Source organism: Lates calcarifer, unplaced genomic scaffold (genome assembly GCF_001640805.2).
Source record: "Lates calcarifer isolate ASB-BC8 unplaced genomic scaffold, TLL_Latcal_v3 _unitig_4509_quiver_412, whole genome shotgun sequence".
Taxonomy (NCBI): domain Eukaryota; kingdom Metazoa; phylum Chordata; class Actinopteri; family Centropomidae; genus Lates; species Lates calcarifer.
Window position 1 is genome coordinate 376,460 of NW_026116942.1, and position 103,767 is coordinate 480,226.

General features: G+C 39.4%; 1 protein-coding gene across 1 annotated transcript; it reads left to right on the forward strand.

Moving 5' to 3' along the window:
* Positions 1–759: 759 nt before the first annotated feature.
* Positions 760–88,757, forward strand: LOC108900075 (CXADR-like membrane protein). Its single transcript, XM_051068391.1, has 7 exons — positions 760–1,213; positions 76,056–76,213; positions 81,523–81,721; positions 82,809–82,976; positions 83,596–83,718; positions 84,600–84,741; positions 85,237–88,757. The coding sequence occupies exons 1-7, from the start codon at positions 1,180–1,182 to the stop codon at positions 85,613–85,615; spliced, it is 1,203 nt and encodes a 400-aa protein (XP_050924348.1). The 5' UTR covers positions 760–1,179; the 3' UTR covers positions 85,616–88,757.
* The last annotated feature ends 15,010 nt before the right edge of the window (positions 88,758–103,767 follow it).

The following is a 103,767-nucleotide window of genomic DNA, read 5'->3' on the forward strand; positions in this document are numbered from 1 at the left end:
TTGAACCCCAATTCACACTTTTTGGTGTGGAGTTTGCATGTTCTCCCTGTGCCTGTGTGTGTTTTCTCTGGTTCTCCGGCTTCCTCCCACAGTCCAAACACATGCAAAATATAAAAATATGGGTCAAATAATGTTCCAAACTGAAAGATTTTGAAGATTACAAAATAATATTACTAGTCTGGTTTTGACACGTCATTTAACTTTAAATGTCTTCCATAGAACCAATTTAAAGGGTACATCTGTATTAAATGACATAAGACAGATAACTATTGACATCTCTCTTGGAGCTCAGGGCTGCAGGGTTTCACTGAGCTGTCGAAGACATAACACCCAAAAGAAGTCGACACACACACACACACACACACACACACAAGCAATGACGCCGGTGGTAGGATGATACAGTTGTACAGTATCACTGCATCTTTTGGACTTACATTACGACGTGTATTAAAAATACCACAGAAAAAGTACCGTGGTCCAAAAGTACGGCGATGTGTGTAGATGTACATGGGATGATAGGTAAACATGGGGGATGCATTTTGGTCATTTCGCTAACAAGGGGGGGGTGGCCCCTCACCCACTCAGATCGCTCACTAGCTATAGTGTAGACTACATCCAACTGGTTCTTCTAAATTTCTCAAAAATGTACTTATAAATGTTGCGCATTTGTATCATAACCCATTGACACATAGAGAAGAAAAGAGGGGCAGTGGCCTATAACGTCATGTTTGTCCCGTTGGAGGATGCCTGTGTCGGGACGCAGTATTAGTACTGTATCATGTACAAGAGGTATACGCCCATATCAACTGTAGAGGTCCCCCTTTTACCGACTGCTACACGCACACCTTTGTTGCACCTCCTCTTTTAATTTCCATGCAGTGAAGCACAGGACAGGGCGGACGGGGAGAGGCTGCGTGTGCACTCGTGTACATCACGGTAACAAGCGAACACGAGCTGATAGTGAGCTCAATGAGAGGAGTCGCTTTAATAACGATCAGTGGAATAAAGCAGGAAGATGCTGCTGCGCCTGAACCAGTGAAGATGCTGATGCTGTTGGCTGCGCGGTGTGTTGGAGACATGCGGCACTCTTCACTCCTCCGTCAGGTCACACTGTAGTTAATGTAAAGTCGATCCAGTCCAACCCTCTTCTATTGGAATTTGTCTTTTCTGAATGCCGGGATGCCTGCTCCTCCTCTTCTCCCGCTGTTCTTGGGTAAGTTTCGTGCACGCTGCAGTCGTAATCATGGATTTTATGCTGAGGAAGGTATTTGTGTGTGTGTGTGTGTGTGTGTGTGTGGCTGGGGAAGGGGTCAAACGACAACCTCGCCAATCTCACAGTATGTATTGTATTGTTGTTTGCTACATCCTTTGAAATAGAGTGAATGGTAATGGTAATAGTATAAAGAATCATGTGCAATGTTGCAGTACTGGCATATTCATGAATATATACAATGTTCCTAATATCATGCGAGAAAATAAGGTCAATCTAAACTCACACAACAATGAGGTACTGTAATTCCCATTGATAAATTACATTAGGTATATATTAGAGAAATTGTGGTACTTTTAAGTTGCAGTAAAAGTAAAAATAGATATACTGTAAATATAGAAATAATATAGAAATATTGATGGTGCATTTTTGAAATGTATCTTTAGTAATACATACTGTATGCATTTCAGCAAAGAATCTCACTTTAAGGTCGCGAAAACTAATACCATGCTGCTTGTTGTAGTATTTATTTTCATTGTGACAGTGCTGCACTCTTTGTTAGAACTGGAGTTACTGATGACACTCTGCTCTGTGCCTTCAGAAAAGGAATTCCTTGCTCATCAAGAGATAAATGGAGTATAATGTTCAAGGACATTCTTTTCTTCTTCAGTGCTTACAGTCAAAGGATTGTATTAACATACATCTGATATCATTCTTCTAAGGGAAGTGCAAAATCTTTCTTCCTTTTTTCTTGCGTTGTGCCCTCACTGGTTCAAAGGAAATAGAAATCCATTAATGTTCAAGGTGATATTTTTTTGTCATTTCTTTTCAGCAACTCCCCCCAAGCTGACCATGCTTGTTTACTTTGTTGACAAACTACATCACAAAACAGTCCACTGTGAAATACAACTCCATGGAAAACAGACAGGCCTCTCACTGATTTCCACTGCCTGTGTGTGAGTTCAGAAACATGCATCAGACATGTGTGAGCATATCTCAGCCTCGCATGCAGCAGACATGACAGCACAGGGACTTGACATCACAATTAGTCTAGTTGTCCATGGGGTGATGGGAGCTTTCATTAGTTGCATTATGGGAGTGAGTTCAACAGGCCATGGCAAAAACAACATGATCTACCTCATGGCGCTGCCTCTTTCAATCTGGAGTTGAAAATGTCCTCCCTTTTGCTACAGATTTAATGCAGCTGAATAAATCTGATGGAGCCACAGTAGTTTTAATCAAAATAGTTACATTTTCTCTGAAAGAGTGTAACCACTCATCTCTACATATAGATTAAAAGAAAACATATTAGCAGATAGTCTGTAGTGCTGACTTTGTGGTAATTCTCCTCTCACATTGAAGATTTCCAAGGCATGCTGTGCTGAAAGCTATTATCATCCAACAACTGCCAGCTCTTGTGACCTTGAAAATAAATGTAATATGGTGTTTTAGGCCAATATCATGCAATTAAAGAGTTTTTACAGGATAATTATTTATCCACCATAAAAAACAGCAAACTAGCCTGAAATTATTTCCTATTGTCAGAGACTGAATGAACCAAATGGATGGTGATAAAATGGCTCTTGTGTCCTCTGGGTTGAACATACACTTTATAATTCTGCCCTTGCATTTGTCTCCTTCATCAGCAGCTTTTTGGTTGGCTTCCTTGGTTTTAATAGAACAGGTCCATGTGGCCTTTATGGTTCTCAGTGTTTTGCACCTCCTGTCCTGTGCAATGCTGAGAAATTTAACAGATATCCTCAACAATCAGCTGGTGCTAGCACTTCCCATGTCATCTTGCATGCCTTGTGTGTCAGTTGCCTTCAGTGAGTTGATCACACCAACAATGGGTAAAGCCACATCTGTCCCCCTGTCTCTATATATAGAGTAGATCACCAGCGGCAGGCCAAAGGATCTGTCAAGTGTGGAGATGAAAGAAGTCTCCAGTGCCAGAGGTTAGGATGTGACATCTTGCAGCGCTCTGGCCTTGAATCTCTGGCAGCCACCCTCCCCTGTTCGTCCCTCTCTCTTTCCCTCTTGTCTCGTCTTTCTGCCTCTGCAGTGTGTCTCATAGGTGACTTTGACAGTCAAGAGACCCAGATAGGCAGATGGCTTTAGATTTGTTATTTCCCTTTAGGATTAGGGACTAGGGTGTCCATGGACTTCACTGCTCATTTCTCTCTCTCTCTCTCTCTCTCTCTCTCTGTCTCTCTCTCTGATGCAGATGCCATCTCTTCTTTGTATTAGTCCAGGTTCACCTTGGGCCTTACCCCATTCTTGCCAGTGTCTCACTCAGGTGCTGATCATGTCAGACACTTAGTCAGAACTAACAGAGCAAAGTCACATGTCCATACATTCATAAGACACAATGAGTATATACATTTTAAAGGTTTGTTTCACCCAAATTACAAGAAATCAATTTTCTCACATACCTCAAATAAGTGCATGCAGGCAGTTTTTGCTTTATTTGTCCTCGTTTGAGCTGAGATTTCATCAGAGTAAATTGGATCAATGACTATTTACAAGATGATTCCAGCTTATTACCACTTGGATCTTATTTGTCTTGACTGATGTAGTCATTTTGGTTTTAAGAATATTATATATCTGGCATGAGGACTACTGGATTGTCTCATGATTCAGGGCATACGGTGGGCAGAGCTAAAAAAGGGGAGGGGGAGCAACATGCCCTCTCTATGTTTAGTCATAATGGAGGACACTGTTCTGATATTGCTTGCCCAATAATAAAACTGAAAATTTGGCAGCCCTATTCCTCCAGCTGATTTGGGTCTCTGTATGTGCCTTTCATACTCTTTTGTTTGTTTGTTTGTTCCTAATGAACTATTACTATACATATACTGTGAACTATTCCGCACTAAAATTCAGGCGTATACCTGTCTGACCCAGGTGCCTCTGAACATTATAAACTACATATTGTTAGAATAAGCTCTTCCAAAGTAATAAGCTGCTCCAAGGTGTTTTTTTAAAATCTCTCTCACTAATGTAAGGAATGTACAAATGAGCAAGAATCTTCCAAAAGCCTGACCCATGATATTCAGATAACAACAACATAGCATCAAATCGTTTACATTTTTGATTAATTTCCAGTTGATCTTTTAACAGCCAGAACACACACCAACCTTAGCTATTAATCTTGATGCCCCAGACTTGATGGACCAGATACTTTCCTATTTTCTCCTAGTATTGATAATATTTATGTCTGGAATGGATTATTTATTTAGTGGTTTGTGATGTGCTTGAGAGAAAAAAGAGGAACTGGACCTGGTTCTTAAGCTCCTCCTTAACATATAAAGTAACTTTACTTTGTTACTGCCTCTAACTATTACAGTAAAGCAGTAGGAATTGATGACAAAGGAGAGGATATGAATGTCAAGTCATTCTCATTCTCAAGTCTGGAGTGTCAACTGTGCAGTCACTTGGGCCTATTTACCAATACTACTTTGATTATTTAGGTTTTTAATGTTTGTAGGTACAAAAAAACACACAAAAAACCCAGATATACTAAACTCTTATGTGAGTTGTAGCAAATCTGCAGACCACATATCGACTACCTAATGTACCTGATGTTATCATTTTGTATATCCTTATTTTTGCACCATTATAGCACAGTTATGATGTTTAGGTTGTGTGCATCATCCTCAAAATAAATACCTGTCTTGGCTTAACCTTTAAGAAGGGTACTTTGGAATGGTGCACTGTACCATTAAGTTCATCTTCAACCCAAATGAGTGCAAATCTGTACTTGTATGTACTTTTTTCATTAAATTCTACATATATAAGTTTTTAGGTGATTCACAACCATGAGTCTTTTTGCAGTATTATCTAAAGAGCTGTAACAAAATTACCAGTATAGATTCCTCTGACAGCAGGCACATGACATCATTGTGTGAACTCAGTGGTGCTGTATGTGCGTGTATGCGCAGGCATGTGTAAAGGGTGAGTTTTAATTAGCTGAGCGCAGCAGCAGGAGGAACTTCCCCCTTACAGAGCCTCTCTCCAGCTAGCTGATGAAAATCACTGTGACACCATCATCTCTCCCCCCCCGCACCTCCTTCACAGCTTTCCTCACCCCTCACCCTCTTCTTTTTCCCCCACTGCCCACACTCCATCCAAACAACCAAAACAGTTTCTCTCTCTCTGAAACTGGGGACTTTGAGAAGCAAGTATGCAATCCATACAAGCCAGTGGCTATTTATAAAATCAGTTGTGTTACAGCCAAGGAGCTTCAGGCCGTGTATTTATTGCACAGAGGTTAAACACTTTTACCATCTGCTTATTTAAATGACAATACCTTAAGGAGTTTGCACTAATTGTTCATTTTAATGAAGAGAGTCTGTTTTATGTATTTATCCATTTCAAGCAGACATCAGAGGACACCTGGTGGAAACAACAGGTACAGAATATAACAGGATTTTTGTCTGATTTTGTTTTATTTTCCTCAAATATTCCATCAGGTGTAGCCATTGATTTTCCTACCACATTATTTTAATGCATGGATGATTGCTAAAATAATGCTTACTTAGGGAGTCATGTAACAGCCTGCGCTCTGCAAAAGCTGTTTTTCTTGCTGTGAGGGATTTAAAACAACGAGAAAATTTTATCAGCTGAAATTCACAGGCCATTTTCTAGGATCTAGGGAAATTGGAATTATTCTGACAAATTGCAGTATTTTGTTCTGTAAAGCAGTTTTAAAACAGCTTTCACAATTTCAAAATGTTCTCTCTTTTAAATGTCAGAATTCCTTCTGTTTTCAAAACATGGTTTAAAGTATAGTTTACACCTTGAATTGCTCTTGAGAATATAAATGTCTGGATGTAAAACAGGAAGTGTCCTCTCTGCCTGGCTATTGAGAGAGGCTTTTGTGCGACTCCAGTTTGCTGTAATGAAGACCACATGTTCTCTATTTTTATACTGTGAGGAATGAGGTAGATATTAATTTGCTAAATATTTATCTTGCAATATTAATTCCACCCACTCCACATGCTATTCAGTCATGCATATGTGTGTGTTTTCATAAATGTCCAGCGGTGATTTAGCACTGTTCTCATGGAATTTGGTTGTCAATGAAACAGAGTTTTTTTGGTAGAGGAATATTCATGAAAGACAGCGATCATGCTGGTGGCAGGGCAGTGAACATTAATGATCACTGCCCTGATCATTAATGTTCATTTGGATCACTGTGAAACCCTCAGGAACGTCTGAGGATTGCTCATAGTTGTGAATCCATGTTCACTTTTGACAGTTAAATTTCTCTAGATGAGATGCTGCATTCATGTCAACACCAACAGTCTGGCCTTTTAGAGCAATACTGCAGTAAATGCAATTCCCATGTGTGTGTGGAGTTTTGACAATGCAGTTCACTGATGAGTTTTTGAATGTGACACTGTAAATCAACAATATTTTATAAATCTGACAACACAGCTGTGGGGTATGTATTCTGTCTAAAAAGTTCACTTCAAAGTAGCATTGATAAGCGTTGATGATTTTTAACGGTAGCATGACTCTATGTTGTATTAAATCTGCAGTGAGAATGTGTGACAGCTTATTAGACTGTGAAAGTGAGTGTCTGTTAAAAAGACATGGTGTCAAGGTGGGTGATTAAAAACTGCAAACATTTTTCCTTCACACATCATGGAACGGTGAAAGAAAAAAACAAAAAAAAAAAACAAACCTATTTCAGTATAATAGCCTAACCCTTACATAACCTACTAAATTGTGTACTTAGGTGTTAACATAAATTGGTTAGATATAATTAATAAGCTTATGCTTGTCTGTATGAACTGCAGTAGCACTGAATAAATATAGTATTATGAATAAGAGTGTTATGAAGGCTGGAGTGTACTATTAACAACCACTGGCTGCAGTGTATCAGGAATGAAGCACATATTTTCTCAGGAAATAAAAAGCAAATAGAGTGAATTAATCCTTTTTTGCTGAAGCCATCAAGTCACCCATTAAGCTGAGGTTAGGAAACTGCAATGCTTATGAAGCAATTCTGTTAAACTAAACTTTCTTCTCTCTCCCATGCCCAGATTTCCTGACTACCTACAGTCTGTCTTTGTCCTCCCCTTTCACCCAATGTCTTCTGTGAATCATTAGACTGAGATAAAGCTCTCCAGCAGCCTGATGTAGTATAGGATACATATCCTTAAGTTTTTATCTGAAACTGATGTCAAGATGTCATCACTACATATATGTTAACATTTTAAAGCTATGTCCTAGTCTAAGAATGCCTCTTCAGAGGCATGCATCTCAGGGCTGAAAATGTCAGAAGGGGTCGATGAGGTCTGTCCTATTCCAAATGCACAGAGAGATTTTGTCAAGAAATGCTGCCTTCTTTTGTCTGAACTGCCTGTGTATCCTTTGCAGCCCTCAGTGTCCCATAGTCCATCATGTGCCAGTCAGTTGTTTAATTGTGTGATTAGCCAACCCGTGACAGTTTGTAAAGCTAGGACATATTCACATGGCAACATCAAATGTACCTGGTGTTTGGATGAGGTGGTCACCAGTCAATGCTACTTATATCATCCTTAACAAAACTCTCCTGTTTACAGTGAGGTGTTAAACATGGACAAATGATGACCTAAACACAAAATCTTTGCCATTGTCTTATTACCTTGCTGGTCATTAGAGGGTAACTTCCTTATAATAGACTTTTCCTAATAGAAATGTTTTAATTTTTACTCAAGGGGGTGGGGCCTTTGAATGATGTGATGCACAATACTTAAAATATCAGAGCCACAGAAACTGACTCATGAGATCCTGACTTACTGCTTGAGTCAGTGGCAAAAGAGAAGTGTGAGTACTGACATTTAAAGTTTAATTTATGTGTTTGCTTCACAAATTCATGAAGTCATAAACAGAGCTTCAAAAAAAAAAGTAGCCCAAATTTTCCATTGTTATTTAATTAATTAAAAAGTAGGGCAGGCTGATAACACTGTACAAGATACTGAATAACATTAATATACACTGGCTCCAGAAAGTATTCAGAGTAACTTGATAAAATTCCCATTTTTCCCGTCAATCTAAATAACGACAAAGGTAAAACGTGTTTCGAGATTTTTTTGCAATATATGCCAGTTCATTAAAAATCAAAAACTAAAATCTCTCATTGACAAAAGAATTCAGACCCTTAATTCACTACTTTGTAGAAGCTTTGAGTGTTCTTGGATAAGTCTCAAGCTTTGCTCATCTGGATTTGGCAGTTTCCTCTCAAGCTCTGTGAGATTTGATGGGAAATGTCTGTGAACTACCATCTTCAGTCCTCTCCACAGATGTTGTCTGGGCTTTGGCTGGGCAAGTCTAGGAAAGTCTGAGACTTAACTGTCCTGAAACCATTGCAGTGTTGCTTTGTCTTTGGTTCATTATTTTGCTGAAAGGTGAACTATCACCCAGTCTCAGGTCACCTGCACTCTGGAGCATGTTTTCTTCAAGGATCTCTCTCTATTTGGCTGGATACATCCTTCCCTCAATTCGGTCCAGTCTCCCTGTCCCTGTTGCTGACAGGCCCCTCCATAGCATGATGCTGCTGAGATAATCTCTCCAGCCAGTTCCCCCATTCTCCATAGAGGATTTCTGAAGCCGTGTTAGAGTAACTGTTGGGTTCTTAGTCTCCTCTCTAACCAAGGCTGTTCTTTCTTGGTTTGCTGGTTCTTCCATTTCACAATTACTGAGGCAGGCCACTGTTCTTCTGGGAACACTCAAAGCTTTTAAAAACGGTTCTATGCCATGTTAGAATTATGTTGCAGATTTCTACAGAGAGTTCCTTTGACTTCATTTTTGTCCTGACACATATGTATGTTTATTTGTCACCAAGGGTTATTGAGTGTAGATTAGTAATTTCATCCATTTAACATTTAATCTACAACATAATAACATGCAAAAAGCAGTATGTTAGAATGTCTGGGGACATTCTCTGTAAGCCATACATGGTTATCCAAGTTGGGTTGAATCAAAGGTAAATGGACTTGACTGTAGATACCTGAAGATATTTCACCACTCATCCAAGAGGCTGACTGACTGGTGAAGAGTCCCAGGTATGGGTCTGTGGCGCTATTATCAAGGCCATTGATGTTACTTGATTCATTAGTGCTCCTGGCTGTTGTAATAATAGCCTCTAGAGTCCTTTGAGTCACCTGAGACCAGGTGTAAATGACACCCGTTGGAGTTTTTGGAGTCACATGCGACCTCCTCCTCTATTGACAGATGGTTTCCCTATTTTAACATAGCCTCCTTCACGCCTTTCAAACCACAAAGCTTCAGAGCTGTACTGATGTTGATGTAGGTTATATAGAAATAAAATAATATGCATAATGCACCACAGATGATATACTATATTGGTAATGTGTTGAAGAAAACTCTCAAGTCCTTAATTCAAAGTTTGCTGTGGGCAGTGATCAAACAGTATGTAAATGTGAGGTGAACAATGGTACAGGATAAGATCACAGAAGGAATGGGTATTTGGATTCACAGATCTTAGTGACACAGACAAGACCTTTTGGTGATTCAGCAGGGGCCAGGAAGGACCCCAGACTCAGCAGGAAGTAGGAAGACTCCCAGACTTGGTCAACTTTTCATTGTAAGGTGTTACATTATTAACACTGGAAGGTGTGATGAACAGCAGGATAAGGAAAGGACCTTGCTTTTAAACATAGTGTTGCCAGTAGTGATTTCAGACATGATTTAATTATCAGGTCCTTACTAACCAGGAAGTGTATTTTTTTCCTCATACACAAATATGAGTTGCAGGAAATATAACGCTATTAGATTTGTGTTTTTCAGAGAACATTGTTAATTAACATATCTGTAAAGTTAGTAAATGTTGACTGACAAAAATTTCACTTTTTTCCTGCACTCCTTGCACTCAGAGACCTTGTTAATGAAAGAAAACAGAAAACCCAGGCAGTGACATGAAGGATTGGATGGACCTTTCATTAATATTTAACCAAAAGCATGATCTTTCTTCCAAATCCTAAACTTTTTGTATCCGTTTTCCTGAAAATATTCAGCTTGAAAGTCACAAAGTTCATCTTCATAGCTGAGGTATTCCACGTCCTTGAGGGTGGAAATGTAGTGGTCCATCACCCACGCTTCCTTTGATAAATACTTGTTGATGTCGGCCAAGCGGCTCTTTATCTCCCCATGGAGCAGGTTCATGTGCCGGGTAAACTCTGTGTGTAAAGACACGCACAGTGCCATCAGACTGCTACAGCAGTGGAAAATGCTGTAAGTCCCTTTTTGACATTTTTGCAACTCTACTCCAGTTTACACACTAAAGCGTCCAGAGTGTCTTTGCACCGCATGACGTTTGATTCAGGACCCTGCATCCTCTTGTTCGTCTCATTGTAGAGTGTGAATGTGTCCACCAGGTAGGCTGCTTTGATCCAAAATGCATGCAAAACAGAGCCACTAACTGGAGACCAGAGGCCGAACCGCTAACTGAAAATGAGGAGCAGGACTTGCCCAAACCGCTCACAAGGCCTCCCCTAGGTCTCTAAGAGAGGTGGCATGCCAGGTCTCCTGGTTGTGCTGCTGCTTTGGGCATGCTCCAGGGGCGCACACCAGGAGGCAAAAGCTGCAAACAGACTTATGTATCTAGGACTCAGAGGTTGGCTATTGGAATCCTGGGGCTGTGGGTTGGGCAGGTGACTGGAACCCAGGGGCAGTAGCCGGAGCTGGGGGCTGGAAGCCGAAGGCTGAAGTTCAGCCAAGAATCTGGCCTCAAAAAAAACAAAAAAAACAAATCGCCTGCTGGATGCATAGTGGTCAGAGTATTCTCAGACACTTGCAGACACTCAAGGGATAAAATAAGTCTAGAAGTTTATTAGAACAAAAAGAGAGCACAGGGCTTATAAAAAGTAAAAAACAATCCAAAAGTTCTAGGGGAGGCAAAACAAAAAGTCCAACTAGGAGAAAAACACTGAAACAAATGCTGGAGAAAACACTGGGACGAACACTGGAGAAACAACACTGAAGAACTGGGCACACAAACTGAACACAGGCACCAACTCACAAACACACCTAGCTCAGCGACAAGATGCATCCGCAAGACACCACAATACTCTGACACTGGGACAAATTCAAACGAGACACAGGTGGGGCTGAAAAAAGGAGGGAAAACAAGACAAGGATAAGACTTCAAAATAAAACAGAAGTACAAGACCAGGAAACACGAGGGAAAGGAATTCCACGATAAAAACCTAAAAAGCAGAAAAGGGGGAGAAATGATAACTGCCAAAGAACACATCAACCAAAACACTAGAAACACAAGAGACTAATAATAAATAACAGAAAACAGAAAAACTAAGGTCATGGTGCAGGCGGGCCATGACAAAAGTCTCTTGTTTGAAGGGTGAGCTTTAATAAAGTTTACAACTTAAACAACAGTTGATAGGGTGTTATTGAGGTCTTCTGAAAGTTTTTTTTACAGGCCAGTGCTTAGAAATGTAGCATGCAGTGGAAAATTGTGCACCCAGGGACCTTTTCCTTCAAGCGGCTGTTAAATCCCTTGTTTTTGCCCATCATCGCTGTGGTCCCGTCAGTGCAACCAGGTTTTCATTATTTTTTTATTTTATTTGTGCTGCTAAATGGCATTTCATTGTTTTGGAACAGTGACAATAAAGATCTATTCTATTCTATTCTATTGCAACATAGAGTGAAACATTTAATCACTTATTATTATTTTGCTAATAAAAAAGTGTCAATATACTATGGAAGGGAGACAGAATAGTGAGATGTTCATGAATACTGTTGTATTTTGTGCCATTCAGTATAGAAACTGGGGAAAAGACTTTACAGAATTTGTCCGGGAAGATAAGAAAGTTTAAGATTTGTAACAGACAGTTATATAAATCAGGTCAGATGAAAGCTCACTTTAAAAGGTGGTTAAAAAAAGATAATTGAGATAATAATTCTTGCTATTTCTGATGCTAAAACAAAGTTTTAAAATATAGTTTTTGGCCACATACTCAAAATGGTGTGTGAATAAACTTAATTACACACACAAATTAGATGCAGTGCATTACCATTTGTGCTCTTCTTATGTGTTCTCTGTTTACTTCTTCTCTAGTGAAATTTTCAAACCAGAGACAAATTGATTGTTTCTTTTCTTTGCAGAAGTGTTTTGTCTCAATGCAGGTTTTATTTCACCTCCTGTTCACCAATGTTTTGTTACCAGCTGTCTCTTATTCCTGGCCTCCCTACCTCAGAGCTTACCAACTGCAGTGTGGAAGGCTTCCAATAAAAAAAAAAAAAAAAAAACAAAAAAACAAAAAAAAATTGTTGTTCGGAGATGTGAACATATTTTTGTCTTTGTCTCTGGAGAAATGTGACTTTTAGGAAAAGATGTGCCATTTCCAAGGGCAGGAAGAAGGACAAATGATCCAGTTTTTCCTCAATTTCTAGGTTCAAGATGTGATGTCATAAAAGATATTCAAGATTGTCAAGGGTGTGAGGGAATATTAGCCCACATGAGGTTTTTTTCAGCCAGTCAGTTTGTTTGACTGAAGTTTCTGCAGTTTCCTCAATAATGAGGAATGGCTGCACTCCTGACACTGCATTACATGCAAACATGGCCACTGTCTTTGCTCTCATTAAGAGTTGCCAATTAGAACTCAGCTCTGCTCAGGCTGTGTGGTTCTGTATATTGGAACTCCTGGTTTTAATGATATCCTGTGGTTTTTACAGACATTTGGTTTGGATTTCAATATGTGTTCATTTGCTATACTTTAAAACAATAGTCACTGGACAGCACAGTGAGATAGATGTTAATTTAGTTTGGCTACCGCAAGTGTATACTGTGGGAAAAAAAAATAACCTCAAAACACAGAAAATCAAGTTGCACACCATTACCGGATATTAATTACAACTTGGGTCATATTATCTTTTACTTTTGACCATCACTTCTGGTAGTAATAGTGATGTACTGTAGAGGTTTGATAATCTAGATAAACTGCTTGTGTGTCTTGTTTCCAGACTCTTAATGAATCAGATTTATCCTTTAACAAATAATCCAACTTCTTGCTGAATATTTTGAAGTAAATAGGTTCTCTACTAAGTCATACTAAAGAAAACAGCAAAAATGCTGAAAAGTCATAGTCTTAAATTTCTCTTTTGATTCAGTGATCATTTACAAGAGAAACAAAATGTGCCTCATGATAAAGTAACTTTAATATGTACAAACCTCCTCACTTTAGAAGTTCTAAATTCCAGGTTTCCCAGCTTATAACCTCTAATATCCTAATGTAAAAATTACAGTTAGATTCAGTGATATGAAGCAAAACATGTACAAGGAATTAATCTCAGTATTGTGAGCTAATTGCTATAGGAAGTGACACAGTGACATGCTACAGTCCTACTTTAACTGCCTAAAGACATGCATTTAGACAGCAGATTAAAAATACAAGATAATCTCCAAATACATAGTCACTGCAGCAGTGTGAGGCAGTTGCAGGGAGTGTTCAGTTACCACATTTGCTTGGATAGTGGTAGTGAAGAGAAGCAAGATCAAAGCTGAGTCCAGATCAGGGTCTAGTCTGAGGCACTGAGACATAGGGATTAGTGATTCTGTCCCTGCCTTTTGTTTTCTGTCCCTGATTTGTGCTTCCTTAAACCAACATGCAAATGCTTCCCAGTCTGCTTTAAACACCTTTCTTTTCCCCTTTTGTGTAGCTTGACTGAATTTTTCTTTTTCTTCTAATTTGGTTCTTAATAACTGTAACTGATTTAGGCTAAAACTGCCTGTACATGGGAAAACCACACTCTTAAACCCTTCAACCCATACTTTAAATTGGCCAACACTGGCAACTATAGTACTATTATTTTTGTATTATTATTTCCTTCTTTTACTCGATTATTATTATTATTTAAGGATTTTTTAAAACTAATTAATAATTTTTTTTATTTTAAGAATTTTAAGATTTATTCTTTCTGAGGTGGTTGTAGGGACCTTGGATTTCATCAGTCAGTTTTCAATTAGTTTTTTAAACTCTTTTACACTCTCTCACTTTTTAATTTTTTTTTTTGTACGCGGTGTTAAAATTACCAAGTGAGAATGAGTTTCCAAAAAAATGTTTGAATAATTACTGTACCAATGCATTAAATTTCTATAGCGCTTTTCCCTGGTCCTTCCCTGGACCTGAAGCTTCTTTGATTCTACAACAGTTTTCCAATACCAGAGTCAACGGTTGTCTTTCTGGAGTTTAATTCTTACGTTTGCAAATGGACCCACTGCACCCCTCAAGCATGAGACGCACAATGAGTACTGAGTATAATAGATTACAGGTTAAATGCAAAAGAAACAAGGTTACGTCTGGAGACGAAAAAGAAAACGCCTTCTGGAGACTACACAACAGTGCAGCTCTGAGAGAAAGGCGTCAGAGATTACACAGCTATGCAGCCCTATATCAGGACCTGTCCTTGATGGGCCAAGGTGCCCTGTCAGCTTACTGACATGTGGAAAAGTACTAAGCATATGATATTTCATACGGCACAATTGTACAAGTACAGCACAAATGGTCAAGATTATTAATAAATCACAATTATCATGAATCATATGAGAATTTCCAATACAGCATGCAGTAGAGCTCTAATCCTGGCTGGCATGTTCCCCATGAACCTTTCACACTGTTGAGGGGTAATCTTGTCCCATTCTTCTTGAATTACTGCTTTTAATTCTTCTAAATCCTTTGGTTTTCAATGGGGCTCATGTCCAGGGATTGAGCTGGCCACTCTAAGACCTGGATACAGTGCTCCTGCAGCCAAGTTCTACAGGCCCTGGATGTGTGGCAAGGGGCATTATCTTGTTGAAACAGTTGCCGAGTTCAATGTGCCATCACAGGCAGTGAGATGACCAACACCAGCAGCACTCATTCATCCCCAACCCATGATACTGCCTCCACCATGCTTGACAGTAGGTCCTGTACATGCTAGAGATAATGCTTCGCCTGGCCTTCTGCATACCCTCACATTATCAGGAGGAGGATAAAGCTGGAAACTGGACTCATCTGACCACAGAATCTTCTTCCAATTCCTGGCTGTCCAGTTCTTGTGTGCTTGGGCCCAATGACGCCGGGCTAACCTCTGTCTCTCATTGATCAGGGGCTTCTTGACAGCCTTGTAGGACCTTAAGCCATGATCTAAAAGTCGGCCACGTACAGTGTGGGTGGAACATTGGACACCAGTTTGGTTTGACCACTGCTGCTGAAGCTCCTGTGATGTCATTCGGTGGTTTTCCCTGCAGGATGTGGTCATTTCTTGCTGAAGAAACCCTTGGACGCCCAGATCTTGGTGTGTCTTCCAAGCTGTTGGTTCGTCTGTATTTCTGCAGAGTGTATCCAACTGCTGAAGGACTGCATCTGCACTTCCTGGCTATCTGGCGGCAGCTGTACCCTTCCTGGCTGAGAATCTGTATCTTCAGGTGTGTTTCCTGTGTTAAGTTCCTCGTTAGGTTCCTTGTTTTAGCCATTTTTGTCTCTGAAGAACTTTCAAATGTGCTGGCTTTATATAGACATGAAGCACAGCAGCAAAAATTGTGTCTTTTAATAAAAAGCACGACCTTCATTAGTAGATCACTGGTACCAAAATGATCCAATACTCAAAATCCAATACTCAAAATGTCTTTCAATCAATTTTAAGTTTTTAATGGCTTTTTTAGGATTTGTTTAGTATTTTGGCTGTGACTGTACTAAAAGAAATTGCACTTGAAGACCTAAGAGTGATTCTTAATGCAATATTTCACAAATGCATAGGGTGTCCGAAAACTTTTTTCCACCACTGTAGCTGACTGTTTGTCATAGGCATCATAGTAAACACTGGACACTGGAAAGATTTCCATTTCCCTAATCACAAATTGCACTCACTCGTTTGAATAATTCATTTTCAGGCAATCTTCCCTTACCAGATATTCCACTGTATTTTTTTCTTCTTTGAAGCTGTAATCCCATCCAGAGAAAATAACTGATGGCTTTCGCACAACCTTGACCATTTGTGCTTCTTTTGTGCTGATAGCCTTAGTCATGGAAGGGAATGTGTGGATTTAGGGCAACAAATGTTTAGAATGGATTACTGTCCCCCAAAATGCACACATGGGCTTATCTGTCAGTGGTGCTAGAAGAGAAAAGTGCCCCAGCACTCTTGAACATGTCATGAACAGTAATGCTGGCTGCAGTGATACAACGAACATACCGGTGCCTGGAAATTAATTGGGTAGCTGTCTTAAAATTTCATAGCACAGTGGAGTGAAAATAGAGTTGGGGGAAAAACCGAGAAAAGATAGGAACACACGCAAGAAGAACACTAACTGTTTCTGAATGAACCCAGGAGAAAAGTCAGTTGATGAGGCTTTAGAAAGTTTATTTATTCATTTATTTTTGGAAGAAACTGAAGTAAGAAATACCACCTCACTATATTACTACACATTATACTTTGGTTTTGCAAGAATGTTCTGTCTCACACTGCTTAAAATAGACTTGATTTACCTCTATTTGACATTTTTGATGTAACTGTGAGAACATCCCACAAAGCCAAAAGATCCAAAACAGTGTTGTTGTTTTTTCAAATGGTAAAACTAGAGAGATGACAACAGGGGCGTTGTTAGGCATAAAGCCCTATGGGGGCACAGGCCCCCCACCGCTACCCTAACGGCGACACCCATTGATGACAACCAGAACATACACACAGCTTTTTAATTCCAGTGTCAACTACCTCTTTTAATCTCTGTCCTTGTCACAGTCTTATTTTTTGTTGTTTTGTGCTCCAAGTTAATAGCTGAAATCTAGAAACAAAGTGACTTTACTTCAGTGAAGTCTCATGGCTCAAGCAACACAAACAGACAATCAGACAGCCTGATGTTTGTCAAACCTATTAGGAGGAGATAACACAGGTGAATGAGAAATTATTACCCAGACTGTTCATTGTTAACATCCACATGACAGTTTACAGATTGACTTCTTCTGTTGTTACTGATAATTACTGACTGACTTTTGTTTTTATCTACAAATAAAATGCTTCAGATGGTCTGAATAAACTGTTGGCTTGTTTCCAACCTGTCTGAAGTGTCACTGCTCGTATTACTTGACCTGTGAGAAAGTGAAGTTACCGTGTTGCCAAATATCAGCAGTTACTTTAATGAATATAACACACAGAAAAGATGTCAGTCAACGATGTCAGGAGGCTTTTGAATACTGTTTAGTTTAGACTTTACATTGGTTGTCTCCTTAGACACTGAGGATGCCTTTGACTGGGTTGAATGGAGCTACCTGTTCAATGTACTCAAAAGGGTGGATTTGGGGGGTCGAGGTGTGGGATTTCCTTAAATGGATTCAAAACATATGTCACGGCACCCAGATCCTTTTCCTGTGGCAAGGGGCACAAAACAGGGTTGCCTGCTTAGCCAAATCCTCCTCACCTTAGTATTAGAGGCATTAGCAGAGAGCATTGTACTGCATGCTGGTGTTGAAGGAATAATGATAGGGAATGTGGAGCATAAGATCATCTTCTTTGATGTTGATGTTCTTTTGTTCTTGTCCCCTTGAACTCCTGACTGTTTTTAGCTTAGCACCATATCTGGCTACGGAATTAACCTTAGCAACACAGATACACAATTTTGCTTTTGAATGGTTCATGTATCTAGGAATAAAAGTATCGCCTGACTTGAAGGAGGTGTCCAAACTTAATTTTGTCCCAGTATTAGCATTAGACAAAAAAGACCTAAAGCAATGTCATGGTCTACCAATGTTCCTGTCTGGTCAAATCAGTCTCATAAAAATGAATGTCCTTCTTCAACTCTTGCACCCCTTGCAGATGCTCCCTCTGTGTTTACCCAGGAAAGTCAGGGTTTAGAAAAGGTATTCTTTAAATTTATTTGGCATGGGAAAAATGTGAGATAGACAGTCAAAACATTTCAATTAATAGCCAATATGGGTGGTCTCTTCATAGCTAATTTGGTGTGTTACAACTGGGCCAGTCATTCCATTTCAATATATTTATGTGCATGTCTTAAGGGACAGTACTGATTCTTGGGCTTGTTCCCCATACTGTCCTTGGTGTTTTGTGGAGTTTCCAAATAAGATCAATTCGGATATAAAATTTAATCATGGTATAACTAAACACCTGAGACAGAACAATTTTAAATCTTTGCTGTCCTCTGTTATCCAAAATCCTGACTTCATCTTTCCTCTGTATTCTCTTCCTGGTGACACAAGGGGATTCATGGTCTTATTGATTTATTTAAAGATTATGTTTTGGTGTCCTTTTAGCAGTTAGGAGAAATATTTGACGTTTCCAAGGAAAAGTTCTTTTGATATCCATAAATGAGGGATTTCATATATATTCTCAGATTACCTCGTGATGTGGAGAGATTAATTTCTGAGTGCAAAAACAAAAAGCATTTCATATTATCATTTTGACTTCTCTGTTCCTTACTCTATGACCTGCCAAATATTTCTCATGAATATGAAAACGATTTGAGCAATGAATTAACTGGCAGGTAGCTACAGTTTTGTTTATATCTACCTTTACAAGTGACAGGGAGACTCAGTAAGATTCTTCACAGGCTGCATATCACTCCTGTTACTTTGCACACAATAAATTAGGTCCTTTCTCATCTATGCAGTAAGGGCCATTCAAGGGCATTATATAAGACCCTCCTTCCTCTTAGGGCATCTCTCCAGAGAACTGCATCAACCCTTAACACATTACAAATATTTTGATAAGCTCCTCCTTAATTGTAAGTGCATTCTCAACAACTGGATTAGAGATACCCTGCAAATGTTACCTGCTGGCACAGAGAGGTTCTGAACATCCTCCTCTTTGGAAGAATACTGTTTTAAAGGTAGATGATGGACTGTTTCTGAAGGTTTGGGGACCTTTTTGACTTTTCTTTTGAGGACTAAGTGCTCCTCTGTGAGGAAGACTATTCTCTGTTACCCTTATGGGTTACTATAAACATGCATGCAGAAAATGGACTGGAGACTATATTTTCATTAGTTTTATGTATTTGTTTCTCTATAAATGTTTCAGTAGGTCTTTTTTTTGTTTGCTTGATCTTTTTTTTGTTAAATCTTTCTTTCTTTCTCTTTTTCATTACGGCGTACATTTTTTCATTAATAGCTTCCAAGAGAAGTAGTTACACAAATATAATGAACATCAAGCATGATCAGCATCTTGTAAAAAAAAGAAAAATAACAGGAAGTTAGGCATCACAAGGAGACAGCATCAGTCAGGTACAGTGACAAAGTTGAATTTCTTAAGATATATCTGCAAGGAACACCACATTCACAAACCTTTTCAAGGTGTATTTAATTTTCTTTAATATAGCATACTCCGTAGAGCAAACAAGGGCGCTACTGAAGATTTCCACCTCATGGTGATCAAGCATCTAGCTAACACAATGAGGGAAGGAGTGATATCAGTTTGGAGAGTGGTGAGAGGAGTGACTTTGATTACTGCAGCAATGGGTTCAGGCTCAATTTGGGTTTTATTTATGTCTCAAGAGTGCTTTCACTACTCTCCAATAGTTTTTAAGAGATGGATATGACCAGAAAAAGCAACAGACACAATGGATACAATGTACAATTTTATACTGGAATAATTGACCTATGTTGTATCACAGTGAATAATGAGGAGACTGGTAGCCCAGTAATAAGATCTAAAACTGGGGAGTGCTAGACCCTCTTGTAATTTTGGTCTGTGTAGAATCTGTTTTAAGGCAAGGTATCAAATTTTTCCAAAGTGTATTCTTATTCTTAAATCTAGAATCAAACTCAAGCTTAGCAAAGAAAAAATGCCTGGAATAAAAATAGAAATACACTGAGAAACATTTTGGCAGAATATTCATTATAACTATATATGGAAATGCATATATATGCACTTTGAGTGATACAGCTAAAGAAAGCTCAAAGTCTTTCTGAATGGAAGTTGATCAATGTGAAAAGTCGGTCTGGTAAAGATCCTTAAGTTTAAAACTGTTGGTAGTCTGGCTCTATGGAAATTATTAAGCAGAGCATCATCAATTAATCGTATCATTTGAATCCAACTACACCTTTCGTTTAATACAGTGTCTGGATCTCTATCAGTTCTCATGTGTGAGTTCAACACACACACACACACACACACACACACACACACACACATATATTTCTGAATTTGGGACACATCAACATGAAGGAGCAGCAGCTCTACGCTGAACTCCCTGCAGATGTCCAAGCTCTTCACCCTATCCTTAATACTGAGTCTAGCCAACTCTCATCCTTACCTCTTAGCCCTCAGCTACAACTTGCCCCAGTGTGCATTGGAGGTCTAGGGTCTGATGAAGCCGACAGAGCCACATCATCTGCAAAGAGCAGCAACGCAATTCTTAGGTTCCCAAACCGGACACTCTCCTGACCTCGGTTGCACCTTGAAATCCTGTCCATTTCCAATTCCATGAGCCGCATTTTTCCTCCCGAATGCTAAGAGGAATAGGACTGGTGATTGACAACACATTTGCTAGCTTAATAGCTGGGTTAAGTTAGTGTCTGAATGAATGAACAACTTATTATGTGATGTGTTTGCATATTACACTCAATTTTATCAAAGGTCTACTAAAGGAGAATGTTATCCACTTGTTACCATAATGTTAGCTGTATGCAGAAATAGATGCTAATTAGGCTTGCGTTATTAAACTACACCCTCAAAGTCTGCTATAAGCCTCCCTTTGAGTTTATTATAAAATGCAACAGAGGAGTGAGGGAGCAACAGCTGCAGGAGATGTAGGAGATGTGGAGAAGAGACTGACTGACTACTGCTAATGTAATGTAAACATTCTGAATGGAAATGTCCCTGTATTCACGCGCATTAGCACAGTACTGTCTCATAATAAAATATTTATACAGACAAGATTTAGGGGTTGAAAATTTTACTGGGGGAATGGGATACCACTTGTTTCACAAAGAATTTTGGGAATTTTTGTCTACCTCTCCATCTGGAGTCTGGAAGAAAAACAGCTGAGCTCATTTCTTTGTCCTTTAATTTCAAAGACAGTATATACAGTTTGAAGTTGTGTCTATGTTTATATTCATTTGCCTTACTTTAGGCTGCAGCAGCTTAAAACAAGCAGGTCTGGCCTGCTCTGTCCTGTTGCCAGAACCCACCTTCCTTCTTTACTCATTGAAGACAGTAACAGGAACAATGGAAATATTGTTGATTTTCAGCTTTCAGTTTTATTTCAACTATTATTGGACTGAATTCAGTGACGCTTGTTCATGCCTTCATCTCTTCACGTGGATTATTGTAATGCACTTTTTCTTGTCTGAGCAAAGTGTCAATTAATTGCTTCCAATCTGTACAAAATGCCGCTGCAAGACTTTTAACTCATTCTCGTAAATCATTACACATCACCTCACTTTTAAGGCACTTGCACTGGCTCCTCATCGAGTTTAGATTTCATTTTAAAATTTCGGTTTTCACTTTTATGGCCACTTACATTTCTGATTTGCTCCACCCCTATACCACAAGCAGGGCTCTAAGGTCCCTGTACCTGTCTGAAGACTAAAGGTGATTGTGCCTTTCAATTCTTAGCTCCCAAACTGTGGACAGCTTGCAACCCACTCTTTGCACTGTTGACTCGGTGGCTTCTTTTAAAAGGCAGCTAAAAACTCACTTGTCCAAACAGGCATGTGGGTAGTGCTTTGTCTTCTGTGTTTATTATGTTTGCTTGTGTGGGTGTCCTGTTCTGTTTTTATGCTGTTTGTTTTTAATTGATGCTACTACTGCTCTGTCTTTAAATTGCTATACAAATAAACTTTACTTACTTACTGATGAATTAGTTAGTTTAAGTTTTGTGAGAGGCTGCTGCAAATGTATGCACAAATTTGTTTGGTAAGAATCACATCAGAAAATTTTTGCAACAACACATTTATGATTTATCTAAATCAAATCATAGCACTATAGTTACACAAAGCTACAGTTATGTGCAACAAACTTTCCTTTAACTTTAAAAAATCTAATAACATATTACAGCACCATTTAAAAGCAAAAATGATATGAAGAATGATAAATGTAAAAATGACAGACAGCACAGAGTTGTCACTTAAACCACAAAACCACACTTTTCAAGTGCCACTGTTGGTTAAAAGCTGCATTGGAACTTTGTTTTGTTCAGAGAGACTGTCTGAATCTTATCCAAAATTTCCTGCCACATCAGTATAGACAAAATACAAAATAACACTGTACACATTCTTATAGAAAATTATCTGGAAAGCTTTTACAGCTAATAATTAGGAGTAAATATATTATGTGTAAAAGAGAAATGAGAGAAAGGTATCATGCCTTCTGCCTCACTGTGCAGAACTTCCCACTTCCTCATCTGACAGATCCTCCCTGCCTTTATCTATGCAACCTCTGCAGTGCTGGCACACAATAGGACCCACCTGTTTTATTCCTTAACTCATGCTGGGCAGCTCTTGGTGTGGATGTGTGAGTTTAGTCAGGGAATTCCTGCAAGAGGAGAGCTTGGCTCAGTGTAAAACCCCCCTGAAAAAATAAAGGTAAAAAAAATAATGTTTTGCTCTGATGCTTAAGCAATCAACAACTAACCTGGAACATGCATTCAGGCCATGATGACTCTGACAGTTTTTTCTTTTTTGTGTGCAAGTGTACGTGTTATGTTCCTGTTAGATAGAGAAAATGGGAAGGGGAGGATCTGGACTGTTGATAGCGTGGCCATAAAGAAGCATTTACATAACACCAGTTGGTAGAAAGGCTTTTAATGTCCAATGAAACCCTGGTGGGCACTGCTTACTTTTGTTGTGCACAGTGCATAAAATATTTAACAATGCACATTTAAAAGATACAGTGACAGACAACCAAGCTATTGTCAACACAATATGGGTAGCCCATGGAATTAGGTATCACACAGGACACATTTGCTTAAGGGGTTTGTGTAGCTTGAATTTAATGGTTGACACTATTGTTATCATTCTTTTAACATGGTGTAAAATGAATCCCTTACTTTCACAGTGTGTTGCAATCTGTAGCAAAAATGAACTAAAGGAAAACCATAAAACAAAATATGCCAGTGGGCTATGACCTGTGGCAGAAAACATGCAATAAAACCAGTTAAATTCATATTTAACAACCAGAACCCCACAGAAATAATCTGGTAATGTACACTGTATATTTAAATGGGATACTTACATTCCAATAAGTTTCACCAAACCCATGTGGAACTTCTTGGAGATTGCATAATATTGCAATGTTAGTTACCTTCAGCAGAGTACAAAATAATATAAAACTTGCACACTTTCACTTACACAAAGCAATGGGTTACTTGAAGAGCACCAAACTGCTCTGCTGTTTTATGCTTTGGGAGTCGGGACATTTTTTGAGAGTTAGGACATATTGTCTGGTCCTCACTTTCTGAGATTTCTTCAAAAGGCTGTTTGTGGATTAAGTCTTGGTTTTAGGGTAGAATTAGGTTCGAAGAATATATCAACTACAAAATGGAGACTACGAAACTGTTGTATGTGTGTGTGTGTGTGTGTGTATTATATGCTTAACAACTTTATTAGACCACCACCCAATGTAAGGTTTATGCCACAGCTGCCCTAAATTAACAGCACTGGTAATTACCAAAATCATTTTTTATGTTACTGTAATGGTTAATACACCAGCATGTAGAAGCTCTTTAACCGAAATAATATTTTTAATGTTGAAATATAATAATTATTGTTAACCATGAATTTCAAACTTACTGTTTCACAAAAAAAACCCACATTATTTCTTGATTAAGATGTCAAATTATAGTTATTTACTTGCATTCCTGAACAGTAAAATTTGTTTTAGTGGTTGAATGTTATGCTTGAATAATTTCTGACTTCAAAGAAGCCCAGTGAGCCGGCTCAAATTTGGGTATAAAAAGGTGAATTCAGTTTGAAATTCTTCATTCCTGTTCAAAATGGTAAAACATCAAGAGCTCACTGAAAATGAAAGAGTCTGCATTAAAGCACTTCATGGTGCTGGATGGTCTCTGAGACAAATAGAGAAAGACATAAAGTGTTCTCACAGTATGGTCAAGTATGCCTTGGAGTCAATTGCTGAGACTGGTGCTTACAAAATGTGCCAAGGAAGAGGCAGGAAATGAAAGTTAACTGAAGCATAAGTCAGACACCTCAAGTTTTTAAATACAAGAGACAGAGGGAAGACCACTGCTGATCTTCAGGCAGAGATAAATGCTTCTAGATCAGAGTCTGAGAAAGTCTCCAGAATGACCATAAGCAGTTGACTGATGAAACAAGGCTTAAAGGGAAGAATAGCTGTTAGACCTCAAACATTCAGAAACGCCTCAGAAAACCTCAGATTTGCCGGGGAGCACTAACACTGGACTGTTGATAAAGATGGAAGAAGGTACTCTGGACGGAGGAGTGCCAGTTTGAACTCTTCAGTCACTATCATCGTGTTTATGTCCACAGAAAAGCTGGAAAATATTTTGATGCTAGATCGTTGCATCCACAGTGAAACACAGTGGAGATTCCATTATGGTATGGGGCTCCATTTCTGGAAACGGCGTGGGAAAATGAGTGAAAATTGATGGTATCATGAACTGGAGTGTCTACCTCAACATCTTCCCTTCTGAACTGAATCTGATTGGTTGTGGGTTCATATACCAACAAGACAATGACCCCAAGCATACTTCAAAGCTGTGCAGAGACTATTTGACCTAGAAAAAGGAATCTGGAGTCCTGGAACCGATGGACTGGCCAAGTTAAAGTCCGGATTTGAATCCTAGTGAACAAATTTGGGATTTAGTAGATTCAAAGATTGATCGCACAAAAGTTTAATCCAAAGCAAGTCTGTGGGAACAGCTAGAAACTATTTGGAACTCAATGACAAAAGACACTGTCAAAAACTATATAAAAACAATGTCAGCAAGAACACAAGCTGTTATCAAGGCCAAAGGAGGCCATACAAAATATTATGTTTCTGGTTATTATGTGTGAAAAAGAACTAGTTAGTTGTTTCAGTTTGTTATTTGCCAAACAAATAACAATAACATTTTTGGTTTTAAACAAGTTTTTGAAAGATTTCCAAAAACATTTATGTTTTCTTGTATTTTCTTTACTGGTGGTCTAATAAATTTGTTAAGAACTGTACATATATACATACCTCAAAGTCAGTGTTCAATTCACAGTTCTGTGAAGAAATTATGAATGCAAGTAGTAGCACACTGCTGTTGTTGTTATGTGATGTGTTTGCTGAATAAAGGACAGCAAAACATTTGATCATTTTCTGAGTTGTGTTGTTTTTTTAATGAAGCACTCAATTTGATTTGATTATACCATGGAACACAGAGCTAAGTTAGTATACGGAATTTTAAGATAAGCCTTTTATTGACCCCCGCCTCCCAAGGGCAAATTCAGGTGTTCTGGCAGCACAAGGACAGAAGTGGCACATTGAGAACCAAATATGAAATTAATATATCATGTCATGACTGACAGAAAATTATATTTAAAAAAAGGTAAAGCAATCTACATAAACTTAAACCAATGATGCAGCACAGTCAAACGTTAAATGATAAAAAATGTAGCAGCAACATATAGTAAATGTAGAGTTGGGTAGAAATATCTGCAGTAATAGCAAACAATGCAATAATGTATATAACATGATAGATATGATACAAAATTATGTTTCTAATGACATATGACACACAATAAAGGGCTGATTATTTTAAGAAAATAAATATGGTTTTAACTAACTATCCCTGCCCTGTGTGTGCTAATGTTGCTTACATAGTTAAAATATCTCTTCTAAAGATCTTCAGGTTTACAAGTAGACACATCAGGTTATTGAGTCATATCAAATTCCCACACTTGTCAGCTATTTGTATTAAAATGTTACATTATATTATTTTTTAAAGTGACTCTCTGAATGACAGACTTTTCTATGAAATAATGTCACTCAGAGAGTCACAGAGTTAATCTCCTGTTTGACAGGAGATTACAATATGTGTACATGTGTAAAAAGTTATTATTACCCATAGAATTGGCTATTGAATCAAAATATACACCAGCATAGATATCCACATTATGTGCTACATTAAGCATGTGTGCAGTTATATTAAAATGGCATCAAATGTGGCAAAGCAAGTTTGTTGGAACTGCACCTTTCAACAACAAGGTAATTCAAAGTGTTTTACAGAATTAAATATAAAAGGCATTAACAAAAGATAAATGACAATGTAAAGGATATTTATATGGGATAAAAAAAAGTAAAATAAAATACAAGATATTCTGTAATTGACCTATAATAAAGAACAGATAAAACAGAAGAATAAAAGTTACAGTGCAGCTTAAGGCAAGGCAAGAGGTCCCACTGCTTGTTTGCCTGTACTTTACATTAATTTGAAGCACCATCTTGCTGTTTGGACTATTTATAACTACTATTTGTTTCTCCTTATCCTTATTCATTTATGTTGCCCATCTGTATCATCTTCCCTGCTGAGACAGACTGGAGAGAGCTCCATAGTTGCGTGTGATTCAGTTGTTCTGCAGGTGGATCTGAGACCACAGTGAAACAAGCATTTGCACAAACTGTATTCAGGGACCATACACCATTTTATGTAACATAGGTTTTTGTTTGATTTGATCAGATGTCCAAAATGACAGGAGCAGATCCTCCCCTTGCTGTATCACTCACTTGATTATTAGTTACAGTGATAAATACAAGAATAGGTAAAATAAAGAAATGAAATAATGACAAAATGTTTCCATCATTTCCAGGGGTTTTGTGCCATTTCTAAATAATCCAACTCAACATTATCCTTCTCCCTTACACTACAGATTTCTCCAGCAGCAATTCTGTATATTTACTGGGCACACACTGTAGTATATGTCTTTTGCAAAATTAAAATGTTCTAAAAAAATGTACAATGAGAGTGCAATATATGTATGTATGTATGTATATATAAGTACACAAAAAGTGGAAAGATGGGAAATAACACTGCTCCTACAACCCTGCTCAACACCTGCTGAAATTATTTGTATTACAACTAGTTTTATTGCTACTATCATAATTATTACTTTAATTGTCATTACTATTATTACCACCAGGGATTTCTGTATGGAGTTTGCATGTTCTGTGCCTCTGTGGGTTCTCTCTGGTACTCCGGGACTCCAGCTTCCTCCCACCATCCAAAGACATGCACGTTAGGTTAATTGGTGACTCTAAATTGTAGATGTGAATGTGAGTGTGAATGGTTGTCTGTCTATATACAGTATCTTACGATGGACTGGTGATCTATAGAAGGTGTACCCCGCCTCTCGCCCAATGACAACTGGAATAGGCTCCAGCTTCCCCGTGACCCTTAACAGATAATTCAATTCAATTTTATTTATATAGCACAAAATCACAACAAAAGTCATCTCAAGGCACTTTTCATATAGAGCAGGTCTAGACCATACTCTTGTGGCAACGAAAAACTTCCTTTTAAGAGGCAGAAACCTTGAGCAGAAGTGGACTCAGGGTGTGCGGCCATCTGTCTCAACCGGTTGGGCTGGGAGGGGGATAGTGACAGAAGAACATAGCATAACACGGATTCCATGTGGAAGAAAAAAAGGAAAATGATACCAGTAATACAGTAGTAGTAATGATAGTAGTTATAATTAAAGTAGTAATTGCAAAAGTAGCAATAATACTAGAAGCAGTACTAGTAATTTCAATTTATAACAGCAGGTGTTGAGTGAGGTTGTAGGAGCAGCAGGAGACTTGTCATCACAGATCAGACACTACAGCTCCAGAGGCAGAAATACCTGCAGAAAGTGACAGAAGAGGAGAGAGAGACGGAAGAGCACAATACTACGGGAAAGGGAAGATATTGAGTTAGTAACATGTAACGTGGGATCTGAATCTATACTGAGAGAGAGAGAGAAAGAGAGAGAGAGAGAGAGAGAGAAGCTCAGTGCATCATGGGAGATCTTCCGGCAGTCTAGGCCTATTGCAGCATAACTAAGGGATGGTTCAAGCCTGAGCCAACCCTAACTATAAGCTTTATCAAAGAGTAAAGTTTTAAGCTGATTCTTAAAGGTACAGAGGGTGTCTGCCTTTCGGACCGAAACTGGGAGAAGGTTCCATAGTAGAGGAGCCTGATGGCTGAAGGCTAGTACTACGGGAAAGGGAAGATATTGAGTTAGTAACATGTAATAAGGGATTTGAATCCATACTGGTTAAGTGGTATAGATAATGAATGAATTAATGTATTATTGACATCAATTTACATTTTTACATAATATTTGCTATGTTCTACTGTCGCTACTCTCTACCCCATCCCCTCTCTCTCTCACTTTCTTAACCGAGATGGCCACCCACCCTGAGTTCAGTTCTGCTCGAGGTTTCTGCCTCTTAAAAGGAAGTTTTTCCTGGTCGCCTAGTGCTTGCTCATGGTGGGATTTGTTGGGTCTCTCTCTGTAAATATAATAATATAAAGACTACAGTCTAGACCTGCTTTATATGAAAAGGGCCTTGATAAATGTAAGCTGTGCCAAAAAAAAAAAAAAAAAAAAAAAAAAAAAAAACAACACCAGCATTAAAACAAAGATGTAGTATGTCATTGTGGTAAAGAAAATACAGCTTCTCCTCCCTATACTGTCACTGTTGTGTGCTTGCTCTGTTGAGCTGATTAGCTGATTTGTTGAATTTTAAATGTGTATCCAGGCTGCTCTTTGCAGTGAAGGACGCAGCTCATTCATTATCATCAAATATGCTAGAAATGATCAAAGGAAACTTACCAGGCTGATGCCTCGCACAGGGCATGCATCAGTGAGGTTTGAATTTTTGAACCTCTTTCAAAGGATTTATCTCTTATTTTTAGTGTAATCATTTAAATAATTTACATGTATAGAGGTTTTGCTAGATTTAATGAAGTAGTGCAACTGTCTCTGGCTCTTAACAAAAGCAGTGGAGTGTTTCTGAGTCGGTGGGAAGACTGCTTTCTCTGTTTCTCCAGTGACTCGAAGCACAGTACTTTGAAGATCTCCTTGTTTTCTGCTTCCATTTAACATGCTGTTGTTTCTCTAGACATAGGAATATTAATTTAACATTCTGATAATATATGAAGTTTTATAGACGGATCAGTTTTTACACAACTTCTAGAAACTTCTTGATTCTTTGTTCTATTTAAGTCCAGTGTTTTGAAAGACTTCATTGTTATGGTTGAATTCATTTTAATAATTGAAGGGTTCAGCTTTTTATATGTATTTTCAGGTCCACAATGCAAACCTATGATAGGGTAAATGCACAAACAAAACATCAACCAACATTCTTAACTAGTAAATTAATTTCATCTGTGGAACTAGATCAATATTATTGTAACTTTCTATTTACAAAACAGGCTGATGATGTTGCATTTTGTTTGGGATAAGCTGTTCTCTTGAACTTTTTATAACCAACAGTGTGAAGTGTTTCCATGTTTCATATGTTCCACATGCCTTCTTATTGCATTTACAATCTGAATTAATGACCTTATGAGATTAGTGACACATTATGGGTGTTGATGCTGTGACATCAGACAGTTTAATAATGTTGTATTTCCCTTTTGTGACAACTGGAAAACCACAGGAAAGAGGATTCAAATGCATGACTGGGTTCTAAAATCAAGGTTTTTTCTTTCAAATTCAGCTACACATGTAGTCAAAAGAACAGATCCACCACTGAGTAGGCAGAGGCAAATTCAGAGTAAACAAACAAATCAAAAACCAGGAACACTAAATGCAAGGGAAAATGCTGGAATGCTTGACACTAATGAAGCCGTGATTAATTGTACACACAACTTCAAATACAATTTTGTGGAGTCCTTTAATTCTTTTTAAATTTGATAGTTGGTCTTTTACAAACAAAATAAAAACTGTGTTTTCTCATTCAAGGTTGTTTGAGATTTACGAGAAAGAATCTGGTACTGCTCAAGGCAATAAAGAAACAATACAGTACAAATATGAAATCATATGGCCAAAATACAGCTAAAATATGGCAGTGGGGGCCACTGCCGGGAAAGGGGAGATATGGAGTTATAGGGACTTCGTATGTAATAATGGGATATAAATCCATACAGAGAGAGAGAGAAGCTCAGTGTATCATGGAAAATCCCCCGTCAGTCTAGGCCTATATCAGTGTAACTAAGGGATGGTTCAAACAACCCAGAGCCAACCCTAACTATAAGCTTTATCAAAAAGGAAAGTTTCAAGCTGACTCTTAAAGGTACAGAGAGTGTCTGCCTCCCGGACCAAAACTGAGAGAAGGTTCCAAAGTAGAGGAGCCTGATAGCTGAAGGCTCTGCCTCCCATTCTACTCCTGGAAACTCTAGGAACCACCAGCAAACCAGCATTCTGGGAGCACAATGTCCTAGTGAGATTGTAGGGAACTATAGGTTCTTTAAGATAGGATGGTGCCTGATCATTAAGGGCTTTGTAGGTGAGGAGGATGATTTTAAATTCTATTCTGGATTTGACCGGGAGCCAATGAAGAGAGGCTAACACAGGAGAAATATGGTGTCTTTTTCTAGTTCCTTCCATCATACTGCAGCATTTTTGATCAACTGCAGAGTCTTTAGAGACTTGTTGGGGCAGCCCGATGATAATGAATTACAGCAGTCCAGCCTAGAAGTAACAAATGCATTGATTAGTTTTTCTGCATCATTTTCAGACAAAAAATGTTTTATTTTGGCAATATTATGCAGGTGAAAGAAGGCAGTCTTACAAGTTTGTTTTATATGGGAGTTAAAGGACATATTCTGGTCAAAGATAATTCGATTCTTTACAGTGGAGCTGGAGGCCAGGGCAATGCCATCTAGCGTAGCGACGTCATCAGAAAATGTATCTCTGAGATGTTCGTGGGCCAATTACAATAACTTCGGTTTTGTCTGAGTTCAATAGTAGAAAGTTACTGGTCATTGAAGTCTCAATGTCCCTAAGGCATGCCTGAAGTTTAGCTAACTGATTGGTTTCATGAGGCTTCATTGACAAATAAAGTTGTGTATCATTTGCATAACAATGGAAGTTTATAGAATAGAATAGAATAGAATAGGCTTTTATTGTCACTGTACAGTTAAGTACAACAAAATTGTGGGTGCTCCATGAAGACAAACAGTGCACTATAGAAGAAATTATATACAATAAGAAATAAAAAATGTACACAAATAATACAAAAATACAAAAAATTACACAATTTTACACAGTTTACATACACACAGCACACAAGTGTATGTATGTGAAGTGTGGTATTGGTGAGGTGAGGGGGAGCGAGTGGAGGGTGGGGGGTATGGTCAGTGTTTGTTTGCAGTCCGAATGGCTCAGGGGTAGAAGCTGTTGATGAGTCTGGTGGTGTGGGACTTGATTGACCTGAAGTGCTGTCCAGAGGGCAACAGGTCAAACGGGTGGTGGGTGGAGTGTGAGGGGTCTCCTGTGATGGCCCTGGTTTTCCTGAGGCAGCAGGATCTGGATATGTCATCCAGGGAGGGCAGAGGGCAGCTGATGATTTTTTGGGCGGTGTTGATGACCACCTGGGGTTGTGAGGAGGCAGTGTTTGCTGGAGTGTGGTAGACTCAAAGCAGGCAAAGAAGTTGTTAAGCTCCTCTGCCAGTGTGCTGCTGCTGAGGATGTGGGGCTCTGGCCTCTGTAATTGGTTAAGGCCTGGAGGCCCCTCCGCATCTGTTGTGGGTTGTTGTCCATCAGATAGCCCTCTGTCTTCTTCCTGTAGGCCTCCTTTGCCTGTCGGATGCCTCTTCTCAGGTTGGCTCTGGCAGTGCTGTACAGTGAGCTGTCCCTTGTCCTGAAGGCTGAGTTACACTCTCTGATCAGGGCCTGGACTTCACTGGTCATCCAGGGTTTCCTGTTTGGAAAGACCCGGATGCGTTTGTTGACTGTTTTCTACACAGCACTTGATGTAGAAGAGGACAGTTTCTGTGTGTGTCTCAAGGTCCTGATGTTCGAAGATGTTCCATTCTGTGCAAGCAAAGCAGTCCTGTGGCTGGAGGAGGGCATCTCTGCTTAATGTTGGAATATACATGATCAAGTGTCCTTTCCCCCCGGTTGGACATTTGACATGCTGGTGGAATTTGGGGCAGAGATCAGGCAGTTGTAGGCTATCTGTGATTGTAACTTGTCCATCTTGTTTACGAGGGATCTGGCGTTTGAGAGGAACATGGATGGTAGCGGAGGTTTGTGGGGTTGTCTCCGTAGCTGAGCTAGCAGACCCGCTCTGCATCCCCGTTTTTGCTTCCTCTCTCTGCACCACCTCCATCGTCTGTAGGGCCTGACAACAATCCATGGAACTCCCGGTGGTCTAGCTATCTCCCGTGGGATGTTGTGTGTCCATCAGAAAGCACTTGTAACAGTGTTGAACTGAAGTCCAATGTCAATCATGTTCTGTCTGCTGTAGGCTATGTGAGCGTGACATAGCTCTGTAAAAGGATATGATGATCAACTGTCAACTATCAAAAGCAGCACTAAGATCTAACAAGACAAGTACAGAGACAAACCCTGGGATTAGGAGGTCATTTGTAACTTTCACAAGTGCCTTCTCTGTACTATGATGCAATGTAAATCTGACTGAAAATCCTCAAATAAGATCCTGGATCTTAGAAAGAAAGGGGATGTTGGATATACAGTACTGTGCAAAATTTTTAGGCACATGTTTTTACTTGTATCCCACTACCATCAGGGAGGTGTCTGATCAGTCACAGATTATATCTACAGCAGGACAAAGACTCCAAACACAGTCAGCATCATCAAGAATTATCCTCAGAGACAAGAAGAACAAGGAATCCTGCAGTAGATGGTCTGACCCCCACAAAGCCCTGATTTCAACATCACAGAGTCGGGGGGGGGGGGGTCTGATTTAAGTTTTTTTCTGTTTACTCTCTCTTCCTTGTTCTTCTTGTCTCTGACGATAGTTCTTTATGATGCCCACTGTGTGACTCATTGTCCTGCTGCAGAATTAATCTGGGACACCTCCCTGATGCTACTGATGAAGGATAAGAATAAAAACTTCTACATAGTACTGTACTTTATAAGATTGTAGCACATAGCCTGTTAGTAAGGACAGATTAATCATATCCATTACAAAGTTGCTAATTAAGCAGCCTAGTTTGGATGGGGTCTAAAAGACAGGTTGAAGCTTTAAATGATGAAATAGTTGAAGTGAGCTGGTGGAGGTTGATGGGAGAGAAACAGTCTAGATTGGGTTTTACAGATGTTTCTAGGGATTCTGTGTTTTGACTTAACTCAGAACTGGTTGAGGGCAGGAGGTGGTGAATGTTGTGTCTAGTAAAGGCAGTAAAGGAGTAAAGGCACCCTCTGGGGGGAGAAGTACATGGGAAGAGATTGATGTTGCTGTTACATTCACAGTGAGAAGGCAGGAAAGTGGCTCAAGATTTGTTAAAAACCTCCCTGAGGTAGAGATAGTAAGATGGGAGAGGGCAGGGTAAAGGTCCAACAGCTCAGGAAGAGACTGGGGGACCAAAGCAACCCCCAGCCCAACCTGTTACCTTACCAGTAGAGTTCATTTGTGGGATGTGTTTAGTGAGCTAATGAAGTCCCAGAATGAGAAAAAAAGAAAACTAAGGTTCTCAGAATGTCCCTTGGGCATGACAAGCTGAACAGGCTGAGTGCAGTGTTTAACTTTACAAAATAATCGTCTGTCCAAGGCGTTGGCCCCCAGAGTTTGGGCTGGGATACCAGAGCAAGTCAGAGTCTCTTTGCCAGATTCCAGTCCATGAAACTATTAGCCCACTATGGTCTTGTTACACAGAGAATGAGAGAGAGATATTATTTAAATCTGGGTAGAGACTGAGCACTGCGAGCACTGTCTTTTAATGGACATGATAACTAATGGAAACAGTAGATGCACCAGCCCTCTTAATTACAGCGCTATCCCTCCTCTGGAGTGAACCTAGAGATTTACAGATCAACTTGACTTATTTCAGCATCAACCTAGTCATGAGCATGTAGTTAAACATTTAGCCTATTTAAACCATCTTCTTAGCTTGAGATGATGCTGATTACAACCCAGAACGTTACTCTGCTTAGCAGTGTTTGGAGCCGTCAACGGCTACAGCAGATTTCAGGTGAATGGTTCCAGCATTGTCATATGGTTGCTAAGACATTGGCTCCGTCACGTCTAGGTTGATGACAGAATAAGCTAATCACTGTAATGATATTTTGCTGGATAACTTAAGGAAAACTTGGCTTTGACTAAACAACACGAAACTCTTCAAAAATTGTTATTCTTCAAAGCAAAAATGCAGGATTATTAAAAAAGAAATTCTTGAAGTACACTCAGACATTTTGGTTCTGTTGCCATTTGGCTTGGAGGATAGGAAGAAAAATCACTTGCATGTGTAGACAAAAGATAAAGTTACTTGAGGAGCAGGTGGTGAAAGAAAGAACAAAGACACAAGGACAGGATGACAGGGATAAAGTGTAAAAGCTCATAGCAACTCACAACTGAAAGCCCAGAATCTCAGGCATTTTATGGTTTTATTCCTGGGGAATGATGTCATCTTTGTGGTCTAATGTGGTCTCTGTCTATTGGGACTCATTCCTCTCCCTTTGTTGTCTCAGTCAGAATGAAAAATGATCTCAGTTATTTAATGTGGAGTTCCACTACACAAATTGCATATTCATCACCCACCATAATCAATTAAGACATTACGCAAGATGAGATGTGGAACTCAATGGCGATATTACTGACAAGAAAGAAACAATGACTGATAAATAAATGAATGGGAATACAGAACAGTTATTTGATTAATGAGCAAGAATAATGAATAATGGATATAAGAAATAATACTGCCTGATGGCCAGATGGTTCTATGACAGATATTGGATTAACTCTGAAATCAACATTTCAGTCCTGGAATGCCAGAGAGATCCCAGACTGTAGGGGGCTTATTGCTACAGTCAATATGGCCCCGTATCCATCAGAGTTGATTTTTTGAACTGGTCTTTTGACCTTTCAGTTTCTTATACATCTCCTTCAACCTGTTAATGGCTGGTCTGGAATTAGCGAAGGGTCCTATTGTGTTTCCTCTCCAATTTGAGTGTCCTTAGTTCACCCCACTTTAAAGTTGTCTCTGGTAGAACATATCCCCCACTAGGAGTTCTTTAATAGCCCCTAATAGACTGATGTGAGGCTTGATGCTGGTACACTCACCTGGCATAACAGGGTGTCGATCCCCCGCTGCAGGGTAACGTGGTTGCACATGTCCCAGCTTCCAGACCATGAAAGGGTAATTCAATTTATAACTGAATGCTTTTTTCTTTTCTTTTTTTTTAAAATGTAGTTTGCGATTGAATGCCACTATTGGCAAATATTCTGCTCCTGAATTTTCTCTCAGTCAGTGTCTCCTTTAAATTATCTGCGTTTAAAGAAATGAAGACTTGGTCAACATGGTGAAATAGCTGTGAGTACATAAACTGTTAATGTTGTTTTGTTGTCCAGTAAATACAGAGAGCAGTTTGGGCTGAGTATGTGAAAAAACAAGATAGAATGATGCTTGATGCTTCTACTTACTTTTAACGTGGCTTTCTTGTATTTTGAAATGTGACATTACTGAGCATATTGCACTATGTCCACTGTTGCTCTTCATAGTGGTGGACAAACGGCTGGTGTATATTCTCACTCCTGGCACTGCAGAAGGCATCCTGCTGTCCTCTGCTCTCACCAGTGATATCAGGACAGTCTGTCTGCTTATTCCATCCCAACTCCCAATCTTACAATTCTTCTGATAAATGCCACTAGAAGGTTAAGCTACTGATAAAGCAAAGCTGTATTGTCTCAAACACTAACAGATAAACTACATTACACCATGTGTAAGAAACAGACTTGTACTCCTTGAGGGCTTTCTTTATTTTTCTCTGTGACTAAAAAGCAAGGTGAGGGCAATCATCCACTGATCCCATTACTGGACTCCTTCACTTTCTACAGGTCTCTTATGCACTTTACTCAATTAACTATTTGGCTTTGTCCACCTTTCACTCTCAGTGTATCTGCCTGCAAGGCCTGCCTTTTCTCTTATAGAGGCTCTTATTCAGTTTAGATGGTGCAGCTGAGGAGATCTTGAGTAGTGTATATTCAGTTTCCTAGCATTCATACTCTTGTTCATTCTCGTTATTCATATATTTCACACATGTCACATTAGAAAATAGTGAGAATTTTATACCCTTTAAAACCATATTGTAGTGTCTCACTTATTCAGTTCTCTTACCTATCAGTGGTAAACAAACACACCAAGAAAGCTGACAGTACCACATTCTAATCAGGCATCGTTCACACAGGGTTTCATAAAGGGATTCTCTCATGAACGGTTTAGTTTATAATTACTGGCTTTATTGAGGCTTACAAAGTCATACTAATAATACAAATTACTAGTGTATAGTGGGCCCCTTACACAGTGATATGCTCTTTCATTACCATGAACACACACTATAGGTTTTTTTTTGACTCAATCCCACACACTGTCCGACTGCCCCAAATACTCACTACAGCACCAAATGTGGATTAATCCACTTCTGAAAATATTGCCTGACAAACACCCCTTTTCCTCCTTTTTGAGGAACATTTGCTAAAAAATACTTAACTCAGCTGCAGCTGATGTAGGGTATCGCTTAGCTTTTTCCTTATGTCTTCAATAAGAGGGCCACAGACAGTGTAGGGAAGTCATAAAGTATTGAGAGACAGACGATCACATTGTTGGTTTTGGTCTTGAGAAAGGGAATCTAATCGAAATCTTCTAATGCAGCAAAACCTCTACTAGAGAGCCTCTAAGTTAGTCTGTCATCTGCAGTTATTAATGTCAGTGCAAAGAATTAATGATTTTATCCCTTATTAACCCTGTTTGGAAGGGATCTGTGTCTTCTTGTGTTTCATGTGGTTTCTTAAAGGCCCCTGACTATTGTTTTAAGAATGACTTGTGAACCTATCCTTTTAAACTTTTACACACAGCTTACATTCTTTTAATTTTGTGTACCAAAAAGGCTCCACTTGGAGTGTATTTCACTCTTGAATTTTAGCAATATCAACTGAACAGTGGGGCAAGCAGGCACATACTGTGTTCCTCATATAGGCCAGAGAATGCAGCCTTTAAAGAATGTGTGGTTCAGGACAAACCATTAGGCAAACACACCTGTTAGTAGAGTGGAAGTGAATAACAGACTGTATTAAAGTAAGTGAAGCAACAGAGTGAGTTTTGACAATTAGGCTCCATCAATGTGAGGCATCTTTGTTAAGGCCCATATGAAGACAGGACATAGCACAGGATCCCCCAAAGTGGAGAAGAGTCAGTGGATGGTTGATGAAGACAAGTGTCCCTGGACATCATGGAGGTAATGGTGGTGATAGGCGGGAGGTAGGTTGTGCAGTAGTAGGTATGAAAAACAGAGAGGCAGAATTGCAATAAGGCAGTTGCAAAGTGACCAGGCAGAAGGATCATTGGTCAGTGACAGGGAGGAATAGCTCAGGAGCATATAGCCAACCTTAAGTTATGTTACGTTACTCTGTGTTTACATCAATGATGCCTAGTGCTTAAACACAGTCAGTTAATGGACACTGTCTACAACATGTTGAGCTTTTAATGATAAGATTTTGACCATACTATCTGTCCAGAGAATTTACCAGTGTGTGTGTCACTGCTGTTTACATTCCATTCATTATCCATACCACTTAACATTGGGTGAGAGGTGGGATACACCCTAGACAGATCAGCAGTCTGTCACAGGACTGACATATAGAGACAAACAACCAGTCACACTCACATTCACACCTACAGACAATTTAGAGTGACCAGTTAACCTGCATGTGTTTGGACTGTGGAAGGAAGCCGGAGAACCTGGAGAGAACCCACACAGATACAGAGAGAACATGGAAACTCCACATAGAAAAGCCCTGGGTGAACTGGGGTTCGAACCTGGAACTGTCCTGCAGTGAGGTGACAGTGCTAACCTCTGCACCACTGTGCTGCCCTACTGCTTACATCCTTTCAGGTGCAAATAAAACAAAAATACACTGCAGGAATTGTTAGAGATAATGATACTGAATCTTGAATCGAATTTTGAAAAGGAGTATGGTAAATTTCCTAAAGTGCAAAAGAAGGAGATAAAGCAGCCAACTGTGGCTAACCACCTGTAAACCAGCTATCCTGATAGTGACCCACAGACAGAGAGGTTGGCAACCCATGGGATGGACAAACGAACAGCAGGGCAAGTGTGTTGGAAGCCGGAGAAAAATGTAGAGAGGAAAACACGATGGCTGAATTCCTGCTGTTCATGATGTTGGACTTCAGCTGACGTTGTAAATCTTGAACTCAAGACAAGAATCTGGATCTTTCTGTAGAGTTGAGGGAGAAGAGAATTGTCAAGGTGCAATGTGAAAGCCTCAGTTCTAGGTGCCCACCATTCAGCTAGCTCTTCCTCTGTGATCACACAAAACACTGCCAGTCAGAAATAACTGAAAGGGAGTAGTGAGTAGGAGAGCACCCAGATGAGTGTTTTAAACACCATAGCATGACTGTGCGATTGTACGTTCAAGAGATAAAGAACAACATCCAGAATCCAGTGTGGGAAAGCAGAGGTGATGGAAAGAAATAGATCAGGAGCATGTAGTCAGTGTTAACATGAGGGAAGAGATCTTCCTCATTGAACTTTCATAGTTTCATCAACATTTTATTTTCATATTTAGAAGCAACATCAGCTAACACCACTGATAATTATCAGGCTTAGTAGATTAGATGAACAGCTTACCAGTGAGGTGATTAAAAGAAGCTCTCATCTCATTTTTGAAGCAATTAACTCCTTTAAGGCATGTTGCTATAATAATAAAACTAATTCTTGATTTATATCATCTAAAAAATAAATAGGAAATGAGAACAAATCACTGCACTGAGTGAATAATGCATTATAGCTTAAAAAAGTAATACATAAATAATAGGCATAATGTATATACTGTTGTCAAAACTGAAGAAAAATATTTAAAAAATACATAGTAATACAACTATTTTGTATCAAATACTCACTAGTGTGACAAACCCACGTGTGTGTGTGTGTGTGTGTGCGTGCGTGCATGCATCCTTACCTCTGTGTATCCATTCCCCAAAATTCACTGCTGACAAGAGCACAACGCTGTGGCCTTTTTGATGGATGCCCACTGTTAACATGATGGGCTGCAGGCATCAATCTTGAGCAGCCTGATTAAAATAAACAGTCATGGGCAATATGTATGCATCCAGGGGATGCGGGACCTCCAGGAAACCCCTTTACTGTCACTGTAACAAAAGCATGTAAAAAAAATCTTTAAGACATATAACAAAGTCTGGTCTTTGCTATTCTATCTTTTAGAGATTTATGGCAGGAGTCCTCTGGGGACTGCAGGGTTTGGAATATGGATGCTTTACTGCAATGGAAGTTCAATGTCACTTCATTCAAAAAAGACTGAAACTGCAGCAGAGCTTCTAATGACAATCCCAAACTGTAAAGTAAAAATGACAAGGGTATTTAACTAAAGAAAAATATTGCAGGAGGTGGAGGTTCACTGCTCTGCACACAGTCACAGTCTGTTTATGCTAGCAGCCTCATCCGATGATTGCAGCAATGCAGTGGACCATGAGAATGAACAATATGTTAATTCTATCATTTATGACCATCTAATCAATATTTGGTAATAAGACATTGTGTCTATAGCAACAGACTAGAAGCAGAGTCAATTCTGTGTCATTACATTAAAAAAAGAGAGAATTCTCTGGCTCCTGGCTTTTGGACTGAGGCATGTTTGTTGTGACAGATAACTGCTGAGTATCACGTATGCAGCCTTGAATTGAACACTATCCTCCGTCTGTCTTGTGCAGCATGCAGACAGAGTGTAGCTGACCTGGCAAAGAGCTTGATTGTTGTCAGTGTCAGACACTATTTTCTGTTACTGGGTTGTACAGCAGAGGCTTCTACATCTGGGATACACACACTTTTGTGGACATTACATAGACTTGCATTCATTTACCTTTAGCTTAACCCTAACCAAAGCCACTGACCCCAAAACCAGCTTTGTCTCATTTGGGAGAAATTGGATCATCCTCAATAAAATGGTCTTTAGACTAAAAATTGTGCTGCCTACACACACACACACACACACACACACATTCATTCTCTCTTGTGCATATTTGCTAGCAAGCCCAATATTGAAACAGTCTGGGAGGTAAGGGTCGAGAGAGGAAGAAAAAAGTGAAAAGTGAAAATGAGAGTGTGTGTACATGTGAATAGGAGGCATAGAGAAACAGCTGCTGTTTTCAAACTGTTTTGTAACACTGTTACACCTTTTCCTCCACAGAGTGCCTCTTTATTGAATTATTGAACACCTTTAGATTGATCTTTGCTAGAGGTGAGAAATTAATCATACATTGGCTGATCACATTTACTGACGAGGATTCACAGTAATAAAGAAGGGTCAGTGGGCCAAGTGAAAAATGCTGAGACTTGGAAATGGAGCGATTCATGGGTCTATAATTCACCACAGTGTCAGAGAGGAGGAGGAGGGAGGAGAAGAAGGATTGTAAAAGGATAGGTAGAGGTAGAGGAATGATGTGGTCAAGCTGGAGTAAGGAGGAGGAGGGGAAGGAAAGAGAGGGAAGATTACATGATGCAGTCGCTGGTGAAAAAGCAAACCCTCCAGCTAGCATGAAGCATCCTGCTGAGTCCAAAGAAGAAATGAGAAAAGGTCAGACACCGGTTGTTATTCACTGGGAGAATATTCTTTACCTTTCCAGTATGGTGTTCCAACCACAAAATGTGAGGCAATTTAATTCTTTTAACGGATATTAATTGCCATCATTTCTGTTGAACAGTGTTTAAAGCTTTAGGCCAGCCATTTCTAACAAAGTGAATTTAATTTGAAATGACCAAGGCAAAAGCATTTTAAGGACTTATGTATGGATGAAAATGTACAAATAAAAATTTGTTTGGCCATTTTCTCTATAATCATCATGTGTGTATGCAATACTGTACATTTATTTACCCCTATTTGAGTAACATTTGCTAAAAACTACAGGGTATGGCTGGAGATGACTTTGATAATTGGACATATATTTGTGAGATGTTTTTAAAGATTTATGTCTTCAGTAGGAACCAGTGAGCTATAGACAGAGCAGGGAAATAGGAAGGTATTGAGGGACAGACTAACACATTTTTGATTTTGGCCTTTTCTTTGAAACTGAATTTTTGGGGACAGACTGTAAAAACAGCTAAAACAGCAAAAGATCAAAAGTCAGAACAAAATGCTCTCTTAAAGTGGTCACAAAATGATCTTTTCCCTAGAAAGAAACCATCAGCTCTGTTATGAGGCTCCACTGAATAGACTAATTTTGACTCTGCCTTTGTTTCTGTCCTAACAGTCAGTTATATCTGTGTTAAATATCTGTCCAAGTCATCTTTGTCTGGATAGTGAATGATTTTGACTCCTTTTTCATATTATATCTATCTATTCTGTTGCTAACTGCCAAATGGGACACCTATTTGACATAAAAAAAAAAATTGTAGAAAACCCTTAATCGGATGCAGGCAGCTAAAGAGAAACAACATGTTCTAGGAGTCATTTATAAACTTTTGCTCAGACAATGTAATATGATGAGTTATAGCTCATTATGATGGATGTGGTGGAGGAGGGTCTTGCCACCAATGGCCTGATGGCAGTGTGAGGCAGAAGGCAGGGCAGGGCCATCTCACAGCCACATCATTGAGATGCTTTGAGATGAGAGTCTCTTCACGTTTATTCCCCTTCATGTCAAACTGCTCATGAACACACCAACACACCACCCACTGTGCCAATGTCAGATGACTTCCTGAGCACCAGTGTGTTCACCACACATTAACATTATTCATGCTGACAGAGAGTCATGGCTGCTGTGAGAGAGAACTCCCTCCTCCTGTCCAGGTGAACTATGATCAGATCAAGCACTTGTTTTCGCTCCACGCTGGGACACAAATTGGCAATGCAAGGAACAACCTACATAAGATGAGGAATAACTCTCAGAAATTGTTCAGCTGAAGTTAGGTACGGTTGATGCCTCAGCTGTAAACAGCTGTAGCTTACAGTTTAAGGGGCCACTTCATGCTCATTTTCAGGCTCATATTTTGATTTCAGTGGTCTACTAAGAATGTTTATGTGCTTTAGAGGACAATTCTGGTTTATTTCAGTTTGGTGTATTTCACATAAATGTGGCTATTGGGGCTCTGTGGGTCATGGTAACCTCGGGGCAGCCAGCACGAGTGTGCTACAGCTCTCTAAATTAACAAGGTTTTTGCACACATCATTTCAGGTGCTTGTCTCTGAGTCTGACTGGAATTAAACAGAAATTAGCCTTACACAGATCTTCATAAAGGGCAACTTGCTGGCTGACCTAATCACCCTGCATATTCACCCGCCCTGGCCAGTTTGTTTACAAGTGTGAGGTCAACTTTCACTGCTATTATATTGTCTTCTGAGGAAACTCAGAAAGCTCAATGCGAAGGTGAAATGTGCTGTGTGTGTTTTTGAATTAGAGTAAACAGATGAGGAGCTAAAACAAACAAAGGCAGAGAGGCAACAGGACCATCGGATAGACAACATACCCCAGGAACCAGCTGACTGAAAAGAAAACCTTTTACTGCAGAAAAAAAATAGTTGTCTCCACAGAATATAGTAATTCCAGCAGTGTAACTACAAGGGATGATTACACAGTGTTTATTTACATCGTCCTCATGGAGACTTATGTTTTACCTCCCCAAAATTGACAGAAGCAAGAGCCCAACTACACAAATGCTCGGCTCTCCTTATGGTAACAGTGTGTGAAGGCCCCACCTCCAAACATTAGCATCTGGTTATATTCCTGGACCTTTCCAGGAGGAAATCAAAAGAAGGTGACATCTCAGATGAGTGTTATGCAGGGTGATTAGGTCAGACGGCCTAGATGTAGAGACTTAGAAGTTAGCCATAATGGCCAATAGCCACATCTATAGGAAATACACCAAGCTGAAATAAACCTGACCTAACATTCATCAAACACATTACATTTGCCCATTACCATTATTAGATCAGAGACCTCACTGGCGTTTCACATGAAAAACATGTTTATAACAGGTTAAATTTTTTGCCAGTGAATATCCAGATTAGTATGACAGCAACTAATTTTTTTTGAAAGAAACTGCAGAAAATCTGCATGACACTGAACAAACATCTTGCTATGCTACTGAGTTCACAAAGCATCACCTACAGTTGTTTAGTTCAAACTCAATGCCTGTGAAAGCTGCCTCGCACAGCATAGATGTTTTTCCGTGTGAATGCTGTACAGAGCTAGCTATGATGAAGATCATTTCCACAAGAACACTTGAACATCTGTATCAATCCTATGAAGTTTCATATTCAGTATTACAGCTGAGATTAAAAAAGAATTTGTTGCAACCCAAAAATAATATAAAATGCCCAACAACGTACTTAGTTAGATTTATGAAAAGAGAACACAAACTATTGTTAACCAGAAAAAACATACATATAATAATAATACACCAATACATATACAGTATCTGATGTGAATGACATTGATGGAACAACTGGAGCTTCATCTAAACATTTTTTTAATGTTTAGAATATTGAAGAATCTTACCTCATACTCCTTTGGCACCTCTGAAGGATACCTCATCTCCTTCCTGAACATCAGAAAGTAGGGGCTATATTGTTTCTTTTAGCAGAGATCAAATACAGGAATTCGTGCCAGCTTTTGGGTCAGGCACCAGTTTATTTAGGGACTTTAAAATGCAGAATTCAAGAACAGGCCACTTTTCCCCTGAGATCAGCAAAATATTTCAACAATGAAAACAAAATATACTTTGTATTGTGCTATTACATTTCTCCACAAGGCCATTTGTTTGTGAGTGGCAGGCGGTATGGTTGAGTTACAGCAACTTCTGTTTCATGGCAAGACACTGAAATTTGAGGTTACAGACACACCCTTCAAGGAAACAGGAAAAAAAAATTATAAAATTGTCATTCCCTGTTACCAGTAGGGAGCACTATGTTTATAATTGAATATTAACATATAGATGTCCTCAGGCCAGGACCCTTGTCAAAGGGTGAAGTTTGAGGCAGATTGGACAATGTATGCATGAGTTACATCAACTTCCTGGTTCATGGTGAAACATCGAAATTTGCCACGGCGCAACAGATATAACGCCATAACTTTATGTGAATATTGACATGAGGGTGTGTTCAGGCCAGGAACATTATCAGACCTGTGAAATTTGGGGCAGATTGAACAAAGTATGGATGAGTTAAAGCAACACAACTTCCTGTTTCATGGTGAGAAATCAAAATTTGAGGTAATTACTGCTGATGTGTTTAAAAGATGACAGAGCAGTGTTCCCCCTAAATTTTCATGTGTTTGAGCATACACACAAACTCCCTGAGAGTTCCTTGGACCACTGTGAGCAACACAAGACGTGCAAACTGTCGCACACTGTAATTTTATGTGCTACATAGTTTTGCTGTGCGCGGAGAAAGCAGGAGCAGTGCGTGATTGCGCAGGCGGCGCGGCTTAGAGGGAACATTGTGACAGAGTATGTTATTGTTTCTTCTACCTCTACTGAATTATATTCTTTTTCTTCTTCAACAGAAACAGTTTCATCCCTGTTGTAATTGAAAGTGAGTAGCACTACATTCATGTGTACTCAAGGTGCAGTTAAAGTTTAACTTTGGACTGCTTTGGAAACTCCTGTGTTCTGCCTAAACCTGCAGTGCTTTTGTTAAATATTCACACCCCTTCACTTTTTTTTCACATTTTCTTATGTTGCACCCATTTTTCTCAATTTCAGTACCCCATAATGACAAAGCCAAAAGTATTCAGACCCTTTACTATGACTCTCAAAATTTAGCACAGGTTCCTCCCTGCCATCTTTTCATCATCTTTGAGATGTTTCCACACCTTGACTGGAGTCCTGTGGTAAGTTCAACTGAGTGGACGTGATTCTGAAAGGCACACACCTGTCTATATAACAGCTGACAATGCATATCAGAGCAAAAACCAAGAGGTCAAAGGAACTGTCTGCAGAGCTCAGAGACAGGGTTGTGTTGAAGCACAGATCTGGGAAAGGCTACAAAAAACCTTTTGCTGCATTGAATGTTCCCAAGAGCACAGTGGCCTCCAGAATTCTTACATGGAAGAAGTTTGAAACAACCAGGGCTCTTCCTAGAGCTGGCTGCCAGACTAAACTGAACAATCAGGGGAGACAGCCTTGATTACAGAGTAAATAGTAAGTGGAAATGGTAAATGGACTGTACTTATATAGCGCTTTTCTAGTCTTTTCGACCACTCAAAGCGCTTTACACCACAGATCACATTCACCCCATTCACACACATTCATACAGCACATGTTCTGTATATATATATATATATATATATATATATATATATATATATATATATATATATATATATATATATATATACACAATATAATGTGCTTTCTAAACACATTCACACACTGATGTGACACACATCGGAGGCAATTTTTAATTATCTTGCCCAAGAATACTTCGGCATGCAGACTGGAGGAGCCAGGTATCAAACCACCGACCTTCTGATTGGTGGGCAACTGCTCTACCTCCTGAGCCACAGCCGCCCCAAATAGTAAATGGACCCACTACGGGTCACATTCACCCATTAACACATACATTCATACAGTGCTTGCTCTGCACATATAAGTGCTCTCTAACACATACACACACACCCACACATTGGGGTTCAGTATCTTGTCCACGGATACTTCGGCACACGGACTGGAGGAGCTTGGGATCAAACCACTGACCTTCCAATTGGTGGGTGACTGGTCTACATCCTGAGCTACAGCCTGATGATGATGATCACTCTGGCTGGGCTCCAGAGATCCTGTGTGGACATGGGAGAAACTTCCAGAAGGACAACCAGTTCTAAGCATCATGACTGGTTTCCTCCAGACATGATACTTGAGAATTGAGGCCAAACTGTTCAGTCACAGTCTGAGAGTACTTTAGTTGATTTTTTGCACTCCAAGTGTCTTTCATATGTCTTCACTAGGGAGAGGCTTCTGTCTTACCCATCTGCCATAAAACCCAGATTGTTACAGTGATGGTTGGCCCTCTTGTAGTCAGAGCAAATACTTATGTCAGTGTGATATTTCAGTTTTTCCCTTTTAATAACTGCAAAATTTTTCCAAAATTCTGTTTTTGCTTTGTCATCATAAGGAATTTGTTAAGGAAAAATAAGTTTATTTATTTTGTCATTTTAGCATGAGGTTGCAACATAACTAAATGTGAAAAAAGTGAATGGGCCTGAATACTTTCTGAATGCACTGTAAACCAGACACAGGATCTCAGCAAGTACATACTGCTGCTCATTATTGTGTACACAGGTGGAGCACAAAAAGGAAAAAGAATGAATTTCTGTATGAAGACAAACTAATTCCTCATGGAGCTATGGACATCTTTTACCCTGTGATTAAGAATTGTTAAGAAATAATCATCCATTCAAAGAATCTTTTTCCTTCCATTGTCATCATCAAACCTGACATCAAACCTCATGTCAGCCTATCATGTCACTAAAGGCAACTCCTCCACTGTCTTTGTGACCCCTGACCAAGGGCGAATTCTTTTGGGTTGCGTGACAAGACAGTGACAAGGCTGTGACTCAGTCGGCTGCACCGATGGGGAAACAGCGATGGTGATGATTGCAGTGATGATAGTGATGTCAGTCTGACGCTGACATGTCATGACTGTCCTCATTAAAAGCCTCTGAATTCTGAGCAGACCTTACAGCTGGCTCTGCTGCCAGATCACATAATTAGTGAATGGATGGATCAATCAAATACAATCAGAGGTCACAGAAACACGGTGCAGTCATTGAGAGATGTTCTATTGTATAAAGGTTTCAAAAAGGCTCTGAATAGGGTGATATTTTTCCAGCAAAGTCAAATGACGCCTTGTGTATGTGAGCTCTGTTTCATTCAGGTTCATGCTGTATAGATCTGTCATGATATAAGGCCATTTGAAGGGTGTCACCTTTTTGTAATCTCCTCTTCTGTTGCTTCCTTTAACCTCTTTGGTGCTGACCACTCATTTCTGGTGACAGCATTGACAATGTTATTACCAGTGAGCCGAGTTTTACTTAGCACAATAAAACATTTCTTTCATGCATGAACACAAATCTGTCAAAAGCAAGAGCTTAACTAGGGCCAGAGCACAAAGTGTGTGATTAAAAGTTATCAAAAGATTGTTTTGACGTTGAAGGGTGTGGCTGTGGCAGAACCTCAAATTTCAATGTCACGCCATGAAACAGGAACTTGCGTTTAAGCTGCTGTAACTGAGCCATACTTTGTCCAATCTGCCCCAAATTTCAGAGGTTTGATAATGATCCCAGTCTGAACACACCCATATGTCAGTATAAACATGACAATGTAATAAAAAAAATATTAACAATATACACAGGACATTTTGAAATGGAATTGCACACAATGAATGACTGATAGCAGTTGTTTTGGATGAGGATGGATTAATTAAAGTGCATAGCGATCTGTTGAAGGGTCTGTCTGTCACGCCATGGTGAATTTGAGGACTGAGGACTTAGTTTGTCCTTGGTGGATGAAATTCATAAGGAATATGTAACATGTCCAGATATACACAAAAGTCTCTTGACATGATGGCCTTAAACTGACAGGAAGTTGGCCATTTTGATTTTAATATACAAATTTAGCTTAATTTTCTAGAATTTCTCATATTGACCTAAAACCTGGTCAGGATACTCTTAATGAGTTTGTAATTAAAAGTTATCAAAAGCTTAACCTGACATCGATGGGCACAGCCATGGTGGCACCTCAAATTTTGATGTCTCGCCATGAAATAGAAGGTTGATTTAACTTGCTGTAACTCAGCCATACTTTGTCCATCTGCCCCAGATTTCACTGGTTTGACAACAGGCCTGTCCTGAACACATCTACATTGCAGTATACAGGTATAGTCATGGCACCACCCACTGGCAACAGGAAATTATGTGTTTCATCCAAGTGAGTTGATCTGATTCACCTCAAATGTTGTCAGACAAGCATTAAGATCATAATGAGAGATGATTTAAGATTATGCCTAGTTGGATTATGGGCAGTATATCACCTCTCATGATTTTAACATTTATTGCAGAAGGTTGCAAAATGTTTTCCTAAGAATTGTTTTGTCATGTTTATATTCAGATTAATGGTTCTCGAAATGCTAAATGAAAGTTCAATGAACATTAGAAAATCTGACAAAGCTATATTTCTGGTCATTAACCAGAAACAGAAATACAAGTCAAGTCAAAGGCCTTTTGTGCCTTGTTAAAGGTCTTAATGTAACACCCCAGTTTATGTTTTTCATATTAGCTGGGGTCTTGATGGGTGGCTGCAGAAGTAGAAGAAGTGGAGTTTAGTGGATGATGTACAAAACATGACATGCTCAGTCTGTGAACTTCTACAGGAATTTGATAGGACCAGTGAACAAGCTGGATTTGGTTTGTCAGTCAAGCCAGTGAGAGGACGGTTCTGACCAATTAATGAGTAGATGAATAACAGTTTAATAACTGTGTAGCTGGTGGCATTGGAGTGGAGGTATACGTTTCTACAAATGTTTTGACACACTTCCCTTGAGAAAGTGGTCACTATACAATCAATTATCACAGTCTTTGAGAGGGAGTGAAGTAAAAACATTTGTCCGCCACCTGTAAAGCCTACAGAGATAGAGTGGCTGTAGGACAGTAGTAGTAGTAGTAGTAGGGTGGCTCAGAGGCCTGATGGTTATAGACACTGTCCAGAGGCCAAAAGCGGTCCTACCCCCGCATTCCTCAGCATTTCTTCCTACGAACAGATCCTACATGAGTGGAAATGAACAGGGAAAAGAAGTTGGAGAACAAAGACAGATCACTGATTACCTGGAGAATTGGAGAGGGAGAGAAGAGATTGAGGAAGAGGCATTAAACAGGGGAATTATGGCTGGAAGAAAAGAGATGGAGGTGGAGGAGAGGGGGGATAAGGGCACTTTAAAGTGTATATATAGGTCATCGACAGGGGTCATGGCAGATTTTAGTGGCACTCTGAGACATCTCCGCCTGTGTCTGACCACAGTTAACATTATTATAAAATTATTACAATAGTCTTGTAGAACCCAATAGACAATAATCTTGTGTCCGTTCATACCTAAGCTGTTTTCCTGCAAGGCTTAACCTCTTCTATAAGACATAGATACATTTATGAGGCCTTGGTGTTTATCAGACATATACCATTTCAGGGCTGAACATTCCAGTCTCACTCTCTGTAAATTCATTCAAGTGGTTCCCCTCAACTAATAATCACCACTGTTGTTAAATTTACACAGACTTTTACAAACCTGGTCTTGTCTCAAAGTCTTTGGACAGCACTTTGAGCTCCTTCAATGCATCCCAAGCTCTGGACTGATGGAGAGTTTCTCCTACTTTTCATATAATTCAGATTTAACTTGGACTCCAAATTCTGAGTTGGTTAGAGTCACACATTTGATCAGTGCTTAAGGGTGATTGATCTCTTTATAATTAATTTTTTCTAGAAAGCTACATGTTGAACTTCCTAAAAAGGGTTAGTTAGTTAATCCCACAAGTGTCTCTGGTGGATGTTTGTCGGGGTATTTGGCCCCTGGCCTGAGATTATGGGCATGTTGTAAACACACCAGTCACTGCTGCTCATCACTGCACATTCACTGAGACCAAGCAGAGGGAAGCTGAGAAGTTGGAGAAACAAATTGTTGACAGACAGATGGAAATATTTCAAACCAAAAAGTTTGTTTATGTCAGCTTACCTAAGAAACTATGATGTTGACTGCACAGAGTGTAATCCAACACTAACATTCTTCTCTGCACTGCAAGGAGAAGTCTCACATGTTTGATATGCACGCTACAAGGAGGACCTTTGAACCCAGTGGCTGTATTTCCACCTTATCAGAATAACAAATGGCTAATCCCTGGCCCAGCCTGGTCTTCTGCTTTTCCTGCACTGTGATTATTGATACCAAATCGTGTTGACATTGGGTTGGCATTTCCCACATCCCAGGTAAAATATTAGTAATGGTTTAGGATGGTTATGCAGATGAATACATAATTTTTGACAGAATAAAAAGAGGAAAAATGTTCTCACAGCAGTTATGTGGTTGACTGTGTGCCTGCTCCTTTCTCTTCTCTCTCCCAGTAGTCCAACTGATGCATCACTTCTGATGGGATTCTGTTTCTGGGGCTTCTCTGGTTTGTTTTCCTCACCCTCTGATCTCCTTATTCAAAATCCTTACTTACCCCCACCCTCTAATTCATTTAACATTCATGCCAGGCTCACAGTCTGCCCACACCATTCATAAGCAGAGCAGTTTGTCCATCTATCAACTAGTCTAGTCTTTTTTTTTGCTAATAGTCTGACTGGCTTTAGGTTATTCTAGATAGATGAATTTTGGTTATTTCTGTTATTTCATGTGCTGATCTCACCTCAGATGGCCTCTTCATTTTCACCAGTCTTGTTTTAGCACTGTACTTGTTCCTCTCCTCCAAAGTGCTTTTGAAAGATAGCAATGGGATCTTACTTCCTAGTGCTGAAGGGAAATCCATTTATTTTGGACTATGAAGTGATTGTTAAAGGTTCCTTCTGCCACCTTTCCATTGAGTAAACTCAAGCTTGTGTGTCTGTATTCCCCTGTCGTAGGCATTGGCCCTAGGATTATTACAATGCTTTTGTGGCCATCTATCCATATACAGTATGTCCATGTACGGTGGTGGCGTCACATGCTAATCCTTAGTTTTATTTCAGACTGCAGCACACAGATCTGCTGTGCTTGTGCTTTAGTGATGCAAAGTGATGAAAATGTAGCCTGTGTGGATGCTGCCAGACACTGTAAATATTACTACTTGACTCAGAAAACAGAGTCACCAACATGCCACTAAGAAATTGAGTCGTACTAGTAGCACCATGCTACTAGCACCACTACTTGTAGTGATGCTACTGCCTAGCATTGCTGGTGGTCATTAACCTTCTATAAATTACACTCATTATTTTGTGTTTGTTTTTTTCACAACAAAGAGAGCGATTCACAGTTTAGTCCACACTGACTGCTGTTGTGCTAACTTTTGAAAAGGTGAACTCAGTATAGAGAAAAGCAGTGGTCTGTGACTTATAGAGATAGGCAAACAGAGTCAAAGAACCAATTGGGTTGCCTCTCTTTTCCTGACACCTGCACTCCCTCCTGGAAGAAGTATGAATATTATTCCTTTGAACTAACAGTAAAAAAAAATATCAGCTCTACGATGATCTTGAAAATATTTACCATTAACTGACAATAGCATGCACCAGAATCCTGTACCTTCCTGCCTCCATATGCTGTCTCAAGCGTCTCAAACATTTCAGATCTTGTACAGAGAACCCTACACTTTGATTAACAGACAGGAGATGATATTAACATGATATGTAAAAAGTGAAAGCTTTCCTTGCTAAACCTGCTCTACAATCAGTGGTTAACAATGGCCCTGGACTGTGGGCCATATGTGGCAATAAAAAAATATCAAACATAGCAATAAAACTAATAGCCTTAGCCATTGAGGTTCATCATATTAAAGGTTTATTTGCTAATTGGCTTCACAATACAAATGGTGATCCTGGAAAGGGTTAGAAAATACAACTAAGAAATGGGTTGTTATGAGTAAGTCACTTATTCAAATCACATTTTAAAAAAAACCTATAGCAAAGAATCTAACTGGCTACTGATTGTTACAGCCTTGAAATGTTGGACACATTTCAACAACAATACGAAAAAAAAAATTAAAGAATAGTGATTGAGACCATAAACTCATCAGGAAAATCTTCACTGAGGTAATAAATCAAGGTCTATGAAGATTTTACATACAGTCTATGGGTACAGCTAATGAAGGACCTGGCAGGGGGAGTCGCTGATTCATTCAGATACCACTGAAAGAAAACTTGATTGATTATTTTGTCCTCAAATTTGATTTGATTATTAACCCATTATTTTGCCAAGACTTTATCAGTGCAAGTTTGTGTACGCAATTATATTTTTAAAAATTCTAATGGCATCATTTCAGCTCATCAGTTTCTAGTTGCATTTGTTACAATGTAGCTGAAGAAAATTACTGTCTTTTTTGTTGACAGAGATGTCTTCAGTGTTTGTGGCTCTACTCAGATCAATTTTGCACATATGCAGCTTTCATAGTAACACACTGGTGTCATGCACATACACACAGCTGTCAGCCACAATGTGTCAGTCCATGTCTCCCACCTTTCGTTCTCTCCCAAATTAATGATAGGGTTTTGGCAAGGCATCCCACAGATTGTTTCTGATGTATGGAGGTGAGATGTGAAAACAGAGCCTAGTGTGGGGAAGTAAAAGAAGTGATGGGAGAGGAGGAGGTTGGGTTGTATTGTCTGCTTGTGTAGGGGTTTCCAAATGTTAGTGAAGCCTGTATGCCAGTTACATGTCTGATGCAGGAGTTTATTTAGATAAAAAAGAATCTACCAAACTTCGAATAAACGTTTCTTAAGTTAACTAGGCTCTGACGTAGAAAAAAATCTGTAGCCTTGCTGGCTGCTCATTGTGCGCACACACCAAAAAAATGTTCAATAGAAAATATTATCTTAATCAGTCATAATGATAGATGTCACACTCAGCTTGTCAAGTTCAAGTATTAAGCTTTCATCAGGTCTCAGCTGGACTTTTTGTCAGGTTAAACTGTGCGGATTCTTCTGCTGTTCTCAACTGATGTGAGATGAGAGGAGATGATGATAAATTTCCCATGGTCATCACTTCGCACATCAGACGAGTCAAATTAATAATGAGTTAGATTTACACACTAAATGATAGCTTCCTGGTGCTGAGTTGCAGTTGTTAAAGGCTTATATGCATGATTTTCCTAAAAAACTATGTACAGATTCGCGCAAAAATAATCCCTCTGAATTGTCACATATGGCCTGCTAGAGTTGTGTTTATTTATCTGACCCTTCCCTCTGCCTGCATTTTCTTTTTTCTTTACCTGCAAGGTGTAGGCACTAAAAACGTAGCGACCAGGTTACATCGCTGTCTCCATCTCTCTCCTTTGCTCTCTGTCAGTGTCATGGATGTGTTAAGAGCATCTGTTTGAGCCACACACACGCAGATGCACACACGCAGAGCCCAAGGTGAGGCCATAGCTGACAGAAAGACCTATGCGCTTTAGCTGTATTCACATAAAATCTGGTGGTGCAGTACCATCCCATAGGGTTCTGTGGAGGTGTGGGTGTATTTATTTGTGCTTTAGAAGAATGTAACCACTATATATAACTCTTATCTGATTTACCATTTTGTTTGCTCCCTCCTTTCATTCACTGTAGCTTACTCAACCACTGCTGCTCTCAGTCTCTCACTCATGGAGGAGGGACCAACTTTGAACCATCAAATCCTCCTCTCGAGATCTCTTGGGGAAGGTCATTCTTGAGTTGGATAATGTAGTTTGACAAAGGAGATATACACCGATCAGCCACAACATTAAACCACTGACAGGTGAAGTGAATAACATTGATCATTTCATTACAACACAGTGTTCTGCTGGGAAACCATGGGTCTTTCATTCACCTGGATGTTACTTCCACCTACATAATATTAGGCAGGTGGTTTTAAAGTTGTGGCTGATCAGTGTATAAATCTGTAATTGTTTATATTGAGTGCTTCAAAACACATTGTGTTGCATGTTGAATCTGTTTCATTCCTTATAAAATATTTACAGAGCAGATTCTAAAACCTGCATTTTATATGTCCATGTTTGCTTCTGCTATAACCCAGTTCACACCTGGAACTAATGTGTCTTGGGTGATCTGATCTCAAATTGTGAATGCACCCAAGACGCACTGAGGACGCTGTGAGACCCTATCACTCAGACCATATTCAGAGGTGGCTTGGGACATATATGGCCTCATTCTAAGTGCTTGTTATGCAGCGTGCCCCCTGTCAGCATATTATTATATTATTGGATCATTATCATTAATGATGTGCAACTGGTACTTTAATGTAATTTGTAATGGTTATTTAAAAGGGTATATTAATCTGTAATGATGCATCATATTTTAGAAACTAATCATATGTTTTGTATCTTGAATCTTGATTTGAAAGCTAGACTCTAACTATACCTGTTAGATAAATGTACTGGAATTAAAAGTGTAATATCAAAACTGTCCTTAAGTACAGTACTTCAATAAATACTAACTTAGCTTTCATCACTGATTATCAGCAGCAAAGCTTATAAAGCCAGCAATAGCATGGTTAGGGATATAAGAAAAACATTGCTCAACCCTTTCAAATGGGATGTAGGTACCTTGAATCAGAGACATAAGCTGAGGAGTGTTGTGTTTGCTTTTAAGACAACAACATACTGTTCAACACCAATATTGGTGCTCTCAGAAAAATCCAAAATTCCCTGCAATATTAGGATGATTATGTGAATGGTACCCTGAGGTAAACTACAGTTACCCCTCTATTATATGAACATGGCATTAGGCTGCTAATGCTGGCAAGCTAACATGTTGTATTCTGTAATGTTTAGCATGATTACATACATACAGCATGTGTTCAGTAAGTAGTGTTGTTATAGTAGCTCCATATCACTACGACTTTAGTTTATACTAAAGTCACAGCATGTAGCATTCCTCCGTGCATCCTGCTGGTGTGGGGAAGACCTCTATGGAGCCTGGTGTGTACAGTTCCTGTTCTGCTGTCTCTCTCTGTGTGAAGAAGGCAAGGTCCAGACCACTGGGGCTTTAATCCATCTGCTAAGCTACAGAGGCCAGAAGGAACGTTTTGGTCTGTGTGTGTGTGTGTGTGTGTGTGTGTGCGCAAATATTTCTATGAGCTGCAGCTTAACTTAATTTGTTTAAATCTTACTTCTTACTTCATACTTACTTCTTCAGTTGTTAAAATTACTTGTCTATCTTAAGAGTTACCTTGCTAAATGGGGACCTCTGAAAAATCCAGTGAACATTGCTGATAGTGACCTCATTAACATATTATTTGCATAATTCACACAATAACAATAAGCCTATTACTAATGGCACAATGACACATGACATGCATCTCTAATCAAATAAATCCTCACATAAATCCTCAAATGAATTAAAATATATAGTAGTAAATCAATATCAGCTCAAATTTTGAAATTTAGCTCAGCTTACTTGATCATAGTTTATGTAAAGACGTAGAGTGAGGCCAGAAAATGGTGATAGTGATGCAAAGCATCACTCTTGCATAGAACTCCTGGTGCTGTGCATGTAGTCAACTGCACAACATAGCAGAATCTATGTTTGATTGATAGTCCTTGATATTCCTGATAGTTTGACAGAGCTATCAGTGTAATATAAGTGATTATAAGATGAAACAGTGCAAGACTATCTCTATGTACAAAGAATTGAAAAAGTAGTGAATTGCCAACCCACATCATGCTCACAACAAGTCAAACCTTTGAACCTTTGAACCTTTTTTATATTTAGCCAGCATCCAGAATCAGCTGCTGCAACTACTACTCAATCACCTGACACTTTGTGCCATTATTATAAAACTACTACTAAGAACTAATTTAAGTCAGGATGTTTTCTTCTTCTGGGTAGCCTCACCTTAAAGTGGTCAGAAGGACAAATCTGTTAATGAAAGGATAAGGGATCTGACCTGAAGCTCTAAATCCTATATATGCCCGCATTTTCAGCACAAGTTAAATGATGCACTCTAATCACGAACAGAATTACATTACCAAGAAAAGGCAAGAATGATTGGATACATTTTTCCTAAAAAAAAAAAAAACAAAAAAAAAAACAAAAAAACAAAACTCTCAGGAAGAAATGACTTTATCAACATTTTGGATCCATTGAATTAATCCATGTCTTACTATGTCTAAAGAATTATAAATATATATATATATATATATAAAACAAATGATATTAACTTCAGATAGGCTGTATTTTAGGAGCTTTTCTTTAAGTTGTATTGCCTCTACAGTATGAGTTAGTACATCCATCCACTCATCAAACTGCTTGAGCCTTTGTGAACATCCAGGACAGGTTGCTGATATAGTTATTACTAATATTGCAACAACTATGGATGGGTTTCTGAGCATTGTGATCTTAAGATTCATGCATAGACAGAGCAGAACAGTTTAGAGCTTCTGGGGACAACACCAATCTTTGAGAAGGTTAAATTCTGCCCTAAGCATCCCACTACCACTAGCCTTCCATATGCTTTACTTTAAACTTATAAATTTACTGATTAACACAACCTTTGCCCTGCCAATATCTGTCTGAATAAAACAGGCTTCAGTTTTCACACAGTTTCTACTTTGTTAATACTCAGATGACCAAACTAAATTTGAGCCAGCTTTCAGCAAAAAAAAAATGGAAAAGTGGAAACGTCTTTACAGAAACTTCTATCATACCCTGCTCCTGTTTTCTTGTTGTTGCCTGCGGATTGGAGCCACACAGCCTTGCCCCACCACACCACCCAGATATGTCACCATTGCCATAGAAAACTGACGCTTTGCGAGATTGATGATTCAAACAGCTCAAACAGATGTGCTGAGGGTAAGAGTGCCATGTGTCACTATAAATTACCAAGTCATCCAGATAAACAGAGCAGCCCTCCAACCCTGGCACAACACGATTCATCAGGCACAGGAACATTGCTGGAGCATTTCTTAAACCAAAAGGCATCACTGTCTAAGAACAGAGATGAGGTGATGTAAAAACATATATGTCCAGCTATATATGTCCAAGGACAACACAAAGACAACAGCATCTGCCAGTATCTCTGGAGCAGGTGGAATTTACTTCTGGATGAAGAGGGCATAGACATGTTGTTTTGGAGCATGTTAACAAGTTGTAATATTTGAGCTTCTCAAATACTATACAGTAGAAATGCTGTTTCATTGGCTGCAAGTCTCCCACATCAATGTAATGCTCGATCCAATAAGTATGAATGATGGCAAAAAAAGAAAGGATATCTCCATTCTAATTCAGACAGTTCACCATGTTACGACAACAGCTTGTCCAATTTTTCAAACATTACTTATAATGAATGTCATCAGACTCCAGCACATCCTCTCACTAACAACCTTTTACTGTCCTCGCCCAGAGATGCGAAATATCTCACCAGCTCCAACTTAACTTTTTTCTGTGTGTTGGTGAATCATTTCAACTTGCTATTTAACTCCCAATTTAAGTTTATGTTTGCAATCCATTTTCAGCAAGAGAAGCTTTATTTGCTCTAAAGTTAGTCACTGCATCTGGAAAGGTGTAGGACAAATTTAAAAGCCACTTTAATACTTTTTCTTTATGATGCTTATCCCCCATGACCACCGAAAAATGCTTCACAATTTTAAGCCCCTTCTCCAGGGCTCCAGACTAACCTTTTCCACTTGTAACACTGGTGCTCCTTACAGAACATTTTAGGAGCAGCAACCCAAAATTTACTACTATCTCATGGTCAGTACCAGCTGTGTCTGTGGCTGGAGATCCCAGGAAAACACTGGGTGCTAAACCGAAGGCTCAGGTTAACTTATCCTCGTTCAACCATGCCCTCTCGTGACATCCAGCTGGCCAACAGATTTAGTGTTGTGGATGAACTGGATTTTACTCCATCACAAGGAGGCCCCTGGCCTTCCTCATCTATGGGCACTGTTGGACACAAGTAGGTGTTATTGGCTATCAAAAATTTGTAAAGAAATATTTAAAATCTCAATATTAAGTAACTGATTATTGCATAAAATTAACAAGGTTTAATTTACATTAAATCCACTTCAGGGCACCAGATAGCAAATCCATTAAATCAGTCTCATTAAATATACAAATTATCAATTTGGAACCTTGATTAATGATGAATAACTGCAACCAACTGCAACCAACCAGATTTGGAGTTCTGCAGCATAGAGGTTGGCAAAACTCACTTTTGTACAACTTTAAAAAAACCTGCAAAATATTCTGACTTTAACAGACATAGCAACAGAGCACAAGTGATACGTTGAATTCAGTCAATACATACGCTGGCAAAGTTGGAAAGCCCTATGCTTAGCCAAGCTGCCTTACATAGCGTAAGGTAATGTAAACTATGCCAAGTTATATTACCAAGTCCTGGAGAAAAAAGAAAATGCCTTTTGGTGTGCTGTTTGCACAGTTCTTTTGTTGCTGTTAAGGTCTAGTAAACTGCAGTTAGCTCACTCTTTTTGATGGTGAACCCAGCTGGCAGACCTTGTGTCGTACCTGCTGGTGATAGATCTTAAATCCTTTGGTAGGCTCTCGCATCTCTCCCAGAGTTCAGTCCAGTGCAGGCATGTGCTTCAGGAACTCCTGAACTGAACAAGGAGTTGAGCTCCACTCTTTTTCAACTCTTACTAATTATTATGTCATTATTAATTATTGTAATCATAGGAATTATTATTCATGTGACGCTAAAATCACATTTTTGAGGGCCTAAACATGCTCAAAAACTCACAAAACTTTGTACACATATCAGATCTGGGGAAGATTTACATCTGATAGAGGTCTTGTTCATTGGCGCTGTAAAATGTCTCCATCCATTGTTGTTTTCAGGACTTTTTGATGTGCATGGACGCCCAGAACCTTTGTTGTCGTGGACATCCTCTCCGCCTTCACTAAAACTTTTGTGCCATTCAGACGTGACATGCAGTGTTCCCCATACAATGTACGAAAAGTTTCAGCTGCTGTTTTGTTCAATTTCACCAAAAATTTCAAATTAACGCGTTGCTCAACTTTTGAGTTAATCATCTTACGACGCCTTAGCAAAAACATATGCATTTCAATCAGTAGCTAGCAGTGAATTAAAGACATCACTTATTGGAAAATTACAGCAGTTGTGTGTGAATACCCATCCTTTAATATATAACACTTAGTGTGACTGTGAACCATGTGGTTTTATCCTCATAAGTGCATTATTTAATAGCCATACCTCACATAACATTACTCCAATTTGAATCACTACTTTACTGCAATCATTACATAACAGTAATACATAAACCTTTTTGCCTGTGTTGGGCCTCAGCCCACTCAAAATGGAGGACAAGACCAAATGGCCCCTTTTGTTCTACAGACAAAAGAGAGCCATTGAACTCAGTTTCCCAGCATCCTTCACCTTTTAGGTGTAAAATCTCCAACAACGCAATTGGTCACTGCATGGTCATGACCAGGCCATACAAAAAGGAGAAACACCCTTCTCTTACAGTTTTTCCTCAGAACTCCTCAAGAGCATTGTTGAGGCTCTTCTCTTTTCAGTTCTTCTCTGAACTCCTTGAGAAATGAGTTCTACACTTTTCTACTCTCTCCTCTCAGAGAAGAGAGGTCCCTCTTCTCAGATGACTTCTCCAGAGAGGAATCAGGCTCCTCACATCTCTCTCCTGAAGCACAGGCCTGCACTGGATTGAACTTTGGTAGTGATGCAAGAGTCTACCAAAGGATTTAAGCTCAAGCAGCAACAGGTACAACACAAGGTTTACCAGCTGGGTTCACCAACAAAAGGAGCTACGGAGCAGAGTTAGTATCAACCGGCTAACTCTCCAAGGAGAACAAAGGAACGGATCTCCTCAACAACACTGAAACCACACAGCCAGGGCAACTGCAGTTTACTGGACCTTAACAACAACAGGGAGCACCAAAGACATATTCTTTTCCCCCTGGACTTCGTAATGTAACTGGGCCCAGTTTACATTACCTTGCATAGCACAACTTGGCTAACTATCTTGCCATTTTGTGATTTCACACACACACACACACACACACACACCTGTACATAGTGTTTGTAGACTAGATTGGATTTTGTGTTTCTTTTCATTGTGGTATTTGGTATTCATTTTAGTGTTTGTTCAAATAAATACTTTTGAACACTAATATTTTGCTTGTCTGTTAATGTTGTACAGGAGACAGTAGGTATTGCCAACCTCTATGCTGCAGAGCTCCAAATCAAAACTACTGATAACAATTAGTATGTTTTATGAGACTGATTTAATGAACTGGCTATTTGGTGCCCCAAGGTGGATTTAGTGTAAATTCAATCTTGTTACTTTATGTTATATTGAGCAGCTAATATTAATGTTTTTACAAATTTTTGATTCATCACACCTGAAACAAAACAAAATAAGTTTTACTGTACTCTTTAGATTATCATATTTACAGAGGAAGACCCAATAAATCCCACCATTAGCAGCACTAAAAAATCAATTAGTATTTTGTGCAATGGAGAAAGAGAACAGCATTTATCTTGCAGTACAGAATAAGGGAGGGCAGAATTACGCAGAGTGATACTCTTAGTTTTGGTGTCAGGTGAGTTCGAGCTGCATGCCCATTGTGGGAACGCGCACAGCTTCCACGGTATGCATGTGTATACACTGTATCCCGCTGCGGGAAAATTATTGATGCTGGTGCAGTGTTATGAAGCAACCCGGTCTCACAGCAGTTCGTGAAATAGTCACGAAGTGTAATCTATTGATTGATGAAAAAAGTTGTGCCCAGGGACACAACTTTTTTTTCGATTTTTTTTTGTTTTCTTTCAGACTAATGTATTCCAATTAGAAATAACTTTCATGGCCTTGCCACATATTTTCAGAACTCCGTTTACTTTTTTCTGATATATTTGCTATTTTTAAAGTGTCTGTCACGTATTTTAATGTATGTTTACATTTGTGGATTCTATTGTTATCTATCTTACTTTTCTGTGATTTCTATCAGTTTTGTTTTGGGCTCAACAACACTGAGCTGTTTTGCTATGGAGAAGAAGCATGTCCACTTCGATGATTTAATATTTAATACTATGCCACCAAACTCTCCATTAGCCATTTCCCATGTTACAGTCAGGGGCTATCAAACGCCATTTGTTAACAAAGATCATAGTTTTTGGACTGTGTCAGACCGGGAGCAATTCAAAATGGAATGTAGCCTATCGACAACAGACAACTCAAAGAGAAATGGAACACACCACGCCTACCTACAACACAGTGGCCTTCCTGAACCCCGACCTACCTGCCTTTACACTAATTTGCAGCAAACCTAGTAACATGGCCGCATTATTATATGAAAATGTTTTTTCTCTGCGATGAGAGGTGATTTAGAGCAGTTGGTGACAGGCCTATGCATTTCCATCCCCATCATTACATATCATTGAAAACAAAAAGTAATAAAATATGTGATAACAATTATACTCATAGAGAGAGACGACTGCTCACTGTAGCCTCCTTGAGCCTAATATCCTGCTCCAGTTCTCCTCAGTACACCTGTACTTAGGTAGTTTGTTCCTGCATGTTGGAGAAGTTGTCTCAGTTCCTCAGTGGATTCAGGCTGTCTCTGTGTCCTCTGTCTCTTTATGTAATCTCAGACTGACTCCATGATGACGAGATCAGGGCTCTGTTGGGGGGGGGCTCAGACCATCTGTTGGAGGACTCCTTGTTCTTCTCGTCTCTGACATTATCATTCTTTATGATGCCTACTGTGTGACTCATTGTCCAGCTGCAGATTTAATCTGGGACTGATCAGACACCTCCCTGATGGTACTGATGAAAGATAAGAATAAAAACATCTAGAGTGCCTAACACTTCTGCACAGTACTGTATGTTCCAATGATTTTTAACATTTCATCCATGGCAGGAAAGCGTTCAACTAATCAGGGCGTAGCTTCTTGAAACGTCACACTAGCAGCTGACAGTTGACAACTGACTCTGATTTACTTTGTGTCTCAGTATCTGGCACTATTTGACAAGGGCAACAAATATTATACAGACAATGATTTTAAAGACTGTCTGGGTGAAAATAGGAGAGGAGCTAGGTAATGAAAACAACTCCAACAACTCCTCAAAATGACTGTGGTAGAGTTTTAACTCTTTAACCCGGTCTCACAGCAGTTTGTGAAAGTCACAAAATGTAATCTATTGATTCGTGCCCACGGACACGAATTACAAATAACTTTCGTGTCCTTGCCACGTATTTTAATGTTTGTATTTTAATGTATGTTCTGTAGATTCCATTCCTGTTCTCTGTTTTATGTTTCTGTGATTTACATTATTTTTGTTAGAGCTCAATACCCATAATCCTCAACTGTTTTGCTATAGAGAAGAAGCACGTCTGCTTCGATGATTTAATATTTAATACTAAACCTAAACCTAGTAACATGGCCGCATCAACAGCACAAAGACGGGGTGACACTATTCATGTCCCTCCTTTAATCCCTGCATTCATCACTTTTATTTAGGTTATTTCACAAAAATGAACTTTTTAATGCTACACTGCATTTGACCTCCATTATATATTTATTTGTTCATTCATTACATATTTATTTGTTCATTTATTGATTCATTCTTTATTATTTTCTTTATTATTTTCATTGATTCATTCTTTATTATTTGAATATATTTTCTTCTGAGATGAGAACTGATTGAGAGCAGTTGGTGACAGGCCTATGAATTTCCATCCCCGCCCCATTTCATTGAAAACAAAAATACTTGCAGAAAGAGAGGGCTGCTAACTAAAGGTTCTAAGCTTCATTCTGATGTGTAATTTGTTGGGGTTTGGAAGAAATCAGCTGCCACACAAAGCTTGTGCCTCCTTCTTGGTTTCCCTGAGTGCCAGTGGAGCACAGCTAACAGCCCGCTATCTGTGGTGTACTCACTCAGGGTGGGCGACCACAGAATACAGTGATCACTTTTCATTGATGTGTAGTAAATGAAATGACTGGTTAGTGAAAATGAAATACTATGTACCGAAAAGAATGCACATTTTTATTTTGTGGCCAACCACAATGATATGAATCAATTTGAAGATGTATATAAGATGTAATGGGTAGTACTATATGTATTAAACCAGTGGTTCTCAGCTGATCTTGAACCTGAGATAGTAGAATAGAATATCACAGTATGCCAACATAAAAAACTATTTTAATGATAAACCAAAACAACCAGCAGGTGGTGATGCTAGAGAGGGAACTATTCCCTTTTACGCTCAATTAGCTGCATTTTAATTAAAACCAAAACTCTTCCCTTCAGTAACTTCAGCGTTTTTTAACAGACTCAACAGTGCTTTCATGCACCAACATGAAATAAAAAAGTACAACTATTGAGAAGTAGTTTCAGAAAGACTCAAAATATGTAGCTTTAGCTGGGTACCAACTCACTGAATATATAACAGTGTCCTATTAAAACTATCCAGTCACTTATTCAAGCATTAATCATAAGCCTGACATAACAATCAGAACATTTCAGTAACAGCAATTTTATTTACAAAATACATGAAATAAAAAAGTCCTACTACTGAGAAACATTAAAAAAAAAAACTCAAATTATGTAGCTTTAGCTGAGAATCCTCGCTTACTGAATCTATGACAACCAACACTGCACTATGGAAAAAATCAGTTTCTTTAGTAGCAGTTTTTATCTACAAACTCAAAATACATTTTTAAAAAGTTCAATTAAAAAGGATTCAAGTACACAAAATCAACTTTTGATTCACTTATCAGTAGGTAAATACTGAAAAACATTGGGCTTTGAAGAAAATTAAGCAGCACTCATGTCAACCTTAGGTGTAACAGTGATATCATAGACTTGAGTTTGGAGAAATTAATGAGAGAACTGGGCATGTTTTTTTTCCTGGAATTATAGTAGACAAAGCAACTTTGAGGTAACGCTCAATACCCAGTCTGTTTCTGTGTTTTGTCTTCAGCTGAACCAGAGCTGAGAAGCCACACTCACAGATAGGTAGTGCTAAATGTTAGGAGGATTTTTACTGTTCGAGTGGCAAGGGAAGCATACTTGCTCATCACAGTGCTGCACCAGAACTGGAAGAGGCTTACCTTCTAGTAAGAGTAAAACAATAATTCCACAGATAACTCAACCCGCTGAAGTGCTGAAAGTGAAGCTCAATAATTATATGTGCTCCAGGAACCCAGCTAACTCCAAGTGGAAAGCCTTTTGGCTGATAAAATCTTTATGGATTTTTTGATGATCCACCAGCCCAGATGTGGTTTGTCCTGGTATGCCCAATGGCCTGCCCAATTCTGAGTGCCAGTTGCCCTGCTCTTCCTCAAGTGTTCAAGGCTGCAGTGAAATGACTGCACGCTTCAGAAAGCTGCTAATGTGCAGAGAAACAGGTACAGCAGCAGAGCAGACAGATGTCAGATAACATGACATATACATGCATTAGTCACTGGCTTTCAGACTAACTCTGTAAGCTGGCAAAGATTCACATTCACAGATTTACAACTAATTCTTATTTTCATTTTTCTCTGCATACTTGGCTTTCTTGGTAGATTGTTTCATCAAACATTAGGAATGAAAGCAGTTAGTTTCTCTCATTCTTTCCTTTTTTACCTTTCTCAGTCTGCTACACATCTTTTAAATAAAGTAGGAAATTGTTTACGTATGTGTCAGTCCACTGTCAGTCTCTCCCAGAGTGGCTAATCGAGAGAACCAGGAAAATTCCCACCCCTGGAAACACAAGCTTAACATTGGTTCCATAATTGCATTTGATGATTGAGTTGTTCCCTCCACTGTGAGACAGAGAAGATGCAATATGTGACAGAAAAAGTCTATAATACAATGGACAATAAAAATAGCAAAAGGCATCACTGACAAAGTCAGACTTTTAAAAAAGGAGAGCTTGCCCAGTGCAATGATGGCTGTCAGTGACACACAAGGCGCAGGTGAGCTGTGGCCTATGTTGCGGGTGTGTACTCTTGCATTGTGTAATCGTGACAAAAAACCATATCACTGTTGACACTTGCCGTTTATTCCGGCATCTGGCAGAGGAATATTCATACAGTCAGTCAACTCAAGAGGTCTAGAGGTCTTATCGAGTGGTGCCCTGGCCTCAGGTTCAGGAGACTTACTGACCAGACAACAGCGATAGCGCTGCACATATTCCTTGACATCCTTTTCCATCCAGTAGAACCGCTGCCTAGCCAAGTAGAGCATCCTCTTCTGCCCTTCGTGACCTGCCTCATCGTGGATACGTTTCAGGCCCTCATCTTTCAGGTTAGTGGGCACATGCTCTTTGTCACAGCATCTTCTGAAATGCGATATAGAACACCTGCTTTGATGGTAAGTTTTTCCCAATGTCGGAGAAGCCGGAAGGCTTCAGCTGGCTCATGGGGGCATTCTCACTCGATGGCCATCTCTGACATTCCACAAAGTAGAGCACCTGACCCAAGCACGGATCAGCACATTGCGTCAATGTCAGTTTGTCTTTGGGCAAAGGGCGGCAATCAGACTCTGATGGCAGAAGTGAGTGAGTGAACTGCAGAATGCATGAGGGGGCAAGCTGCTCTTTTCTAGGAAATGCTCCAGAACAGCAGACACTAACTTTGAGGAGATAGGCAGATGCTGGGGCACTGCTGCTGTGCTGTCAAGGGACACTGTGACAATCTATAGTGACACCCACCTCTGCTCACAGGCGTCCAGCTTTGGCTTGCTAAGAAGGTAAGTAAGCGGGTTGTTGTTGGTCCATACAGTGAAACGATGGCCTCTCAGCCAGTGGCTGAACTTGTCGCACACAGCCCACTTCAGTGTGAGAAATTCCAGCTTGAGACAGTATGTGGGACAGTACAGTACATGCATCCAGCCACTGAAAATCAGTGCAGAGCCACAGGTCGCCGTTCTTTTTCCAGACAAGAACAAGAAGTGATGTGTACTTGCTCATAGACTTCCTTATGTGTCAAAGTCTTTGCACAGCAAAATCAGCAGTGTTAATTCAACACCTACAGAGTTAAATTCAACACTTTGAAAGTGTCTATATTGGTCAGCAATAAATAGAGCTAAAACTACACATTTGAAAGTGTTAAATACTTCACACTATGACAGAGTTGCAGCAACTCTCTTAATATTTCAAATTTACTACCAGTCAACACAGGTCAGTGTTGAATTTATACACCACTAGTGTATAGTGTCAAAAGTTAACACTATCCATATATTCTTTTTTATCACTATTCAGAGTCACTGCCATATTAACACTGTAGAGGATGTAAAATTGAACTCAATATTTAACTCTTTGTAGAGTTGATCTGTATTTTAAAAACACCATCCATCCATTATCTATACAGCTTATCCATTAAGGGTTGTGGGGGGCTGGAGCCTATCCCAGCTGTCATTGGGCGAGAGGCAGGGTACAACCTGTACAGATCGCCAGTCCATCGCAGGGTTAACACAGACAAACAACCATTCACACTCACATTCACACCTATGGGCAATTTAGAGTCACCAGTTAACCTGCATGTGTTTGGACTGTGGGAGGAAGCTGGAGAACCAGAGAGAACAGGGAGAACATGCAAACTCCACACATTTTAAAAACATCATAGGGAGTCAATTTATAATCCCCAAATCTACCCCATTACACTACACAATATTATTCCCTATTGCAGTGAAAGAAGGAAACAAAACAAGACCATACAAAAGTTTGGATTTCAAGGAAAAACTTATTTTCTGTCACACCACATATTGACAGCAGTGGTAACATATTGTCATAATGGACAGCAGTTCTCAATCGCACAGGTCACACAATATAGCAATATGGCACAAATGTGTAAACATTGTAGCAGAAATGCAAATCTGCATACTTCAAAATAAAAGTTTGTGTTTTAATTTGAATTACCCCATCATCACATCACATCACACTGCTACAGTGGCCTTAAACATATATTTTTAAACTAGTGCTACAATCAGAAATAGACCAAGCACATCACCTTCCGTGAATAATCTCAAAACATGCCTTTATTGTGTCCTCGTGTTGAAAATAAAAGTGTTACCTCACTGCTCCATTGCTATAAGGGACCAGTGGACTGCTAACTGCTATTTCCCCCATGAGCAAAACGTTACTAGATCCATTAATTCACTTAGCAACACATGTGGTACAGGATTATATTTTTAATTAACTAGGCAGTACACGGCAAGTTGATTAGCTAATGCTACGTAAGCATATTTAACATAAACGATCAACTAAAATAAATAGTTCTAGGATAGGTAATTTAAGATTAGATGTACACACATCAATGCTCCTGGTCACAGTTGGATTATTGTCTGGTCACATCCAGTCAAAAATAAAGACCATAGCTGGCTGGTACATTTCACTTCAATGAGTGAGTCAGTTACATAAAAGCAGGAGTTATCACTTGTTAAAGAGCAGAACTGTGAGCATACTGACTCAAGGTCACCATCATCAGGATCTTGTGGGGATATGTCATCTGGCCCTACACTACAGCAGGTGAGTCAGCAGGAGGAGTGATATGGCAAGTCACAGCCTGATATCCAGTAGCATAACAGCAGAAACAAAGACGCCTCCTCCTGCAGTGGGACATGGTGTCATGGTCACCCCCACAAACGGCACAGGGACTCAGCGACCTGTTGCGGCTACCAGTACCTGATCTCTGCGACCCAGAATGTTGGGAGGCCTCTCGCCGCAGTAACCGCTCAAGGAGAATGATAACATCCTCAAGTGACTACCCTTCAGACTGTGATGTCCTGCTGGCTGAAACTGGTTGAGGATCAGGGGCCCTCTCAGGAGACTGAGCATGGCACTGCAAAACACCCACAGCCTGACTGGCTTACAGACTTTCAGCTAGGCGTGAAGACTGGCGCTTCTGGAGGTGCCTCTGAAGTGTTCATTCAGCCACACTTGAACATCTGTGGCAGTCCACTCTTCCAGTGGTTTGCAGCTGAAGACCAGAGACAGCTCAGTATCAGGACAGTGAGTGATAAACTTGACTGTCACTTCACGGGAAGGATTGTTGAGAGTCTTCCTCTGCCTCTTTAGTCCATCTACAGCAATGTCAATGGCTTTGTTAAGCCGAATCCAATAGTCAACAGCAGTCTCAGTGGAGTGGGGCTTTGTGTCATAAAAGTCAGCAAGATGCATAAAGGAGGCCACAGAGTCACTGAAGTGTTGCTTAAGTATGTCAAACACAGGTTGGGGGCCTGACTTTAAGGGTTGACTGCAAAGCCCAATGGTCACATCAAATGCTCGCCCCCTTAGCTTGCCCAAAACGTCATCTACCTGGTTACATAGTTCAATGCCCCTCCTACTCAGATAAATCATCATGGCTTCCTCCCACTCAGAGACTGAAATCCTGTCCATATCATTTCCCCTGAAAGGGCGTGGATCATAACTATCATGGTTAATTCTCGAGTTAACCTTAGAAAGATCAGCTGTGGTTGACTGGGTCACATTAACATGACTGGCTGGAATGGACTTAAGACATGAAACAATATTCTCACCTATACTGGCCCCTATCTGTCTCACTGAGTCACTGAGAACATGGACATCTCACCCAGAAAGTGCAGACTCACCACATGCACTATCAGGCGACAACTGTGAGGAGTAGATGTAACGTGTCTGCCTTCACTAAGCCCACCCAGAGTAGGAAACTGGCTACAATTCAGCCAGTTTCCTACTCTGGGTACTCTTGATACATTATGTTCATCCATTGTCATTGAAAAAAAGAAGAAAATCTCAAAATCTATAGTTATGAGCCTATTACCCTTTGCAGCTTTAATTTTTTTTTTCCAACTTAACCCTTTAATGCTTACATAGACAAAAAAAATGCCTGGACATAGATTTATAATTTTGCCAGCTCTGAGCTTAATCTTTCAGTCAGTATCAAGTGTTATACATCAAATGATTCAGTGGAACCTACCTGTTTTTTTCTGGTGCCGTGTTATGTCGCTATCATTCATTACTTCTGTGTGAAGATACCATATTTGACATATAAATTCAAAACACTCAGTGAAAAAAACTCTGTATGAAGTTTGGTGCAAATATACCTTTTCCTCAGTAAGTTACAGCTCAGTTACTTCTCCATTTACGACAGTAGGAGGCTCACTTTATCACTACAGGCATAGTAATAGATCCACAATATATTGAGCATCAGCAACTAACAGCAAAAAATCTACAATTAGTCAATAATTATCATATAATAACACAATAATAAAGTGTGTTATGGTGACTGTTGCTCTTTAGAAAGTGCTGTGTATCATTGGAAAACAGACCTCTCTATATTGACAGAAGATCTGTCAATATAGAGAAGACTGTAGTGACTTTTTAATTCATTCAAGTTTCAGGAAGTAGAATCAACAACTTTTTTGATAAAACTGAAATTCTAAAAGTTATCTTTAAACCTATATACAAGGTAGAGCTAAAGTTGCCTGACTGCATGAGTCAGGCTAGCAAATGTTGAGGTTGGTCTGTCTGTGTTTGCATATTTTATGCCAAAGTAGTTGAAAATTGATATTAGTGCTCATAAAATGAATTAAAATGTAACTATGAATGGAAATTTATGAAAAAAAAACTAATTCAGTTTTATGTCTTTAGCTTCGATGATGAGACTGTCCCATTTGTCCCATTTGTCCCTCTGCAACCCTCACTGTATCACCTTCCACTCCAACAACAGCATCATCCACAACACCATCATCTGTGTGAACTCCAGGTGAGACATAGGCTTCTTCTTTGATGCAGAGCACTGCTCCTTGTAAAGTATATAGCTGTTTGTGGCAGCTACATCTATAAAGTGCCAGAGCAGGGTTCTGTACCACTTCTTGGTCTTCCTGTGGATCATAATCATAATCAGACTTTTTCTGGTCATTGATGACATCTTTGTCTGGGTCACTTGTGCACATTTCTTGCAATGGCCAAGAACCTGTCTCTGGTCATTACAGTGCAGGGAAAGGAAACACTGAAAATAGAATGCTGCCTCCAGTAATCCACAAGCCTGGGAAGTTTGAGGATGGCCATGTAAAACAATAACCCAACATAATGAAAAAACTCTGAATAAACCCTGAATTTTTTTTTTTTTTTTTTTTCCCCTTTGCAGTCTCTTTAGCAGCATTGATGTTTGTGTGCTGGCAGATTGTTGTCACTTCTTCGAGAGATGCAGTTGATTTTGATGTTCCTGTTGATGATGGTGTTGTTGATGATGGTGCTGTTGATGATGCTGTTGTTGAAGTGGAAGGTGGGCCAGATGATACAGTGAGGGGTGCAGAGAGTTGTGGGGCAGATGGGGCAGTCTCATCATCTAAGCTAAAGGCAAAAAATAGTGTAAAAAAAGTGTAATTCTCATTTGTTTCAAATCATAATAACATTTTCATCATTACTCATATCAGCATTTACATTAGTTTTCAATTAAGCATTTTTACTTAGCTGTATAAAGACAAAAACACACTCTTCAACATCTGCTAGCTCTACCCATGCTAGTTCATTACAGCCAGAACACTTTCCCTCTCTTTTGCGCGCACCGCTCAAAGTATTATTTAGACATTTTGGACTGAGACAGACAGGGAGAGATACATGCAGACTGAGAGAGAAAGACAGACAAAGATACGTAGATAGATAGATAGATAGATAAATAGACAGATGCAGACAGACCTGCACATTTGCTAGCTTTACTCATTCTAGTTAATTACAGTCTGGCAACTTTCCCTCTCTATTTTGAGCACACCCACGAATTGATAATCAATAGTAATTCTCCACAAAATTTTTATTAAAATAGCATAATCACACACAAGAATGATGAACAAAATTGTGTTTGTCATTGCACAATGAGACAAATGAATTGGTACAACATAGCCTGTCATTACGTTACTTACTTTTCGTCTTCAAATGGATCAATGCCCTCCTCATAGTCCTCATCAGTGTGCCAGATGTCAGGGTCTGAGTCGCTGTCATGTCCAGTGTCCTCGTCTTTGTCAAATAAAATGTCTAAAACCTGTTTTACATGAAATCTTTTCATTTTACTGTTTCTTGTTTTCTGTCTTTCCTGTGACTGCTGCGTGCTCCTGTCAAACAAGTGAGGAACTGCATGAAATTTCCCGCTGCAGTGAGCTGGCAAGCGTCTGTTGACGTACAATGCAATTATAACCACCATAAAGTGGCACTGAATGTCGCAAAGGCACCATTCAGGTTGCATCGTAAAGCGGGAAATCTTGCATTTCAGACACAATTTAAAGTTCGTCTGTATCATCAATGGTTGAAGAGTAGTTTAATGTTTTGTAGAACATGTGTATGCGTATCGGCGACGCTAAGTTCGCGTTCTGAGGGTTAATGTTTCCTGTTTAACAGTTATTCCAAATAGAGAGAGAGAAAAAAAATACCTTGTTGGATACACAATTCAACACAATTCACAGGTGAAGCAGCCATGTGAAGAGTCATCTGTCCCACGTCGGGCTTGTGGATATCACCATGAAGACGAACGGGTCACAGCACCATTGTAGCAGTTGTGTACTCTCTTGTGTTGTGTAATCATGAGAAAAACCATATCACCGTTTATTCCGCCATCTGGCAGAGGAATATTCATAGAGTCAGTCTCTGTCTCATACACACACATGTGCTGTCACACTGAAAATACAAAACAAAAAAGAGAGCGCAAGTTAGGTAACCCAACATGTGCCGCACCAATCACGCAGTAGATTTACAGTACGTAAACGTGTGAAGTTTGAGGCAGATTGGACAGTGCATGTGGGAGTTGCAACAACTTCCTGTTTAATGGCGAAGCATCAAAATTCGCCACGGTGCCAAAGACATGCCTTTTAATGGAACATCAAAATTTTCACAATAAGACAACATAAATTCCTTAAAGCCTTCCTGACCAAGTCTAAAGTGGATCACATCAACCTGCTAATAACAGGACAGAAGTCTAAATCATTTCCTGTGTCCAATAGGTGGCGCTATAACTTTTTGTTAATATTGACATGTGGATGTGTTCATGTCGGGACCATTATCAACACTTTGAAATTTGGGGCTGATTGAACAAAAGATGGCTGAGTTACAGCAACTTAAACCAACTTCCTGTTTCATGGCAAGGCATCGAAATTTGAGGTGCCGTCACAGCCACATCCTTCAACGCAAACAAAATCTTTTAATAACTTTTAATCACAAAGGCCTTGAGAGTATCCTGACCAAGTTTGAGGTCGATATGATAAAAACTGTAGGAAGAGTTTGATCAAATACAACGTTCAAATTAAAATTTAAATGGCAGACTTCCTGCAGGTTTGAGGCCATGCTGTCTAGAGACTTTTTGGTGCGTCTCGGCATATTACATAACGCTTCTGAATTTCATTCACCTTGGACAAACTAAGCTCAATGGCAAGGGAGTTTTAAGTATGTCAAAGGGGGCGCTATGGAGCCATTTTATGGCGCCAATGAATGAAACCCCTATCAGATGTCAATTTTTGTCAGGTCAATGCATGTGCAAAGTTTTGTGAGTTTTTGAGCATGTTTAGGCCCTCAAAAAATAATCCAAAAGAATTAGAGTTGATAACGTGCACCCACCAGGGAGACAGTGCAGCAAAACTGCTGCTATCGCCCGGGGTTCACAACCCTAGCTTGCAGGGGTATTTGCCTCAGTAACCACAAAATAAATCAGTTTCAGTGATCTCAGCAATCAGTAACTGATTAAATAAAGCAGTGTGAGTAATGGTCAAATTAGTCCCTGTATCACCAGTATTTATAACCTTACCATACTTATGTGTGTCAAATTGAAAATTTGATTTTTGATAAATACGCTATGAATAACAAGGTTCTAGAGAATAGTGCATGATTTCAGACTTACATACTCGAAGGCTAACATTATATATCTCCAGTAAAAGGTTGTCTAAAGTAAATCTAGTGGGCTGGTCTGAGCCATGAAACTCCCAGGCTGAAAATGTGGCCAGTCACTTTGTGCCAGCCAGCATAAAGAGATGGTTTTACTCAACTCACAATGTAAAGTAAACTAACATTTGATTCAGCTGAAGCATACATTTACTTTTGTCATAATGTTTGGCTCATTAATCAACAGAGCTAAGTTCCAGACTACCAGCCCCCAAATTCTATTTGTAATTAGTTGGTTATCAACAGGGCTAATCTAAAATTGTTACTACCAGAAATCAGAGAATTTGTAATAGATTAGCAGCAGAGGTAGGCCACATGCTAGCAGCTATCAGTCTGTATTTTCCACAGTTTGTGAAGATGATGTGGATCTTAATGTTAATGGGACATAATCACATGGCTTGAGTAGTTGTCACTCCTGCCAAGGGAGGTCTCTTCTCCTAGCTGTTTTTGGTAATGTTAACCAGATTAGCCAGATACTGACATGGGTGGACAGTGCGATATTGGTTTGTATTGTGAACTCTGGGCCAAATGATTTCTGTGTCATTACATTAAAATTTATTTAACATTTATTTCTATAGATGTTATTATCACCATACAAATGACTTGAGTGAGTTTTTGTACAAATTCAAATTCAAATTCCTTTTCCTGCTCTGCAGCCTTGGTGAGCTTGGCAAAACAGCACATGATCCAGGCCTCCAGCTTACAGCAGATACCCTGGAGAGCCTGGGTGATGTCTTCTGAATTCTGTTGAATTTTGGGTTAAACTAAAAAAACAAAGTGAAACCAACATGTAAAGGAGAACGTCGTGATGCTCTCTATGAAGAGTAGAAGAATGTAGTGAGGATGTCCTTGTTGATGCCAAAGGAATCAAGCTTTCTCAGGAGACAGTGCCGTTGCTAATATTTCCTAAGAATCTCCTCTGTGCTGGAGTTGAACTTCAGCTGTTCATCAAAGACTGTCCCCAAATACTTATACTCCTCTATCAGTTCTACAGGCTTCCTGTGAAAGGTGGGGATGACTGCCTCAACCAGATCCCTCTGTGTGTTGGAAATAGACATCTTAGAGCCACATCTGCATCTGCAGCAATGTCACTCCACTGGCACTTTGGTGATTTTAAGCTCAGGCTCATTGCCTCCCTGTGTACAGTATTTCAATGTTGATTCAATGGGTTATTTATCATTTTCACTTGTCATTATTTAATTTGACCATAAACAGCATAAGAGCAATTACTACAGTGAATATAAAGGCTTCTTCTTCCAATATATGGATGTATTACCATCCAACAACAGGATGAATAAAGTAATTAGGAGTTCTAGGATAAATGAGCTCAGAGGAGTGAGTTTGTCCTACTTTCCTTTGTTTTTTATTTTTCTATTTTCAGTGTTCTTCATAAGAACACTTAAAGGGTTTTTGGGGTTCCAGCCTCAAGTCAGCGATGTGCTGACTTGCATATGAGCATGCATGCAGAAACACGATGTGACTTTCAACAGTTTGAAGGGTAAACGGGTCTACACAGTGTCCTGCTTGCTCCCATTGGTTCCCTCTGCCACTATAATTGGTTCAGTGAGAAATCTACTGGGAACAGCAGGAGGGAGTTTACTGGAGCACATCTCACCCCAGGATGCACACATACAAACACAAACAGAAATATACAGAAACACACAATCAGAAACTATGTTCATAACCATGCACACTCATACCCATTTTAGATGCATGCTAATCTTACCCATATATTTACTACAGTTTATGGACATATTATGCATGTGCATATACACACAGGAGGTAGAGCAGTCGCCCACCAATCAGAAGGTCGGTGGTTCGATTCCCGGCTCTTCCAGTCTGCATGCCTTGGGCAAGATACTGAACCCCAAATTGCCTCTGATGTGTGTCATCAAATGTGTGTAGGTGTGCAAATGTGCGTGTCTGAAAGCACATTGTATAGAAAAAATGCTGTATGAATGTGTGTGTGAATGGGTGAATGTGATCTGTAGTGTGAAGCACTTTGAGTGGTCAAAAAGACTAGAAAAGCGCTATATAAGTATAGTCCATTTACCATCAATATGCCTGTTGATACTCATAAACATACAAACATTTACTTTGGCTAATTCACATAGAAATACACACATAAACTCAATTACGCACATATTCTAGGGGTAAAGCACACACCTGCAGAAGACACATTGATGTCTTTGGCTAATAACACACACACACTCAGGTACACATTTAAAATGGTAAGCACACACATTAGTAATTTAAAGTACATGTACATGCACACTCTTTCCAGCTGTCCACGTAGACACAAACACACACAAACACATTTCCCTGTTCTATTTTTTGCTTTCCCACACCAAGCACAAATATGTCCAGCCAGCAAGACATCACTGACCATACAGTTGATCAGTGTCCAAGAAAGAGTAAATAAATAAAAGGGGAAACAATTGGAGGCTCAGGCTTTCATCCTCAGTCTCTTGTTAATTCCACCCCAGTCAGCAGTGCCAATATCACTCTGTGTGCTCCTGTGGTTGGTAAGATTATATACCCTCTAGATCTTACCCATTGTCCCATGAATCCTGTTTGTTTGGAGTTATTATTAGTGTAACTGGTGGGGTTTGGGGGTTTAAATGTTTCTGTGGTAGCACTTGAAGAAGGTATTGCTATTGAATATTTTGTATTGGTGAAATGTCCTCCTGTCACATTCACAATAGTTTAATCTCCTGAACTGTGCATTTATTTTGCCCTTTGATTATCTTCGACATATGGCCTCTTCACTTGCATATTACAAAATGTAATTGATGTTTCTTTTGACATAAACATTTCTAAATCCCAGAAAATGTATTTGTACTGGGAAATACAGTTTATTTGGACTTTAATATTCAATTTAATTCAGCATTGAATACCACTGGAACGACATGGTAGAGATTGTTTTTGTATGAGAAACAGTTTCTTGGCGACAGGATCTTGAGTTAGAACTCTTGCACTGCAAGGCCAGCCCAAATCACTTCTATGCATTCAGCCATTTATTCCTACAAACAAGTCTGTCCATTATTTTTACGTGAAACTAAACAATGTCATTAATTTTTATTTATTTATTTATTTTTTATTGGATGCAGTGAACAGTAATCTTTAACTGGCCTGTCTCTCTACAGTTCTGCTGGGTGTGTTAACAACATACACACAGACGGAGATGAAGAGCGTTGTTGGAGACAATGCCACACTGCCCTGCCACCATCAGTTCTGGGTGGGTGATGACCCCACTCTGGACATTGAATGGCTGCTTCTCAAGCCAGCCAACAGACAGAGAGTGGTGAGTGTCTTTTCATGCAAACAAATTTTTGACATCTACTTCATTTAAAAATTATAATGCCAAGGAAATGTATAATTTCCACAAAGAACTGCACTCTGGCTTGGTAATCAGAAGTGACTGAGGGTAACTCAGACTGAGGTTTACTGCCTGTGTGTGTTTTGAATGATTGGAAGGATGCTATTAAGCATGGTTGGAGATAAATGTGATGCAGTGACACTGACCCCAAAACAATTGTCCTATGAGAGCAATAAAGTATGTTATATCTTATCTTGTCTTACCCTGCATTCTATCACAGAGAAAGCCAACCATTAAAGCTCTCAAATGAAAGTTAGTGTCACAGATTGAAGGCGAGGACACAGGGATGAGGACCCAAATGCAGAGCAAAATCAAGTTTTATTAACCAAAAACCAAACCAAAAGTCCAAGAAAACAAGAGGTCCAAAACACATCCAAAAGGAGCATGGATACACGGGAGAACACTGGAGATCACAGGACACAGGGAACGCACACAACAAGCTTGACGACCAAACGCAAGACGCATTCGCAAGATATGACACTACAATACTCTGACACAGAACTGAGAAAACACAGGTCCGTATGAGGGGGCTTCAAAAAGTTAGTGGAAAAAGGACAGTTGGAAAACAGTTTAAGTTATGATGTTTATTTTTGATTTAATTGATTGAATGCCCTTTATTGTCATTATACTAAAAGTACAATGAGATTGGAGAGCTTCTCCTTAACAGTCCAAACATACAAAGTATGCAGAAACAAAATATATAAAAAAGATAAAATACAGTGCAACTCTATATACAATGAGGTATAAGAAGGCATAAATGTGAATGTATTGCACAGGTATGTTATATTGCACAGGACGGTTGTACAATTAAATAGTTAAATAATTAAAGTGCATAGAGTGAGGCATATTGCACAGTCTATGTTATGTTGATGGTGGGGGTCATTGTGTGTGAGAGTTCATGGTGGTGATGGCTCTCGGGAAGAAACTGTGTTTCAGTCTGTTTGTCCTGGCTTTGATGCACCTGTAGCACCTGCCAGAGGGCAACAGGTCAAACAGCTGGGAACCAGGATGTGAGCTGTCTTTGATGATGTTCTGAGCTCTGCTGAGGCACCGGGTGGTGTAGATGTCCATCAGGGAGGGGAGAGGGCAGCCAACGATCCTCTGTGCTGCTTTGACTGTCCTCTGAAGCCTTGCTCTGTCTGCTTCAGTGCAACTTCCGTACCAGACAAAAAAACAGTACGTCAGCAGGCTCTCGATGGATGAGCGGTAGAAGGCCATCAGCAGCTTCCTGTCTAGGTTGTTCTTCCTGAGGACTCTTCAGGAAGTGTAGACGCTGCTCTGCCTTCTTTATGACCGCTGAGATGTTGTGCGTCCAGGAGAGGTCATCGGAGATCTGGACTCCCAGGAACCTGAATGTGTGGACCCTCTCCACACACTTGCCATTGATGTGGGGGGGGGCAGGTCAGTTCTGTTCCTCCGGAAGTCTATGATGATCTCCTTTGTTTTTGTGGTGTTCAGTGCCAGGTTGTTGTCTGTACACCAGGTTATTAGTTTCTGGCCCTCCTCTCTGTAGGCTGTCTCATCTCCCTTTGAGATCAGTCCTACCACTGTGGTGTCATCAGCGTATTTCACGATGATGTTGTTCCTGTGGGCCGGACTACAATCATAGGAGTGGAGACAGTACAGGAGGGGGCTTAGCAAGCAGCCCTGTGGTGAACCGGTGCTCAGTGTGCAGGTGGAGGAAAGGTGGGGGCCAAGTCTCACAGTCTGGTGTCTGTTGGTCAGAAAGTCCTTGATCCAGGTATATGTGAGAGGGGGGAGGCCCAAAGTGAGCAGTTTGGTGGTCAGGATATCCGGGATGCCGAGCTGTAATCGACAAAGAGCATCCTGGCATAGCTCTGCTGTTGCTCCAGGTGGCTCAGCACAGCATGCAGAGCAATGGTGATGGTGACGTCTGTGGATCTGTTTGCCCGGTATGCGAACTGGTGGGGGTTGAGTGTGGATGGGAGACAGTCTTTGACATGCTGGAGAACCAGTCTCTCGAAGCACTTCATAATTATAGGTGTAAGGGCAACAGGGCGTTTGCAACATGCATTTGAGGGTTCATGTTATAACGTGTTATGACACATTCGTACGAGAAAAGCACAGGTGCCTTGAGATGATATGATTGCATATGATTTTTAGCTATGTACTTTTTCCACATACTTTTTGAAGACCTCTTGTATATACACACATTGGGATAATTACCGATGAGACACAGGTGGGGCTTGTCAAGAAAGGTTGAGATCTACCCACTCCCGACGCCAAAAGAAAGGATCTAATGCTAGATTCTCCCCATGGTAGTAAGATGCACAGTTTTGATCGATCTTTTAAAAACGTTAATCAATATAATGTGAAGCATTGTAATCGATGTGTTGTGTGTGTATGAATGGAATGAATGGAAAATAATACGAAACTGTGATTAAGCAATGGCAGGATTGTGACATGACTGGGAAGTACCAGATGGCCTGTTTGGTCTCAGCAAAAAGAGAAGTTGGTAAAGCGCTGTAAGAATGGTATGAGAGTATGAAAATTATAATTTGTGATTTAAACAGGGATTATAATTCAAAGAGATGAAGAATGACTGTACTGACTGTGGTATTATTGAATCTAATGATTAATTGTGTTAATGGTAGCTAAGAATAAGAATGATTGAAAGAAGTGGTATGTAGGATGGGTGCGGTCACTATTGGAAAAGATTTGAAGCCAGAAAGGATTGCAACATAACGGACAGCACCGGACCTGAGAGACTGCGACAGGGTTGCCGGAGCTGGCATTGTCAAAAATGGTTTGGTAAAGGAAGTCAGAGGGGGAGGGGTGGAGAGCTGGCCAAGACCAGATAAAAGGTGAGGTACCAGACAACTTATTCGGACTCTTCGTAGATCATCGGTGGATTGTCACCTAAGGAAGACCCCTCCTCGGCCATCATCAAGAGGGCTGGAATCAGCAAACTTTTCTTCAATTAGAACGAAGGAATCTGGGAGATTATTCGCTGCCAAGAAGACTCAAGGCAAGAGGAGTTTCACAAAGGATTATTAATTTCCCCACTGCAGTGAAGGAATTGTTCTCTGAAGATTTAACAAGTTCGCCAGGCCCAGAAAAAGGAACTGTGAATCGGGCGAGGTCCTGCGGGACTTTGTACGGAGTCAGGAGACTCACCCCTCTCAGGACCGGCCTGAAAAGAGGAAAGGTCAGCTAAGGCCAAGCTGCCAAGCCCTCCAGCTCTCTCACCAAAATATACACCCATCTTAGTGACCAGCTTCAGCATTCGTTACAGGAATCAGTGAGTTACTCATTCCAGAACTATACTAATTGGGAGATTAATTATATAATTTTTACTTTTTATATGATTATGCTGTATGCTTTGCCCTTGCCAGAACTATATTCAATAAAATTCATAAACTGTATCCAAGGATAAATCGTGGACAGTTCTGTTCTTCTCAGAAAGGTAAAATACTAGTACGAGTGTGTAATGCATCATAAGGTTCTTAAAGGTTATTTCAGCCTCTCAAATTAACAGACCCTTGGGGCTTACAAAGCCACTAAATAATTTCCTAGCACCATACCAAGTGCAAAGATCTTTAAGAGGAGAGCTGTCATAAACAGGTGTGACTGGTGATCATATTTGACTCATAGGGCTACTCGGTTGGGTGCGACATTAGTGGTAGTAGGGTAGGCATCTGGAAGTAGACAGTTAGTAGCTAGGTGAATCTCCTCGTCACCAGCTTATAAAGCCGCAGAAACTGTAGGTTGGGTGAAAACACTGCAGCTGTGAGCTCGGACCCTTTAAATGGAGAGCTGGTCCAGACCTCCTGTACCAGGGTAAAACTGGTGATCTAACAGGCTGAAAAAAGGAGGGAAAAACCAGACAAAGACCAGAAGTAAAAACACCAAAGACCAGACAGGACAAGAGACTTCAAAACAAAACAGTAAGCACAAAGACACCAGAGACACAAGGGAAAATCATACCGAAATAACAAATCTAAACACTAGAAAAACAAGAGAAAGAAGAACTAGAAGCTAGAAAACAGAAATTAAGGTCATGCTGCAGGCAGGCCGTGACAGTTAGCTAATGAGAAAGCCAGAGATAGCCTTACCTAAACCTAAAATTAAAAGTACTTTTTGTTTTTTCTAGCTGTTATTTGTAAATGGAAAAATATGAATGAACTAAAGTGGCCTTGAAGGTCAAAGCACAATGACAGTTCAGAAAACACAAACAAAAACAATTCAGAAAACAAAATTGAGTTTATACAGCGAATGTGTTCACAGTTGGTTGGTGCTGTCTTGTTGAACCTCTGGATTGACTCGTCCAGTCACAAACAAGAGGTGTTGTTCCTCCCTTTCCATGATGTTTTGGTTGTGTGTGTGAGTGTTATTTTGTTTTGTGAATTGTTATTGTGTTTTGACCTTCATGGCCACTGTAATGAATTTTATCCAAAATTAGCCATTTTAAAGAAACTTTAAGCTAATATAAATAGCTTCAATATTATAATATATATATATATATATATATATATATACTACTACTACTACTAATAATAATAATAATAATAAACTTATACATCAAGAACAGTTACATTCCTTTGAATATAAAAAAAAAACTTTGAACAAAGTACATGTACTGTAGTTGAACAAATACAGAATATATTTTGGATATTTTAATCACCATGTAGTTTCTAGGAGCTTTTTTGGTTTGGTATAAACAATCATCTTAAAAGGGCATAAAAATACAGCATTACAACCTTTGCTTCTCAATCATCTCTCGATTGATCATCATGAAAATTTTAATCTTTACCACCCTCTGTAGGGTAGAACAAATTGCTTGGGACAAATAAGACTGTCCAAGAACTGCAAAACTTCACACTGACAGAAAACTATTCAAAACATATCTTAGGCACCATATTATTTATAAAATATATTTCAATCAATTGAAAGAAATACATTACATTTACAATATAGTCATTTCATTTGATGACATTCTAAATAGATGAAATGCAAGAATTAATTATTAAACATCATAAAGACATTTAATGCAATGGACGGAAAGAGGTCATTATGTTACAAAACATGTAATGATCATGAAAACAAAATGAAAATGTATAAATACATTATCTTACGCATGCTGTCTCTGGCCTTCTGTACGAATACAATTGAAAGTTGTCATTGAGAAGTTCCAGACTGTTTCACTTTCTGGTTGTGTTTTACCTTGTTTACCCCATCACAAACCAACCCATCAATTTCACTTCCCTCACCAGGTGATCACCTACTTCGCTGGACGGGTTTTTGACCCCAATGAAGCAGAACATGGCCGTGTAGCCTTTGCTGGAGAGTACTTAAAGGGTGATGCCTCTCTGCTGATCAGTGACTTGTCTCTGACAGACTCAGGAGAGTACAGCTGCAAAGTCAAGACTGGTGCACAATACCACTGGAGCACAATCAGTCTCATAGTGCTGGGTAAGTGGCAGACAGCACTCAAGTCCAATAAGAGAAACATACATACAGAGAGAAAACTCTTGAGAACACTGTACAACTTGAGATGTCACAAAGTCCTAAAAAATTCTATTTTAGAAAGTTCACGTCCATGATGTCACCTCTAGAGTGCTCCCTCACTGTATACTGAATTTGGAGGAGTAGACAGGATGAACTGTAGTTTTCATCCTCTGTGACTTTCTGTCTTGTTAAGAAATAAAATGGTTAATTATACACAAGTAAAGACCACAGCAGTTAGTTTTTTCACACATCCCTAATCAAAGTGTATTGCTCTTTAGGTATATAATATGCTCAATATGTATGTCTTTAAAAAAGTGCAGAGTTGGTGCAGCAACACAGAGATTATTTTAGAACATCTCTTTACCATCCAGTGCATCACTGGCATAAACAAACCCCAGAAGATTTTAGGACCCACTTTTAAATTGTTTACTGATTCCTCTTCCAGTCTACTGAAACCATTCAACGTCCAGTGTCCAAAGGCAGCTGGACCATAACACATTAAACATCAAGTCAGTACTCACAGCAGTTTAATTCCAAATTCAATGTTCCACTGCAGTGATCCTCTAGATTTACATTGTAGTTGTACACCCGTTTCCTCGCTTCTTTTCTCTTAGTTTTATGACAGATGTCAAGCACGCTTTGGGCATACTAAGCCTCAGTCCTCCCTTCTTCTAAACCAAACCCAAAGATGACACTTGTAGAATAAGAACTCTGACAGGTTCAAAATTCTTCCATGATATACCACTACTTTTGGGGGCTGATATAATGATATTTTCTTGGCCATGCTGGGACTTTTTTCCTGAACCTCTTTTTTGTTCTCTCCCAACAAATTTTGAATCTCCCCAGTTCATGGGAACAGTTAATGTATTTTTCCAGTCCAGTTCAAATGCTCTAGCAGTTCTCTGTCCTCCTCCACCTACAGCAAACATTTTTTAAACACATGCATCAGTTCTTACGTGCCAATGGGGAGCATCAATCTTCAGTGGAAAAACTGTTTGGTGAGGAAACAGCATATGATCATCTGTTTTTGTATCTAACGGTCTATCTTCAGTGAAGCCATCCAAGCCACAGTGCTGGATGGAGGGAAAACTGATGGAGGGTGGTGATGTTAAGATGAGCTGCAAGTCCGCTGATGGCTCTGATCCCATCCACTACAAATGGGAGAGGGTACTGGACAAGGGCAAGTACATTGGCAAACTGCCTCCACTGGCCCTGATAGGTAAGTAACTCATCATACTCCTCAGAGTTAGATTAGATAATATATAATAGATAAGTAGTTTATTTTATTTATTTATTTATTTTGATACAAGTAAAAAGTTTCAAGTCTAAAATTTTAATTAAACCATGATGTTACAGCAAAGAACAACATTTAGAATAAAGGACACTAAGCAGTCTGTCACTACAATGGAGTTGGACAGATTTATAGCAGTGATGGGGTTGTAATTTAAAAGCTGGGTGTTTCTCTTATCTATAAGCAAATTATTGAGTTTGTCATCCAGCCCAGGAGAACAGAGATTCATTTCAAGACGTGTTACTGCATGGTCATATTTCAGCTCTTTAACTTTATCACTTTTTGTGCTGATTAGGTCAGTCTGTTTTCATAAGCTTTCATAAGCCTTTTCTTCTGTTTCTGCTTGCTATTGGTGTTGTTAGAAACATGTACATCCTCAGAAAGTGACAATAAAGTTGGTTTCAGCTTGCCTAAAGAATTGGCATCTAAAAAATTGCAAATGCAACTGCACAAATATCATTTTTCAATACAAATCGAGTCCACTTTAAACAGTAATATAAGACAAGAATAAACTCCATTGTCCTATTCTCTCTATCATTTCTTTTAGATTTGAAAAACCCAGAAATTGTGACTTTGAGGAACTTGACCAAGGATAGCATCGGTGTCTACAAATGCACAGCCAGCAATGACGTAGGAGAAGAGAGCTGCACAGTGGAGGTTAAGATGCACTGTGAGTGGACAACATTTGCTGAACACTGAACACTGTATGGACACTAACTACACCTCTTGATTCAGAGGAGGGAGCCACTTCCTCATTTATGTTGTTCTCTAAGAGCATAGAAATCTAACTCAAACGATTGTGTCAGTCACTTCCTGCAGTCCCACACTGAAACCGCTATTAACCTTGACTTGACCAAAATAACTATATGTGACTGACTACACATAATGGTTTAGATGGTTTGTTTCCAGTCCTCAGCTATCCAGGTTTGGTGAGCCTGTGTCCACTGCAGCCTCAGATTTCTGTTCCTGGCTGACAGGAGTGGAACTCCATGTGGTTTTGGTCTGCTGTTGTAGTACCATCTACCTCAAGGTTCAACATGTTGTTTATTCTAATTGTAATTAGTGGTTATCTGAGTTACTGTAGCTATTTGGTCAGCTCCAACCAGTCTGGCTGTTATTCTGTAACTCTCTCGTCAACAAGGCATTTCTGTTTGTTGTACAGCTGCTCACTAAGGTTTTTTGTTTTTGGCTCCATTCTTAGTAAAAACTCAAGAGACTGTTATCCATGAAAATCCTAAGAGATCAGAAACAATCAGGCTCTTAATTCTTCTGACTACTCTTTTACTGTATACCACTGACTTAGCAACCATAAGCAACAGGTGTATTGCATAGAACTGCTGCAACCTGTAAAACTAAATTAGGTAAAGCATTATTTAAAATCACTGACGATCTGTACAGTGTACCCTGCCTCCAGCGACCCTTCACCATCATAGATAATACCACATTACAGTATGATCTTTTAAGTTCAGTTCAATATACTGTTTCTTACACAACTGTCTGTGTGTGTGTTTGTATCTTTTCTGTAATTTCTGTGTGTTCATATATGTGTAGATGTAAGGGGAATGGGTGTGATAGCAGGTGCTGTGGTTGGTGTGTCCTTTGGTGTTCTACTCATCATCCTCATCATCTGGTTGGTGTTTCGCAAGAAGGAGATGAAGAAATATGAAGAAGAAGAGACTCCAAATGAAATCAGGTATACAACGGAGAGGAACTTTATGTGTGAGTTATAAGCACCCAGGGGACCATAACCCTGACTTGAACTATTACAAAAAAAGAACTGCCCTATAGGAGCCTCTAATCCCAACAATGTTCCAGAAGTAGGAAACCAAAACTTATCATATGATTCCCCAAATAGCTTCATGTAATTCTGGCACTTTTTTGTTACAACATCAGTTTAATTTTAATTTTTCTTTTCACTTAGTTATTTCTGTGTTTACTCAAAACTAAATCATTTGTGACTTTCAGGATGAATAATACAGGCTGGTGGGGATTGCTAAAGTAGCCAGTGAAGGAGCAAGGAAGACAGAGGGTTGAAAGCTAACATACTTTTGTTGTCTGGGACTAAGTTCATGTTTATTGGATATGACTCTGTATCATGTTGGCAATAATTTGTCCAGATCAGTGTCACTCTGAGTAACTGTTCTTAGCTGTTGAAGCTTGAAATCATGCAACCATGTGCTCATTTCAGAGAGGATGCAGAGGCCCCCAAAGCCAAATTGGTGAAGCCCAACTCCCTCTCCTCATCCCGCTCTGGCAGCTCTCGTTCAGGCACATCGTCCACCCAGTCCATGGTACATAACACGGGACCGAGAGGCCAACAAAGTTGTGTTCCTGCTGTGGTGGCCCTAAAGGAAAACTGCCAAGTACCAACTTTCCCTCAGTCTCCTGGTTACAATCAGACAGCTCCCAAGACTCCTGAACCTCGTTCTACGCCCACCTCTACTTCTACCTCCAACTCCAACTCCAAGCCCAGTCCTTCCCCTAAACTGAGTCCTGGGAACCTGACCCGCATGGGGGGCACTCCTGTTATGATCCCTGCCCAAACTAAGGCCTTCCAGACTGTGTAGTAAAGAAGGAGAGAAAACTGTAATCACTCAAAGGAAAAGACCAAGGCAGCCTCAGGACATGGCAACCAGCAGAGCCCAAGAGTTAGACAAAAGTAAAAAAAAATCCAGTCATATTATCTAGATACAGACGAATGACAAACTCAAGGAAAAACCTGAAAATGAGTAGACAGGATAACAGTGCAGGAGGGGCCACTGAAAGGTTTGATGAGTATGAAAATGTTGTGAGTCAAATGCTGTGGCTTTCACAGTCACCAGATCTAAACCCAGTTGAACGCCCGTGGGAGATTTTTGACCGACTTGATAGACGGCACCCTCCACTGCCATTAAAACACCAAATAAGGGAATATCTTCTGGAAGAATGGTGTTCATCTCTCCAGCAGAGTTCAAAAACTTAGAGAATCAATGCTAAGGAACATTGAAGCTGTTCTGGTGGCTCATTGTGGCCCAAAACCGTACTAACATAGTTTATTTTGTTTTTTTCCTTTAATTTGTCACTCGTCTGTATATTCTCCGTGTTCACAGTCTCATGGACACTTTCAGCAATTTAACTTTTGAAGAATCTCTGCTTTCCTCTTACAGCTTATTCTAGTGCTGTTTATTGACACACAGTCATTTGTGCTTAAGGTACTATTTTATAGACAGTGATTTAAAAGGAGGAGTTCAAATGAAAGCAGCACAAACCATGGGAATGAGAAAAAAGGAATACTCACGTCTACTACAGTACCTTTCAACAATTCAACAATCTTAAACACCTTCATACGTACAATAAAACACGTTACACCTGTTGCAAGTTCAAAGTTAAAATACAAATTAAAATACCTGCACCTATGACTGAACTCATGAAAGCGTTTAACTGTAGCTTTTTACAGTATATAAATCGAATGAATGCCTCTGATTGTATAAAGACTTTATGCGGACACTTCATCAGTACTTGTGTCACACACTGTAACATGGATATAAATGATACTGAATTCCTTTGTCGCTGCTTCCCCTGTGCCAACTGAAGAATAGTGTACATGTGCCCATATTTAAATGTAGTGCAAAAGTGGATTCGGAGTGCAGTCCAAACTGCCCAGTGTGCCTGGGACCTGCCAAGCCCTTATATATAATATAGGTATTATAAATGTCAGAGGTTGTGACAATAATCAATCACATTCACTACTTTCATCTCATTTAAAACAGGGCTCTTCCCTTCATGACAGTTTGGGAATCCTGTGGAGAGTTTTCCTCATGGGAAACTTAGTGTTGTCAGAGAAGTGTTGTTAAGGGATACAGCAGCTTGAGTATACTGCCAGGAGCAAGACAATGTGTCTTTTTTTTCACTTTTGAATTCACTTTGGAAAACTGAAGATCTTACCATCAGCATGCTTTCTGTGCAGAATAGTACAGTTTTATTTGTCATACAATAACCCATAACCATCTGCCATTAAATACCACATTCGTGCCATATGTACAGTAAAAGTAGAGTTAAAAATACAGTTTTTATGTTGTATTTTATTATTTCTAAAGTTGTTTTTAATGTTTACTTCAGTTTAGGTTTACCTCTTTTACATGAACAATGATTACCAGCAATCCACGAAACAGCTGTCGACTTAATCTTTATATTGCAACATTAACATGATCCCCATATGAGCTATAGCATTTTTTGGATTTTTAAAATATCACTTGTTTTTGTCAATGCCAATTTCAAATCTAACCTGAACAACAAACCTGTATTGTAATTGTGGTGCTACAGGTTTTATTCGGGCCTGACTCATCACAAAAAGATGGAGCTGCTTTAAGACAGCAATAAAGAGTCACAAGAGTAAAGGAAAGGCTTTCATTATAAACTACCTACTGACTGTCATGGATTCCAGAGCTTTGAGAATCACTCGTTTGTTATTCTGTCTGGCTTGCATTCATGCTATGATCAGCATACTGTTCTGTTTACACATCACATGTCAGCTGGGTGGAGCCTCCCTTTGCTCTCAAAACAGCTTCAATTCAGTCTTTGAGATTCTGGTCCATATTGACATGATTGCATCACATTACATTTTTCTAGTGTTCAACAGTCCAGTTTCTGTTTGCCCACTGCAGCCTCAGTTTTCTGTGCTTGGCTGACAGGACTGGACCTGTCAACGTGCTGATGAGAGCTGTGATCTGCATCAGCAGTGTCTGGTGCCAGCTACTTCCTCACATATGATGAAAGAAAGGACCAAGATAAAAGAGACAGAAAGAGATAGATAGAGATAACATACTTTTCAGATGTCTCTGTTATACAAACTAGTGCTTAGTTCACCTGTAGACTGAACAGAGCAATAATAATAAACTCAATAATGATCTTTATTTACTTTTAGTGACACTTCCTGCTTTTACAAATTTCAGTGCATGCAAGTACTGATGTGTCTGAAGTACTGTATTTGCAGTCACAAATGTTGCAACTTTCTACTACATATGATTATGTTTACATCTAAATATCTTTGTGGTTTAGAGTACCCCAATTAATATTCAGGAATACAATCAGCTCTTTCCCATAGCCAATAAAACCCTGGAGCTGTTCCATAGACTGAAAGCTGGCAAGGGGATTGGATGGACTGAACAAACACAACTCAGCAGCAGACAAGGTGCCCTTAGGCCCAGAAAACCTAACAACATAATCATAATGAAAGAAGTAGTTCTATCTTACAGTATGTGTTATAAATTGTAGCACGAACTGTGAGATCTACCTACAGATAAGAGATTAAGAGTACTCAGGTTTGAGCACTACAATATTACATTTTAATTATTCCACTGTACTGGGAAATCTTAAGCTGTACTGTTCTGCAAACCTGAACTTTTCTAAATATTACCCAGCAGAGCTTTATGTGTGAACACAATTGTCTGAATCAGTCAGACCCGACATTAAGCTGACATTATCCGGCCAGCTCCCTGATGTAAAGTCTGTGTAATGTCTGATTGAGCCAATGAATAGAGCAGGTAACTGTCATGAGAGTTCACAGTGTCTGAGTGAGCATGTTGACAACATTCTCTCTTGCACACCACCCCTAAACGTAACCAAACTGAAAATCTTCCAGAGAATGTCTAGACCTGATCCTCTGGACGTTCTCTCAAGTTCACCAGTGAAAATGGCTTTAGAGAAAGACATGTATATCTTGCCCCCCCCCCCCAAAAAAAAGCACAGGAATGATGGTTATATGCATGTTACAGGTACTAAATGAACTATGAATTTTGTTCCTTTTTGCCTCAAAGATCATATTATATATCATAATATAGAAATGATATTCCAATAAATAAACTACAATGGTCACATAAATCAAACTGAAAATGAATTATACTTTCCATTTGATTCTGGATTTGTTTTCTTGTATGCATTCGATACAAAGTACTATGTACTCTACATCTTTATGTAAATACGATAGTCTCTCCACTGTAGGTCACTGTATACCATGGCAAAAATGACTATTCTCCTGTTTTGCCTCTGTCATGATATCAGTATCACACCATATATACATATATATATATATATATATATATATATATATATATATATATATATATATATACACATATATATACAGTTCTTAACAAATTTATTAGACCACCAGTAAAGAAAATACTTTAGAAATCTTTCAAAAACTTGTTTAAAACCAAAAATGTTATTGTTATTTGTTTGGCAAATAACAAACTGAAACAACTAACCCAGTTCTTTTTCACACATAATAACCAGAAACATAATATTTTGTATGGCCTCCTTTGGCCTTGATAACAGCTTGTGTTCTTGCTGACATTGTTTTTTATATAGTTTTCGACAGTGTCTTTTGTCATTGAGTTCCAAATAGTTTCTAACTGTTCCCACAGACTTGCTTTGGATTAAACATTTGTGCAATCAATCTTCGAATCTACTAAATCCCAAATTTGTTCACTAGGATTCAAATCCGGACTTTAATTTGGCCAGTCCATCGGTTCCAGGACTCCAGATTCCTTTTTCTAGGTCAAATAGTCTCTGCACAGCTTTGAAGTATGCTTGGGGTCATTGTCTTGTTGGTATATGAACCCACAACCAATCAGATTCAGTCCAGAAGGGAAGATGTTAAGGTACACTCCAGTTCATGATACCATCAATTTTCACTCATTTTCCCACGCCGTTTCCAGAAATGGAGCCCCATACCATAATGGAATCTCCACTGTGTTTCACTGTGGGTGCAATGCATCTAGCATCAAAACATTCTCCAGCTTTTCTGCAGACATAAACACAATAGTGACCGAAGAGTTCAAACTTGCACTCCTCCGTCCAGAGAACCTTCTTCCATCTTTATCAACAGTCCAGTGTTTGTGCTCCCTGGCAAATCTGAGGTTTTCTGAGGCGTTTCTGAATGTTTGCAGGCCTAACAGCTATTCTTCCCTTTAAGCCTTGTTTCATCAGTCAACTGCTTATGGTCATTCTGGAGACTTTCTCAGACTCTGATCTAGAAGCATTTATCTCTGCCTGAAGATCAGCAGTGGTCTTCCCTCTGTCTCTTGTACTTAAAAACTTGAGGTGTCTGACTTATGCTTCAGTTTCGTTTCCTGCCTCTTCCTTGGCACATTTTGTAAGCACCAGTCTCAGCAATTGACTCCAAAGCATACTTGACCATACTGTGAGAACACTTTATGTCTTTCTCTATTTGTCTCAGAGACCATCCAGCACCATGAAGTGCTTTAATGCAGACTCTTTCATTTTCAGTGAGCTCTTGATGTTTTACCATTTTGAACAGGAATGAGGAATTTCAAACTGAATTCACCTTGTAATACCCAAATTTGAGCTGGCTCACTGGGCTTCTTTGAAATTATATTTTAGCATTAAAAATATCATTTCGGTTAAAGAGCTTCTACATGCTGGTGTATTAACCATTACAGTAACATAAAAAATGATTTAATTTAGGGCAGCTGTGGCATAAACCTTACATTGGGTGGTGATCTAATAAAGTTGTTAAGCACTATATATATAGTCCACTGTTGAGTGAAAAATGTATATTTGTACAGAAATTCAGTACTGTTTTTTTCTTTTGTTCTTCTTTTTAAAATAAAACTTTAAATGAAGATGAATAGAGAGCCACCTCTTTGTTTTAGAGTCTGTTTTGAATGACTGAATCTGCCTTGCATATCTGACCAGAACTGGGTAGAAAAAAAATACTGCTATTGCTATTAATAACTACTTGATGGCTATTCAGTGTTCTGGTAATAATATACAAGGTATGGGTATTAAATAACTAGACTAATTCCGTAATACAATTTTATTGAACATAAACATTTTTCAGTGTCTTTCTCCTTCAATATACTCCCCTCCTGCATCAACACAGCGCTGCATTCAGGTCTTTCACTGATCAAAGCAGTGCAGTAGGTCTTCTTTGGACAGTTCTTTGGACAGTCTGTCATTCTTTAAAATGATTTGTTCAATTTTTTGAATTCTCTTTCTTCACAAAATCTTTTGTGCCATTCAAACACACGTTCATGTGACATGTATGAAAAGACTCAGCCACTGTTTTGTTCAGTTGCACCAAAAATTTCAAGTTACTGCGTTCATATGCGTAATCATATTCTGATGCTTTAGCAAAAACATGTGCATGTCAATCAGTAGCTAGCAGAAGACATCACTTATTAACTTACAGCAGTTATGTGTGAAAACCCAACCTTTAATATATAACACTCGGTGTGACTGTGAGCCCTCTTTGCTTGGTACAGCATGCACATAATAACAGTGATTAATTTCTGAGACAAAAGCTCAGAGAAGAATAAAAACTGTTAGAAATTAACCATTTCTATCACCATTAACAAATCAGTACTAATCATATGATTCAGTTGTTTGTGAAAAGCATGCCATTTTGACATGGTCACCAGATGGCAGTATGGCTCCATCTCACCCAAAATGAGCTATTTAATATTATATTATTTGTTTATTATTATTTAATCTTCCTTATGCCAAAGATTCATAATTATTAAAAAATGACAAGGACAGAAGCTGCAAGTATTTTGACAGACAAAGCAGGCTGAGTTTTAGTGATGCACTGTTGTCAGTGGTCTGTGGCCTGTTTATATTCATCAGCTGTTACAGATAAAATAGTAATCTGAAATTTCTTGCATAGGCTATAACTGCATTTTTTAATGAGCCATTCACAGTTGCCAGTCACATAAATAAACTACTTTGCTTTCTACTGTGTGTGACCAGGATTTAAACAGAAGCTCTACCCAATTTACATTCTCATCATTTCTGATTTGATTGCTATCATACCTCATGTGATTCTTGAAACTGCTGTGCTGCTGAAGACTGCTGCACCTGCCAAGGCAAAGATGGGGACCGCTGCACCTTCCTGGGTGATGCACTGGACTGCTGTGTTCTCCAGGGGAAAGGACTCATCTACATTCTTTGGTGTAGTACAGCAGTGGAGTGCTGGCTATGGCTTTCTAGTGCACTGGAAAGTGTTTCATGTCTCTCTGTCATACAACCAAGATTAACCAGCTGTTACAAGATATCTCATAATTCATAGAATATAACTTACCCTTTTTTTGACATTTCTTTTTGTGGATCATATTTAGCCAGTATGCCTCATCCCCACTTTCACTTCCCTTCTAGAAACAGAATGTTCTTGCATCTAAAAAATATTTCAGCATTTTAAAATTACAATTTAAATTTCATTATCTATACCGCTTATCCATTGAGTGTTGCAGGGGGGCTGGAGCCAATCCCAGTTGACATTGGGAGAGAGGCGGGGTACACCCTGGACAGATCGCCAGTCTATCACAGGACTGACATGTATAGACAAACCTACATGCAATTTAGAGTCACCAATTAATCTAACCTGCATGTCTTTGGAATGTGTTAGGAAGCCAGAGTACCCGGGGAAAACCCACACAGGCACATGGAGAACAGAACTGGAACGTTCTTCATTTACTTTTCATTTAATTCTAAAAAACTTTACAAACAAGTTTTTGTCATCTATGAAAACAAACCCTGAGAAGCAATATTTTTGTTTGTTTGTCTTTGTAATACTCATTTTGGCCACAGGAGGCTGAACTGCACCACTGATACCCCAGTCTGGATAAGATTACCTGCATCCATGTTTTTTTCAGGTGATTTTTAATTTCTTCATGCACTCTAAACACAAGGTGTTCCTTGTGTATTAGCAAGTTAGGTGACATTACTCTCATATCTTTCTTTTGGCCAGGAATGTGTTTTAATTCAGTGAAAGATGTCTGCAAGAGAGGCTTTAGGAAATCAGGTGAGATAATATAAAGAGTAACAAATACCACAAACGGCGTTGGTTGTGGTGGATGAATGGATCAGACACAAGACTTTCACCCAGGAGGTTCAAAATTAATTTTAGATATTTATATTACAGAACATTTCTTTATTTTCACCTTAAAAATAACCAACAAAAAGCCATCTCTCTCTCTCTCAAACATGGATTATAACAGCTCACAGATGTAGTACCGTCTTCATCAAACATGACACAACAATCTCCCTACCATGACATAGTAGCACCTTCAAGTTTGACCTTGTTTAATTATGTATACACCGATCAGCCATAACATTATGACCACTGGTGGATGAAGTGAATAACATTGATCGTCTTGTTACAACACAATGTTCTGCTGAGGAACCTTTGGTCCTGACATTCATTTGGACATTACTTTGTCATGTACCACCCACCTAAATATTGTCACAAACCAAGCACACACCCCTCCAATGGCAACAACACTCCCCAATGTCAGGGGCCTCTCCCAGCAGGATAATGTTCCCACCACACCACAAAAACTGCTTAGAAATATCTCAAGGAACACAACAGCCAAGCTGTTGACCTGGCCTTCAGACTCCCCAGTCTGATTCAGTACCTGTGGGACCTGCCTAATATTGCATAGGTCCCCTCATACTGGCAAAACAGCTCTGACCTGTTGGGGCTTGGACATGGGATCTCTGAAGATCTCCTGTAGTGTCTGTCACCAGGACATTGGCAGCAGATCCTTGTGGTCCCGTCCTGTGGGTTGCAGGATGGAATCTCCATGGATCTGACTTGCTCTGGATCATCCTACAGATGCTCAGTCATATTGGGATCCGGGGAGTCTGGAGGCCAGGCCAACACCTTGGGTTCTTAAACAATGTTTAGGTGGTGGTATGTATCAAAGTAACATCCAGATGAATGAAGTACCCATGGTTCCTCAGCAGAACATTGTATTGTAACAAGATGATGAATGTTATTCACTTCAGCTGCCGGTGGTTTTAATGTTATGGCTGATCAGTGTATACAGTACTGTGCAAAAGTCTTTGTTATGACTTTTTCAGTCTTTTTATCCTGATACAAACAGAAAATATAGGAAATGTATACTCAAAAATTTTAAAAGACAACACACTAAGCACATCTTGAACTGAGATTGTGTTGAAGTTTTCTCAAGAGTAATCTTCTGGTATATTATAGAAGGCTTCCTTCAGCACTTCCCAGAGTTCTTCTTTAGATTTAGTCTTTTATTTATTTCTCTGTCCAGGTGATCCCATACTGCCTCTATAATATTTAGGTCTGGACTCTGTGGAGGCCAGTCCACAGCTGTCAGCTACTGTGTTTTATTACAAAACTGCATTAGCAGTGTGCTTGGGATTGTTATCATTCTGAAAAATTAAACCATTCCCAATCAGGCACTTTCCAGAAAGAATAGCATTATGAATTAAAACCTGATTGTACTTTCCAGCATAATCACATCAATTTGGATAATATTGCCAACACCACTGGCAGACCAGAACAGATTCTCTACCATGTTTCACTGAGGGCCGCGGATACTCATTCTTCCATCTCTCTCCAATTTCTCTTTTCACATATTGTCAACGATTGAATCCAAAAATTTCAAACTTGGATTTGTCACTCCATAATCATAAAAAGTTTTCTTGGCTAGTCTAGTCCCTTTTTGTCCTTGGCCTCTCCTGATTCTTCAGAATTCTTTATAACAGCTTGAATACCACATCATGAGTATCCAGTTCATTTGGTGATCTCCCTTTTAGAGTGGCCCAGACTCAACCATCATCCTCATTCCTATTCTCCCATCTACTAAATTCTCCTTTAAGACTTTTCTGTACTGCTCAGCTGTGTGTGTGCACTCATTTTTGTGTCTGCTCTGAGCTTCAGGTCAAACACATTGTGACACAAACACTTGCTACTTTGGCCTATAGAAGCAGTTTTTTTAAAAAACTGAAGCAGCAGTGAATGTATGGGGGACCAAGACAGTCACTGACTTTCCAGTATACTGGAGGTGGGCTACAATATTGACTTCTAAGTCAGTCACACCACAGAAAAATATGCTATTAACCACCCAGCTAAATTTGAATGGTTTAAAAAAAATCTGCAATATATATTATATAAATTAATATAATTAGGATTCAAAATCATGAAAAAAAATAAGCTCTCTGCTCTGAGACACTGGGGCCATGTCTGCTGAAGGCGGTGAAACCACGCCCATTTGAACGGTGCAGCACAGTGACAGTTAGCACCCTGCTAGCATCCTCTTGCTCTCTGTTATCACCAAGACCAGAAAATGGAAACTAGCAGCCTTGGAATTCCTGTTTGAGTCACCAAAGCCAGAATCAAGCTTGGAATGTATGGAAATTACAATTTACAGACTGTCTGTCTTTCAAGGATTCAATAAACACGTCACACTGTTTATACAGTCATATTACTGATGTTTATTAATATAGGAAAATAAAGTCTAATGATACCACACTAATAATAAACTAAATTTGTGACAACTACTGTGTGTTACTGTGTTGTGTTACTGCCTTACTCTAACCAGTTCAATCCCTCATCCTCAAGAGGATACACAGATTGACACACACACAGACAGACAGACAGACAGACAATGTTGGCGGGACAGGAGGGTGAAGGCCGGGTATCATTGGTAGAATTGGACTAAACAATATTATATTGCACAAATAATAGAGATTAAGAATTGATTTTTTTCACCATAATTTATTATGGTCATACATGGTATGCAACATATGAATATAGTTGTAAATGCATATGCAGGTCATATTCAGTTAACACGTTCCTGTCATCTATACTTCTTATCCATAAGGGTTGCAGGGGGGCTGGAGCATCACATTCACACTCACATTCACACCTATGGACAATTTAGAGTCACCAGTTAACCTGCATGTGTTTGGACTGTGGGAGGAAGCTGGAGAACCTGGAGAGAACCCACACAGACACAGGGAGAACTTATGAAGCCCCAGGCGAAACAGGGTTCAAACCCGGAACCCTCTTGCTGTGAGGTGACAGTGCACCATCATGCCATCCCCATCATCCTAGCTTATAGTTCCTGGTTATCACATTAGAACCCTGTTCACCCACAATGCTGGTTTACCGGTGGTTCCTAGAGTTTCCAGCGCTAGAATGGGAGGCAGAGCTTTCAGTTATCAGGCTCCTCCTCCTGTGGAACCTTCTCCCAGTTTCGGTCTGGGAGGCAGACACCCTCTGTACCTTTAAGAGTAGGCTTAAAACTCCTCTTAGATACAACATATAGTTAGAGCTGGATCAGGCCTGTAGTTATGCTGCTATAGGCCTAGACTGCCGGGGGATTTCCCATGATGCACTGAGCTCCTCTCTTTCTCTGTCTGTACAAATTCATATCCCATATAATAAACATCTTCCCTTTCCTGTAATTTTCTGCTCTGATCTCTCTCCTCTCCTTCTGTCTCTTACTGCAGGTATCTCTGCAAATGCCCAAAAGATCCTGCTCAACACTATACTATTACTAGTATTGTTATTATTATTATCATTATTATCCCCACCCAATAATGAGTGATGCACAGGAGATGTGTCACAAATAAAGCTGACTTTTTAAAACACTGATTAATGACAAGTAACTACAGGAGGAAGGCAGATCTGTTTACATCTCATTATTTGTGCTTTACAGAATCTGGTACATCCCACTTACTGGTTAATGTTAACAGCCCAGAACTTCCATACCTACACCTAAATCTGTATTAATATCAGCAAAGGCTTTTGAATGCAAGTTTCATTTACAGTTTGTTTTTATTCAGTAGCACTGAGTCATACTAAATATGCTCAGCAGTCTCCTAGAGCTTCTGTGCATTTATTCATGGGAAGGTAGCCCTCAAGGTTTCTGGTGGAAATGAAGGAAGGTTTATAATTTATGACTATGCAAATGTGTTTATGTCTGCTGTTGTGTGCCTCTGAAGTCTGTTTTGTGCAGCCACAAGGTGTATGTGCACTGTAGTGATATCACTTTGTCTGTGTGTGGGTGTGAGGAGGGATGGGATATGTTACAGGAGATCTGTCTGTAGAGCTTACATTTATGTTCTTAAGTTTTTAACTGACATATTTCAGCCTATCTTGTATTATTACAAGGAATATACAGTAAATCATGCTGTGTTGCACCATTTGCTCATCCTTCAAACACTTTTACTTTGATAAATCAAATTAAAAGAAATAATAAAGAATGGTAGCAATGAAACAGAAAAGCAAAGGATTCATGGTCACATGGACAAACTATTTATACACACACACACATACAGGTAGACCAGCTCTGCTTAGATAGCACATAACAAATGTGGAAATTGTGTGTAAGCATGCAGTGTTTCCCTGTGGGCTGCAGGATGACGTCAGAACAGTGTACCTGCAAGTGTGCAGAATGAGAGCAGGTGCAGAACGAAGTAAGATGAATGGCCTAGAGCTTGGAAAGAGCAAAGTCTACCAAGGAGGGAAGAGGGAAAGGGGGGGGGGGGGGTGAATAGGTGTTAGTATAGATAGAGGAAAGGGAGTGGAGGGAGGTGCAGAAAAGAAAATTAAGGTGGGTAGGCATGCTAAAGGGAAAGAAAAAACATGACACTCCGCTGCTGAGAGGCAGAAGAAGAGGATGTATCTGTTTGATCTGGCATCAACCTCTGCTGGCCCCTCAGTTTTCCATCCAATGGGCTTTTGGAACATGAAACCAGTTAATGAATAAGTCAATATGGTGGTCCAGAGTCGCATGGGTGTCAAGCATCTACGAGTGTCTACCCTCAGGAGGAGGCTGACGTTCCACAGGATCAAGTGAGTGTCAAGGTTCACTCTGAATGTTGTTTTGTACCTGTGCTTAATCTTGGGCATTGATGGTAAGTGTTTGTTCTCACTGATTGTTAGTTTTAATTGTTAGAAAATTTTATTTTTCATATAGTAGTTCTGCTACACCAAAGACATTGTATGCTTAATGCAGGAAGTCGAGTGTAATTCTTAAACTTAGTGTGTGATTTTGTTCTTTCCACTTTAAACAGTTTGCAAATGTATGCCTTAAGTATTATGTATCTAAATAGGTCTGATCATAAAAAATAGGTCTATAATCTTAGAACCTTAAAATGTTTCAAAATTAAATCAATGTAATGTTGTGTTTTGAGATATGGATAAAATAGAATAGATCTTTATTGTCACTGTTGCAAAACAATGACAATACCTCAAAAATCAAACACTGTAGTTTATGCCATGATTCTCAGAAAAACTGACCCAAGAGCACAACTGAGGAGGCAGATGTAAAAGTTAAAGGTCTTGTTGTAGAAAAAAACAAGGATATAAAAAAAAATATACAGGCAAGGTCAAAAACACAATCACAACCTGACACATTCAGACAAAGAACAGAGTGCAGAAAAGTTAAGACATATAGCATTTGAACAATCTGGCAGAGAGCAATTGGAAATGGAACTAATAAGGGAATGAGGAAGATGTGAGGATATGAGTGGGGATGAGGAGGGGGTCAGGTGGTTCTACTGGTGGGAAAGGAAGGCAGATGGGAGTGGCAGGGAGTGAAATAACAGTAGAATCAGAACATGTAAACAATTAGACTAAATGAAATAAAGTACTAATGAGAAGACTGAAACTTCCCAATGGCATCTGGGTGATCCATTATGACAACACACCTGCTCATAGTGTATTGTATAGTGCATAAGCTTTTTGGCCACACCAACACAATCATAGCTCCCCCTGCCCTACTCACTGGATTTGTCTCTGACTTCCTCTTCCCCAAAGTGAAATTCAAGCTGAAGGGTGAGACAGGTTAAGAAATAGTATTGGGCTTCCAGGGACTGTTCCATGTATGGCAGGAATGCTTGGAGTAGTGTATCACTTCACAAGGTGACTATTTCAAAGTGGATTGGGGCAAAATATAAATCAGTAGTATAGTATAATAGTTTTTGCTTGTTGTAGGTACAGTAACTCTTTCATCAGATCTTGTAACAATAATTCTGCACTATCTTTGGAAGTGGGGAGGTAAGACAGAATAATAAAGTGTGCATATTTGGAAATGCGTTCAACAACAGGGCTTTGGTGAGAAGATTTGTGTTGAGAGCAGATGCAACAAGGAACTTCAAGCAGCCTCAAACTCCAAGTGTCCTCATCTGTGGACAAGAGAACCCTGAGGGAAGAAGGTAAGTGTGTACTGCCCAGACCAGACGAGAGGAGTGTCCCCACAGGCACCTGGGAGTGGAGATAATTTGGGACAAAGAGGTAGTCATCTGTAAATTTACTAGGTGCAGGAAAATGAGAGAGAGATTGTTTGATCTTACTCTCAATATCCCAGATCAGAGTTCTGACCACAAAGGTAGGGGGAAAGAGCTCCACTGTTTCCACTGGATTTTCCTCCCCCTTAAGCTTGCAAGAGAGGGCATCAAATTTGACATTCTTGGAACATGGGTGATAGGACAGAGGGAAATGAAAGCAGTTAAGATGGAAGGAATTAAACTGTTTTATTACTGGTTTATATCTGGAATATATATAAAACTGCCAAAGGGGAATTCCGCCCCCATCGCCAATGAAGCTACTCTTTCAACACCAAGTTAACCGCCAGCATTTCCTGGTCATAATTCCTTTCTGCAGAGTGTTGGCCCTACATCTCTGATCCAGCTACGCTATACAGCTACACTGAGGTATACAAATGCTCCCACATCAAGAAGTGTCCCCAGTTCCCTACCTTTGGCCCAGACCCAGTGTTGTTTTTGGAAAAGTACAAAGATTTTTTGTCTCAATCCACTGTCCAATCAGGATGTGATGATGAACTTCAGAAACATGTTGTGTGGTACAGCAAGGGATGGATGAGATGTGGCTTGTCTAAATACTTGAAAAGACTCTCTGACTCAGAGACAGTGCTGAAACAAGCTCAAGTTAAGGATGAGAGTATCAGAGACTTTGCTTATATGTATTGTTCTTTGTGCTACCTCTGGAAGCTTGACACTGCAGAAGATGGTGTCATAAAACATCCTCAAGAACATCAATCCCTACATGCCAACTGCAAAGTAGGATGAGGACAGTAGAGGGGTTGATCATGTTGGTACAGCAGCTGGAGAAGGACAAACTGAGCTAAACACAAAATGATTTAATGATTTGCAGAAATAAATAGGTGATCAAACAAAAAGACAAGGTGAGTCAACCTGCTGCAGATGGTGGTTGGAGGGTCATCAGCTGAATGAACCACACCTGTGCCCAGTGTGTGCTGCTTGTATAAATTACCCTCATTCTGGAACCTGGCTGTCGTTAGGGATGGTTCCTGTTCCTGGTCGACCTGGGTCACTGCTGGTTTCCTTTTGTTATCTTTAGTTGTGTTGGTTTTTTTTGTTTGGTTGATAAATTCACAAAAGAAAGATGGCAATCTGTGCTGCCTTGTTGCAGTTCTTGAGCCAGGCTGTGACAACTCAAACACCCTCTTCACCACAACACCCCTGGACCTTGAAGCTGGCAAAGTATCATTTTATTACACATTCACCATGGTCAGTGTGAGTCCACAAAAGCTGGTCAACCATTTGTTGGATTTTTGTTTTCAGGAATACTTAACTGAACTGAACTTTGAGGATCATATGTTAGCAGTTGTAACTCTGCAATGTAATCCTATTATTCAGTTCATTAACATTTCAAATTATCAACATTATTTATGAAGTTAAAATGGTAACCTTAACCTTTATATTTGCATGGGCATCTTTCTGTGACAATGATCATTTGGAAAGAGTGAATTCACTGAAACAGATCATTGTGGTGTATTAGTCACAATTAAGATAACATACAGTATTTAATGCAGCAAGACACATTAGACTCAGCACTAATGACTTAATTTTGTGATGACAAATAGTCAATGCTATCTTTTTTGTTGTCACATACATAACACACATGCCCTTCTCTAGCTCCTGTCCTATATTGTAGCACTAGATGCAACCATTTTGTTCTGGGTGCCATTTAAAGATTCTGCCTATACTCACTAAATTTTCCCTGATTTTCACTGATTACAACTTCCATTGGCATCTCCAATAACTCACTGAAGCACTCTGTGATTGGCTGTTTTGTGGCTCTGTGCAGTGTACACAGCATGGCAATTGGCTATTTTCTGTCTTGGGCCATATCATAGGCATCTGTTCTGAGGGAAATTAGGAATCTGGGTTACTCTACAAACTGAGGTCCACTGAATGGAAGGGATCAAGCACAGAAAAAAATTCTGTTTTAATCTTCGGAAGGAAAAGAATAATGTTGCATCATATCCTCTTTGCTATTCAGTAGATCCAATTCAAGCTACCAGGGCAGAGCAGTGTCTAAAACTCTGTTGGAATTATATAGTCAATACAAATATGTCAATTGAGTTTTTAAGAGGCCTTTGAATTACACAAAGTGTATATGTGAATATTGGTCCAATAGTTGTCTGACAGCCAGTATAAGCCAGGAGATATAAATTACACAAACATTACACACAAATATAGTAAATACTAAATAATAAATATTTGCAGTGTTAAAGTTATCAAATAATATCTGCCTATTAACTACGGCCACAGTGAATGAGTTTTAATCTTCACTGCCAGGCTTTCATTTTGTGTTTTATATTATATCTAGTCCTTTTTCAAGTCAGTTGAAATTATACTGTAGGTCAGCCAGAGGTCAGAGTCCTTTGAGTCACCTGAGACCAAGTGTGAATGACAGCCATTGGAGTTTTTGGAGTCACATGCAACCAAATGTGAATGTTTGTTAAATCTCCTGGGAATGGGATGAAAGCATTGTAGGAGCAGGATAAGTGGTGTTGTAGACCTCCTCCTCTGTTGACAGTTGACAGTTTCTCTATTTTAACATCTCTTAGTTTGTGCTGCTTGAAAGTGATGCTGTGATTGAAAATCAGTTACTTAGTTACTCAAGCCACAGAGATTGCCATTAGGAAGACCCCTGATTATGATGCCTTCACTTATTCACACTGAACCAAACAAAGTCAGCGTAATGTCATCCCCGTGTATTAGATAGCATGCCAGTGTTCCAGAATCAGAGGTGAGACATGTAACACAACAGCACTGGCGTCTGTCTCACCATGCTGATTTCTCCCTTCAAAACATATGTCTTTTTGGCTCTATGACTACTTCTGACTAACTGCCTCATTTCATGGTCACCTTTTATACAGAACAGTGAAGCAGAATAAAGGTGCAACATTCACCCCTTGAACAGGCTATATGAAAGTGGCTTCAGATACTCCAGATATTTAACCAGAGAACACTAATATTCACTTGAATAATATTAGTGAATTAATAATAATAAAGTGAATTAATATTCACTTTATAATAATCACTTGAGGGGATGATGATGACATTTATTCTTCTTTTCTAGCTGTGTTCCAGTGCTTGGTAAGAGTCAAGGAGTAAGTATTGTTCTGTATGTATGGGTTCCCTGTACACAAAATGTGGAGGCTAATGTCTTCTTCTATGTGTATTGCACTGTCCAAGGAACCCGTGCTCTTGTTCCTGGCATCCTTTTGTGTGGACTTGATGTTACTGTTACTGTTCCTGTTACTGTTTTGTCCACAGTATCTAAACCAGTGGCTCTGTCCTCTTCCTCTGAAAGAGTTCTGGGCTCTGCTTTCTACTTTGTTGTAGAAGTGGGCCGTAATAGGAGTTGCACTCATTTTGTTCTCATTGTCCCTCTGTGTAGAGCTAAACAGAGACAAAGACTATACAAAACAATTAAATACAGAAAATAAAAAAAGAATAATCATAAAATATGTCTTATGCAAGACTTAGGGATTTGAAGCCACCAACCAGCGTGGGGATAATTTTATCTATCCATACTCTTATCAATCCGGCTCATGCTGTTACTGTTTATTTTTCATTACCAAGGAAAGGTTTTTTTGTATATTAATTTTTTTTGTATTGTAATATGTTTTAAAACAAACATATTAGATTCAGAACAGGATTAGAACTGATTTATATTTACAGTGCTGCTTGAAAGTATGTGACCCCCTTAAGCAGTTTAGGTTTTTTGCTGTTTTACCATGGTTTTCTTAATTTATTATCACCAGTTTTTGTATAAATTCTGGTTTATATTTATCAATTGTATGTATTTGTTTAGAGGGAATTGTGTGGGTAGCCAAAAAATGTGTGTGTATGTGAAAAGTAGAATTAGTGTATGTACAAAAGTAGGTAAAGCCCCAGCTGTATTGGTAAAGTCAAGTAGGTAATAGATTCAGGTGAAACACTGAATTTGGGTGCTCAATTAATCAATTAAGCAGATCAATCAAACATCCTTAGGAAAGGGTTTGGGCAGCATTGATTAAAAGAGAGGAATGTGTACCCATACAGATCATCAATGCAGAGAGGATAGGAGACATCCAAGGCCATCAGGAAGAAGGGAGTGAGAGCCAGTCAGTTTGGGGAAAGCTATAAGACTATCTCCAAAAGATTTCAGCTCTATCCACCCACTGTAAGACAAATCATTTACAAATGGAGGGCATTCAACATGGCTGCAATTCTGCCTAGAAGTGGACCCCATCAAAATAACCACAAAGAAGCACCAGAAAAATAATAAATCAGGTAAAGACCAACCCCCACATTACCTCTAGAGAGTTGCAGATCTCTCTGGCAGCATCTGGGATAAATGTACATGCGTCTACAGTCAGACAAAAACTGAACAGACATCACATTCATGGGAGGGTTGCTAGAGGGAAGCCTCTGCTCTCAAAAAAGAACAAGGCTACCCATTTAAACTTTCCCTGAGAGCACTTGGACAAACCAGAAGCCTCCTGGAAGTCTGTCTGGACAGATGAGTTCAAAATAAAATTATTTGGTCATAATCAAAACCGCCATGTTTGGAGAAAAGCCAATACTGCCTCCTTCCAGCAGCGAAGCATGGTGGTGGAATTGTGAAGGTCTGGGG

What these genes read in the sequence shown, in the direction of transcription:
- LOC108900075 (XM_051068391.1), top strand. Translation starts at nt 1,180, where the DNA reads ATGCCTGCTCCTCCTCTTCTCCCGCTGTTCTTGG. An exon ending in AATCAGTCTCATAGTGCTGG is followed by an intron (nt 81,722 to 82,808) that starts GTAAGTGGCAGA and finishes GTCTATCTTCAG; the next exon opens with TGAAGCCATCCAAGCCACAG. An exon ending in AGTGGAGGTTAAGATGCACT is followed by an intron (nt 83,719 to 84,599) that starts GTGAGTGGACAA and finishes ATATATGTGTAG; the next exon opens with ATGTAAGGGGAATGGGTGTG.